This window comes from Phasianus colchicus, chromosome 2, assembly GCF_987193195.1.
Source record: "Phasianus colchicus chromosome 2, bPhaCol1.hap1.1, whole genome shotgun sequence".
NCBI classification, from domain to species: Eukaryota; Metazoa; Chordata; class Aves; order Galliformes; family Phasianidae; genus Phasianus; species Phasianus colchicus.
The window spans coordinates 42,717,440-42,861,618 of NC_143437.1; the positions used below are offsets into that span (position 1 = coordinate 42,717,440).

At 41.0% G+C, this 144,179-nt stretch overlaps 1 protein-coding gene across 2 annotated transcripts; it reads left to right on the forward strand.

Moving 5' to 3' along the window:
- The first annotated feature begins 451 nt into the window (after positions 1 to 451).
- Positions 452 to 59,505, forward strand: TBXT (T-box transcription factor T). Of its 2 annotated transcripts, none has more exons than XM_031612888.2 (10): positions 452 to 583; positions 20,942 to 21,153; positions 49,870 to 51,748; positions 51,835 to 52,099; positions 52,240 to 52,374; positions 53,019 to 53,080; positions 53,174 to 53,235; positions 54,176 to 54,352; positions 55,905 to 56,037; positions 57,471 to 59,505. In XM_031612888.2, the coding sequence occupies exons 3-10, from the start codon at positions 51,549 to 51,551 to the stop codon at positions 57,736 to 57,738; spliced, it is 1,302 nt and encodes a 433-aa protein (XP_031468748.1). In that variant the 5' UTR covers positions 452 to 583; positions 20,942 to 21,153; positions 49,870 to 51,548; the 3' UTR covers positions 57,739 to 59,505. The 2 variants fall into 2 exon arrangements, with proteins under 2 accessions (XP_031468748.1, XP_031468758.1); XM_031612898.2 differs by having other exon boundaries at positions 55,908 to 56,037.
- The last annotated feature ends 84,674 nt before the right edge of the window (positions 59,506 to 144,179 follow it).

Below are 144,179 nucleotides of genomic sequence, written 5' to 3' on the forward strand. Positions count from 1 at the left end.
GGGAGTGTTCCTAATTTAGATTCTGCTTATCCCTTTTCCTGTTGTTACTAGCCTTGCTGTGTTCTTAATAATATTAGTAATCTGTGTTTTTGATAAAAAGTATATGTAATATCAGATATACAAACCTAGAAACTGGTTATTTGTACCAACGCAGTGAACTTCCACTTTCAGTTTCCTGTTCTGGTAACTTCATGTCTTTAGATTTAAAATTATAACAAGCAGAAATGCCTCTCATTTTTCTCTTGCCTTTGCCATCCCAGTTTGTGAGATGCCTGTTGTTGTTGGTTCCTTCCAGTGAGCTCATTTTCTGAGGGTCAAGATGTTCCTCTATTGAGCCTACACTGTGGCTTGATAGTTCACACATGCAAGAAATAGAAGCAGATTTGCAGGAGGTACCAGTGGTTACATAAGTTTTTCCAATTCTCTGAACATAACCTGTCACACAATCAGAGCAGCACAGTGCTCAAGATACTGTGACAGTCCCCTGGAGGTGTCTGTCTTGCTCTGCAGGCAAGTCTGTTGCCTGAAGCTCAATACATGCCTCCTCAAAGCTGGAGTTCCAGTGCAGTCATCGTGCGAGCAGGTGAGATTTAAAAATTAACAACTCTGTCTAAGTCACTGTGCAGTGATGGCTGCAGCCAGATAACGTGAGGAACAGCATCTCTGGAGCAGGGCTGGGTGGGTCACTTCACAATATATTTCATAACATTCATAAGAATCATTTGAAGTCAATTTCATGAACGCTAGGGCATTGTGAATCATTTGCAACACAGTCTTGAGACAACTTTGGATGGGACTTTGCTTCTGCTCTTCTCATTCTCTTGAGCAGAAGGTTAAGTAAAGAAACGAAACTTGCCATGTAGAAATGGCAGGGCAGGGTAGGGGAATCCCATGTCAGCCAGCATTCGCATTGCTATATTGCTTTGTAATTTCAGAACTCTACCTTCGCATTAAAAACACAAAAGCCACCACTTTCTTCAACCTGACAAAGAAGAGTAGCTGGCAGTTAGCAATTGCCCATTTTTTTGTTGGCTGCTGTAACCAAATGCATCAATACTGTCAGTGCAGCCCTGAGCTGATAAAAAATGTAAAGTTGAGAACATTCCGAGGCATGGAGAGGGCACTTGTACTCATTGTGTGTAGTGTTTAGCCACGCACATCCTGGCCAATTGACCAGGCTGGAAATACAACTATGTATTGAAAAAAAACCCAAAATGCTGTAAAATGCTTGTCCTAATGATTTTCTTCAATTAAAATAAAAAATCTGCACTATGATTTTTAAAATTGTATTGAAATGATTTAAAGAAATCTCATGCAGGTAAAAGAGTTCTTTGTCAACAGCTAATTACTTTCCAGTATTTTTATTTTTAATTTAAATCACTATTTTTGAAATATTCTGTTTTGTGTGTGATTTTTAATCAAAAGATCTTTTTAAATCTTCTGTTTATGAAAGCATATTTGTTCTAATCTATTTTGTAGCATTAGAAGTATGAAAAATGAAGCTGAAATGGTGAAAAGTTACTTTGGGGGAAAAGACATATGGAAGACTTGTTTGAGTGTGCAGTTAAATTAGTTAAAATATTACTCAGTACAATTCCTGGATATTTTTTTTTTTTTAAAGAAAGCTATAAAGTAGGATATATACACTGTTGAGATGAGTCTTTACAACTTTTTCATTCTCTTTTTAATCTCTTTGATGTTCAAGACTACATAGGATCTCTCTCAAAGATTTCCCTGAAACATAGCAAACTTTAAATATGTACTAACAATTTTTCTGCTTCTGGTCTTGATACCAGGATTGTTTTCTTGACCTCATAATTATATGCAGGTTTGCAACTGACTGGCCTTAATTTTTTGTGTAATACTCCCAGTAAAGACTAAATTATCTCCTAGTTACTCTAAAAGTCTTCTACCTTGTTCTTTTGCTTTAGCTGAGAAGCACCCTAAGAAAAGTTGTAGTCTAACTTTGCAAGACATTTTCACCTGAACTTGTAGTTAAAAGTAAGTAATCTGATTTTCTCCCTATACAGAAGGGAAATAAATCTTCTGCTTAAGAAGACTGGCATATCTGGTGCCACATATCAGGTTGTCTCTACAAGTCCCTCTTAAAGTGGAGTTGTAGGCTCATTAGCATCCTATTAATATGTGCATAAAATGTAGTCTGTGTCTGAGCCCAAATACACAAGCTGGGAAATCAAAGAGAAATCCTTCACACCTTTTGCTGGCTTCATCCTGAACTTTTATTTATCTTAAAACAACTTCCTTAAGAGAATTTCCTCTTCTAAGGAAATGCTTTTCTCTGAATTTAACAGAGAAGTACTGCATTGAATTATTTTTGGAGCAGCACAGTCACTGTTGAAAGAGAATTGTTTTAATCGCGAAGTTTAAGTTTTAATTTTGACCTGTATAAATTATCTTAAGGAAATGAAACATTTGGGGCTTCTTTTCTTTCTAGGTAAAATAAATGCTGGTTAGAAAGAAAGGACTGCAAAAGCTGAACTGTGCTACAAGGGTTACTCACATGAATTTGTACTTGTTTCAGAGTACACTGTGTAAACTGGGAAACTACCTTTTAAACTTGCGTTGGTTTAACACCAATTTAGTGCAGCTGGGAACAAAATGATGTTAATCACTTATTGCAACTTAAACTTACGTTTGGTTTATGTTAGTAAGCAGTAAGCTGGATTGATATGTCACTGTTAAACTGTAGCCTGGTGCTGGCTAAGTAATGCCTGTTTACAGGGGAAATGGAGCAACTGCATGTTTTGTCAGGTGGAAAACAAGATACTTCTCATGTAATTCCAGAATCACTTAGATGGCTTTGTTGGAAGTTGTGGCGCTTGTGAAAGGGGTAAAATACACACTATGAGAGGTGCAACTATTGTCAGAATGGGGCTCATACTCAGCATGGCATTTGTGTAAGACAAGCTGAGAGCTGCAGATGGGGAAGGAATAGGATGGATCCCTGCGTATGCTGCTGTGTGTCACCCTAGTGAAATCTCAGTCCTGTCGTGTGTGCTGCTAAGGATTCTTTAAAAATATTATGAAATTCTCTTAAAGGTTTCTTGCTGCCTGGGGCCTGCTGCTGGCTGCAGCCTCTAGACGGGCTCTCCCCACACCCACGTGTCAATGGGTCTGGAAGCCTGTGGGGAAGTCAGTGTTTCCAATTACTAAATTGTCATTCAGATTGGTAGAAGTATGCTAATGCTGCTTTTTACAGAATTTACTCCTGTGTTATTGCTCAGGAGTTCTGCATCACTGTTTCCCACTGTATGTTAATGTCCAGTGGATGATTGAAAAACACAGGCCTCCTCCGCCTGGACCTGCACACAGAATATGTTTCAACTTTTGCAGTCTCATGAATGGGATCAGTGTGGCCTCAAGGTCTAAAAACAAAAGCCTCAGTTTTTTTGCCCTTCCAAGATCTTGAGCATTTAAGTATTTTCCTCAGTGTGTTGTGACATGGATTGATATGGAAGTGAAATCTTGAAATGTGATTTTTTTTTTTTTTTTTCTGCTTAAGATCTGCTTATGTAGTAAGATTGCATCTGTAGAAGTGGGTAGGATGGCTCAGCTTTTTTGTTGCAAAGGCCCATACCTGTTCAAGTACAGCTGTGTTCACTGGTAGACATGGCTGCATGTACATGCCCAGAGTGTTTTGCATATGGGAAAAAACAGTGGTAGTGAAAATAAACATATTTAAGTAAGTGACCATTGCTGCCAACAAAATTCAAATAATCTTTATCCCTACCATTTTTAATTGGAAGCTTATTTATGTAGTGAATGACTTTAGACCTAGTTACTCAACATGTGCATTTACTTTACTTTCAAACTGATTTTCTTTGTTCATTAGAAACATTAGAGAGTGATCCTAGGTCAGTGGATTAAGGACTCCATAAATTTGCTTCACCACAGATTCATTACATTAACATTTAATTCAGACCTGCAGCCTCTCCTGTACTGAGTCTCCAGTTGTTCTCTCTTGGCACTCTATGGATCACTTTAGGGATGGAAGGATGGAGGATCATGTACACCACAACCAGCCCACTGATATGGATTAGAAGTAGCCCAAAGTAAAAGTGCCAGGGGAGATGCTAGGTCCTAGCACTGACTTTCACTCAGCAGACCCAGCTTCTGCTATGCTGTGCTATTCACTGTTGTAGGCATGGCCAGATATGCGTACCCAGACCCTGTTAATTTCACTGCTTTTAAAGTAGCTGCCATGCGTCTTAGGCAGTGTGGAGTTCTTGATCCATTTAGGCATTTACACTGATGGAGTTTGCAGAACTATTAGGACTTAAAATCTTTGGCTCAGGAAAGTAATGCATTAATGCATGGGCAAACAATTGGTCATTTTTAAATTTATTTAAATTTAAGTGAATTATTTATCTAAGTAAATACTAATTTATTTATTTAAATAACATTTAAATGAAATCATCAACAGACTGCAGGCCAAATTGTGCTAGTATGTGTGTGTTTATATATATTTTTCTAATTATTATTATTATTATTTTTTTTTTTTTTTTTTACAAAGTAGCCTGTATGAGAAAAGAACAAGTTAATCTGGAAATTTTTCTACGAGTGTTTCCTTCAGAAGAATACATTTTGGGGAATGTTGTAGGGGAAGGGAGAGAAATGACTGTAGGGAAAACCAAGCGCAGAGTTTTCTTCTAGAAGAATTCCTGCCAATATCTATTTCTCTCTTGGTGCAGTGAGTATTACAAGATATCCTCTGTCGTCTCCTGTGCAGCAAGACATTTAAATAAGTCCTTTAATGCTTCTTCACATCCACTGCCTTTCTGACCCCAAGACTTCAGTTGCACGGTATATGAATGTATGGATGCAATAGGTCATGGGGAGCAGAAGCTCTGTTCTGCTCCTTGCCTGCAGATGCATAGGCTTTGGTTGTCTGAGAGCTAATATTGGAAAGAGGAGCTGTGAAAATGTAGTAGAGTGCAATCTGCTGATCTCTGAGGTGTGTGCCAGTGTTTGTTTCACAGCCCTCTTACCTCTCTGCAGCCTGGCTGGTACCTGCAGTTCTAAAGTGCATTGCTGAGCTCCATGACACTGCAGGTGAAGTGGTTGTGAACCAGCAAGGAAACCAAGCCTTTTTGCTCCTCTCCTCAACCATTTTGAATTTCAGTAAGACTGTCAGTGTGACATGCTTATAGCTGTATTTAAAGGAACATGTGCTGTGAAAAGCAGTGCGTAGGCTGGCGTTTCAGTTAAGGCTGTGGCAGTTATTTATTAACTTCTAAATATCAGTGTGCTGCTGGTTGGTATCTGAATCTTTTTAGCTAGCTGTAGCAGTGGATTAAAGGGCAAATCTCATTTCTTCATTTTACTTGCTTTTTGAGATCAAGCTCTGATTTTTAAATCCATATCTACTTTCAGTCAGGTGCTCACTTAATCATATTTGTCTAATCTCCCATCTTTGTATTTTCCATGTAAGGAGAAACTGGTACTGAATACCATGTATGTTACCAGTAGGGAACTGAGTGTCTTCTTTATCAGCCAGACTTGCAAGAATGTCAGGTGTGAACCTGATCAAAGCATTAATTATCATTCACTATATAAAATAAGTATTAGAGACTTTGAAGCGAGTCTTAAAGACAGTCAGAGTCCAGTTGATCTGAGTAGTTGTTTCATCTGAGATCTTTCATTTGTATGGATTTACTTAGCATTTATTATATGAATGCCATCATATACTTGCAAGCACAGAGAAAAGAAATAATGCTACCTGCTTCAGCAGTGCCAGAGGTGCCACTGAGAATTATTGATAACAAAAGCTGTTTTTATTGTTTTCATTAGTACCGTTGTATGAACCTTGCACTCCTGAAGAGCAACTGACGTAAAAAGGCAGTTGTCTCTATTTGACACTGTGGTATTGGGGGAGTTGGGGCAATGAACTAAACAAGTTCCCTCTGTAAATCTGTGCCTCAAAATGGCTCTTACGGCTTCATCTGTTTTGTAGGGTTGCTATGTTCTGTCTTCTCCCCTTTGGCCAGCACTGACAGATCTTTCCTTCACTGTAGTCAGATGTATGCATTTTTTTTTTTAATTTTTATATCACTTGAATGAAATCAACTATCATGTTTGCAAAAAGTAACACAATGTGTGAATCTCATTTTCATGTGAAAGCAGAACAATGAGAACCTTATTTCCTTAGGAAAAAAATCTGATTATAGTAGATTCAGTGACTTTCAGCTTGAATGAGGGAGACTGTATGATGATCTTTTGACGTGATGCATTTAAAATCTGACTTCCCTCATGAGTCCAAATATAATGTGAATTGTTTCTAAAAAGTGCTTAGAAATATAGTCTGTGTAATGTTAGTCTGTGTAACTCTTCCTCATCTTGTCTGAGATTTCTCTTAGTGCCAGCTACTAAAAGCAAAGTACTGCTCCTAAGCCGGTCACCTGAGCTGCCAGCTACAGCCGATTGCAGTGCCAGAGTGATTCATCTCACCTGCTGTACTCACCTCCCGCAGTGGGGTAAATGCAATCTAGAGGTACTTATCTCTCTTGCCTCATGGAGAAAGAGCCTAGATGACTGGCATAGCCCCATCTCCTGATTAGTTGGTGGCTACAGGAGAGAGGGGGACTGCTTCTTTTGATCTTGGTGTATAAACTGTAGTTTTCAAAGATATTTTCTTAGTATTGAAAGAATTGCTTAAATATTTATATGTATATGTGTGTATATGCATATACATATATATATATATATAATATATATATACACACAGTTGTAGAAATAAAGGAACCTTTCTTATTAACTCCTTATGGAGTTTTGGGCATGGATTTGTTACTGACCTTAAATGATCAGCACTGAAGCGCGTAATTTGATGTGATTTAGCCCCAGATTTCTTTTTGTGAAGCAGTAAGACAAATCTGAAATCTTTGTATGAGGATGCAATAACGCAGGTGCAGTAGATCTCACGGAAGTCCAGGGTCCTCTCACTGAAATCAGCAAAACTTCCATCAGTTTGTTATGTGGGAAAGGCCAGTCTGAACTAAACTCAGATGGAATAAGCAGTCTTTGTTGTGAAGATTGAGCAAGTTTCTATCACAGCCATGTCCACTGGGCTGTGAAGAAGGATGTTTAAGCTTGCATGTCATGAGTTGCCTATCTCTGCACAGCTCTGTTATGTTCTGTGATAGATTTTTTAGGTACATGGCCAGCTCTGTCAGGCTGCAGGCTTCAGTAGGAGGTGCCAGGAGCAGCAGTTCTGGGTAAGGTAGCTGAAAGGTAGTTGAGTACAGCTCTGTGAACAGCCATTGGGAGTTAACATACAGTGTTATGGGAAACTAACTCACTAATCTGCTGATGTTTGCTATTATTATTATTATTTTTTTTAACAGCAGAAACAGGTGAAAAACATAATTAAAAATGAAGGAAAAATAGACAGAAAGTAAGTCTTGAAGGGGTAACAGGGTCTGACTTGACAAGGATAGCCCTATCGTAGTCTGCTTTTCTTGTTTTTCCATAATGTCAGAAGCAGCCAGAAGTTATGAAGCCTCAGCTGATGATGCTGTGGTTAATTTTCATCTGGCAGCAATGGTGCAGAAGTGTCATGTGAAGTCACCACAGCTGTTGGCAGTCACAAGGTTAATCTAGTGAGCATTATATTCTGACACATCCTAAAAAGAGCTCTAATGTCTCTCGTCTGTGTTCTGTTTTTCCTTTGTTTTTTCAAAGTGATACAATTGTAAGAATGTACTTCTTTGTTTTGACACTAACAGTCAATGGCAAAACTGTCCTTTGAGGGGCTTCCAACTTGATTTTTTTTTTTTTTTTTTTTTTTACAGTTTTAACACGCAAAAGTAATAATCTACTTTCTTTCACAAAATTCCATGATTTTGGCCAAAGGGTTGATGTAAGGCACAGTTGGAGACCAACTTCAAAAGGTTTTGGAATTTTATTTAGGTTCTTTGGATCATGGAAACAAAGGATCTACTTGTTAATACAAGGAAATCAAAACTGCATGTATTTCATGGAATGTTTCTGGCCGAAATAGCATATATTTTCATGCAGTTCTTTATCAGTTATTTAAAGCCTTGTCTTAATAATTAGAATAATATCCTTTTTTAACTTGTTTTTTACCAAAAAGTTGTGCTTTGGAAAAGTAATGTCCTTGCTGCAAAAGCCAAGAGCTCAGAGTATTTTCTCTGTGATTTTCCTGATTTCCATTGCGTGTTGCAATGGAAACTCTCTTCCAAAAGAGAAGTTGAAAAGGAGAGAGACAAAGAAGAAAGGGATCACAGTTATCTCAATTTTATTTTCTTTCCTGAAAAGTATTCTCTTTGGACAGACAGTAATTGTAGTTTCTAATGACACAAACTTGAAGGGAAACAGAAGACTACAAACAGGTTTATGGGCCTATCAGCAGGAATATGTGGCTACAAATTGCTGAGTAAATGAAACAGCCTGTTGTTTCCTAAGACTGAGTTTGTGAGTGTTATGCCAAAGTATTTGAGGAGGAGCTAGAGCACCAGGCGGTGTAAAGAATACCTGCTGAGCCCTAATTGGTGCCCACTGTTGTTAATGGCTTCCTGTGGCTGAGTGTTTACTTGTCATTTGTTTTGTGCTTTGTTTCCCAGCTACTGGAAGGAATAAAAATACTGACCAAAACTTTATTTTGCTTTTAAGTTTATCCCTGGACATCAAGTGCTGCACTGCAAATTGTCTCACGATGCTAAGTACCTCAAGTCTAATCCTCGGACCCGTAATTATATGGTGCACCTCAAAAGTTACATTGCATTGGATACTGTTTTTGAATTTTGAAAATTATCTGATTTATTACAGTCTGTATTATATAATTTTAAAAATTGTGTTATGTGAATGCCTGGGGAGTTTGTCTATGACAAGGCTTTTGTATGGTTAGACAAACAAAAAACCACCTTAGACAGAATCAGACTTTTCTTAAACATTGGTCCTCCAAAAATATTCATTAGTCTCATAAACGTCAGCTTTTATAGGACACATGTGAGCAGTCTGTGAGAGACGACAAAGGATGGAACCTTCTGTGCTGAAGGCTTAATGAAAGAGTTCTGACGTGTGATGCAAATCTTTGATTTAGTGATATTTCTTTCTGTCCCATTTCAAAGGGACATAAGAAATAAACAAACATACAAAATAAACCACTATCACGCTGTCCAGGTTGATGTTTCAGATCCTTGCTTGCTCTGTTGTTGTCTCCCTAGCAAGACTGCCTGTTAGTGCCAGCTATGGTGTGAACACCTCCCTGCTGTGGGAACAGGAGTGAAACTGCCATTTTTAACTGGGACACTGAATAATTTGTGTTGAATAGTCATGTATGCTCATTACTGATCAAGGAAGAATTAGAACCAGTGAAAACATTCTAATCCCATAATCTTGTGTAATCTATTTCTACTGCACTGGACTTTTTAAATTTTATTTTATTTTATTTTTGACTGATTAAGGGGAAAATTTAATTTCAGCAAACCTAAAAAGCAATGTGGATTTCTGAGGAAAAAATACCAGTATCTCAATTCAGCAACTAATTCTTACTGTGCATATTTATTTTCAAAGAACTCTTAGGTATTTGTGCTCAGTTCACCTTTATGTACGGAAACACAACTGCGAAGAACTGAATCGGTTTGATAGCGACAAGGCTATGTTTGAAAGCAACTTCTGTAATGTTTTAGATTTCAGCCAGTGTTTGAGATGCCCTCTCAGGCAACCCAGATAATGTGGAAGCAGGTTTCAGTGAAATAGAGAACATTCTCACATTGTTGACTACTAAATAATCAAGTTCTTTTTGTTTTTGATTCTCTCTCTTATTCTCTTAGACTGTTGTTGGATTGTGGAATTACCTAATTATTTGTGGGGTCTTAAAGAATCACCAGGACTTTGTAGACTTTTGGATGCTGATTCCACAGAACTGCCGCAGTTTGCAGCTTAAAGATGAACTTGAGAATATAAAACAAGAAAGATTGACGTTGTGGATGTTTGTTCATAACTGAATGTTTAAGAAGTTTAGATTTAAAAACAGAACAAAAAAAAAGGTTTCAAAAACTGGCAGCAATGTGACAGCAAGAAAAAAGAAAGGTGATGTTCATGATTGACTTGGCTATAGTACTGAGGTGATTGCTCAAGTACAATAGTCTTTGTTGGGTTAGGATGAGAAATACCGGGACTTTTGGTTATGATAATTTTCATATAACTTACTCATTTTGATCCTCTTAAAAGTCATTGAAATTTGTAGACACAGTTATTATTCTGTTATCTTGCTCCTTTCTTAAGCATTCCCTATTTTTTTTACACGTTTATGTGGTTTTGTATCCCAGTCTTTGCCATAATTCTGTGAAAACGTACTTGGCTCACTGTAGCTACCTCACTGATCTCATCTTGCTGGTTGAACCAAAATTACTGTGAATGAAGAGAAAAGTGTGAAGTTGATCAAAATTCATCCCCTGACTTATGGAGAGTAGTCTGTAAGTGGTACTCAGGCAGGGGGAGGGTTTGAGGATATGTAAATGGAACAAGAGGGGGATAGGGAGAATATACGTGCTTAGAAGTAGCTTTACTGGTGTCAGCCACAGTTTTCTTGGTAGAAAACCTTCCCTTCCAGCTCATTGTTGCTGTGTGTCCCATGTGAAAGTGCTTTAGACAGAAGGTACGAAAAATCTTTTTAAAGAACAGCAGGACTGAAGAATGCATGAAGAGATTCAATAGCACTTCCTTTCCCAATAATATTAATTGAATAAATTGACTCTGCAGTTTGGATAGAAAACACTTTTCAAATAAGCTGTCAATGAAAAGCGTTTCGTTGAAACAGCAGCAGAATATGAAGGAAAGCGAAAATACCTCCCATTTTTACCTCAGCCCCCTTCTCACCTCCTCCCCCAAAGTCCACTTTCTTCTCCTTGTTGTGTACAGTTCACCAGCTGTGCCCTGTGAGATGAGCTTGGGCGGGCCACTTTCTTCACACCTCTGTGCGATGAGCACAGCACTTTCCCAATCTGCTGGACTTAGCGGTATTTCTTGGGTCAGACTGTCAGGTTGCTGAGGATAACTGAGGGTTTAATTTGCAGTTTGCATTCTTTTCCTAAGTACTGCATGCTCTGGAGAGAAGTCAAAGTGGTTGCATGATCGTGAACTCAATGGTTCCATCCATCTCTCCTTTAATTTAGGAAAGTCAGATCTGTCCCAAAGGTATTTCACATGTTGGACACACTAAACTCATTTATATTGCAAAGGACAAAAATAAAATGCTGTTACTACAGGAATGAAAAATCTGGTGAGTTTCAGTTTCTTCCTGCCAGATTAAATATTCTAATCTTAAATCCAATTTTTTTAAATTGCGTATATACAAGTGGTCATTTTTTGTCTGAATTTGCCTGTCTTAGGCATATGATTTTACCATAAATCCAGCAATTTATACAGCATACTAGGTACACAGTACCATGCTGAAATTTTTTATTTAATGTACTTATAAATTTAGAGCCTGTTTACCAAATGATAATGTATACAATGAAGCAGTTTGAAAGACAAGAGCAGTTGTACACTTTTGTTTTTTGAATTATAGGATTACAAATCAGGAATTTTGTCCCGTGTACTAGGTTGTGTGACTTTCATTTTTGTTTTAAAATACACAAACTATTTGTATACAGCTTCTAACCTCGGGTCACCTTTGAAGGAGCCAACATTGGTGAGTTCTGGCAATGTTGCTATGAGGTAAAGTAGCAATTGTGTAAGTGCGGAATCTGAAAAGTATATCCAGACTGCTAAATACTTATTTGCAGTAAAAGGAGCTGAATTTTTCATCTTATTTCTCTCTCTTTATTTTTTTTCCCCCTTTTTCCTGATTACAGTGATGAGATATGGAACAGAACAGGAAGCAGAATTGAATTTTCTTTCAAATAAGGTTATTTGGCTTGAAGGGGAGGAAAAATAAGTGAGGGGCTTATGTGATGTTTTGTGGTAGAATTTTAACCAACTTTCTTTACCGTTCTAGTTCTTAAAATGTATGAGTCTCCCTGACATGAAGCAGATGTTTTCATGTGTTACCTCATTCAATGTTCTTGTATGATACAGCTTTTGTTCTCCCTTCACGACAAATGCTGTGGTAAATGATCATCAGAGCAACTTTTTCCGTATATCCAGGGTTCCAATGTATTCATTGCAGTGATCTAGGTGATGGTTATAAAATTGGCAGTTATAATAGTGTTCCCGTAGAGGACTTTTGTCCTTCCTCCCACTCACCAGTGTGGTCTTGGTTGCTTTCAGTTTTGATTAGAGAAGTTATGCTCCCTTGACAGACTAGTAGCAGGCATGCAGCACCCTAATAAACTGATCCAATATCTTCATCTCCAGTGAAGAGGAATGGGATGCCTGAATATGAGGGAATGGGCAATGAGTTAGTTACCTCCTTTGATTTCCCCTTCTCTCCCTTGGTATCATTTCTGCCTATCCTGGGCAGTGCTGATACTTACTACAATACAGAAAAACCGCAGACATTGTTCCACGTGGGCAACATTTGGCACTAGAGTACAGGTCTTGTTAGAGCTTTGCTTTGACTCAGATAGCATCTACTTGTCTTAGACTGGAAGGTACCAAAAAGATATCTTTTGACTTTAGGCTGTGAAAGGTTTTGAACAAGCAAATTTCACTCCACTTTTTTTTCTTGCAGGCTACAGCCTGCTTAATATATTCTTGTAGGCTGATAGAAAGGCCTACTTGTACAGCCATAAAAGCTGTATTCCACTGGGAATAGTTTTGAGGCAAAGTTTGTGTCCATCTTGCTTTGCTGCCTGGGTAGATGTCAGTTCTATAAACCAGCTTTGTCCACTCTTAAAATAGGTACCAGGTGATGCCTTTAAGAAAACTGAGATCAACTTTTGTGCAACGTAAGGATCTGGCAAAAAGTTACATGATATAAAGGCAAAGATATACCTGTATGTATATATATATATATATATATATATATATATATACACACACACAAACGCTTATAAGCAAAGCAAAAGAGAAATCACAGAATTGTTTGTCCTTAAGTGATTTCTCTGTGTGGATTCCCATCAGTGCAAGCAACAGCAGAAAATGGATAGTAAATGTTGGAGGTAAAACATCCTCTCTTAGCTTTTGGAAAGAGGTTATTTGTAGATGCTTTCAGGTGACTTTTTGTAATTGTTTCCAAATGAAGGGAGGATGAGCTAAGATGTCACCAAACCGTGAGGAGGCCTGGTTGGCCTTTCATCCTGCCCCAGCCTGGAGGTAGGCCACATGGGCCCTGTTTGCGTGACCCAAGACAAATATATCTTGGCTCAGTGCTTGTTTCTATATGCTTGACTGAAGCAGAAGTGATTGTTCACAAATACGTGAGAGAAACATAAAGCAGAGAAATGAAGCCTTTTTATGTATGAAAAGGGGAAAAGGCCACTGGAGTTAAAAACGAAGTAAAAAACCAACTTTTCAGGCTACTATGTTGGCAAAATAATGAGAAAGAGACCAAGATGCTGTCCAGGTGTTTTTAGAAGAAACATTCTTTATGGATGATAGAAAACTTAAGGCCAAGGTCTTAAAAGGGCTGACTGAAATGAGTTGACCATTTTATGTGTTCAGCTTGTGACATCTTATGAGCATTCTCAAGTTGAGGATGAGGAATGAAAAGCAGAAGGGGAACATTTAAACGTATGCAGATTTGCTCCTCTATTCTTTTTTTTTTTTTTTTTTTCCACTAATATTTTGCATTTAGGAATATATTTCTAGTCACATAAACAGTAAAAGTATTTGCAATGGTGAGCAAATTCTGGTAATATTATACTGCCCAATATGGTACGTTTCTAGCCACCTCATGCGAGCCTGTGCAGAAATTAGGTCCAGAAAGTTTTTTTTCTTCTTTTTTAATCCATATTTTGTAATGGATTTAGGAGTTGTTAAGAATTTTATGTAGACTTTGCCTAGAACGGTTCTTAATTTTTGTATTCCTGCCTACCAGATTTAGAGAGGTATATGCAACTCTATTTTAAGATTTCCTTGTGTTCTTAGGTGCTTATAATCATAGAAAAATATCTATAAATGTTATCATTGTTTCACTTGCCTTAAATTTCCTGCTCCCATCATACAGACGTATACAAGTCTTTCAATTTTAATTGATTAAACTGTGTTCTTCAGCTGTAAGTCAAATGAAGATCCTTGGCCTCATGAATTTAAGTGAATAATAAAAATAATAGCAATCTTCAAGTTAATTTTCCTCTGTAGTTCTTGTTTTCAAGTTCTGAATTCAGTTCACAGCATGGCCAACTTCTCATTGCTCTGGAGCATTTCTAGTGGCTTACTTCAGGGAACAACCCTGGAATTGAGAAGGATTGGATCCAGAATATTTATTTTCCAAGTTTAGTTTTAGAGTTCTAATACTTCCAAGTGTTAAAATAAATAAAAGAAAATCAATATGCAAAATATTTCACAAGTTTCTTCCATATTGCAGCTATTGAAATAGTTTGAACGTAGGCAGAGATATACTATTCTTTTTTTCTTTGCTGATTCCACTGCACACAATACATGTCAAAGTGAATGACTTCTATCTAAATAGAAAGAAAATAGGTGCTGTTTTCAGATGTCACTCAAAGAGAATGTTATTCTCAGAAAGTATTTATGTCTAAGCACAACTGCACATAATTCACCCCTGAAATTTGGAGTTTTAACAGAATGCGTCTTGGGCATAGAACTGCAGTCTGCAATCTATCTTTGGATATAGTCACCAAAATTAAACTTTACGTTCTTGGACACTGGAATGTAAGTTGTACCACTGCAATCTGGCAGCAGAATTGCAGTGCTGCAGGAGCTGTTAGCAGTGGGCAGTTTGCATGCAGCCACTGTGGTTGGAGGGCTCTGAGAGCTTCCTTGCATAAGCACAAGCTGCTCCATGCACCATAGCTTCAGAACTAGAAAACTTCACTTGGCACTCTTGATTTATTAGTGCTGACATAGCATCAGCAGCCCCTGAAAAAGGTTTGTAGTCCATTGTATGAATAAAGCAGTGAAAATACTGAGAATAAATGAGTGTACATTAGCTTTCTGAAATGGCAGGATGTGCTGAGTGCACAGCCTTCATTTAATTCACCTTGAAATATAGATCCGAGATGGAAAAATGGCTGTTTAAATGTAATAATTGTTGTTTCTTTCAGCTCAAGTTGTAAAGTACTCCAGAAGCTCAGGGGTAGATGAGGAGCTCCCTTTCTGCAGGCTGGCCAGAAGACATGCTGGTTTTTGCTCAATGGTCAAATCCCTCACTGAAATGGAAGAGTTTTTATATGTGCCATCAGCACAAAAATTTCTGTCACATTACAACTGAAAATATGAGATTGGCATAAAATTAATGTGAGGATCTAAATGTTTGAGAAAATTGTGTAAATGTGTAAGTAAATAATTTCTTCGGTCTTGCTCTTATTCTAAGGAAATGAGGTTTATAACTCAGCTGTCCTCTTTCTGCCTCCCACCCCTTCCACTTGTCACTTTCATCTCAAGGCTCCAAAAAAGTTTGTGAAAATTGATACCTAGAAACAGGAGTGTGAGTCAGACACAAATCTGAAGGAGAGATTTCAGTGTGGCTTCAAGCTGGCTTTTTTCAGTAACGCTTTGACAGCATGCTTGGTATGGCACTGCACTTGCTGCCTGTTGCCCAGCTCATGGTGTGCAATTTAGGGATAATGGACGGGAAGTGGAAGTTTAACATTAAAAGAAACAAGTCATGGAGCATATGGAACAACTTTTTGTTATTGCTACTATGCTTTATTTTTAATGTAAATAAAATTGGTGTGGACTGATTACCTCGCTATATTCAAGTGCACCAAGTCCTGGGAGTGCATGGTCTACTTACCATCAGAGGACAGGAGCAGTGAAGAATTGGAGGAAGAAATTTTCAGCAGATCAAAATGGCCAAGAACATCCAAACATGTTGTCTGGATTTGTTTCATTGTAGAGGAGGACCTCAACGACAGTAAATAATCCAGTATTGTTAGGTAAGACATATCAAACATTGAAGTTTTAGCATTTAGAAGGATTTTACTACTAAGAGTATAGCAGAAAAGGAAGTAATCTGAAAGGAGAAAAACAAGCTGTTTGGTAAAGACTGCAGAGTTTAGCATTAGGCTAATAGCCATCCTTCCAAGGAAGTAGATCTGAAGTGTTATTAGGTGAGTAGGACTAAACTGAGGGAGATCGGTTTGGAATTGAGATGCAGATTTGTGAGCCTTTTACCTGAAGGTAATAATTATATCAGTGTGAAGAGAGGAGGCTTCCTGAGGATAAGATGCAGAAGATGGTATCCAGGATAGAGCTTTGAAGAAGGCTCAGACAGGAGACAAGAGACAGAGAAGAATGAAGAATCATTAAATGGGGACAAGAAATCCAAGACTTGCAATGTAACACAGAGATAGCTTTGTTAGGATGGTTGGATATCAGAAGCACCCACAGCTTGCTGCATGGAATGTAGTGCAGGTTGTCACAGGGTTATAAATAGAAAATAATCCATGCAGAATTGAGTGTAAAGCTGCTGGTCTGGAATTCAGAGTGGGCTTCCTGTTTAGGACTTGGCAATGTTAAGGAGCCCTTCTTTACATTGGGTGAATTCAGGGAAATAACCTGAACAGTAATTCTGTAGAACAGACCACTATGAAGTTACTAAGTAAGAAATTAAGTAGTTCCAGTTATCTCTATGACTTAATAATCAGGGGGAAAAAAAAACAAAAAACAAAAAAACAAAAAACCCAACCAACCAAAAAAAACCCAGTTGTTAACCACGTGTTTCCTTCAGTAAAGGAATCCATAATATAACAGTGGTGGCATCTTGGCATCCTGGCTGCAGCGACTGGTGTATAGAGATGTGGAGAAGGGGAAAACTGTGTCAGATCATTTTTAAGGAGTACAGAAGGAAGGCTCAAGACCACCACTGATCTTGGTGCTTTCAACAACCTTGTTTGTAGGAAAAAAAAAAAACAACAGCCATGTTACAACGTCACTTCTTTTTAGAAAACATAAGCTTATTCACCCCATGTCATTTACAAGCAGTAACTGCTAAGATCACATGTCAGTGTGGTCAGAGTGTTTCATGTTTAACCTAGAAGCAGCCTGTGGTGTGTTCTTGAAGCTGGGATGGGTATTTGCCTGTGGGAATTATGAGTGCTTTCTAGGAAGTGTGATGCCTTGTGTTGACACATCCTTTACCAGTGTGAGCTCTCACCATTTCCTTCATCCAGGTGGCTGCTGGGTTGGAAGGTTTGGCTTCAGTTGTGCCAAAGAATAAATCCTTGATTCGTTTAAAAATGTGTTTATAGTGTAACACATGAAAGCAGGCATTTTACTGCTTTGTACGCATCAGTCGCTATCATGTCTCATGAGCCCAATGACCTCTGTTATATATAGTTCAATATTATTATTAGTGTTATTTTCCTATACAGAGAATTGGATGTCATGGTCCGCAGAAGGGCTGCAGGTGTGTTTGGCCAAAGCTATACATTGCAGGCCTGTTTTCTGTCACCTTGCTCTTTGCGTTGTCATTTATATCAGCGCAAGTAGGTGTAAACTGCCGCTAATTCAGGGAGGTGGCAATGGCTCCCCAAGGTGTAGAGATGGGAGAATCAGATCTTGTATCTGTGATACCATATATTGCACTGCAAAATATCTTCCCTGATTGTTTTTCTTTCAGTGCACTTTTCAAATAAACAGATACGTCTTGGGCCTTTTTGTTGCTTGTTGGTTGGTTGGTATTTTATTTTATAAATAAATTATAAATTTGTTATAGAGCTGAAAACAAACGCAAAAAGGGCACTTACAGGAATGGTGATAAAAAGTTATTTCATGTTATTTTTCATTCCCCAAAAGAGTATCCTCGGTTTTGTCTGTCATACAGACTGAAGGCCCACACATTCCATTGTGAAAGTACCACTAATGATGTGCTAGTTCTCAAGGATGTCTCAGAGTGCCGCAGCTGACACCCGATCACACTGCTCACTCCGGTGCTGGCACACTTTGCCTGACGAGTGTAAAATCTCTCATGAAACAGATCTAAGGAGTAAGCGGGGATCTACATTGACTTCAGGGGCATGAAGCAAAGAAGAAAAAAAAATCAGTTTGTGATTATACTTCTCTTTTTCTTGGGGTTGAATAGATGTCTGGTAAACTCCATTTTTGAAAGTCCTGGTTTTCCTATGATTTCCTTTACGTAGAAAATGCAAGTGAATGTGTTACTTGTGTTACAAGTGCATGACAATTTTCTTTTTGAAAGTGTACTAATTAACCATTTTGGTAAGATTTTCCTTTTAGATATTTATTTTTTCCTAAACAAGACTGAGATAAAAGTGAAGTTCATGTTTTCATGACTTTAATAAAAACTAGGGGATTTAAATTTAACATCCTTTGCTCTGAGCCTGAGATTTCCTTAGCTTTTGTTTTGTCAAAATGGACATGCACATTTAGAGTAATGAGTTAAAGCTGTATAAGGCAGTGTGCATCTGACAAAGAACTCTGGGGGACACAATTATGGAGATTGCTAGAAATAACTCCCCTTTCTTGCTCTAAATTCTGTGTAAGCTGTGCTGGCCTTCTGCAGGAGTGAAGCGCTAGGACCTTGTTGCTCACAAGGCACAACACATTGCTAACCTGAGGCACAGGGCCATGGAGGCTGGCATTGTGCTCTCTTTGCTCAGCTGAGCTCCTGCCTGGTCTGCCTTCTGTGGCTGGGATGTTTGTAGTTACTATCTCTCTCAGTCACAGTGTGTGTTGTGCTGTGGGGTCAGAAAGAAAGGGAAAAGCTTGATTGTAGGTTTCTTTAATTAGAGCAGCTGGGAGAAAGAGATGGTACTTCTCCACGTAAGACTAATAAACTTGGAGTTTGAAGAATTTTAACCAAGCATTTAGGAGCCTGTGACTTTATTTTAAAAAATCCAGAACTGCATAACATTTAACTTGATACTCATAGGAGACTGAGAGCTTCAAACACATTTTCTCTCTGACACCTCTTCTCCTAGTATTGTCCCTTAAACCTTATTCATTCAGGTTTAAGGCCGGAACCTTTAACAGGACCCAGTATCCTATTTAAGGGTCAGTCATATTTTGCATGCTGTCACATAAAGAGCCCAATGACTTTCATTTGGCCACAACATGTAGTACAGAGAAGCATTTAGTTTTTGTTGGATGACACCAAAAATGGAAAATCCACTGCTTTGTGTTGCTAATTTGTGCTAGTTGTTAATTATGCTCTCTGTTTGAAGTTTATGCTGTGATGTCTGCATTCTGATAAAAACATCCTTTCATTGCTTTTGTATTTGTCAACTATTTAAGGCGTGGTTCAGTATTTTGAATACTTCCCAATGGAGATATCTACACCTTTTTATTTTGTTTCTATCAACTAAATTGACTGTACTTCTTAAATCTCTCATTGTGCAATATTTTTTTCCAATCAATCAAAAATTATTTTTGGCTTTGTCCTGACACAAGATTTATTGGAATCCTTTCCATAACTTTTGTCAGAATTATTTTGCAGTGGTACCACTGTGTAGTGAAGAAAAGCCTCTCTTAGTTACCCTCTTTCCTATTTTGCTAAGGATCTCACTAGCCCTTTTCTCAGGAATTCACTTATCAGGAGTCCTTGGTGTATTTCTTGTCTTTTATGATCTCCAGTTCTTTTCAGAGTTGTTCCCAGCTCTGTTGGTAAGACCTGCATTCCTTTCTCCTAGCAAAGAGTGGGTCTATATCATAGTGCATGTTGCCAAGCTGACCCTCTCAAGCAAGGAATCCAGATGACTCCAACGCCTGCCTTTTCCTCTTCATTATCATGCTGACTTGTGCTGCCTAAAGAAATATTCAGTAACAATGCTGTTTTTTCTTTCATGTCACAGAACACACATGAGTTGCTGCTACACTTCAGCATTTTTCCTGGGATAGGCCAGATGAGTGGTGACTTCTGAATTTAAAAACAACAACAAAAAAACCAACAGTAAAACAAAGCAAAGCAAACAGGAAACACCTCAACACAAAATCAGTGAGATACACCACCTTTTTTCATCTTCAAGCTTGAGTTTACATGTTGCTTTTAATCTTCACTATGCTCAATGGTGGCTGCAGATGTGACCTATGTCTTGTCTGAAGGCTGCGTATCTACTTTATGTTGTATCTTGTGCAGCACAGAGGTGCCCTAACAAGTAGAGTGGACTAGCTTAAAGCTGATGGAAAATATGCCTCAGTGCAGAGCCTGTTCAGAAGCCTGGCAGGCTCACCACAGCAAGCTCCAACACAGTTACCTGGGTGTAGTCACCTACTTCCATCTGAGATGCCTCAGGGGTACCCAGGTAGATGCACAGCCGTGTTGCTCCATGAATCTTTCAAGATGTCATCTGCTGTGAAGCAGGGCACCTCTGTTAAGGTGACTGGATCAAATCTACTGTTTTGTGCACTCAAAATCATTGAAAATATGCTGCTTGCAAGGGACAGCTGGAGGTTTCTAGTCTGACCTCTGCTCCTAGAAAGGCCAGCTTCAAATCTAGATCAGATTGCTTCAGACATTCTCCAGTGAAACCTGCCTGTCTAGATATACCAGTTCTGAATCTGGCTGCTGTCAACTCCATGTCTGATTAGAATTTCATAGAGAAATTTTTAATTGGATCCATTACAAAATTGAAGAGCATTTCATCACACGGCACAGGAATTTCCAACCAAATTTGTCAAAAAAATGAAAAACAAAAAAATGCTGACTGCATTTATTGTTTTTATTTAGTAAATCATTGCATTAAATTCTTTCATCTAAGGGTTTGTAGATCATTTGAGGTGTTAACACACTTTTGCTTGAAACTTGCTATCAGAAAAATAGAATGTGGGCTTTGTCAACAGATTTTTCTTTTTTCTTTCAAATAAATGGAATTTGACCTGAATAGAGGAAAATATAGTCTCTCACGTAGTTCTACTTATTATGTTTTGCCAGGTGAAGATGCAGTTTAAAGATGGCACAACTAGGAGCAAATACATCATCATGAGCTGACCATCCCATTTGATAAACACATCCTTCTGTCTTTAGTTTCTCCCATCTGATTGCAGTGTTCAGACAGAGTGTGGGGATCAGTGTGCTGCCAACATCCACCTTGTCATTGTAAACACATGCAACCCCAAAAAGAAACTGAGCAAATATTTCCTAAGGTAAGTGTGAAATATCAGCCCTTGCTGGGTCCTTTTGTATGATTTTTTTTTCTGCAATTATTAAGCTGAGCATGTGGAAAAAAAAAGCTATTTTTTTGTTGGCATTTTTTTCCAGTGGCCTTACTGGAGTTGCATTTGGTAGCCATTGTTACACAGAGTTGATAAGTCAGTGGGTGGTTATGTTAATCCTCACTTCAAAGCTCTCAAGGTTTGATTTCTTCACTGTTAAAATTATTTGAACTGAAAAGGAAAATATTTGTAACTTGTCAATCCCCATCCTATTGAACTGACCCACTGAAGAAGAAAAAGAAACTATCTAATTTTGATGCCTCTTTTGTGTGCCTTTTTAAAATTAAAAAAACATATATCTTACCAAGTCATTCAGGGTATGTTTTTGGCTTTAATCTTGCTTCATTGATATATATACATAAGGAGTAATCCAGCCTTGTGCAACAAGAGGCTAATATGTCGCTGGAGTTGGGAAGGCCTTACTTGTGTACTGCATTAAGGAGTGACTGTACTGTGCCCCCTCCTCCAATCTTTCATTTCTAATGTGCCAATGAAATACATATTACTAATTCTAATAGTTTTTTTTTTAAAACTTGGCTGTCCTCCTTGTTCCTTGCTGCTGAGGATGAGATGGTGCATGTTTTCATTATTTTACCCTTCAGTAACTAGATACTGGGAGAACTTTGCCTGAATGCCATCTGATTGTTGCACTGACCCATTGTTCAGACCTGCATTTAGTTCCACATTGATGATACAATGAAGTTTGGTCCTTCCAGGGACAGATACTTTCATTCTTCAGAGTGTAGAATTGAAAGTAGCCTCTTGGCCTATTGCTTTAGTCACGGTAGGATCTTTCACTGAATCCACATCTTTTCTTACTTTTAAAGCTCCTTCAAGCTTTTCTGTTACACATTCTTCTCATAATGCGTGCTCACCTGATATCCTCAGCTGTTTTCTTCTTTTTGTGTGTGTGTGTACATATTGCTGCTCAATCACTGCACAGATCATAGAATCACAGAGTTGGAAGGGACCTTTAAAGGCCAAATGGTCCAACTCTCCTGCAATGAACAGAAACATGCACAGCTCAATCAGGTTGCCCAGGGCTGGAACCAGCCTAGCCTTGAAAGTCTCCAGGAACAGGGCATCAACCACATCACTGGGTGACCTGTTCCAGTGCCTCATCACCCTCATTGTAGAAGACATTTTCCTTATATCCAAGCTAAATCTACCCTCAGGTCATTTCCTCTTGGTGGTTCTATCACCACAGACCCTGCTAATGTATCTGTCCCCTTCTTTCCTGTAGCTCTCCTTTAGATACTGAAAACCCACTATATCAGGTATATCAGAGCCTTCTCTTCTCCAGGCTGAACAGCCCCAGATCTCTCAGCCTGTCCTCATAGGAGAGGTGTTCCATCCCTTGAATCATTTATTATGGCCCTCCTCTAGACGTACCCCACCAGGTCCATGTCTCCCCTGTACTGAGGACTCCAGATGTGGCTGCAGTACTCCAGGTGAGACCAGTATGGAATAAAGGGGCAGGATCACCTCCCTTGCTCTACTGACCATGCTGAACAGTGCTGGGAGAATTGCAGCATGGAGGACCCGGGGCTACAGCGTAACAGAATTCTTCATTCATCTTTCCAGAATAGCAACGCTTTGCTGTGCCTGGGAGTTCTCATTCCCTTCGATTACCATGTCTCTTCTCATGCCAACTGTTCCCTCAGAATTCCCCCTGCCTTTCTCATCCGTTTGCCAGCTTAGACAATATTTAGCCATTGCCATATTGCCATGGATTTATTGAGTTGTAGTATAATTTAATGTTTCTTTGGTGAGAATTGACTGAAAAGGAAGAAAATAAGAAATGGAAAGTACTTACAGCCTGTTTGCACTCTTCTGGGTTTAGCACAAAGGATATTGAGATCTGTTGGGTTTGAAAGGTTTTGTTTCTCACATTGTGCAGCTGAAATGCATCTGCTCACACAGAGAAGAAGGTTCTTAGTCTGCTGCAGGATGGACGGCTGAGGGTTAGTCTGGCCTCACAAGAGCCAGCAAAGGTGATAATGCGTTCACCTTCTCTTACTCCTGGTAGCTGGGAAACAAGTTTCTAGCAAAAGCATACAGAGTTGTTAGCTTCATTGTAACTCTTTCTCTGTTTCTTTGCTATTTGTGCATACTCTGTGACTTGATCCCAAGTTAGGTTTTGAACCTTATTTGATTGCTGGTTTTGGACACAGACTCATCTTGTGGAGTTTGGGAATGAGCAGTTTGTTCTGTGTTTCCATGCTGAAGGCACCTGCGCAGTTTCCACAGCTGTTACTGGAAGGGAGGAGAGACAGACAGCACCATGCACCACGTTCCCTTGGAATTCCATTGTCAGAATGGACTTAGGAGCAGCCTGAAACAAACTGCATAATTCTCTAGTGTCTCTAGTGTCCTTTGGCAGAAAACTGATCTGGGTCCTGTTCGTAAGGAAGGCGATGCCATGTTCGTTCTGAGTAAGAGCTCTAACAGCAAGCATGGAAAAAAAAAACACCCAGAATTCTTCGGTTGCAGATAACAGAATTGATTCAGGTTCCCTCTGGCCCTTCCTAAAGCAATGTCCTGCTCAATAGAGCAACCAAACACTGACTTGGTAGCAGAGGCATAAAGCCCCTGGTTCCAACTCATGTATGGTCACCACTCTTCATCTTCAGTTTTCTGTTTCTTTTGTTCAAATTTTTGAGGATTGCTGAATCAGAAATGGTTATTCAGGGAAATGGAATATTAGGGGGAAAAAAATACCTGCAGGTCAGGAGCCCGAAATTCATCTAGTGTTCCTTGCTGTCATGTAGGACGAGATGGATGTGCATCACTGAGGTTTGTGCAGTGCTCTTAGGAGCTGTAACAACAGAAATTGGAGCCATCTTATAGAATATGTAGACAAATCCCAGCTCAGAATGATGTGCAGACAAATTCCTGCTATGCTGAATTTTTATTGTAAACAAATGTTGTGTGTGCAAACATCAGAGATGACAATGCAGTCTGCAGTAATCTGCCTTCATATCTCCTCTTCAGCCTTCCATCTCCTCAATATGTTCCTCGCTAGCTGTTTTCCTCAGTCCTTCTCTGCTTGTTAATTCTTAGCACCAAATACTGCCTGACTTTAAAACACTGATGCAGAAGGCCAGCGTTAAAAAAATAGATGCCTGAAGATTAGGATGCTAGAGAATCTAAGACCTAGGGGCTACAGAAGTGCTGGAAGTCCTACACTTAACCAGGGGTTTGGAGATGGAGTTTAAAGCGCAAATGCAACTGTTCAGACTCTCTCCCAGTGGGAGCTAGAGGCACTGGTTGAAGTTGGGTGGCTGTAGCCCATTATGGTCAGTTACACATTTTTATAAATCTTGATCTGGATTTTTTAAAAGTGCTTTTCTGAGCCTGCTGATATGCTGCCTACCATGTAGACAGTGTTCAAAATAAAGCAGACTTTTAAGCAAATTTCATGAGATAGGAGGGTTAGTTAGTAGTTACCAAATTGTTCTGTTAATTCAAGAGGAGCAGCAAATTACAGTGCTGGGATTTACCCTTTTTTTTTTCTTCTTCTTTTTTTTTCAGCAGTTGATGCTCTCTGTGTTCATTGCCCAAAATGTAAATGGTGCAGGAATTTTGAGTTAAAGCTTATGACGTAAGTGAACCTAAATTCACATCGTCAGAGCTGGCTGCTTATCATTTAATAAGACCGTTAAATGATCAGCTGGGGGTTAAATGAAAAGTAAGAGTTTTCATACTGGTGTGATACAAATCCTGTATCCAATTATAAGGCCTCAAAGCGTGTTTTAAAAGCCATATAAAAGGCGAATCATTTCTGCGAACAGCCCGTAAAGTGAAAACCCAACACCTTTGCTGTGGGAGAAGCAATATGACCTCAAATACCTTTGCAAACAAAGAGTCGCTTGCCTTCTGCAAGCCTCTCTCTTTTTTCAGCAGCTCAGCATGGGGTGCCAGAAAAATCATTAACAAGCCCATCTTGCACTTCTGTCCTTCCCACACCTGCACACCGTGGTCCCTGCTGTAACTTTATGGACCGTGAGGAGGCAGGTTTGACGCCACGAAACACAGGCGCAGCCAACAGCTGCAGGATGGGCAGAGAGCCAGACAGTAAAATGTAAAGAGGAGGAAGGAGAGGGATCACCTTTGAAGTTTACAAAAAAGCATGACTTTGACCACTTCCTTTTTTAATTAGCTGTCTCAGGTACGTTGAGCTACTGGCCACCAGAGTGAATGTGAAAGGGCGGGCGATCCTCGGAAATGCTGAGGCACTTCTGAAAGAAACACTTATGGTTTCGTCTGCATGTGGCTGTTCTTTTTTCTCTTTTTTTTCTTTTATTATTATTATTATTGCTGAGTTTAACATACTAGGGAAAAGAGCTGGTTCCATTTGGGGATGTCTGAACCTAAACCTTCTGTGTCTTTCAAGTATGAAAAATGACATTACTGCGGTGTTAGGATTTGATCACTCTATAGCCAGGAAACTCGTAATGACCATTCCCACAGCAGTCATAACGCACCTGGGGACATGCATAGAATTTTTTATAAATATGTTATAAATAGTGTTAACTTTGGGTCAGTCTTCACGATAGCTCCAGGATGTTGCTTTTGTTTTCCTTTACTGTAGTAGAAAGCCTCCTCTGAGGGATCCTGTAAAAAAACCACTCAGGAACCAAACTTTCCTGTGTCTTAAAGAGGCCAAAAGTTCACGTTCTTAGTACTTTCTAAGCACATTAACATGTGTTTAGGGAAATGGGGAAAGAGAAGATAGAAAGTGGAATTGCCATCCATGTAGGAATCACATGCATTTAATTTGCAAGAGAGTCAGTCAGGAGTAACTGTATTTGATGTTAACCATCAATGTTAGGATTAGATCCTAATACATAGCAGTGTTTTTTCTAAGACGTGCTTTGTGACAGAAAATCCTTACACACAAACACACTTTAAGTACAAGGCCATCTATGTGTGCCCATATGGGAATGTATCACTGCTGATATTAAAACATTTTTTTTTTCTTGTAGGGAGGATTCAAACTATTTGCATGTTCTTGTTTGTGCACCAATATGATAATTCACAGTAGATGTTGAGATTTGAACATTCAAAATATTTTTCATTTCTTATGTGGCAAATTTGGCAAAGGAATTCTAGTTCATGTGTAGTCTGCACTCCAAATGGAAGACTGAAATTTGGAAAACAAAGGGGAAGCCAAACATTTCTTGAAGCGCTATAGGCCTCCAGAAAAGCAGATGCAAAATACATCCTAACTTGTATTTTGATAATTATAAATATGACACTCTAATAATTCAGAACAGAATGAGCCATCTATCAGGCTGAGAAGTTGTATGAAATGATTAAAAAAAAATTCATTCAGCGGGTATTGCTCAAGCCTGGGAAAATTTATTTGGGAAGACACTGGAGTTGCAAAAAATCCTTCAGACTGAAAGGTAGGAAAAAAAATAAAAAGGCAACAAAATGATCTACTGTCCCATTGTAAAGTGCAGAGTGATCTCACAGTAAAGTCCAAGGATGGTGTCAATGACGTAAAACTTTATTGTGATTTGTAACTGCAATAGTCTGCCTATGTGCTCTGCTTGAAAGGAAAAAAGAAAGAGAAAGTCACATTGCACAGAGGTATAAATTTACAGAATCGAGTAGAGATGTCCCAGCCTTAGCCAGGAGCTGAATCAGGATCATCATCACACAGTGTTTTAAAAACTCCTAAGGGCAAACAAAGAGGGAGCACCAAACTGTGTGTTGTGTTATATACAGCCAGTTTGTATAAATTAAAAATATACTGAAGCCCTTCTCTTCTTGTTATGCTTTTTCAAGTGACGTTTCTAAGTAGAAATTTTAAAAGGATGTTTACATTCATGTTGATAAGCTGTAGTTGAAATGCATAATTTGAGAAAAAAAATATTAATGCAAATTAGTCTAAATATTGATTTATTTTTACCAAATATATTTTAATACATTATAATATATGTCTGTCATTCATTGATGTTTGTTTTTCACTGTCTGGATATATGAATTCACAGAAAAGCATACACAAATGCATGCAGACAGATGTATCTAAGTGATACATCTCTCAATATCGAAGTGTTGGGGGGGTTGTTGGGTTTTGTTTGTTTGTTTGTTTGTTTGTTTAAGATCAGTGACTGTAAGCAGATTTCATTACATCTTCAGAAGTCATTTCCATAGACCAATAGACTATAAAATTCTAAGTAGTGTTTAAGGGTCACTGAATGCTTTACACTGCAAGCATAAAGAAGTTATTTCCTAATGTCGTATTATAATAAAGAAGCATGAGCACAGGAGAGCTTTTTGTAGAATATGGCAGATTAAAGGTGAATTGGTAGCTTAGCTCATAAGATTGACTCTTTTATGAAAACATTGCCGAAGCCTTTATGATGTTTGAAGGGAGGAGTGTTTCTGGAAATTTCAATTACAACTGCATGTTTTCTGGGCTTACTAAACTATTGGGATCATGGAAGTAGAAGGAACTGAAAGGATGATCTAGTCCATTCCTCTGCCCGGTGCAGCTGTAGATGAGACCTACTTGTTTCTGACAGATCCTTGTCTTTTGGGGATCCAGCTGTCTTTCTGTCAAACCTGGACTGCTTGGAGCCCCTCTCATTACCATTAGACCATAAATATTAACCTGGAACCTAAACCTCCCTCCTGCATCTTTAGCATCTTTTTGCATTTTCCCCCTTGGAATAGTTAAGTAGAAATATTATAATTTCATTTCTGCAGGTTTGCAATATTGGGTAAATACCTTCAGTCTTTATTTTTCAGTTAAGTGCATTTTGTAGACCATTCAGCTGTTCCATACACTGCTTGAAATGCCACTGGTTGCAGTGCTACCCTGGAAACTGTCATCAGCTGTAAAGGCATGGTAATATTTTGAGATTTCCAGGTAACAGCTACATTCCCAGTTCCTCCTGCAGTGTTTGGGTTTGCTAAACCTGCTGTCTTCTGTAACCCTTCAGCTTTTTTCCAGCATTCACTGTTTAACCAGCTGTTTTGTAGCCTGTGTTCATATAGTGAATTATTCTTACCCATGTGCACTATCTTGTGTTTGTCCTTGGGTAGCCTGCCACTTCTTCAGACCATGCTTCCAACATGTCATATTTTAAGCCCACCTTCCTGGTAGTCTCTCCCCACTTGGGCCATACACAGATTTCATAAATGCACCCACTACTTGGTCCTCCAGGTCACTGCACTCTATTCCTCATGTATGACTCTTATAAACCAATGTATTTTGTCAAAGGACTCACAGAATCACAGAACCACAGAATGGTATGGGCTGAAAGGGACCTCTAGAGATCATCTAGTCCAACCCTCAAAGCTATGTCTCCTTACAATGCTAAATTAAGAGCCACAACAGTGATATGTATGCACGTGCAAGGACTAACGGACTAGAAATAAAGGAGCTGAGAAGTAATAGGATGGGAAGCAAGAAGATCTGTCTTCCCGTAGAAATACAACTCCATTTCCTAATAATGCAACAATATGTCTAGTGACAGATAATGAGATGGAGATGAGAGAAATAATTCTTTTGTTGAGGCTGGGCTCACTTTTCCCACGTGCCCTAGTTTCTGGGGCTTACCAACATCACAAGAGTCAGAGTTGTATCTTCACTTTGGTTTTCCTGTTTACTCTGTATTAGAGATTGAGCAAGGACTGTATTGCCCTCACCAGCTGACTGCCTTTTTTTTTTTAGTGACGTAACCGATCTATTTAAGCCACTGTCAGGTGAACCATAACGGAAGTTGTGATTCATTTTCTACTCTCAGGAAAGTGAAGCAGAATTCTGCAATGTCTAATTAGAGAGAGAACTTTACGTATAGGGCCACAGAAATACATTTGCTACTCTTTTGGCACTTTGCAGCCCAAGCAACCAAGTCCTACCAGCTGAACACCCCAGACTGTGGTTGGGGGACCGTCTGGGAATCTCAGCAAGTGGTGGACATATGAGGAGGGGAAAAAGGAAAATCGGTTTTTCCTCACATCAGTGCTGAGTGAATAAATAGAAACCACTCCCAACGCACTCTCTCCTTCTTTCCATCAAAAACCAAAACAAACAACAACAACAAAAAAACAAACCTCACCACTACCAAAAAAAAAAAAAAAAGAAAAGAAAAGAAAAAAAGAAAAAAAAGAAAAGAAAAGAAAAAGGGTTTATTTGAACTCCTGTAATGATATCCGTCTGAGAGAACAACCAAGGTGTCAGAGTATCAAAGTGAAATTCAGAGAAGTCAAGAGCAAGTAGGGAGTTGAAGGGGCAAAACGGAAGTCGGAAAAAAAAAAAAAAAAAAAAAACCAAAACCACCGGTCTTTATCATGGTAATAGTAATGAAGGCGAGCTGAAAAAGCCCAGACAATGGGTTGAGTTACTGTACTATAAACCGCTTCCTGCCGCTGGGCTTCTCAAGTCGCTTTCCTGAGTTGATTAGGGAGCTGCAGAGCCGCTCCGTTGTGTCTGGGCCCTGGGGAAGCTTGCCGAGCCGTAGGGTTTCTGTCTCTCAGAATTCTGGGTTTATTTCTGAGAAATGAAAGAGGAGACTGAAGAAGGGATCTGTGTTCTTTGGTTTACTGTTTACAGATGGGGTGTGTTTGAATGGGCGAAACGACATCTCTTCTACAGGAGAGCCGCTCCGCGGGGGGCTGAGCCTCCCATGCTGGCCGCTCTCTGTGCCAGCCGCCGCTCGGTGCAGGACATAGCGCTCGGATTTCTCCTGCAGGCCCCCTCTCTCCAAGTCCGCAGCTGTTCCGTGCTGGGAACGCGCTGGAGATGGACGTGAGCTCAGTTCCCAAAGCGGCCGGTGAGAAATAAGTTCACAACCCGGGCTCCAGCAGCACGGGAGATTCCTTTCTGTGAAGCTGCCGTGTAAGTTTGCTGTCTCTGTGCATGCATATCCCTTCAGGGGATCTAGCCCTTCAAGGGAGCAATCAGGCTTCTAATCAATTAGGCAAATTGACTGCAGGGGTAAGCCATTTCCTATTCATGGCAACAGGCCTGGGTTGCCTTAACTCCATATTTCCCACGAGTCCTCACCCTCCCCATTTCGGCGACTATTCGGGTGCTTGAAGGACACAACTACGGAAAAAACAGATGTTTTTAGTAAGAACAGGCACGCTCCATTACTTCAAAAAGCAAAATAATTTAGCCAAGCGTGAAAGGTTTCTGGGCAGCCTGGTCTAATATTAAATGTGGAGGTTGAAAGCCCTACCTGCAGTAGTTATGGAGCTTGATGATCCTTGAGGTCCCTTTCAACCCAAGCCATTCTATGAGTCTATGAAAGGCTCTGGTCACCCTTTTAAAAAGTGTATTATTTTGGCTCTAATGGTGATGGGACAAATATTTCTGTAAGCAGATGTGAGAGCATTTTCTCTTTAAATCCCAATCATACAAAGACACAGTGCACACGAGTATTCATGTCAAAGCCCTTATAATCACTCATAGAAATGCTGCTGTGTATGTAAATCCAGAGATGCTATAAGTGGTTATAACATGCTGCTTACGGAATGCAACTTTAAAAGTCCTGAGGACAGAAGTTCCAGCTGAAAGTTAAGTAAGTAGCACTTTCACTCTTCATTGTTCTTTGTCGCAGGGATTTATTTCTGTTAGGTTGTTTTTCTTAGTGCTACATGCAGGACAGAAAAGCCATCCCACGCAGTACTGCAATCATTTGCTCTCGGTGTACAGCTGAACAGCTCTCTACGCATGTGCACTGGATTGGATTCTGCTCATGTTGCTGTACACTTCTCCCAGTTGCATTTGGCTCACTCCGGTGGAAGACAATAGTTGGTGCTGCATAATGAGTCACCAACATCAGTTAGTTCTGATGGATCCTGCACTGAGGTTCCTGAAGCCTTCCAAAGCTCCACACCCATGGCCTTTGCTCATCTTTGCTCAGCCGATCTTCAAGTTCTTCTAGACTCGTAGAGATCGAATAATTCTATAGAAATATAGAAATAACTTCTTGATTTATTTACTTTCTAATCAATATGTTTCCTTCAGGAGGTAACATTCATATAGAAAAACAAAGATAAGGACTCAATGAATTGGCCAGAGCATACACAGTTAAAAATTTAAGATTGCCTCATTAAAAAAAAAAAAACACAACGACATCAAAAAACAGCTGCTCAAATTCCTTACTGTCAATTACAGTACAGGGCAGTTACTTTGCTTTACACCTATCACCTTGCTTTTCTTAGTATGGCATCATCCAGGAGGTATGTTACATTCATTCTATGTGAAGATATTTTAACTGATATGAAGGTGTTTTCACATCTCCTGAGTTTAATCTAAGATAGTAGAGCTCCACTGTTTAACAGATTTATGTGGAATTTTAGTAGGTGTTATACTAACACTTGTTTTACAAGCATTACTTGCAGTATCCCCAGTTGCAGAAATGATGATTTTATTCAGAGTAGTTAATCACTGTATACCCAAATGGTGGGGCCTAAGAGGTTCACAAACCTCTCATGATTAAATAAGGTACTGTTCCTTTGTTATTTGGTGTTACTTGGAACAGGTGTCTGAAGCACACCAACCTGTTTGCAGCTGTTGAAAATGAGTGCAGCATCCATGATCTGGTGAGTAATCAGAGAATGACCTTTTGTCTATGCTTTGGTTTGGTGGATTTTTTGTTTGTTTGTTTGTTAAATGGAGGGTTTGCAAGGTAACGTGACTAAAGCAGCTTTTCCAAATATTACTGTGGGCTGTGTATGTGTGTGTGCACAAATGTGTGTGTGTGGGTCTCAACTAAAGCTGTATGCTTCATAGTGAAAGCCTGTAGCAGACACGTAGGTGGTAGGTGCCAGAGGCAGGCAGTTTGCACATGGGAATGACTTCTTTTATTCCACTGTGCAGTTTGGTATAATTGACGTGATGATCTCAGGACAGACGCGGCAGAAACTTGGAAATACTGAGTGGGGGCTCGTGGGCAGACAAGGCTGTGGCCTCAGTACCCTCCAGCACTCTTTCTCTTGAGAGCTAAAACTAACCAGGAGGCTTATTTCTAAAGACTCTTTGGAAAAGTTTGTTTCTGATAAAGTCAATAGTGGATCTAGCCAGAACATGGTAGATGAAGGAGTTCATGTCTGTTTTCAACCACTCCCTGTTCTGTGAAGATTTTTCTATGAACAGGAGAACACAGTTCAGTTCTGTCTGTATTGTCACTCATTCATGGCCAACTCAGGCGGGTTGATTGTGCTACCATTCAGTGGTGTTAACAAATATTTCCATCCTTTAGCTAGTATTTTATTGAAAAGTATCAAAACCAGCAAAGCAACGTGTGATGGTAATCTCAGATTATGGGACATTCTTACTGAATTTATGCTTAAAAACCAAAACCCTTAAGCACTGTTTTTTCATAGGTTTCTATTGCAGGTTTCCTCTGAATACTTCTCTGATACTGCATGCTTAGCATAGATATTAACTCTGAGCTTTACTCTCTTAAAGCAAACTTACATGAAACAGTAATTAATTTTGATAAGATTTATCTGACCTATTTTTAAGCATCTTTGTTAAATGTCTCATCTCCTGCAGTTCCTGGGAAAGGACAGGCACAGTCAGTGGAAAGTTTATGCTGCCCAAATGCAGCTAGCTAGGCAAGCACCTCGGCAGTGACTCTTCTCACTTATCTACTCTGTCACTCACAAGGAATTATTTCTGAGGTAGCCATCAGAGAATCTCATCATAGTAATTGGCAGAAATGTACTTTCTTCTTCACTCAAAAATTCCAGCATGAAGCCAGTATCCAGGCTCAAAGGTGGTGGATAGCTGGAGTTATCTAATAGATGTTATCCAGAGATTGAGGTAATGCTGTATTCAGTTCTGTGAGTAAAACATCTATATTCTGGGGCATTGAGTGCACCCTCAGTAAGTTTGCAGATGACACCAAGTTGGCTGGAAGTGTCGATCTGCCTGGGGGTAGCGAGGCCCTACAGAGAGATCTGGACAGGCTGGAGAGCTGGGCTGAAGCCAATGGGATGAGGTTTAATAAGACCAAATGCCGGGTTCTACACTTTGGCCACAGCAACCCCAAGCAACGCTACAGGCTTGGGGTGGAATGGCTTGAAGACTGTGTAGAGGAAATGGACCTGGGGGTGTTGGTTGACGCTCGGCTAAACATGAGCCAGCAGTGTGCCCGGGTGGCCAAGAAGGCCAATGGCATTCTGGCTTGTATCAGAAGCAGTGTGACCAGCAGGAGTAGGGAAGTAATTGTTCCCCTGTACTCAGCTCTGGTGAGGCCGCACCTTGAGTACTGTGTCCAGTTCTGGGCCCCTCACTGCAAGAAAGACATTGAGGCCCTGGAGCGTGTTCAAAGAAGGGCAACAAAGCTGGTGAGGGGTCTGGAGCACAGGCCTTATGAGGAGCGGCTGAGGGAGCTGGGATTGTTCAGTCTGGAGAAGAGGAGGCTCAGGGGAGACCTTATTGCTCTCTATAACTACCTGAAGGGAGGTTGTAACGAGCTGGGGGTCGGCCTCTTCTCTCGTGTAACTGGTGATAGGACTAGAGGGAATGGTTTCAAGCTTCGCCAGGGAAGATTCAGGCTGGATATTAGGAAATACTACTTCTCTGAAAGGGTGGTCAGGCACTGGAATGGGCTGCCCAGGGAGGTGGTGGAGTCACCGACCCTGGAGGTGTTCAAAGAACGTTTGGATGTTGTGTTGAGGGATATGGTTTAATGAGAACCATTGGTGACAGGTGGATGGTTGGACTGGATGATCTTATAGGTCTTTTCCAACCTTAGTGATTCTGTGATTCTGTGATTCTCTCATGAAGACTGAAAGCAGAAACCAGATTTATTATAAGAATAAGGTCTCCAACACCTTTTTTTCTTCTAGTAACTGTGATTCAAAACAATGAGGTTCTTAAAGTAATCACACAGTCAAGTACAAGTAGGTGCGAGCTTTCAAATATGCTGAAAGTGAATATTCAGAACATCACATCCTGGTGTTTGCTTCTGAAGTTAAGAAAAACCTGCTGTGCAAACCAGGATGCCTGATTTGAAAAGTCCATAATTCTGTTAACTTGAAGACAGATTTCTTCAAACAGAGCAAAGTATGCCCTTACCTTCCATGGATGTGTGTCTTTTGTGGCAATTTTGGTACCCTTAAAATTATTTTGAGCTTCTTTGAATGCAGATATCTGCAAATACAGTTTTCACAGTTTGTTTTAAAATAAATTAGTTTAGGTTTGAGTATCATTTTACCAGTAGGTTAGTTCAGCTGAAGGAGAAAAGCCACGATAATGTTCTCCCAAAAAGAAATGTAGTTAAGAGATACAAATAATCTTGTTACAGTCAGAACTAGATATCTAATATTATTGTTTTGCAAACACAGTGCTATGCAGTGGGCATTAAAATTAGATCCATTAAATTAATTGTTTATAGCAAGTGTTTTAAGAGAAGTTTTTGCTATATCATGCAGTCCAGGGCATCAGCAATCCAGTGCTTTAATCCCACATGAAACAAATTCTGTGCCTCTAGCTCTTGAAGAGGTAGCTCTGAAGCAACCAGTGTTAGTGTGTTTGTCCTCGTTTATTCTGGGTCATCATCTTCAGTTCCATAAAACCTAGGGATTTTAGTCAGTTGTACCAAGTTGGGGAGCTTGGTCCAATTTTTAATCAACTGAAAAGACGTTTGGGTTTGGCTTTGCACTCAGGCCTGAAAACAGCAGCATGTGCAGTCTTCGACACTTCTTTGTGCTATCTCACTTTTTGCTGGAATGACACAAATTGTTTTGGGTCAGTTCAATTTGCATTCTTACTGTGTATCTCTGACTTATGGGAGCAGTAACTGCTGCTGGGCTCCCACCTTCAACAGCCTCCTATGCTGTGCCCCATCATGGAACCTCTGGAGCACTACCAGAGGGAGGACCTCCTTGCATCCTACACAAATACAGGGTATTCAGGGCAGCTAAGGGAGTCCCAATAGCAATAAGCTACCATCCTTATATGGAACTTGGCTTTCAGGCAGGTGGTGTACTTGGCTCCAAACATTCAAACTGGTTTAAAAATGGAAGGATTAGGACTTAGATTTGACATAAGAGCAATTTTTTTTTGTATCAATTTTCCAGTTCAAATTGCATACATTCTATGAAAATGCTTACTTCTGCAAATACTACGTTATTGTCTCTACTTAAGTAAGTAGCAAAGTACCAGAGTATTTTTAAGAAGCTAGTATGACTAAAATGTCTTGTTCAGGACTGACACTATTAATATACATAGCTTAATCCTTCAATATAACAATACACTTCTGTTTGTTTTATAACTTTGGGAAGCTAAATCAAGATTTACTAGTTATGCTGATAAAGAAGAAACCTTCCAAACTGGAAAGAAATGCAGAGGCTAGAAATTGCATTTTCTTAATTTCTCAAAAAGCTGTATCAGCTGTAGACCACACTTGGAAGTCTCAGTACTAACGGTGATCTTGGCCTTGTACAAAGATAAGAATTTTCTCTGCTCTTTTATCTTCCTCTTTTGTAAAAAAAATTGCAGATTGATTTTACAGAAGGGACAGTAATACTGCAACTGAAAGCCAATATTGATATTAAGAAACAGGAATTTCTCAATTTGAGCTAAGGCTCAGAGAGATTTTTTATTTTAATGCTTAATTAGAGGCAAATGTTTCTCAGTGTAAGATCTTCCACATACCAGCATGTACAAGTAACAAAACAGAATATGAAGAAATAAGTTAAGCTTCCTAGGGAACAATAAAGTACAATTAGCATATCTGAATTCAGAAGTGTGTTCGTATTCTTAGTATGTTGAAGAAAACAAGTTTCAGTTTCATTTTATGAAAGATTTTGTACTTCATGAGTGGGCTGTCTGAGAGCCTCTCAATAACTGGTTATAGAAATAAACAGATCACAGATTTGTGTAGCAGAGATGACACTCAGTAGTATGAGAGAACATTGCAAAGGAAGAGAACATTTAAATCAAAAAGGTCAGTGGAGAAAAAAACACAACACAAAACTCCTTACAGATGGATCACAAACAGGATTTTAAAGTAGAAATGTTCACCGAGAGCTAGGAGTTCCAAGAAAACCGGGAAGTTTATGAACATTAAGATGGAGAAGGAAGTGCGTATATCCTAGAGATTTTATATAGATCAAAAACCCTCAAATTTTATATACATGTGTTGATTTCCAGGCTCTTTAGAAATGGACAGTCAAATTTGTTTTACTGTCACAGCTGGAAAACAGAAGGCAAAATTCTGCAGGTACTCTTTATCCCTGAGGACAGCTGGCCAACTCCACTCATTTAAACATGGATGAAGTCAAAGTGCCAGCAATTTTGCTCCTCCCAAGTCCTTCAAATTGTTGGAACAGAAGCCCTACAGCAGGCATCACAAGGCAGACTGTTTATTAATGGTACTGCTAAGTAAATCAGCCTGTGGAGCATATTTACCACACTGCAACCACACAGAAGTTTTAAGACTTTGACACTTCGGTTAACAACAGGGCCTGGGATGCATATGTAAGTGCAATGTAGACTTTATTACAAAAAGCAATCTGGAGAATAAACTCATTTCTTCCAAAAATAACTGCTAGCTTTGTCTGTTTTGTACAGAACACAACCAGCATGTCTTAAACCAGCAAGTAAAATGGTAGGTGTTTGAAAGGCAAAGCAAGAGATAACACCTAACAAAGCAACAAAAATGGGACTTACTGGTGCACTTTGTGAGAGCATGGTTATTATGATAAGTCATAGTAAGAATATTACTGGAAGTGATGGGCAGTCCTCACTTCTGAGCTCATTTTTTGAGCCAACTACGTTAGTTAATACATTGATGTGTTGAATATAATTTTATAACTGAATGTTGAGATTTTAACCCCATTCACATCAAGATAAGTAAGTATGATTATTTTCCAACTATCGTTATCTGTGTTCCAATACATATAAAGAGCTGGAAAAAAAAAGCAAAACAAAACTATCCACTTTGCAAAGAAAGTTTGCTACCCTTTACTCATAAATTTTAAAAAGAAACCAACAGTTTTAGTAAAACAAGGCGCCCTCCTTCTTTGTCTCATAGGCAACAAACTGGGGGTTAAACTGCCATTTACAACAGACATGCAAGATTTCAAAAGAATTAGTAGAGACACATTTTGTTGAAGTCGCCTAAAATCAAGAACAAAGGTTGTAAGATTTTAAAATGGTATATTTCTGCACTTAACTGCTAATAAAAGTGGCTACTAATTGTTAGGCCCATGAGTTATATGAGAGGGACCATTAACATGTTGTGTTGTTTTTGAAGTATCTGTCTGCATTAACATAGGGCATTGTAGTGCAGATTACATTGAAATGCTGACTGCTCTGTGGTAGTACTGCTGGGAGAAAAGCTTTCAATCCTGCAGTAAAGGATTGAGCTAATTTAGAAAAAAATAATATTTTTGATATTACATACGGTCTTCTTGACTACCGAAGTTATATACTTATTCCCCACCAACATCTGGTACTTTTGTTTTCCACAGGAAGTTTTCACCCCAAACAAAGCAGCTAGAATTACAAACAGCACAAGAGCTTTGACATTAAAACCATCTTCTTCCTGATAAATCTCTCGCCCCTTAGGAGGAAACATCACACATTTAAGCTTCGGATTTATAGAAAACTCAGAGTGCTGTGGCTGAGGCCAGTTTTCTTTGCAGCAATCAGCCTTGCCTAAGGGAAACCAGTACTTCTGAGCTGCTAAAAACCATAAATTTAGAACATGGCAAGGTCAATGCAATATGATAGCTGTACCCTTGCCACACTAGATTTTTACCTTTATGTTTTCACAGCTAATCAACCCCCTCCATGTGTTTACATTTGTCCCTTTGTGGGTGCAGACTCAAAGTGGGTATGAGCAATGTATTTTTCCTACACTGCTACCTTCTTCTCTCCTGCTCTTTGTTCTCTCCACTAAACAAAGGCACTTCTCCCACCCTGCTTTCCCTCCTCTCCTGGCAGCGGCTCTCCTTTCCGCTCCTTTCCCCCCACATCACCATGACCCCTTCCCCCACTACTGCCCCTCTCCTCCCAGTGCTGTCTTCCCACCTCCCTCACCAGCAGGCCCTGCTCTTGGTTCCCACGGCTCTCTGGAGTTGTGTGGCCACAGCCAAGCTCTCTTTTTTTTTTCTCCTTCTCGTGGGGAAATCTTGGAGCATTTGAAATCCCACTGATAGCAGACAAAATGACAAAGAAGGAACCATCATCATGCTGTCATTAAGCACAACTGTATTTTCTTCCAGAGGGACATACACAAGTCCAGGAAAGGCTCCATGAAACTTGCATGCAATTATGCTGAATTGTTGCTTCAGCCATTTGTATAAAATTAAGGACTTTCTTTCCTAACGTGCCTAACAGGGTTTTTAGAAGCACATTTATGCCCATGAGGGAAAGTGTAGTTAAACCAAAAATGAGTTGGTTGTGTACTTCTTAAAGTTTTCAGAAATCCTTTATGTGCAGAAATAATAAGAGTATTTTCAAATCGTTGGACAAACTTTTAGCAAGGAACTAGCTGCCAGCATATAGGGAGTCCTCAGGTGCATGGTACTGACCTGCCTCTGTGGTGGTGGTCTGCATAAAAGAGGTACAGCCACTTGGATGAGAGAGAGAGAATGAACAGCTTTGGAAGGATAATACAAGTAGCCCAAATTTCTCATCAAAATCATGAACATCTCACATAGCCACCATATTAAGATGAGAAGAATAACTGCCAAAAGTAATCTGAGCAACCAACAGCGTTTAAAGTGATGTCTCTCTCCTACCTATTTACTGTCTTTAATACGCTTACTATTGCAAATGAAGCACCGTTCTACTCAAATTCTCCCAACAGTTTTAAACTCCAGTCTGCTTCTAGTTTATGCTGAGATAATCGGTGTGTGATTTATCCTGGTGTGAATGGGATGAGCAGCAGTCACGCCATGCAGCAGTCCGCTATGGTCCCTTGGGTTGCCGGGCAATGCTGAGGAAGCTGAAGGTGCCTACGCATTCATTATCTCCAATATCAGAGATCAAAAGAGTCAAGCGCTGCTCTGCAGCACATAAATGACTTTATAGAAGAATTCTTGTGCTTCTTTAGGAACCTACAAAAACTGGCAGACACCAGTAGGCGCTAAAAACGTTTCTCTAAAAGCTCACTTCTGCTGCCTGTTCGCATACCTCTCTGGGACAGAGCAGAAATTTGCTGCTGTTTCCACCTGAATCCTCCTCCCACGCATTGAAAACAATGAAATTCTACTTGAATTAGGTCAACAAGAGAGGCAATATAATGGGGCCCTTAGGATTCGGTCTTTTAATCACAACTGTGACAAAATGCTGTCATCCTTCCCAGCAATTCTCAAGCAATTTACAGTACAGCAGTGTAAGAGGAGGAAACCTTCCTTTGTGAGGAGACTTAACTAGATAACTGGAGCTCTCTGACTTTGCAATATGAAACCAATTCTAGCGATCACTAGTTTCTCTGTCATCCTGAAGCCATTTGGAAGCTATGTTCTGACCATGACGTTGCATCTCATGTTATTTGGAAACCAAAGTCAGTGCAGACTTTTGACAGAGGCATTTCAATAGAACTGTGTGAATGCACACCAGCAGCCCCATCAGTCTCCAACAGGAGCTTAAGGATTTTTACTGTAGGAGCAATCTAAAATCACTTTATCTGGCTGATATGTGGCTTGGACTGCTCCCCTGAAGGAGTTTCCTTCCTGAATTTAAGACAGAAAATAAATTGTAGGGCAGCTTTTCCTGCAAAGGTACTGCAGTCCCTTTCCTCAGATTTAGCAGATGTCTTGGAATATTAGAAAATTAATATGGAATTAGGAACTTGGGAAAGAGCAGAAGAAATTTGGAGAGAACTTCCCAAAGCAAAGAAGACCTAAAGAAGATGTTATGTTTTTGTTTTTTTTTTTTTTAATTGTTCTTTCAAGTCATTGTCAGTCTGATTTCATGTTAAACAATAGCACAAATGTAAGATTTTGTGGGACTGCCAGTTCACATTTTTATCTGCATACGAAGAAAGGTAATTTATGATGTACAGAGAAGGCAGGTAACATAAAGGCCAAGAAAATACTTCATGGATTAATGCTGTCTTCAAGAAATTGGGATGTTCTGAACTTATATGCTGGTATATCAATGAATGCCAAAACCAAACCACTGTTTCAAAATATGTTCTGAAACAAAACATTTGAGATATTCCTAAGCTCTTATATGCACCACAAAGAAACTCTACATATTTGAGTCTCACTTCTGAAATATTACAATTCTTAGAACTCTCATAGGTTTTATCGCTCCCTCTCAAGTCAGTAACTGCTTTGCCATTACCATTGCAGTCTTCAAACCTTGGACTTTTGAATATTAGTATCCTTCCTCTAAGATGCTTAAACAACTGGAAATCCTGAGGCCTTTTTGTATGGTAATTGTCTATCACAGCACAGTTGATGAGAAAGGATTCTTAGGGCAGCCATCCAGCAGACACCTTATTTACATTCCCACTACTTCTGAACATGAATGTGCAATTTTCCTCATCACTGGATGCAGCCATTCCATAGAGCAGCTTTTGGCAACGTTTAAAAACCAAAGGGAATCAGTACACACTTTGCTGCTCTTCTGGGAAATACCTACCTTTTGCTCTTTGTTTGACAGAGCTTCCCCAAAGAGTGATGTGTAACAACACGTACATTCTACAAGCACATTGCAGAGATGCTGTAGGATGTGGGAAGGCTCAAAACACATCTTATGCTGAAACAATGAGAAAATGAGACTCTAGGGAGGCAAAGGATTTAGACAAAGCAGGTACAACTGAAGAGTCCAAGCATTATCAGTATTAGTAAGGCCTTTGGTACTAAAGAGATCAGCTAGGGCAGTTAACTGCCGTAGTCACTGTATGGGAACTGTTGATCATGGACTGAACCTCTGATTGACCTCCTGAGGCAAGCAATGAGTCAGCCAGGGGAGTACAGGTGAAGGCAATTCACCTGTGCTACCAGAAGGGGTGGAGCCTGGCTCCACCTCTCCTAGTCCCATTAAAGAGCTGACTAGCAGTGGGGAAAGATTTCTTTTGGAGATCGTTCCTTGGGGAGTTTATTGTGAGTCTGTGACACTGGTGAGTATTTTCATTTATTTTGATTATCTTTCCATCATGATAATCTTACTAAGCCTAATCTCTGTGTACCTATTGATTGTACGCCTGTTGATTGTACAGTCACCAAAAGGTTATCTTTCTGTGGTTGGATGTGCTCCAGCTGCTGGTCACTTCTGTGGGCAGAGATTGGTATTGTTTCTCTGAAGGGACCTGCAGTGCTGCCTAGTCATGGTAGTGTTACAACAGCTAGGTGTTAACTTCTCAGCTGATGTCTATTGGTGAGATACAGCTGTGTGGCTCCATGCTGAAGGTCTGGGAAAATTTGAGTACACAGTGAACACTGTCACAATTTACAAAAACAAGAAGGTGACTTACTATAATGCAGCTTATGTAGACAAGGGCAATTCTGTTAACTGAGGAGCTGTGACATACATAAGCTATTGCTGTATGTGTACGTGATCTTGTATGTTTATACGTACAAAATGTGTAGTTGGAGCATATGTATGATTTGGTTTTCAGTAGGAGGATTTTTAAACCTAGTTACTAAATGCTATTAGGGCAACAATTGTTGCATTTGATTTCTGCTGCTATCAAGGTCAAAAACATACTCTCCTTACAAATGCAATACTATGTTCTGAAGTTGTACAAGAATATATTCATCTTCTACATAGTGTCATCCTCATCAAGACACCTTGCCTGACAGCAAACCTCATTACTCCAAATTTCACTCTGTTCATGGTGTCACTTGAAACAAAAAGTGCAACTTACAAGCATCAACAAGCAAGAAATAAGATGGGATACTTAAAACTCTCACAGGTTATTTCACTCTTATAGAATGTGTGAGTTAAGGCAAATATTTACCAGCTGTAAGCCAATCATTAGAAACCAAGGTTGGAAAGTAAAGAAGATAATGCACCCAGTGGAAAGCACTGGGTGCTGTATGTCAGTATGTGTGGATTTATCAGATTCACTTCTGTTGTGTTCCTGTGGAAATGACTCAGAAATGGTAAGTGCTGTAGTCATCGTTCCCAGTGAATCTGCAAGAAGGAAAAAGACTTACTGAAAAGCTAGAGTGTTTTTTTCTGTTTTGTTGTTTTAAAAAATTGTAGCATACACACCAATTTGCAGTTGGATGGAAAATTGTAGTGAGTCTGTAATTAAAATCTGAAAATTATAACATGTCAAGCTGTAGAATTTTGCTTGGTTTAACTGACTGATGCTCAGCAGAGCCTCTTCAGTGAAAACAAAGCTTAGGCAGAAAAGTAGTGCTTCATATTTGTATGCTTCTTTTTTTTTAGACTAACAAAGTGTGAGATCAAAGCCCTTCAGGGGAACAGCTGGAAGGAAAAGAACTCATTTCAGGCTGTTGCATGGCAGTCCTTCAGCTGGCCAGGGCAACAGACTCACCCTTAATGATTTAACTTAAAGTCAACTACCTGTGATAGTAGTATAAACCAGAAGTCCATCTTAAGTAGAGACAGCTCAAAAACTCAAATGTTCTTTTTCATTGCATACATAGCTATAGCAAAAAAACAAACAAACAAACAAACAAAATCTTTTAATCCAGACACCTTTGACAAGAAGAAAAACTTCTAAATGACAGCAGCTGTTCATTACACAAGGCTCTTGAGCCATCTACTCTTGTATTTCTTTTCAGTGAAAGCATTCAAAAAAATAATTCTGTATCTCTTTGTTGCTTTTTTCTTCTCTCTTTATGGGTGGTTAATGGGAAAACACAGAAGAATTACTGCAAAAGTAAAATTCCTTGTTAAATGTGATTGCTGTATTTTACAGAGTTTTAAGTCAACGTCCCTTTCCAGAAGAGCATATTTGTGCTGACTTGCCTCTCTGTGGAAGATTTTATCAGTTCCCTATGAAAAGTGCAGCTTCTAGCACTCCTTTTCTTATGAAGTGTCTTAGAGCTGAGACTTTGTAGAATGAAGGTCATTTCAAAACAGGTATGAAATGGCAAATGCCTTTCTCCTCCTGAGGTTTCCTCAGGTTTGTCCTTTTAAAGGAGGCTTTCCTCAAGTTCGTTGCAGCTGGAAGAAAGAGTTCCTCCAGCACTATGCACAAAGTTCTTCAGGCAGACATGGAAGGAGCAATGCTGATAGGATTTCTACTTTGAAGCCTAGTTATACAAATATAGGAATATAAGTAATTAGAAACTTTAGGTATTTAGCATCAAAGTTTCTCAATTGAGGCATCCCAAATATATTTATTGGGAACACCCTGGGGATGTTTCATATCTACTGGGAATCGCTGTTTTCCCTGATCCTTCCCTAAGCCATTGGCAGTATTAGAAAACTGCAGTTTTATTATAATCTGCCATCAGTCAAACTGTGTGAACTTAAATCCAAGTTTGAGCTTGCATGCTGATGTGTATTTCACATACAGAATCAAGTGGAAAGAATCAGGAAGGAGTCTAAAAGGGGAAGATTTGCAGATGTTTCCCTACCAATGGTTGCAGACAAACTGTTGTCTTGTGCAAGTTCAATGTTACTGATTTTTGATATATAACTTAGAAGTAAAGTGGGACCATGTAAGAACTCAAAGCTACTCTTGCTGATTACAAAACCATCCTTGTTGGTCAGTCTTCAGTTCTGCAGTTGCCTGTATACTTGAGAAATATGTAGGAAAGAGGGAAACAATCTGATATTAATAGGAGCTGAGTAATGTACAATCCCAGCAGAGATGATAACGTGCAGTTCTCATGGGAGTTAGGTTAAGATTTTTTCAACTTTAATGTTACATACTGTGACATGGAAAAGATTTTACTCTGCTTCCATTCTTCAGATGGCTTTTATAAGGCAATGTGCATCATAAAGCCCAGAGAAGATGTGCCTCTACCTCTCATGACAGCTGGTTTCTTCTAGGGAGAAATATTTATAAGGCTTCCTGGGGCAAAGCTTCCTGCTGGAGGGCAGAGCTGCATGCATCTATCTCATTGTTTTCTTCTGTCGTCTTGGCTTTTATTTTCTTCCTTTGTTTGTAATATTTAAGCAGAAAAAAAATAAAAATCAAATGTTTGTGGCTACATTTAAGCATGTGAATCCTGTTTAATAACTTAATTTCTGAAATTGCTTTGGTGTGATTGAGGCTAATAAAGTTAGCTGGATGAGTACAGCTGAGACTATCTATACTTGTCTGTGTCTGGGGACTGATAGGAAACGGAGGCTGGAAGGGCTGAAGTATCCCAGTTTTCAAAGCCTTATGGCTTTGGTAGGACTTGTGTGTATTTAGCATCAGTAACGAAGAGGTAACTCATCTGAGTGCTTAAGTGAAGGAGCCTGGGTTGGGTGAGTTCTGAGCTGGTTTGATTCTTGCACGTGGTTATAAATGAGGGGAAGGTGGTGATGTGTACCTGGTCAGATGTGACAGCACAGAGAAAGAGCAGATTTCCGGTGTGTTTGAAGATGCCTCTAGGAGGGGTAGGATGAAAGTTACACAGAGTAAAATGTGTGAAGCATGTGAGGGGAAAAAAAAATAGTTTTTGAGTGAGAAATGTTTGTCTGTATGGGTGTTTCCTAAGACTAGTAAAGGAAATTTCAGCATTTGTGGACATTTATTTGGAGGGGATCCATATAAAAGGAGGCCTTTGCCAGACCCTGTAGAGAAATGGTTTTCATCTCTGTTTGACACTGTCTATGGATATTTGGATGGAACATGATGATTTTGCTTGGAAATACAGGGGGCCAAAAGCTTCTAGCTAGTCATGCCTCCCTGAGAGATCAGCTTCCATAAAACAGTTTCTTTAAAGAAGGTGCCATACTGTCAGGACATCTGTCTCAAGAAAGGGAAGGAAGCACTGAAGGAGGAGGATTGCTGTTCAATTAATTGCATCATATTGAGCTTACAGGCAGACAAGTACTTGAGACAGCCAAAAGGTGGAGATCTCTAGGTTAATCCCCCAGCTTTCCTTTTCCTCCCCCTTCCCAATAGAATGCTTTGCTTACTTTGTTTGGCATTGTGGCAACACTGGGGTTTTAAAGAAGAGTCGGAACCAAAGAAAGAATTTCAGGAACTTGACTAAGTCCTGTCTTTTCTGGAGGCTTGAGAATTCAGTGTTGTGTACAGCAAGAATAATGATATGAGTGTGCTAGACTGCTGTGAAGAACAATGCTGACTAACTATGAAAAATTACCAGTTTGTACTTTCTCGGGAGGTTATTGTTGAAAGATTTTATATGATTAGTTTCCTAACCATAAAAAAGAAGGGTACCTCTGATTTTTTTTTTTTTCTTCTTTTAGCTATCTGAAGTAAGTAGCCTGTAGTGCTGTCATTAACTTTAAAAATAAGTGATTGACCTTCTTTAATTACCTTATATGCACAGGAGAATGTAAGAGCTCTTGGAAGAGAGAAGAACCTTCCTCATGTCCTAGGGAGTAAAAAGAAACGCTGTCCCATTTCCAGTCTGCAGTTCCAGTCTGGGAATTTGCTGATAGGCTGTAGGGATCAGTGCTGAGCATAGGAAACTTAGTGCAGTGTTTTCAAAATTGTGCCTCTACACATGTTTGGAAGCTGTTAACCACTGATGTTTAAGGTGGAAAATATAGCATAGATTTTTTTGGGCAAGGGAGCTGTGTGTTTTCCTGGTGACCTGCAAGACTCAAGAATGCAGTGAGCATCTATGGATCTGAGTTAGATATAAAAAGTAGTTCAACAGCAATGTGCAATTCTGGTTAGTAGAAAGAGAGAAACATTTGAAGTTCTATCTACTTACGAAAAATACAACTGTAAGTCTTTGTGCTTTGGGGAAATAAGTGATCAACAGAACCACAACAGCAATGCCCTCTGGCTGGAGGCAGTACAAAATAATCTGCATAATCAGGGGTGAAGGGTCACGTCTTCCTATGTAGTTGCCAGACAGGACACCAGACTACATAGCCGCTGATCCTGGGTTGCAGCTGACATCCTCCTAGCAAGGGCAAGAAATATTTTCTGGCCCTGGGAAAGTGTCTGCCATGCACTGAATTCAAAGAGGGGCTGAGGTATCTGTCACGTCTCCTAGGCATCCCTAGCACTGCCTCCTGCGGCACATGCACTGCTGGTTATTGCACAACGTGCTCCCAACACATTCATCATTTGCTGCTCATTCATCATCTCTGTTGTATCTGCATGGGGTACTGACAGCACGGACTGCTAGACAAAAAGATATCACTCAAAGTTTTTTTTACTATGCAGAGTATTTTTATTTTATTTTTTTTAGGCAATTAGGAAGAGCAAAACAAGCCAATGCCTGCAGAGTGCTGGGGCCAGGTGGAGCTAAAATAGGCTTAGAAGTGCAAGTGTTTGAAAAGAATTTAGCAGATTAGATGCATCCTTGTTAGAGAACCAGACCATAATAGCTCTACCTGAGAACAAAGGTAATGAGTAATTATTCTTGTTATGCATTATTAGCTTCTCTGATACTTACTTTCATTACAAATGATTCCAGAGAAAACAAGGATATTACCAAAGACAATTGCTATGGAATGTTCTCACTATCAAGAGAGATGCTCACCAAAGTAGAGATGCCTCAGGTGAGGTGGAGGGTCTGTCTCACAATCAGCTCTCATGGCTCCCAGACTCTTCTGCTGTAGATTAAATCAAACATCTTCTCCCAGATCACCTCATCAGGTGGCTTAAGGCTGAAAGAAACATGATGAAGACCCATTTAATCTTTGCTAAGATGGAGAACTATAGGAAGTGTTTCTATTTGTTGGAGTTTAATGAGTACATCTAGCACAAAGGCTGAACATTTTGAAATATTTTACACTCTTCTTCGTGAAGCAGAGAAGCACAGTTTACTCTCTATGTCCCAGAAGCTGCTCTCTGGTTTAGTTCTGCCTGACAAGAAGTTGGCGTCGTCCATTGTCTCCTTGGGAAGACCAACAGGAGCTTGAAGTAGCTGCTGTGTCAGTCATTTCTCTTTTTTCTGCATTTCTGTTTATTTATTTAGACTTTGTTCAGACTTAGAATCATTGGCACCAGACCAAGTTTTTTTTTTTGCTCCATGCAATTCTTCTACCTTGTGTTTTCCTCTTGGCAGACCTGCCAAGGATGGCACAATATGAACACCAAGTACATAATAGAAAAGAAGATTCACAGAAAAGCGTGGTGGTGACTTTATCAGTTTGAGAGATTTTCACTCTCTTAAAAAATACTAATGAAAAAAAAATACATATATCAGCTGTGGAAAAGTCCTCAGTGGTGAAGCAAGTGCAGGCAAAGGGAGGTGTTGGACAGGTAGAGTAGAGCACATCTTGCAAAGATGTGGGGGCAGTGGAGGGGTCTAAAAGGTGAGTAAGGTGATGTACAAGAGGCCTACCTGTGAGTTCAAATTATATCCATGCTGAGTTAAGTTCCAGTCCTTTCCTATGAGCCAACTTTATCAACATGATGAAAAAGCTAATACAGTTAACCACTACTGTTGGTATTAGTCAGAGGGTATTAAATGAAGTAAAGGAAAAAAAAAAAACCCACACTGTTGTGAGTCAAATAGCTTCCTTGCTATTTTTAACAGTAGCTACAACCCCAATGAAACAGGCAGATAATTCAACTCCAGTAACCTCTCATAGGAATCTGTCCAAGTGTTTTTATTTTGTACGGATGGAAGGGCTACCTAGCAAGAAACTGGGAAGTAATCTTGGCAATAAAGGGCTCCTAAGAGACTGCAAGCCCTCACACAGCATTCAAGGCAAATGCTAATTGCGAAGTACAAGACAATTAAGATGTAGTTGCAAGTTGCCAGCTGAATAGGAAAAACCTTAGCCTTATTTATGAACAGTGTTTGTCTTGCATCTGGAGAAATGATGGAGAATGGAAGAAAAGTTTTTGAACTGTAGGGGAAGGAAAAAAGAAGTTGGTTTTTTTTTTGTTTTTTTGTTTTTTTTTTAATATTGCCATTACAAAGACTTGTTTTTCTAGAGGCCTTATTACTATGAAGCTGAGAAGCACCCAGTTTGTCTTCAGCATTATGGCAATCTCCATGAAGTGTTCAGAGGCAAGGAAAGGAGAAACTGTGGCTACCTTACTGCCCTTAGATCTGTTATTGGTATTAAAGCAATGCAAAAAGAATATGGCCTGTTTGATTCTTAGCACTGCATTCTTTGATGAAGAGAAATAGTACCCAGGGCAAAGATGAATATCAATTAAACTGTGTTGCTTTGGTTACTAGTAACAATGTCAGAAAATCTCAGGATTGCTGCATTTAAGATGGATGTTAACTTTTTAGCTTACCTTGTTACATCTCAGCAAGAAACATTCACTTCAGTCTACTTTGGAATCTATGTGTGTTGGAGTTTAGAAAACAAGTTTATGCAGGGTCTTTCAATGGGAGTCCTGCAAGGCTGTCCACAACAAGGGAAGTATTTTGTGCCACCAGCCTCCTGTGGGCTCTGAAGCAGAACACATGTTCAGTGGTCTGTGGTTGGTAGCTTGTTCATCAGTTTCTAAGTTGTTCTGCCAGGATAAAGCACTGAACAGTATCTTACTCTGCTACTATGCCTCTTTGCAGCCACTCATGGTATGCTTTATCTGTGTGTTTTTTTTTTTTTTCTTCAAGCAGTGCTTGACTAAGGGAGGTGGGTGGCTCTGACTGCTTGCTCCTGCTCAGGATTCCTTGGTTAAGCATCTCTAGTGTTGCAGAGATAGGGCAATATGGTCAGATTGAGGTTGGACTTGATGATCTCTAAGGTCTTTTCCAAGCTGAGCAATTCTATGATTCTATGAAGATGCTGAAAAGAATATTTCATCTAAAAATTATGAGTTGGGTTCCAAAGTAATCTGCACTCAAGCCTGCTGATGACATCCATTTTTTTTTTTAGCCAGACTCTCCCTTAAGGGCTTTCCTTTGAGCTTCAGCTTAGTGTTGTTTTTTCCCTGCTTGGTGCTGTCTAGTGCAGCTGGCGCTGAAGCCATTGGAAGTTCGATCATTGACTTTCATGCAGGAAGCCTCAGGATCTGAGCGTTTGAGCTGGGGAGGGTACTTAGCAGTACTCAAGCAAAGATCTGACCGAGTCAACGGGAGTTTTGCCACCTTCGGAAAATGCAGGACGGCACTCTGCTTTTGCACTGCCCTCCCGCATGCTACAGGGTGATAGCAAAACAAACCGAAACCGGGGTGTTGTGCTCCCTTCAGCCTGCTTGAGAAGAAAATGTTTTTCAAAATTACAACTTTGGGAGAAAATCAGCTCTTAAATATTGAAAAACCCTTTAAAAATAGGGAATCTGAATCACAATTATCCCAGAGGCTCAATGCTCACACTATATGAACTTAAAATGGGTAGAAAACGCTGTGTTTTCACATATTGTCATTTCCCCTTTAGGTATATGTTAGAACAATGGGGTTACGAAAGGGTAAGTTATCATAAAGAGCTCCTACAGAGCAAACTCCAGGAATTTTCTTGATTCAGCTTTGCACACGTGCCAGGATGAAATAGAATTAGGAATCTTTGTATGCAAATAGAATTGCCATCAGTAAGTGGTAGTTCCAAGAAGACTGCCCTCCCTGGGGTCCAGGCCAAAGCAATGGACAGACGAGGAAAAAGCTCCATCTCTTTTACATAGATATCAAGTGAAATCTATTCATTTTTCTTCCATACGCTTTTCTTAATGAATGAAGGACTGGCCGTACGGTTTGATCTTTTGGGTTGTCCCGTGTGGAGCCAGGAGTTGGACTCGACGACTCTTGTGGGACCGGCAATATCCTGTGCCCGTATGAAATACGGCAGCGCCCGGAGATGCTCCTCTCCACCGTGAGTGAAAGCGGCAGCGGGCAGCCAGGGGCGGGCGCTGGGCTGGGCAACCGGGCTCTCCGAGAGCTGGGGGCTGCTCTCGCCCTGCGAGGAGGAAGGTATCGCTACAAAGGGGCAATCTTTACAACTGTTCGGTTGGAGGAAGTTTCTTGGCTGTAAACTGTCATGCACTGCAGCTCGCGGTGAGAAGGCTGTGGGAGCGGGGAGTTTTCCCTCTTGAGAGCAACCGGAGTGCAATTAAGATCAGAAAGGAGGAGAAGGGAATAAAATAACGGCATCAGGAATGCAAGCTGAAGGGTAACTTCCCCCTCCCCCCGCTGGAAACATTATGTGTAACTTCAGAAAACTTGGTCATTTCGAGTTTTAAAACTAGCCAGGCTGCTTTTGGGTGGCAGTCTCATTTGAGCGCACGCTTTGTCTGGGCTGAGCGGCACGGCCGCTTGCTGCGTTTTAAGTAAATGGGGGGGATGTCTACAACTGAAGGCGGCTTCGCTCCCAGGCGCTGAGCTGAGCGCTCGGCGCACGGTAGGACTCACGCAGCGCGGCTGCCGCGGAAGCGTCGTTACCGGTGCGCACCACCTGCGCTGGGGATAGCCCGGCCTGGAGCACTCGTTTGGAAGAGCTGCCGTCGCGTTTTTAAGGGCAGCTCCCCCAAATACACGTGCAGGTGGACTTTGCTCCCTCTTCGTTTTCGGGACCGTTCCTTTCCCACCGAATTGGCCCCGTCGCCTCCGATGCCGGTGGGTTTCGCCGCTGCCGGCCTCGCGGCGCTCGTAGCCGGACACGGCGGCCCTCGCAGAGTCGGGACGGGGCACGGGTAGCGGGGCTACGGCACCGTCCCGGGACGTCCCACAGCGACGGAGCTCTGTTTGCGAACAGAGCCTTGGTTTCGCCCCGCGCCGTCTCCCCCCCTCCTTCGCTCCCGTTTGAGTCGCTTGTTGTTGTTGTTCAAGGAGCGCCCATCGAACGATTTCCTGCTCGTTGTCACCTCTCGCCCTCAGCCCAGAGATGCTCGCAGAGGGCAATAAACCGCCTCCCTGCCTCGCACCGGCGCGGCCCCGAGGATGCCCATCCCGGGAGCATCCTCGGCCCCTCCCCGCGCCGGGCTCCGCCCGCACGGGGCCGGGCGCTACGGCCGGACGCGGGCAGCGGGAGCGGGGCGCAGCCGGGGCCGCGATGGGCCATTTCCTCCGCGGCGCGGCGGCCGGGCCCGGCGCTTTGATGGAGGTGCCAACATGTGGGGATTTGCATCAAACAGCCGCGCTGCGTCCCGCGGGCGGCAATTCGCGGCGCGCCCCCCCGCGGGCCGCGCTCTGATATGGCCGCGGGGAGCCAATCGGCGGCCCGGGCGGGCACATCAAAGCGGCGCTCCGCCAATCGGCGGCGGCTCCCCGCGGGCGCGGTGATGTCACGGGGGGGCGTTTATGGCGGGGTATAACGGCGGCCCCGGCCGGAGGCAGCGGGCGAGGGGCCGCCGAGCTCGGGCGGAGGCAGCCGGGCCCCGCCGGCGGCGCTCGGGGAGGGGGGAGGGGCTTTGGGGGCGGCCATGGGCTCCCCGGAGGACGCGGGCAAGGCGCCGGCGTACCGAGTGGACCACCTGCTGAGCGCGGTGGAGAGCGAGCTGCAGGCGGGCAGCGAGAAGGGGGACCCGACGGAGCGCGAGCTGCGCGTGGCGCTGGAGGACGGCGAGCTGTGGCTGCGCTTCAAGGAGCTCACCAACGAGATGATCGTCACCAAGAACGGCAGGTAGCGGCCGGGCGGCGGGACGGAGGGCCGGGGAGCGGGGAGAGGGGACCGGGATCGGGCCCTCGCGCCACTGTGTCACCCCGCAGGAGGATGTTCCCGGTGCTGAAGGTGAGCGTGTCGGGGCTGGACCCCAACGCCATGTACTCCTTCCTGCTGGACTTCGTGGCGGCCGACGGGCACCGCTGGAAGTACGTGAATGGCGAGTGGGTGCCAGGCGGCAAGCCGGAGCCGCAGGCGCCCAGCTGCGTCTACATCCACCCCGACTCGCCCAACTTTGGCGCCCACTGGATGAAGGCGCCCGTCTCCTTCAGCAAGGTCAAGCTCACTAACAAGCTCAACGGCGGAGGGCAGGTAGGTGGGCCCGCGTAGAATCGTTGAGGTTGGGAAAGACCGCTGAGATCGCCTAGTTCAACCGTCAGCCCAAGCGGGGCCGTGGAGGCACCGGGCCTGTACGTGGTCCACGCTCACCTGCCGCGTCCCTTTGCTCTCAGATCATGCTGAACTCCCTGCACAAGTACGAGCCCCGCATCCACATCGTGCGGGTGGGCGGCCCGCAGAGGATGATCACCAGCCATTCCTTCCCCGAGACCCAGTTCATCGCTGTGACGGCATACCAGAACGAGGAGGTACGTGTGGCGGCCTTCCAGGTGGCAAAGTGCACGTTATTACCCAGCAAATCAGCTGTGGTCCCGTGCCTCAGCTTTCACTTCTCTCTGTGCTGAATCTGAAGCTAAATGTCTTATTATGCATGTCTGGGATTTTCACAAGTTCTGATTCCTGTCCCAGTATATGTGCAAAGTAAGTTTAATAGATTGTTTGGGACAAACCAATGTGATATGGAACGGAGTTGCAGTTTTCAATTGCATTGTAAAATAGCTGGCCATGCCGTTCTCCAAACTGGCCTTGATGTTAGCCAAAAGGCACGTCTGTATGTCATGAATCTGTAAACTGCCAATCTTTTTGAGATTTATTGATGTCCATTCTGCTTTGTCCTGAAACCTAAACCTTTTTCCAGCCCTGTAATGTACTATTTTTCTTAACTGTTTCCTCAGTTGATAGGTAAATGTGGGCACTTTGGTCACACAGATTTGAGGTGCTGGGACCAATTCCTAGCCCACTGCTAACGCTTCAGACATTAGATGCTGTTAAATTGGTGTATGTGGGTCTAATCTTAGTTCTTCAAAAATCTATGACTTCCCTGACTTCACTGGAAAGTCCTAATTCAAGTCTTTGATTTCTGTATTGTAATTAAGATATCTGTTGTTTTTAGATCACAGCTTTAAAAATTAAATACAATCCATTTGCGAAGGCATTTCTTGATGCAAAGGAAAGGTGAGAGCTCTTAACTCAATTCCGAAGTTTATGGATTTATTGTGTAGGTTTGTGAAAATATATCCTTACCTTTTGGCATGTTTTCCTTTATAGAAATGATCACAAAGACATGATGGAGGAAGTGGGAGACAACCAGCAGTCTGGATACTCGCAGTGTATGTTTCCTTTCATTTTTCTTTGTGAATACGCTTCTGAATTCTTCTATTAAGCAGAACTTTGAGAGCAGTGTTTGCTGGTTGGTGTGCTAGTTCGTAAGGAGATACATCACCAATCTTCAAATTTGCTCTTTGTGCAGTCTAAGGGTGTATAAACATCATGATATGTGAAGGTGTGGTAAAGGCAGCACTGTTATCTTAAGCATTCTCTAACAGGATCTTGCACTGACCTTCTTTTCCAAAAAGACAGCCAAGGACATCAGTATTCATACAGATATGGAAATTAATGCTTATTTCAAAATACAGCAGAAACTTGCTGGAATTGTATTTCTGTAATTCAAGTAGGGGCATTTGCTTGAAAAGTTCTCTTAGATGAGTGAAAAGCAGTAGTGTTTCAATGGTCTGTGTTTAAACGGTTATTGCCAAAATTTGTCTGTAGCCTATAAAAGGAGGAGTTTAGCCACAGTAGGAATTAGTCTGTTTTAGAAAAGAGGCTTAGTTTGTGAGAGTTCTTTGCATTCTGAGAAACCTCAGATCTTAGCTATACACTGCTCCCAAAAGAGCAATTTACAACTGACGATTACGCTGTTACTGAGCACATCCTTCCCACCTAAGGGAGAATTTAACCATTTCAGTGTTTCCTTACTTATAGGGAAACTTGAGGTTGTAATTAAATGGGAAATTACAACTTGAGGTTGTAATTAAATGGGAATTTTAACAAACGTTAACTTGATGCATGGCATTTTCTATGCTGTTTTCCGATTTTCCTTCGTAAGACCATTTGAGAAGCTCTGAAATTCCAGACTTCTCAGCTGTGTTGCGACTTGTTCTCCTTTCATGAGCGTGCATTTCCTTTTGAATCCATTACTTACCTGTCGCCATGCTGTTCTTTCAGCGTCCGGTTGCATACTCACAGTAGGTAACTCTTGCTCTCCCACAGTAGGTAGTTGGCTTATTCCTGGGACTGGGGCTCTGTGCCCACCTGCCAATCCTCATCCTCAGTTTGGAGCACCCCTGTCTCTCTCCCCTGCTCACAGCTGTGAAAGGTACTCACCGCTGAGGAATCACCGTTCTGCCCCCTACCCCAATCCCTACACCCATAGAAACAACTCACCAAGTAAGTTGTACTTTGCGGCTGTTTGAAGATGGGGTGTGAGCTTTGAGCAGTGTGCATCTAGACTGATGCTGCAGAAATGGCGGTTGCTTTCCAGTTGAGTTTTTTCAGAGGGAAGGGGGGTAGCATTGCAAAGAAAGAGTGACAGTGAGTGTGCGTTTCCACAGTCCTTGCAGTGGAAAAAATGAGGTTATATAGAGCTGTTGGTCCCTAATTTGTTAGACTGTATTGTACTATGGTTTCGCTATGTATTCTTGAATTACCATGACTGATGAGGTTAAACTTACTTTAAGTTTGAAAGTGAAGATTTCATTTGTTAGAAGGAGATATGATGAAGTCATTTATGTCCACTTATGGTAATGGGATTACTGCTGTTAACATGTTTAAGCAAATAATTGAGGGCCTGGTTCTATCAGTTTTATTTACCTATTGCCATGGTTTATATTAATGCATAAAGATTGTCCTCAAAAAGTGTGTCACAACTGGATATATCATGTTAACAATGTGGAGCTAAGTGAATTGCAAAGCTATTTATCAGTGGTGCTCAGAAACAGCCAAGGAGCTCAAGGCTTAGTGCCTTAAAGTAGGAGTGCATAAGGAACAGAAGTTGAGGTCATTTTTAGTAATGATTTTTTTCCCCTTACTCTGGGAAAGGCTTGGTAACAGCTTTTGCCTATGCTGAAGGTTTCCATCTAGAAAAGGTGCTTAATATTTTGAACTGTGTACTAATACATTGCCTTCTAGATGCTGCCTGCTCAAACGTATGTGTAGCTTTGTTGATTATTTTGAAGAGGAAAACCAGCTTTCATTTGGCTTTCCTTACACCTGGGCATTATGGGCAAGTTTGGTGACCTGAAATAAATTGAAAGAACAAAACACTTCCAGCGTTCCTCTTCTTTCCCAAGTTTTCAGCAAGAAACCATTTTTTTTCCTTTTCTTTGCCAGCTAGCAATGCAAATTCTAGCTCTGTGTGGCAGTTTAGGGTTCCCTTTATAACCTTTGAAAGGCTTTGCTGTGTTGGATGGCCAGTTTTGGTCACCCGCTGTGTGGTTTAAGCCACAGTCCAATCACTCTCCGTGATGACTAAAGCAAACTTCAGAGTCTGTGGTGGCATTCACAGCTCGAAACTATGATATGTAATCCAGACTATATATTATCCAGGGCTGCCAGACTGTTATTGCCAGTGTAGGTGATGGCGATAAAGAGGATGGCTTGGAAGAGAGATGGGGATAGTGTGAATAAGGAGCCTTTCTGTTGACAGAGTAAGGAAGCATGATCTGAATGAGCAGGTGGTTTGAAGACAGCATTGTAGATCCTTCACAGAAGTAGGACTTTGCAGTTATAAGCTAAGCAATCAGTAATGCCACTGAAACTGTAAGCTTAACACAACTGGTAGATGACTTTGTTTTTCTTTGTGGGAGTGTTTCGTTTTTTAATTACTACTTTTTTGCAAGCCAACAGTGGGAGAGGGTTTTAAAGTGATCCATTACATTTGAATAAAAGATTGTTATTTGTTCTGATTCTAGTGCATTGAAGTGATTGCTTGTTTTCTCAGCAGCTTATGCTGATAACTCCTCTGCCTGCCTTCCCATGCTCCAGTCCCATGACAACTGGTCCTCTCTGGGAGTTCCCACACACACAACTATGCTGCCCATGAGCCACAGCACTGGCACTGCTACCAGCTCCAGGTAGGAATTCATCCCTTAGCGGCACTACTAAGAGAAGGTTGTAAAAGGAGGCAGAGTCTCACCATCAGATTGAAAAATCCTTGCGGCTGCATGTCAAATAACCAGCATTAGGGGGGGGCACCGTGAAAGAACTTTGCACAAAGAGAGCAGATAGATGAACAGACACAAGATGCTTTGGAAATGTAGATGGATACTTGTGACAGCAATATTTTATAGAACAAAAATCACTTAGGCATCCATTGAATTTGAGGATGTTCTTTTAAGTTTCATCTCATTTTGCTTTTAAACAAAGTGGAGTTTAAAAGTTTCTTTTTGATCTGTCTCATTTTAGAAAGTCACTGTTTGGCCATTCAGCTCCACAAACCCTTGTTCTGTTACAAAGGGGGCAACAAACTGCAGCATGGAGAATGAGGAAGTGGTTGGGGGAGTAGTTAATAATTTAGGTGTTGTTCAATAAGCTAGCATAGCATCAAATCATACTGTCAATAGACTGTATAAAGGCATTTTTTCACCTCTTTGTACTTAGTTATCTTAAAGCTTCAGTCCTTTAGCAGAGGTTGCGGTTGAACTTGGTCATCTTGAAGGTTTCTTTTCAACCTAAATGGTTCTGTGATTCTCTTCCATGATTTAGACCTTCAGTCTCATGAGCTTGAAAATTCAAAGGAATACAGCTGAGGTGGTAAAATCTCTGCTGTTAACCACAGAAGGCTGATGTTTGGGCATCTTTTTTGGCAGCTTGTATCTACCACTTAGTTTGTGGAAAACATCTTTCTTTGAGCCATGCACACTGGCACTTAGCTGTTAGAGTATGTACTACTAACCACTATAAGACAGCTGACTTAACTGAACAGAAGTTTTGGCCCCGAATGTGTATTTATCAAGTAAACAGATACTCCTGGCATGTCTTTCCATGTCTGACCCCCAGGATACATACTTGAAAGTTGTAAAGTCCACTGAGTTTAAGTTGATGAATTAAGAGTTGTCCAGTAGATAAAATCTGGAGAACTGGAACTGTGAGACCTTGAGGAAGGCACTTCTGCCATCTCTTCATCTCTTTTGTTTAAGCCTCTGTAAAGTAAGAATAATAATTCTATTTTACTTTTTTTTTTTTTTTGGTAAACTGGTTGGAATCTCTAAATAGAAAATGCTGTGTAGTGCTGCACAGTGTTGAACTTGTTCCCGTGGAGTTTCACTGAACCAGCTTGTTTTGCTTAATTCATACAGGTGTTTACATATATATATATACACATATATTTGTTTGTGTGCATATCTGGGGGGAGAGAAGGGAGACAGTAGGCTGAGTAGAGTGCTGACATGGACTAGAAGAATAAGTGAAGCTGGCCTGGGGCTGCGTGATAAACTGAGCCACAGAACAGTCAGCAGAACATGCAGTCGCTAATAACCTGTCGTATTTGTCGCTCTCCCTCCTCCAGTCAGTACCCCAACTTATGGTCTGTGAGTAACAGCACCATCACCCCGGCATCTCAGTCAAGCGGGATGTCCAACGGCCTGAGCTCCCAGTTCCTGCGTGGCTCGCCGGTGCACTACACCGCTCTCCCACATTCTGTCGCTGCCACCACCTCCACATCCCCACTGTATGATGGAGGAGCACCTGCAGACCTTCCTGACAGCCAGTACGATGCCTCCGCACACAGTCGGCTGGCATCCATGTGGACGCCCATCACCCCACCTTCCATGTAAACCCAGACGTCTACTTTAGAACAGACTTTTTTAGCTACTGAATTACTTTAAATGCTTAATCCTCAAGGAAGAGGAAAAGGAGACACGAAGGAAATTATAGATAAAGCATCTGCACTGCTTTGCGTAGAGCATCCAAGTTGTGTCTCTGATAGTGAACAGACCATCAATAACTTCATGCAGAGTTTACAAATCTGGTGAGCGTGCAATTCTGAGAGCAGGTTTACTGCTTTTCATCTTTTTTTTTTTTTTTTTTTTCTAGCTTAATAGGTCTAATTTTTAAGATTTTGACTTAGATTCCAAATTTCTCAGTGTTCTTATATATTTGGACCTGAAGTTTGGCATCTGGACAACTTTCTCGAGTAAGTTACTCCTTATTGTTTTTCTTTTTTTTTTTCTTCTTAATGGCAAACCTAGGAATAGCCACATTAGACTGTTATTAACCACCTAGGTAGAAGCATTCTGAATTCTGCACAAGTGTAGGTGAGGATGAAGGTTTTCGGAAAATCATGTGCACTAATGCGTATTTGTCTCACGGATACGTTGTGTTCTTAACTGTATGCTTGTTTCCTTGCTGCTGAATTAATGTTGAGACAATCTGCAAGAACTGTTTTCCTCCTAATAAATTACAGTATTATCATTTGGTCTAAATTGTTTTACCCCAAAGATTCCTTTTCAGGGTAAGTTTTGCTGTTTGATCATATTCAGGCACCTGTCAGCTTTGCTAAACATCTTTATTTCGAAAAGCTGGTGTCTAATGTGAAGTTCTATCCAAAACCATTTCAACTCATTGAAAAACATCACCATCTTTTATGATCTCTTGCTCAGGCCTTAAGGGGAAGGAATTCAATACCTGGAGAATCATTCTAATATATATTATTTTCAATGTTATACTCTGTTGAATTGTATTTATTATTTCTTAAGTTGCATCTTCGTTGTCTACGCATTAAGATATGTAAATAACCTGTCAATCTGCAGTGTATTTCGTTAGACAGTGATGTGTAGGATTTGTCACCCAATGGCACATTGAACAACATGGGTGTCGGTAGTTAAATTATTGTGAGGGGGGAAACTTTAGTCCCCGATAGCTGGAGAAAAAGTGCAGATATACTAAGCTTTAAAATACATTGCTTGACTTGCTGGGAAGGCCAAGTCTTGATAAAACACTGATAATGAGTACGAAGACTTAAATTTCTAACGCAGACTAGCTCATTGGCTCAAAGGGTGCCCTTGAACTTGTCTGTTTCTCCCACTACCTGGCAAGTTCATATCCTGAGGAAAATGGTTCGTTTTACATAAGCCATAGTAGATAACTTTTAAAACGAAGTGCCTAATGTACTGAAGCAAAAGTTTCAAATCAGGGAATTCCTTAATAACTCTTCATAGTGTGTGCATGAGCTGTGGTGGCAGCTTTAAGCAGAAGCAGCATATATTTGTCACCATGTCAGTCTCCTTGGAACCTCATGGGCAGGTCCCCGCACCCAGAAAGATTGTGTCAGGGTTTTTACCCTGCAGAAGGATTTGTGTGCAACTGCAGGAGGATGCAGTCTCTCAGAGGTGCTCCATCAAGAGACTGCACCAGCAGCAGATAGCTGTGCAACTGTTCTCTGTCAATAGTGTAAATATTGATCTGAGCTCTCCTATTTTATTGTGAAAGGAAATTGTGTATATGATGTAAGTGCATTATTATTTAGAATATTTTGTAGAAGATAGTGTTATTTCATTGTATTTTTTTTAATTGTACTTGGGAAGTATAATTTAAATTGGAAAAAAAAAAAGAGTAAAGATTCTTAAATAAACTCAATGCTTAATTTTCAGTTTTTGGAGGTGGATGGGAAAGCTGAAACATGCACACCCAACCAAACATACTGAGCCTACAGTATGTCCAGTTTCCACAGAGTGGTTTCACAAATGGTTCTGGTTGCACAGCACAGACCAACAGGTGAAGAACCAGAGAGTTTTTCACAACCCAGTCAATTGGTCCCAATAGTTAAGGGGAACTTAAACTGCTTACCTCCACATTTCTTTAACAGAGAAATTTATTGGGTTCTTTTCATCTGCTCCTCCCATTTTTTTTCCCCTCTTTGTTTCCTCCTTGATTTGGTAAAGCTGCAACTGAATGGTGGTTAGGGTTGGTCTGCACTGGGTGTTGGTTGACAGTCAGTCATTGCAGCCGTCACCTCTGTGAGCTAGAGTGTACACCCCGGAGGGCCTGGAAGGCCTGCAGGATGTCCCATCATGTTGCCTCTGGTGGGCAGCCCACTGAGGCACTCAGAGAAGGGCAGCTCCCAGGTCCTGCCTAGAACAAGGGCAGTGATGATACAGGTCCTTTCAGAGACTGCCCTGAAATAACAACTGCCATTTACGCAGACAAAAATAGTTCCACATGTTGATTTAGCTGGTGCTTGTCAGCCCACCTGCTTGTGAATAAGGACTGCCTGCTGTGGAACTATTGACCTATTTCTTGCCTTAATTTGGTGCCTTGGAGACCTCCATAGCAGTGCTGACCAGCACTTAAGGCCAGCAGGAACACCCTGGTGCCTGAATGCATGTGATGCTAACTTAGGAGCTAGGCTGTTTCTCATTCCCCTGTGACCCCTAAAGGAACTCAGTCCCTAGGTGCAAAAGGACTATCCCTGTGGTGAGCATTTGGGGTGACTCATGTACTTGTGAGACAGTCCCTAATGTCTGCATGCTTTGGGTAGCAGTAGGGATCACTGTATTCAGTTTGTCAGTTTTTGCTGGAATAAGTTCCTACTTGTTTAGGAGAAGAGGAGGTGGCCTCAAGTTGCCCCATGGGAGGTTCAGGTTGAATATTAGGAAATATTTCTTCTCTGAAAGAGCGGTCAGGAATCAGCACAGGCTGCCCAGGGAGGTGTTCAAGAACTGTGTGGCTGTGGCACTGAGGGACACGGTTAGTGGGCATAGCGGCGATGGGCTGGTGGTTGGACTTGATGATCTTAGAGGTCTTTTCCAACCTTAATGAGTCTATGAAAATGCACAGTGCTACGCATGATCACTGCTCTGACCTCACGGTCTGGTTTGCAGTAGGGATAGATTTTCTTCAGAAGATGAAGCTCCTTGCTAATGTGCTTGAGAAACACCTATGTGATGTGACTTGTGCATGGATTTGTCTGCATCATCCTGGAAAGAAACCCATAGGCTTAAGAAATGCTCCTTTCAGAGTACATGACCCAAGAAGCAGAGATACTCATTTGTGTAGCAGAATCAGTTGAGTTGGCAGGGAAGAAAGGGTAATAAAACCTTTGAAGTTCTCTCTCCTGTTGGAGATACTCTGTTACCAGTTGCTTTTCCCTTTCAGGAAAGACAGGCAGCTCCAGGAAGGGGGGGCACACTCAGGTATACACATGCAATTTGAACCACCCGCTGCAAGCAATGCAAGCAATGCCTTGGGCAGATTCAGAGGCCCGAATCTGTAAAGACAAATTTTTGCCCCAGTAATACACCAAGGAGAATTCTGGACCACCACCATTAAAATCACCTAATTACCATTAAAGATTTCTGAGCATGAAGCACAGCCACACACACACACAGTTCTTTTGTGAGCACAGCATTGTGCATCCCCGGGCAGCTCAGCATTTGTATCAGGCCAAGCTTACCTCATCTGCTTTTTTTTTTTTTTTTTTTTTTTTTTTTTTGGTGCAGGGTTTTGCTTCCTTTCCTTTGCTTTCAAATGAAAGAAACCCAAACCTTTCATGCCACTGAATGCAGTTCCAAAGCAGCCTGAGCACTTAGACATCTCTTCACACCTGCTCTGCCACCTTCTCGTTCCAGGACTGTACGTTTGCTCTCATGGTCTTCCTGCAACCAGCAGCCACGCAGGATAACCCAAATTCACCTTTGCCACTTGGTCAGATCCAAACTACAAGCTTTCCAGTCAGCACAAGAACCATGTGGATTTAGTGTGACTCATCTGGATATGTTTTCTCCACCGTGGTCCTTCAGCAACAACATTATGCCTGCTGGGGCACCTCAGCTGCTTCTGGTAGAAACAAGGCTGTGGTGCAGACACCACCACATTTCCAAACCCCAGAGAAGGCTCAGCCGGTGAGGCTTGCCATAGCCTGCCCAAGGGGAAACATGGCTCTGCAGTTCCCCTACCATTTCTGTTAGGAGGAAATTCTTTACTCAGAGTGGAGTGAGGGGCTGGCACAGGCTGCCCAGAGAGATGTGGATGTCCTAGCCCTGGAGGTACTCAAGACAAGGCTGGATGGGTACCTGGGCAACCTGATCTGGTGCCAGTGCAGAGGGTTGGGGCTAGTTGGGCTTTAAGGTCCCTTCCAATCCAACCTATTCTGTGATTCTGTAAAGTAATGCAGATTGCCCCTATCCCTGCCAGCTCAGAGGAGTGCAGGTGCCTCTGTGCTTCAACTGAGTCTGGGCAACAACAAACCGATGGGCTGAGCAGATTTCATTTTGTTCCCTGTCCTTAAATCTCGTCTCTACCAAACTTCACAGTGACATTTCTGATGATGAATCTCACACAGTTTGTCACATGCAACTGCACCACTACCAGATGTGGCCTTGTTCAAGTGGCTCTTTACTGCCAACTTTTAAAATGTGCCTCCTATACCTGCTGCTTGCTAAATGTCCTGCACTGAGAAACAGATGTTTGCTGCTGGAGTACGTTTTTGGGTATAAAACTGCTGGAAGAGAAATGATGTATTAAATCTCCAAGCTCAAACATGCTAACCTGCTTGAGGTTTTATTTTGCATTTTACAGGTGAATGTTCCCAAGGCCTAGCTCCCATTAGCTTTCCTAACCCCCACATCACACCTCCTCCTCCTTCCTGAGAGCAGCAGCAGGTTAATAGGTGCTTGTAGAAAGGAACCCTGTAATATCCTTTACTTCTTTCCTGTTCTAATGGCACACCTGTTCTCCCTCTCTTCTCTTAGTGTATACAATCTGTGAGTTTTCCTGTAACAGCTAAAGCATGACAAGGGTTCTCACATTTTCCTTTGCTCCAGCTACAGAGCAGCCCTTGAGCTCTTGGAGTGAAGTTCAGTGGCTTCTCATCAGTATCAGCTCTGACCTGTGTTGTGCAGGTGAGCATGGGGAAGGTTTGTTGGGCAATTGGTGGAGGCAGGTGAGGCTGGTTTTGGTGGACACAGGTGGGGCTCTAGGGGCAGGTGGAGCTGTGATGGTGTGGGAGGCTGATTTGTTCCATGAGAGAAGGGAATACAGATATGGCTGGGCATGGACAGCAGTTGAGTGTTTGCCCTTTATCTCAGGAACAGTCAGTTTGCAGCCTGAAGGTAGGTATGGAATAGATGTTGAGTTGTACTGTGGGATTGAGTGTGTTGGGAGATGCGAAGTACTGCTGACTGGGGAGGTCTCCATCACAGAGTCCTCCTGAAGTGGAACAGCTGCTCGGTCCTACCTCTGTGATGGAGCGGCTGAGGGGGACACCCAGCTAGGTCTGAGGATGTCCCAGGACTCAGCTCCTTTGGGGGGTAACTTTCTTGAGGGGTGTCTTCGTGCTCACTCATATTCTGAGGTAATGAGCATTTCTGCCAAGAAACTTGTGGTCTGGGAAGGCAAAGCATTTGTTAAAGGCATCTATTATTTCTGGTCTGGAGAGAATGCATTTTGTCCTTCCTCTCTTGGTTAAAAAAGGGCTGCTGGAGCTATGAGAGCTGACATGTTGGCCCTCCCTTGGGAGGCAGGGTCTGGGTGATTGGGAACTGATATTGTGGTTAGCTGATGCTTGATTCCCCCAGCACTGGGGAGAAAGGGGCCCTCCAGGGCAGAGGGGCTGGCTAGTGGTGGGGGCCTGGAGGCTCTGTAGGGCTTCAGGAAGACAAGTTTGTCTGAGTGTCAGAAAACTGGGCCCCTCCTAGAGGAGATACTTCTTTCAAGAGAAGCTGCTACAGGCTGGTAAGCTGTCTCAGCTTAGACTTGATTTACCAGCTTCTGCACTACTTTAGATGCTATGAGCTGTCCTGTGTGACTGTTGACTCCTTCTTGCAAAGGTTTGACTCGATGAGTTGGATTATAGGTGCAGTCTTGAATACATGCTGCTTCGTTTGTGATGAATTTTGCCATCCTTTGCCTCAATGCAACATTAGTAATTGTGAAACTTTAATCATTCTGAGATCTTTCCCTGTGAAAACCTCTGCTTAGATACATAAGCAGTAGTGTTATACCAGTACCCTGCTGTGTTCTCTACCTAAACTTGCTTGAGACATGTGGCCTATGTGAGAAAATTTTAACACTTGCAACCCAGGATAGCTCTTGTCTTACTAATATGGGGATGGCTCAGATAAGTTTCCATCATCTGTTACTTCTTTGCCTAGATATACATTGACTCTGGTGGGTGGGAGGGAAAAGACAGAAATTTCCACTGGCCCCACAGTGGGATTTCATGCTTCATGTAGCTACTTTGACTCTACAAAATTAAATGAAGCCTTTCCATTAAGTGAATGGAAACTACTGGCTTCTTCCCCTTCCTTTGGTGTGGACACATGCACACTTACTAAAACAATTCAAAATAGATGTGGGCTACGTGCATGTTTGCCTTATGCCCTGGTGTTGAGGGCTGCCCTTTTGCAGTACTCCAGCTGCTGTGCAGCAGCTGCTGGGATGATCACAGGGATGGGGTGCAGGGTTTGTGTAAGGCAAGGAGGAAATCCAGGCTTGGGCTGGGATGCGTAGACAGAAGCAGAGCACTCAGCTGGGGAATGTAAGAAATGAGTCCTGTAACTTGGCATCTCTCATTTAAAGATAATTTTTTCCATACCTGTGTAGATTATTTGTAACGAGAGTTAAGTAATAACTGCATGTGGTGTAGAAGAGCACTGAGTAAGTGTTACAGGTTTTTCATGGTGTGGATGTAAATGTAAAACTAATGAGAGCAAGTAGGACTGCCTTGGCTTGCTTATGTTTCAGCACACATAGAACATCCAGCAACTGGATGCTGAGTGTGAGGCAAGTCCATCTCCTGTGCCACAGACATGAGCTTTGGCAGCTGGATCTGCAGCCACCTCTCTTCTGCTTTTCTAACCCGCATATTTTTCAGGGTAGGAATGGCCCTTCTGAAAACCTTGGGGTGGTTGATGGGGAGGGAATGCCAGCAGGAATTCTGCAAACAAACTGGCTGCCAAAAACAGTAGCAATTTAACAGCCTGTTGAAAAATTGCCTGTCAGAAGGATGAATTGATACTTCTAAACTGTTTGGTGACAGCAGATATGGCTAAATTAACCCTGATGGCCTCTTCTTGCAAGTACACAGATAACAGCCTTCCCTGACTGCTAATTCACTAGGTTAAGGAAATCTTCCCTTGTTGAACTTCTGCTGTTGAGTAGTTAAATAAGGTGTTTACTGATGGTCCCAGTTAATGTTATCCCGTTGCCATGTAGTCTACAAAATTAAGGTAGTTATTTCAGAAACGGTGAGTGAGAAGGTGACCCCAAGCCAAGGTTAGCTTGCTCAGGGAAGTGATACCACTGTCCTTGGAGGTGCTCGAGACAACGTGTAAATGTGGCAACGAGGGACGCGGTTAGTGGGCACGATGGGAATGGGCTGCCGGCTGAGCTAGCTGATCTTGCAGATCTTTTAACGATCCTAAGAGAGGCGAAGCCGGAGCGCTCGGTGCGGGGCTGTCGCTGCGCTGCGCGCTCCCTCTGGCGGCCGTCCCGGCGCTTCTCGCGGTGGCCGTTCGGTGACTGCCGGAGCGCTCCGGGAGTGCGGGGGGCTGCTGTGTGAGCCAACCTGCAGTTGGCACGGGGCTGCGCGATGCTGCGCGAGAAACGCATTGCGACTGCCTTTGGCAGAGCAGCACTAAAGTTTTAAAGCCAGCTTTCGTGTTTCACTTGCAACATCAGCAACGACAACCAAAAAAAAAAAGCAGTATTTTAGCAACTGAAATATTACTGATTCTTAATGTTTAAGTTCTGTGACAACGTAGAGAGGAATAAAACATAAAACACTCCAGGTGATTTACTGCCCCGGAAGCGTTTTAGGCTCCTTGGCAGCACTCCTCACAAAGAGTGGTAATGCGTTGTAACAGGATGCCCAGGGAGGTAGAGGGAGGAGTCACTGTCCCTGGAGGTGTTCAAGAAATGTGTGGATACAGCATTGAGGGACATGGTTAGTGGATTGTGGCTGTGGCTGTTGGACTTGATCTTAGAGATATTCTCCAGCTGTGACAATTCTATATGCCCTGCTGGCACTGGACTTGGCCATGGGAGACGCTTGTGTATGTCTTCGTTTGCTGTGTACTTCTGCAGTTTCTATCTGCATTCTGGCAGGGGAAGTACAATAGGAAAGAACTCACCTGGTGTTCAAGTTGTCCAAAATTATTTTGAGGATAAACACACATAAATGTCGGCTCATCAATAAACACAGGATACCCCAGTCAAACTACTTGTCTTATGTCCTCTTTAGCTTTGTTCCAGATGAGTATGTGGTTAATTTAGAAGCTGCTTCTTTTGAAACTTGTTCAGGCTTTTCAAGGGAGTATTTCGTCAGGGCAGCAAACCCTTTGGGAAGCCTGTGACGGAATCACAGAATTGCCAGGGTTGGAAGGGACCTCAAGGATCATGAATCTCCAAACCCCCACCACATGCAGGGCCACCAACCTCCACATTTAAAAGGCTGCCCAGGGCCCCATCCAATCTGGCCCTGAACACCTCCAGGGATGGGGCATCCACAACCTCTCTGGGCAGCCTGTTCCAGCACCTCACCACTCTCTCTGTAAAGAACTTCCCCCTGACGTCCAACCTAAATCTCCCTTCCCTCAGCTTAAAACCATTTCCCCTTGTCCTGCTGTCACTCACCCTTTCAAAGAGTTGATTCCCCTCCTGCTTGTAGGCTCCCTTTAGTTACTGAAAGGCTGCAATGAGGTCACCCCGCAGCCTTCTTTTCTCCAGGCTGAACAAGCCCAGCTCCTTCAGCCTGTCCTCATAGGGGAGGTTCTCCAGTCCCCTGATCATCTTCGTGGCCCTCCTCTGGACCCTCTCCAACAGCTCCCTATCTTTCTTGTACTGGGGGCTCCAGACTTGGACGCAGTACTCCAGATGGGGCCTCACAAGAGCAGAGTAGAGGGGAACAATCACCTCTCTGTCCCTGCTGGCCACCCTTGATGGAGCCCAGAATCCCATTTGCCTTCCGAGCCGCAAGGGCACACTGCTGGCTCATATAAAGTTTTTCATCTATCAAGACCCCCAGGTCCCTCTCCACAGGGCTGCTCTCAAGGACCGCTCCTTCCAGTCTGTAGGGATGCCTGGGATTCCTCCGGCCCAAGTGCAAAACTCTGCACTTTGCCGTGACGTCGTTATAGATCTGAATACCGATTTCGTGGTTTATTTAGTGTTCAGAGAAAGACACAGCTGCTTTCTCTGAAGCGACAGCCCCGAGTGAGCCGGCTCGAAACCGCGGTGGAAGAACCGTCCTCGGGCGGCCCGGCTCGGAGGAGGCTGCAGCGCTGCACCGCCAGGGAGCGCCCGTCCCGCGGAGCGCCGCTCCGTCCCAGGGCAGCGCTGTGCTGCCGAGAGCGGCCCGACCGGCGCAGCCCTGCTGCCGGCCGGTGCGCGTCTTCTCTTTCCTTTACGGCCGCATCCCGCCTCCGCGCTGCCTGCGTGCTGCCCGCTCTGCTCCTTGGCAAGAAGCTCCTGGCGTCTCCTAGGGGGTGGCGTAGGCATGATAGACGAATGAGCGCTAATCCCTGGAAAACCGGGGTAGGGGTTCCAATGAAACTGAAGTTCTTTGAAAATCTTTTAGTCATAATTCCAAGAGCTTTGCCTTCAGGGCTGGGGGCAGAGAAAGGCACATCAGGTCAAAATGCCTCTGGAGTGAGATTTAAAGTTCAATGAGTGAATATGTATTGTTCTGTTCCTCTGTGGGTTTTGTTTTTGTTTTGTTTTGTTTTTAAGGGCAGGAAAAGATTTGTGTATCCTTCTCCTGTGAAGAATAGCTTCTTTCTGCTGCTTCAGCTCATAGTGCTCGTGCTTCCTCCCTGCACTTCCTCCAGGAGCTCTGTCAGCCACAGATGCTTTGCATATGTGGGAAAGGCATGTGTTCAGGAGCAGAGCACCTTGGGCTTCAGAAACCTTGCATTTCTGCTAGTGGTGCTTCTTATGAATTTATTGCTATTCATATGACTGAGAGGGTGCAAAATTAAAAATTGAATTTCCAAAACTAATACAAGGATTTCTGCAAGAAATGTGTGCATTAAGCATCAAGATCAAGGAACAAAGAATGAACCTCAAGCATGTGTCTCCCTCCTCCTCTTCCCACATGAAACATTAAGGTTCTGTCCGTTCAACACAACCTCTCACAAATGTTCACAGTCCTTTCCTAAGGAAACAGCACTTGTGTGGCTTCCCTGGCTAAGCAGTGTTACCCTAAAAGTTTTGAATTCACTGCTCAGTTTCAGCTGGATGTGGACAGGAAGACCAAGATATCACAAAGGGAGCTGTGATGAGAAAAATATTCTTGCTGGAGAAGAGACCTAGAGCAGATCTCCTACTGTCTGGCACCTTTGGGTCACTCTTGCTGGCCTGCTTAGCTCTGCTGTTTGTGGAACAAGCTACCTGCATTTTGTGAAAAGCTCTTCTCCCCTTCCTTCATGCACAATTTCGAAGTCAAATGCATTTTTGGTAGAGAAAATGGGTTGGCAAGAGGATAGAGATTTAAGTAAAGTTGAGGTAAATGGAAGCAAAACCCAAGGTCAGAGCTAATACCTGGATTTTTTTTCTTGCATGTTTTACTCAGGAGAGGTTGCTTATTCCCTTTTGTACTATGCAAGGAACTCATCTTAATGCTTAATCTTTCAAAATGGAGCCATCATTGTCACAGAATCACAGAATGGCCAGGGTTGGAAGGGACCTCAAGGATCATGAATCTCCAACCCCACTACCACATGCAGGGCCACCAACCTCCCCATTTAATACTAGACCAGGCTGCCCAGGGCCCCACCCAGTCTGGCCTCGAACACCTCCAGGGATGGGCATCCACAACCTCTCTGGGCAGCCTGTTCCAGGACCTCACCACTCTCTCTGTCAAGAACTTCCCCCTGACATCCAACCTAAATCTCCCCTCCCTCAACTTAAAACCATTTCCCCTTGTCCTGCAGTTATCAACCCTTTCAAAGGGTTGCATTCAGCTTGCAGAAATGCTGGTCACTCTTGCCTGTGAGCTGGCTGCTGCAGCTCACGAGATTATTTATCCCATCTCTTTGCACTGGGACTACTGAAATTCAGAGTTGTCTGGGTAGGAACAAGGTGAGCTACCCTGAAGCCTTACATCATGTTAATAAAAATTGGAAGACACCAGGAAAGAGAATGAGAGAGAGAAATTACTATTGGACAAATATTCTCAGTGCTGAAGCTGAAGCTATCCCTAATGCTGCTCTGTCCTGTTTTCTGCATCACTCCAGAGCTTCTGTCCATGACTTTCTCTAAGCCTTTAGTGCCTTGTTTATAGGGTTGAAAAAGCATTACGCATCCATCTAAGAATTTTTTTGTTGTTTATATACTGCTGACTTCTTGGTGAAACAAGGTCTTTTAATGAGCGTTTGGGAGCTGTACAGCAAGTTAACTTGAAAGTTAGTGATGCTTTCTAATCTCTAAATAGTGGGACCAGAATCATGGAATAGAAACCCAAGTCAATACAGGTGCTAAGCGGGAATTCTCATATTAAAGACAGCTTTTATCTGTCTGCCTGGGGGATGGTTTGATGTAATTGAGGTGTGTAGATGAAGAGCCTGGGAGGGGACTGTGCCCACGTGGCCCTTGGACATTTGTCTGGGAAGGGGCTCTTGGCTTCAGTGTGAGCAAGCTCAAGGTTGGCCATGGCTTTGACACTTAGAATGGAAATTCTCAAAATATAATATTTTATGGATGATTTCTGCAGAAATCTTGCTTGTTTTGGACTCTCTGTAATGGAACAAAAATTACAGGTTCACAAAAACAAAAACAAATGGAAGAGCACACAAATGGCTGTTTAACGCTAGGGCTTTTGTCCAAAGCATATGCTAAAAAATAACAGATGTTAATAACAATTAATAGGGCACTCCTCAAACTGCTCTTAATAAGTGTAGCAAACAAAAGTTTATTAAACAGGTGCAATGTAAAATACATACAGTATGTTCAGTATGTTATGAGGTACCAATGTCTTCTGTACAAGATACTTTCAGTTTGTGGAAGTATTGATTTTTTTTATTATTATTTTTTTCCACTGTATGCAGCCTGGAATGCTACAGAATTTGCAGTAGAAGATTTGGAAATAAGAATCTCTGGAATAACAACTCAATGCTGTTGTTGAATTAGGTCCAGAAGACCTATGTGTCATAACTAATGGGTCTCCAGATGTGCGAAGGTCATATTCTGAGAGTTAGTGTCATTTTCTTGCAAAAATAATCTGGTTTGTTGATTTCCATCTGATCAGATGTAAGGTATTACTTGTTTAAACAAACCCTCCAGGAAGTTTGGAGCTGGAGCTTAGCCAGCCTGTGCTTCTGAGGAAGAGAAATTAATAAGAAAATGCAAAGGAAGGAAATGTGAGCTCAGGTATAGCAATGAAGTATTAAAAATAACCCAAAGTAAATGCTTATGTAATGGCCAGTAGTCAATCACAGTTAAAACAGCTTTTGCAAATATATTGATTTAAAATAAAACAAACCTCAGAATAAATCCACGTATATCAGAAATGCGAGCTTCAAGATATGTTTCAGGTGCACAATGATGATTCCAGCCCAAATCAGCTGATTATTTAGCTTTACTTATTGCCAGCTATTTGTCAGCTAATAAAATTACAGTACGTGTAGAAATACTTTAGAGTGCTCACTTGAACAAAATGTCAATTTTGAGGATGGAAAGAAAAACCCTAGTTTTTAGTGACAGTAGCAATCCACTGCAAGTAAGCATTGCTTTAATCCACAGTGAGGCAGTCATGGCTCACCTAGCTAGTATGAGTGACTGTAAAAACCTTTGACTGTACACAGGGATGAAATGGATGTTCAGCAGTGTATATCAGCAGTCCATTTAGAATCATGGTTTGCAACTTCTTTCAAGTACGTATGTTAAATCTGTCTGGTAGTATTGCATATAGCCTTTTGGGCACCCTACTAGTGAGGCTGGATTGAACTATGTGATTTTTCCCTCTTAACTTGGGGAAGTACAGATTACCTGTGCCTTGATAGACAGTTATTTTTTACACAAGAGTTTCACCTAGTTAGAGATGGCTGAGCTGGAGCATAAAGCAATTATTCGCTCAGCTGCTGGGTAATGATGAGATTTGTTTTTTTTTGGGGGTGCATAGCTACAGCATATGCTGTTTTAAAGTGGCAGTTTGAAGGGGTGACTCAAGAAGTCTTTATGCTTGGGACAAAGCGCTGGGCACAATTCCTGAAGAGCAGCTGGCATGGAATTGCTGCATGGCTTTCTTTGCTCACAGCAAAAGTCAAGCTTTTCAGGAAAGGGCCACAGTCTTCAAAGGAGAGGTTTAGAGAGTCAGGCATGAGGTAGGTAAATCTTGATCTTCTGTAGTCAGTCAGAAATAGTATTCTGCTTCAAAAGCAACATTAAAGGGAAATCTGTATGTGCTTCCCACAAGATGGTGATAGTAGGATAAACTCCTCTATCTAAAAGCTATAGCCAAGGAACATCAAGATACCCTGACTGCATTATTTGCTTTAAGTTTAAGGTTGGTGGAAAAGAGTGATCTTTCAGTTGCTGCAAGCTCATGAAGCATCCTTTATTACTGTGCTTTATTCAGATCATGTTATGGTTTATGCTTATTTACTCATGTCAGGACAGGAAGCACTGGAATGGATTGTCCAGAGAGGTAATGGATGCCTTGTGCCTGGAGATATTCAATGTCAGGCTAAATGGGTCTCCGAGCGACCTGATCTAGCTATAGGTGTCCCATTTCATTGCAGGGGGTTTGGACTAGATGACCATTAAGGGTCTCTTCCAACACAAATGATTCCATGAGTTATTAAATATTGTCTACTTTGTTGCAAAAAGATTCTCCTGTTATATGGCCCTGGTCTGAGTGTGAGTTAGTGCTTGTGCTTTGAGAGATGCTAATCTCTCTCTCCATTCTCAGTTGCACAATTTAGAGTGGTGGTTGGATTTTCTTCAGGAATTCAACTACCCACGTTTTGGGGGGGGGGGGGGGGGAGAGGAGGGGAGTGGACACACAAATGCATGTAAGCTGGAAATAATCATTTCAATGCTTTTTTTTTTTTTTTTTTTTTTTTTTTTTTTTTTTTTCCCAAAGAAAATAAATAGATGCAGCATAAGGTTATTTGATTGCAGAAGAAAATCACAGCATTTAAGTTTCTAGAACTTCCAACTCATTACATATGGAGTGAGCCTGCTGAATAGTTTAAACTTGCTGGAGTTTGACTTATGTCAAATTGCCTTGTATTAAAAATATCCAACAATGCGTGACATGAGATGGATATCTTTTCATGAGACCATATGTCTGATTGCTTGCCTTTTCCAAGTCGTAGTCTGTTTATGCTCCAGCACCTCTCTGAGAAGCATGCTGTTGCACTCTGCACCGCTGTTGAGCTGCCTTCAAGTAAGTGTTGCTGGGCAAGTAAGAATTCTCTGGTGCTTTGCACAATAAGGGGTCAGGATCTTCAACTGCTAACTCTTTAGAGGAGAGACTCGTTCCTTCTCTTTACACCTAAGGCATCTGCCGACATGATGTGTCTGCTAAACTATTGTGCTTTAGAAAAGGATGTGGGTACTCAAATCTAGACCCAGGGACCTTGTGATGGTAGGTCTTGTGCAAACAAAATGAACTGTTTCCTGTCCCAGACAGTCGTGTCCGAATATTGCACAGAGTGACTTAAGTGGATACCTGCTCACAACTGTGATTATTCTCGTGATAAAATAATAGAATAAATGCCCTCAGAAAACTTTTGCAGTAGCTGGCATGAAAAAACATGCTAAAGAATCTGTTTTTCTGGCTAGGAAAAAAAGTCTATGATTAAAGTACTACAGTGTCATAACTTGTGAAACATATATTTTCTATTAATACCTCATTTTAATAAAGTAGAAAGCATTGCAAATGGTTGGAGGGTCAAATGGGCTGGATAGCTGTCATTGTTTATTGGTATTTACTCACTTGCCTCTGACACAGTATCCTTCTAATTGGCAGGCAAGCAAATGAATTGGCTATAATTCTTCCTGCAATGCTCTCAGCAGGTTGCAAGTGAATGGGAGAGGAAAGGAGAAGCTCAAGTGTCTATGGGGGGAATAACAGGGCAGAAAGACCAGAAATCGGAGCTGAAAGGAAAAATGAAACTTCACAGGAGGGAGAGCCATGTGTGCGGAAAGTTCCATGGCTGTAACTGCAGCTTGGTGGAAGGAACTGGGAGTAATGTTCTTTGTTCCCCGGGGGATTGACTTTTATAATCTTTTCTGTGTGAGATCTCTTACTGAAAGCAGTGAGAAGCTCTGAGCCTGTGGCTATGAGGAGTTGAAACCGAGGAAGGTCTAATTTTTTTAAACTGTCCTCAGTGTTCTGGCAAATCCATGCTGGCCTAGACTTTTTTTTTTTTTTTTTTTTACGTTTGAATTAATGTAGAGAATAAAAGTGTCCTTCCTGTAAGCTGGCATATGGCAAAAGATAAGTCATGTCATCTGTCATGCACATCTCCTGCCTCTTAAACTGCTTTTGAATTTTGAGGTACGTTTTTTGGTAATTACACTAAAAATGAAAGGGGGAAATGGGATAGTGCTGGATTACTGTTTTAGATCCAAGACAAAAATTGCTGCTTAAACTTGGAAATGGTAGGGCATATGTTCTTGGCAGTTGGCTACTGGAGCCTTGGTGCATGGAAGGATATCATGTGACTGCCCACTAGGATACCTGACAGCCCTGTGCTGTAGGGCTTAAGAGGACCCAGCCTTCCTGAATGGAAAAGAAAGAAAATAAACTAGGATGAGTTTCTGTTGGTGATGCTGTTTGAAAACAGAAAAGAACAGAAAGAAACCAGATCCTGCTCTGTGGGTAAGGATAAATGGGGGGGGGGGGGGAAGGGAGAGGGGGGGAGAGAAGGGGAAGGAGGGGGGGAAAGGGTGCTTATTTAAAACAAAACAAAACAAACAAACAAAAAAAAAACACAAGAGTTTTTAGGAAATTCCAGTTAACCAGAAATCCAGATGTGGATCAGTACTGGATCCATATGCTAGGAATAGTGCGTTGTTTTTTTAAGAGAGAAAATGGTGTTTCAAACTGTATTCCTTAAACCATAGTAAATGCTCAACTTTTGGTTCCAGTGCTTGAAAGTAACTGCCAAAGCCTTCTGTCTGCTTGCTATGATAGTTACTACCATTATTAACTATTCTCTTGTTCAGTGCTCTTTATCCCTGAGGAAAATAAGAGCTATATAAGAGTTTTATTGGTGGAATTTGATGGTGTATTCTTTGGGGAGAAAGTGAGCAGAACTGGGACAGGAGGTGAGGCTGTATTTACTGCCTCAGACACCACTGCTTGCTTGTTTCATGACTAACAGACTTCCAGAAGGGAAGCAGGGCTTAAGGAAAGAAATAACTTTTCACAGACATAACAGGCCTCAGAAGATTAGCTTGTGTTACTTTAAATTTGTTTAAACTCATGCCAGGATATTGCTTTCAGATACTCTGTTCAAGGGGAAAGTGGCTTAAAAAGTGTAAGGAATGTGGGTCACAAATTAACAATTTTTCCATTGTTCTCCTTCCTCTCTGGTTAATAAGCTGCAGCAAGATTTGGAGAACTCATCATGTACAACAATGGCAGGAATAGCCCATATTACAGTCTGTTGACTACTCCATGCAAGATGCATGCTGTTTGTGATATTCTTTCTGCATTATCTCAGTCACCAGCTGTGCAACCTCTGTGAGAAACTGTTACTGAATATAACTCTACAGGTGATGTGCTCAATTCCACTGCCATTCTTCTCTGATTTTTTCCCAGTGTAAGCATCACTAAAATCTGCATAATGTCAGCTGTATCTCTTATGCTTAGAGAGATTTCATTGCTTTTAGTATGTTTTTGTAAAAAGTTTGGAAATTGGTTCTCAAATGTGTGTGAAGGTAATACTGGGAAAATGTTTCTGATATGAAGTAGCTTCCTCCCAGTATACCTTCATGTATTTTTATTCTTCCCATACTTCTCCAGAGAAATTTCATGAGAACCAGGTGAGTCCAGCTGAGTTTAAAGGAATGTCTGTCAGAGTATAAACTAAGCTCGTGTCTCTCAGCAGAAGCAGGTATCCTTCTTTCCCAATTTTGAATGGTTACAGAATTGCTTGTTGTCTTTTAAAGGTGCACATTGGATGGTTTTTATTAGGCAAAAGCGTAAGCTGGTGTTATGTTGTGGGAGGAGCATAGGACAAGGAAGAAACAGAAGACATTTTTTCACAACCCCTGGAAAGCTTTCAAAAAGTAAAAAGTATTAATTCACTAGGGGAAAGTTTGAAGAAAGTGCATACAGCTGCTATCAAGTAAATTGTGCTGGGCTGATCAGATGACAAAAATGTTGGAATACACTTCAGGGACTGCAGTTGCGGTGCCAAAGGAGATCTGGTAGGAGTTCCATAAGCAAGCAGGAGTTTTTGATGGAATAACTGTTCTGCTGATGTATCCTTAATGCTAAGATGTGCAAGCCTTCCCTCGTATTGGATTCTCCTTTAAGGAATTTAAGTTAAAAAAAGGTTTCCAGCATTAAAGAAAATGAAGTAACACTAACATTACACATAGTCTGGCTCACAGTTTTGGTACCCACTATTGTAGAATCTCAGAAATGTGGGAATCTGATAAACTCAAGTTCTGACACACTTGGAGTGAGATCCCAAATGGTTGTTTTGACACCTAAAGCAGAGTTCCAGTGCTGTTTAGGTGTGTAGATCAAAGATAGCAAGTTATACAGTCTGTGCTCAATGGCTTCCTAGTTAGAGATGTTTAAAAACAAACTCCTCCCTGTCTGGCCCAAAAACTTTTTGTACACAAATCTGGATGTTCAAGTATACACACAGGTAGCTAAGCATAGGAAATTGAATCTCTTGTGGTGGCCTGAGAGCCTTTACCACCTGGAGGTGAAATGGTGTTTGAAACTGAAAGCTCGTGGGGACCTGGCTCCCCTCAATCTATGGAAGTGTGGACCTTCATTCCAAGCTGCTACTAGCCCACACGGTAAATCATGAGATCAGCTGATCACAGAGCAAAATCAAACACTGTATTTGTCATAGCAATAGGCGCTGTGCAGTCTTTATAAACAGCAGAGTATAGCACTTGTGGATTAAATGTTGTCAATATTCGTAACTGTTATCAGCCTTTGTCAGTGTGATGAAAGGGCACCTAGATGGGTGCCTGGTCCACGACTGAGGCTTCCAGGCAGGACTGAGATCAAGTCAGCAGTTCTGTGTGCTTTCAGGGAGAACTCCATCCACTAGATGCTCCAGGAGGAGTTTATACTTCTTGGCTCTCCCACTCCACAGTAATTAATGATAATTTAATCACTGTACAATGATAATCCCTTTGGCAGAAGGGTAGGCTGAATTCAATATTTCTGTACCTCAAATCTCTTTTTATCCACAACTAAAAAATACCTGAGAATTGCTCTTAGATGTCTTTTGTAATAGCTGACATTCTTCAAAGAAGATGAATAAAGTTGTGTATACTGAAAGCACGCCTTTTTGAGGTACAGTTTAGGAATCCTCCATTTAAATTAATGAAAACTGTCTAATTCATGGTGGTCTATGATTCTCATTCTTACTGCATTTCAGGGCTGATTTGTAAGTTCAGCACTGCAGCAATAAGTCCATCTAGATATCATATCTGGCTGGGATCTTAACTACGAGAATGAGGGCAGCTATCTCAATGAAGGTGAGGAACTTCCAGTGATTTAAAAGGAGACTGACTTATACAAAATGGCATTTACCTCGAGTGCTGTGCTCAGTATTGGGCACCTCAATACAGAAAGGATATTGTGGTCTGGAGCAGGTCCAGAGAAGGGCAAACAAGGCTTGGAAAGGGCTTGGAGAATATCTCCTACGAGGAGAGACTGAAGGAACTGAGACTGTTCAGTCTGGGGAAAAGGAGTCTGAGGGGAGACCATATTGCTCTCTTCCAATACCTGAAAGGTGATTGCAGCAGAGCAGGGCTGGTTTCTTCTCACTGGTGACAGGATGAGGGGAAATGGCCTCAAGTTGCACCAGGGGATGTTCAGGTTGGGTGTTAGGAAAAATGTCTGTACCGAAAGGGTTGTTAAGCACTGGAATGGGCTCCCCAGGGAGGTGGTTGAGTCCCCATCCCTGGATGTATTTTACAACCATCTGAATGCGGTGCTCAGGGACATGATTTAGCAGAGGACTGTTAGAGTTAGTGTAGGATGGTTGGGTTGTGGTTGGACTTGATGATCCTTGAGGTCTTTTTCAACCTGAGCAATTGTATGATACTATGATAATGCTCATGGGAGCATTATTTTTATAGCTTATAAAAACACAGTACAGTTTCAAGTTTATTTTTCTGCTTTGTTGTTTTTCACATTTCTAAACTCAGTGCAAGCTGGTATGGACTATAAAATTAGGATGAGTGGTCTTTAGTATCCTGCTGGAATTCATTTTGTCATATGTGTTCATCTGATGACCATAATCTTGGTTACCTACAAGGACTGACTACTACAAGAAACACAGAGATAAATGCGTTAATTTTTGAACATTAAAGTAACATTTAACAGGCTTTTATTCTTTACTGTATGTTAATTGTTCGTTCCTAACTCAACCTTGAAATAAATTTAAATACACATGCATCTTTCTCCTCTTGGGTTTTAAAAAGATAAGTATTTGAAAGCTGGGAGTGATTTGTACGGGAGATAAGCATTCATGCAGCAGGATACGAGCCAAAAGTTAAGCGGAGTCTAAATAAGTAAATAAATGGATCATTCACTTAAGTTACTTTGTAACATCTTACTGAAAATTTTCTTGCTTTTCTTCTGAAGTGAAGGGGTCTGATGTAAGGGAGCAATTCTTGTTCTTTAATCATAAATGTATCTCTTCACATATGATTTTGTGTAATGCTTTGTAAAAGAGACAGAGTTTATTTGATTCTTCTAGCAGATTCGAAAGAAAATGTGGATTTACATTAAGAATACTGATTTCTTTTTTGGATTATGTATTTTCTATACAAGCATAAAAGCTCAGTACTCCCAAAACCCAGCCATTGCTTTTTACCCCAATTCCTAAGTGCGTTTTAGGACTTGAGCATCCGAGCCTGGATTCAGTCTGTTTGCAAATACTAAAATTTAGTACAGAAACAGCAGGCGCTTTCTTCCAGAGGCAGATTCATTGACAATATAACACGGAAAGTAAACTGAGGTGGATAACAGTGCAATTGCTACACAGTAGAGAAGATCTTGCATTTCCTGAGCAACCTTAAGATAAAATATTGCAGGCAACTTAGAAGTTTTCAATTTGCCTGGGTAGCTAAAATGAAAGTGCTGTTTTATGTAACCACTGCTTATGTACTTTCTTTAATGAGTACTCTGTTAAGATTTTGTTGTTGTTGTTGTTGAAGTACCTGGTTCAGTGCATCATCTCTGATATGTGAGCAGAAAATGACAAAGTTCAGAGGGCTATTTTACATTTGGAGGTAAGCTTAAGGCTGGAAGATAAGCTGAGTGAGGATAGGAGAATAATTATGACACTGAGCATGGTGCTTTGTAAAAGTGACATCCCACTTTCACGAACAGGGAAGGTGGACATGAAAATTGCAGGAAGATCATATGCTACACCAGTGATACAGCAACCAGTGGAGTTTGTCACAGCTGCTGGTCTAGAGCTGAAAAAGTTGCGTTAACTCTGCATCTTCATTTAATTTGAGATGTGAGGGAGAGTGAAATTGTTGTAGCAGATGGTGAACCCTGATTTCTTGCTTGTGTGATGAGGCAGATAACAGCCCATATGGGTTTGGCATCCAATCACTCCCAATACCGGTAATTTCCAGAGTAAGCATTTAGGATGAGCAAGCAAGGGATCTGGCCCCAGTAACATCCTTTTGTTATGACAGAAGGAATTTTTTTCATGTTCTTGCAGACTGACCCAATCAGAATTAGCTATGAATTCATGTTGAATGTCGGGGGAAGAAGAAAGAAATAATTCTGGAAAGGACTGAATTTTCTATTTGAAGTTTAGCATTTTTGCTTCGAGTTGGGAATACATTTAATCTAAAGTAATCAGGAAAGTAAACCTCAACATTGAGAAAAAAAAAAATGGTATATTATTCATCATCAAACTATTCTTTTCCAGTTACAATTTAGCAACAAATCCCAGACCCACTTACTTGCCTCCTACCTCTGAGTTACAGATTTGATGAGCCAATAATTTATCTGAAAGGCTAGGGGCCCCAGCAGTGAATGTTGTGACATTTACGCCCTTTGTGAATCGAAGCCAGACTTCTCAAAGCTGAATGCTCCAGCTGTGTTGGAGGCCTGGAAAACATTTTTTCTTTGGCATCTAGTACCAGAGAAGCCCCTTGGAGTAGAATTCTCCAATTAATGGCCATCCCGGTTGACTTGGAACGCCTCCACCTGAAGTGGGGCAGAACAAGGGACACTTTCAAACTGTGAGCAATTTTGTTGTCTTTGCGAGGAAGATTGTTCCGATTCAGATCGGCCTTTTTTCCCCAGCAACAGGGTCATGTCAGGAAGGAATGCAACATCTCTGGTTCAGTTCAGGGGGTAATCTTATTCAGTTTGCAGAGCTGCTTGGAGAACTGAGAGCTTCAGTCTGTAAGATGGACTAATGCCCAGTGTGGCTAGTAAAAGTAAGGCTGCTGTTAAAGTCATCACTAGAGAAAAAACACACCCGCTAACTTCAAATAAGCTGTTGGCTTCTTGAGAGAGGGCCAAACTTCTTGTGATACTGAGAATTTTGCCAGTTACCCAACCATTATATGTATATATGTTATATGTGTGTATAAAATGTTCCTTTCTAGTCTGAATTGCTAAGGAAACTGGACGTAAATGAGCTCACTGTCTGTTTATCCATCCCCACTTCGATGGCTTTTAGCCTCACTGCACAGTTCCTTCTGACACTGGAAGAAAGTTTCAAAGATGAGTAAGCTCCCACCAATTAGGGGGACATCAGGAGCTGGCAGAAGAGCAAGGACAGCCTGTGTGATGGCCAGCCAGCAGGTGACTGGTCACAGCATGAACTGCCTCTTGCACCCACTGCCTTTGGGGATATGCTATGGGGGCCTGGGCTGATGCCAGGAATGACACTTGATGAGGAGTAATGATTCTGGCACACCAGCGGGAATCCAGCCTTTTCTAACTGTGCTGCTTGTAGAGCAGCTTCTTAACAAGGTCAGTTATGGGGATGTGTTACCTCTCTGATTTTTTCTGCTGTGCAGTGCTTTGCTCTGACAGCCTGCTTTTCTGCTTCTAGCAACGTGCAGAACTGCATTCATCTCACTATGCAAACAGCTTTTACGCACTGAAAGAGCAAAAACAGTCTTGGCCATACTGAATCCAACAGCAGGAGTGATGGCCTTCCCATTATCACTGATTTCTCCTGAGGGCTTCTTGCTTTTTTCTTTACGACCACAAGTCTTTGCAATCATTGCATGCAATATCAATTTTCCTATGATGTAGATGGCTGGATCTTTTCTGATGAAGAGAAATGAAAAGAGAAGACTTTATTTGATGATGATTGGCCAAGGGAAGCTCCTCTGGATAAAAATCATGGTATCTTGATTATTGATTACTATTCTTTCCTATTCACCATGTGTATAATAAGTTCCCTGTATAATGGCCTGAGCTTCTAACTGCCATTCTGTAAAAGTTATAGGCAAAGTTGTGCAACTTTGATGTGCCTTCGTGTTTATCTGGTTGAGGTTTACTCCTATGAGATGTTGCCACCAGGAATTCTCTGAAGAGAGGCTACTTTTCATGAAAGGTCCTGTGGAATAGGTTTCTACAGATGGTCTAGCAAATGATGTATACTGTTCAGGAGGAATAGAAAGATGACAAAATTATACATGAGGTTACTTATCTGACTCCTTATCTAAGCAATAAGGATGATTTATTGAGAAGATGCTGTTCTTCAGTTTCTGGACATATTTGTATGGCTTTATATTTTCTATTAGTCTTTATTTTGTTAATACATGCAAACATTTGTCATTCATTTTCTCTGAGCAAAAGTAAAACAAATCAACCAGTAACTTTGCTGTCAAAGTGTAAATGACTTGCAGTTTTACTGAAAGTGGGATGGTAAGATGTATTGAAGTCACAGTGTATGAAGAATCTGGTCCAGCAACATAATCCCTACACTCCTCTTATAAACAGTCACAAATTTCCATATTCTGTGTTATGGAAAATATTGGTTAGGATTTAACAGGATTCTTTTTTTGGTGGGGGAAGACGAGGGGGACACATGAATGGAAATACAGAAGGAAACAGTGAATCCTTCATTAAATCCTGATGAGTTAACACAGGAGAAAACATGGATCACAGAATGTTAGGAAGATAGTTCCTCCAGCAAACTAAAATGACTCAATGTTTCACCCCTTTAGTCTCCACCTGGGTCCCAAGTACCCACTATGAATTAAAGATGCAGATGTATGCTTTGAGATGAGGGAAATTTATTTGTCACTGTCCAACCTGCAGCTGTACTATCAGAGAAGCAGTCTGCTGTAACTGGTAGAAGTGGCTGCCAATCAGTAAGTCCATTCACAGATGAATTTGTTTCAGCACTTGCTTCATGCATCTTTACCTTGGTTCAAGCTGACTGCATGCAGCATCCCTATGCACCGATGCATCATCACGCAATACTGGTCCTTTGCAGGCACATATGCAGGCACAACATCTTAGACATGCTTGGGACTCAACCATGACTTCCAACAGAAAATTAAAAACTGTAAAATGAATAATATGAAATATTTATGAAATAACTTTTTCAACAATAAGATGTTCCTAAGACTACTAGTATCTCAGTTTATTTCAAGACATACTGGGATGTTATAAATTAACTAAGGTTAATTTATCTTAAAGCCTTCAAAGGGTGCTTGAGGATATAAAGGGATTGTACAAATACTGTCGCTGTGTCAAAGGTGAGCAGTGTTTAAAAATAAGAGATTCAAGAAGTAACATCCTGGCATTTAAATTTCCAGGCAGCTGCGTGAGCTGCTGTTTCTTCCTAAATCAGCAGTGTCTCATGGGAAATGGCTGGGACAAGCTGCTGGGTGTTTTTACGTCACTGTAGTGAATCTGCTCTTCCTGAAAAGCTGGAACCTATTTATTTTTAACAACCCCACTTATTTCCCGAGGGTCAGCATGTTTTCACATACTGCATTTTAAAAATTTCTGAAGCAGAAATGACGATTAGACCTGTCAGTCCTTTCACAATGGAAGACTTAGTTTACTGCCAGCTCCTTCACCTCCTTTCATGGTGGCAAGCCATGAGGTTTTGAGACAAGAATACAGTAAGTGACATATTTCCAATTTTTGACACTCCCTCCACTTTGCTATGATCATAATCAAATTCTAATACCCTGTTGTTTGAGCTAATCTGGCAGTAAAAGTTAGATATAGGCACACATAATGTGTATGCAGAGAGGTAGTGCTGGAAAAGAGCCTGCCTGAGTACTGATTGAAGGATTCTGGGCTTGTAATTAATTGCTTATGTGCTAACTGCTTTTTGTTGCAATCAGGAGCTCTTCTCTTTCTTTCCAGTGACTTCACCTGTGTGGGGCTTGCTGGTTTTTCCTTTGCAGTCACAAACTGCCATGACACATGAGGAAGGATGTAGTTGGGTCATGGACCCTTGAAGAAAAGAGGGTCAAAGGCCCTCAGTGCTTTTCCCACAAAAGTCTGAGAGTTTAGTAGGGAAAATGAAATAGAAAATAATGCTCTGCTTCTCTTTTCTGCTTGCTTTCACAACTGTTTTCTGAGAAAATCTGAAGTTTGTTGCATGTTGTGATATGGGACAAATCAATCAAATGCAATGGGATTTTTTTTCTGTAGGTCTGGAATTCTAGTTCCTCATCAGTTCTAGTGGCAGACAGACGGTGGAAGAGTTTCTATGTTCTTGATGTACGAATTGCTCCTACTGCATGGATGTTTATTGGTGACTGTGCTGGACTTCTGATATATATGGATGTTTCCATGAAACTGAAAGCATGTGATGGTCACTATTTTTCCTCTGCCTAAATCCAGTGGGAACAGAACTTCAGCAAAGCACTGAGAATTATTACAGTGTTTCCCAACTTTGTAATGAGGTATCTGTACAAATCTGCTATGGGAAGAAGTAGTTTGCATTTTCTCAAACAATTAGTAAATAACTTTCTAGAGTAATGAAAGCTAATTTTCTTCTGTCAAGTCTTCAATTATTATTCCACTCTTTACTATGAGTACAACCTCTTCTTCCTGCTGAAAAAAGCCTTCATCTAAACTTATCAGAAGAGTTCCAAATATTTTCTCATTTTAATTATTTTAGATTATGTTCAGGACATATTTTTTTTTACTTTAGATGACTATTCTAGAAGTATAAATAAAAGTGATTCTGAGGATCTATTAGCTACTTAAAATCATTTGTGGTTGACGTGTATTTGAAGATTAGATGTATTGGTAAAAGTGAGAAATGTGTATAAATCTGAGTTCATCTACTATAAATGTCAGACTTTTGAAAGAACAGTGAGTTGTGCTACAGCCCAGGTAATGGGTTGTTTTTATTTTATTCAGGCAAAAAAACAAACAAACAAACAAACAAATAAAAAAACCTAACCAAAGTACTTTGCTGTAGAAAGTAAGTTAAGGGTTCATATTCAATACATACATCCTGGCCGGATATCTACATGGAATTGACGGAATACCAAAAACGTCCTGTTCCAGAAGCTGTGGAGTATGGAGTAAAATCTGGGATGGATCATTTAGGGTTGGTTTTTGGTTGTTCCAAAAAAATATCTGGAAGAAAGATTTTTTTTCAAGACATTCTTTTGTGTTCATTAACTTCAGTAAAATACCAGAACTTTTTTTTTTTTCTTTTAAAGAAAATAACATTCTATCACTGTTAAGGGATTGCCTTGCTGATCCTAAGTCCTAACTAAGTAGCTGTCTTTTCCATGACTGTTGTGATCCCAAGGTGAATACTTCCTTAGAAGATGCTATAGATTACGGACTTACAAAAATTGGAGCTAGTTCAGAATTGGATTGGAAAACAATTTCTTAATTGAAGCATTTGAATTGCTGCCATGGTGCTCCAGATCAGGAGGAATGTGAGCCTAGTACATACAATACTACTAATTAATTTCTCTCAATTGTATCTCCATCTTTGTGGTTTATTGCAATAAAAATAATAAAGCTGTTTTGGGAAACTTTATACACTTAAAGGTTTTCCATGTGTGAGGCTGAATGCTGTTGTTGTGTACAGCATGAGAGAACTTCCTTAATTTTTTCAAGAGCCTTTTGTGTGGAATCCTCCATTGATACTGTCATTCTTGAGGTGATAAGCAAAGTATCTGTCAGTTCCACGCCTTGAGTCAAAGCAGTGGTAGAACACACATTCTTTTGTTTCTGTGTGCCTTGTCCCTATTACTCTGCTATGCTAGACTAAGCTTAAGTACTCTTAATGATCACTGCAATACAGTGGGTAGAGGAATAAGCAGAGCTACCTGCACCTCAAGTCAGGTGATGAAGATTTATTTACAGCACACTAGACTTTGGACTGCACATGGGAAAGTCATGTAGTAAATTCAAGACAAACATATCTTGACTGCCTAGATCAGAATTTTCTGCAGAAGCATGTTTTCTCATGTAGGGGAAAAATGGATAGCAGGCTTGTGCTTGTAAGTCAAAAATAACTTTTTTTTCCTTCAGCATGCCTTGCCCCAGACAGAAGTAATAATCTATAGTGTTTTTAGTTTCCTTCTTTTTAATGAATGAATGGTCAAGATTGTTCCAGGTTCAACCGCAATTAACTTCAGTGATATGGGATTATGCTGGTCCATTGAGTTTCTCTCAAGTTTGGTGGGCTGCCAACTCTGACAATTCAAATGTTCCTTACAAGTAAGGCTTGAACTTAAAAATCATTCATTCATTTATCTTTTTCACTGGCAAATCACACAGCTGTTTACAGTGGCACTAGTAAACAGAATAGTGGGAATCCTCCACAGAGCTTCACTGTACAACTTTCTGAAAATATTTTCTTCAGTTTCTCTTTGCCCTTATTGTTGGAAGAGATAGGTGGCTCAAATTTTCTGGGTAAACTTTAGTCCTTGTGCTTGCATTTACCTTCCAGAATAATTACCTTCATCGGTAGCTCATCTCATGATTTCTTTTTGATAAATTTGGCCCTAATTAAAAGTGTTAAGCCTCATTTATAATATAATGAATACACTCAATCTTAGAAGCTAAGCACTCCCAGACTGCTCTCAGATGTGGGAAGGCATATGAAAACCCCACATAGTGGAGGCATAAGCCAGAAAGTACTGGTCAAGCACTGGATTAAAGACCAAATAAGCAGGTAGATCTCATTTGGCTCTGCTGTAACTTCTAGGCAGACATAAGGAGGGAAGGAAGAAACAGCTGCTAAATTGACATCTCTGGAGACTGAAGTCTTTCATCTAGAGGTGGATGCTGCAGTACAAGCTTCCTTGATTGGCGTGCTGTCACAAGGACACCCTCAAACTCATTCTCAAGGGAGCCTTCTAAAGTAATGTACTTATCCCTGCACCTACACCTGTAACCTTGCTTTTTACGTTGTTGGACATGACTGCAAACTCAATAACTTCTTGGTTTTGTGTGTCTTTCTTAATTTGAACTGTGGACCCGATGTAGCTCTGCATGGTACTTGTTTCTGACAAGTATGGGCTCATGACTTGGAACACAAGCTACTTCATCTACTGAAAAATAGCATTGCAAATTTCTATCTTCTGATATAATCTTTTCCCAAGGAAAAGAAAAAGGATTTCTCTGAAGATTTGATATGCATTAATGTTTGGTACACATTAGTGTTTGAGCTTAGGCCAATATTTTTATTATCCTCCTTTTGTCTTGCTGTCTTAAATCTCCTATTTCATTCTACACATATGTCATTATCTGAATACTCACATCCACGGTCATGGGGATTATTTTGTTGTGGTTAGATAGTAATAATAGTATAATCCCTGTACTTTTTAATGCAAAACCTGTCCAAAGCTTTCCAGTTCATGTCTTTTGGAAGAGTATAGATGCAGATGCAGACTTATGTGATCTTTGTTTATTGGGTGATGGTCGGGGGGGAAAAAAAAAACAACAAAAAAACCCAGCTGGGCTCCGACTGTGATGTTGGATATTTTGCCATCTGTAGAGTCAGAATTTGAGTGTAGAAAGCCTGGCTGCTGCCTGAGTAGCATGTGCATACATTTTATGTGCACTGAGTGCAGATGTAAGTCAAAGCTGAAAGGGGAATCCAAAACTGAAGGTGCATGTGATATTTTGAAGCACTCAAGTGCATGTGGAGCAAGCCTCCTCAGTCTTTCAACAGATAGTGTTTAAATGTATGCTTGCACATGTAGATGCAGTCATTCAGCAGGTTCTGGTTCATTGATAGAGACATCTCTGCAAAGCGGGACACCATGCATCTTGCTTGGCCTTGCTTCATAGGGTTGCAGGGGCATCATGCTGTATGGAGTCTCACCTGGCTGATGAGGCTACACTTTTGCTAGACCTCTGGAGTTGTAGAGGCAGGTTGGAACTGTCTCTGGTTATGCTGGAAGGAAGAGCGTAGAGCAGTAACAACATGTTGCCCATATTTAGATTTTTAATCAGGGATGGGATGCAGCCTGAACAATAGCTATCAGGCTTATTCACAGCATCTCCACCGGCACATTTCAATAATCTTCAGTTCTAGATCAAGGAGGCTTTTTCAGCATTGCTTCTTATGGCAATTTGCACATCCAAAACTGCTTTTTTAAGATGGTGTAACCATCTACAAAACTACAAAAAAAAAAAGCTCTTCTAAGAAATCAAACTTAAGAAATCAAAGGAAATAAACTTTTGTTCAGGAAAGTTTCAGAGGGAACAAGAGGAAATGTAAACAGTACATATAATTTATTCTCCATCCCAGCTTTAAGTTCCCCCTTGAGCATGGAAGGGTTTATTATCTTTTTTCTAAGAAGTAGATTTCTATACGTTCTCTCTAGAGCTCTTATTTCCTGATTCATAGGTGCTATGGTGGTAGAAAGAAGGCAGCTAGATGTCTCCACTCCACTGCAGTTCTCACCAGATTTTGTATGGATATTTATTTCTTAGTTTTAATTCTGGTTTTTGCCCTAATCCAGCAGAAGAGAGGGAGGACTACACCAAACTGTAGTTAAGGCACCCTGTAATTTGTTGTTTTCTCTCTTCTGCTATAAAAATCAGTCTTTTGTCCAACAACATACAGCCTCTGTGTATCACAAAGACGCTGCATCATTTGTTAGTTATTTTTAAGATCTACGTGTAAACCAGATGGATGGATGCATATATATGCAAAACAGGAATCTGAACTTTGCTCAGGTGGAAGCACACCTAAGAGATCTAAGGGTAATTTAATGTATACTCACAGTTCTCCAGTTACTCAGATGCGACGTGTTCAGATTTAAGTCTGTTAGGATGACTGACTAACTTCTGCAATGGTGAAGGCTAGAGAACTAATCTGCAGCAATATTATAATCTCTGGAATAATATCCAACAATTTTTGAGTTAAAAGCTCCAGACAGAGCGATTTGTGCACTGTGCAAGCCATTGCAGTGGTTTGTTAGTTACCCTAAGAAACAGATGTGCTTGTTTAGCTTCATTTTTCAGCCACTGGATCCCAGTATGATTCTCTAAGATGTTATATTTCATAGTTTAATCAGCGTCACATGGAACTGAATACAGAAGCCTGTCACCTCAAGATGGTTATCTTTTAATATATACTTTATACATCATATATATGATGTATATACATATGAAATACAGTTTATGAAGCCTCCTGGCTGTTTCTACAAAACTGTTAACTAGTACTGATCACGTTGTTCTCCCTTAATCTGTGTAGTTATTGTCTCCTAAAACGCTACAGTTGTGCTTGTTGTGATATAGTAACTGTTCACACATGCTCTTAATGGCAAATTAGAGGGAATACCAGCTGGATTTGCTTACAGTGAGAAAGAGGTAGGCTAAATCCATTTTTTTCCCATTTCCTGTAATCTCTACCCACTCACATAACAACTACCATACTTCTGGTGGCACGTAATAATTGGGGATCTTGGGTTTGTTCCTTTGCTTTTCCACTCTTTTCCCCTAGGATCATTGCCAAGCTGAATGCCCAATGGCCATATCCTGATTCCATCTTCCCCAATTCCTTCCTTCCCCCCACCCCCCCCAATATTGGCGCTATAGTAACTTTTTACTAGTAATCTGGAACATCCAATTGACTTTCCATTGACTTCAGTACATTTTGGATCAGGTCTTAAAATGAACATCTGGTTGCAAATTCATTAGCCAAGGCCTAGCAGGACAGTTTCCGCAAACCAAATGACTTCAGACGTTTTTGCTTTAATACTCTTTGAATGTCTTGGAATGAAAACTAAAATAATAATTTAAAAAAAAAAAAAAAAAAAAAGGTGGTCTCAGGAAAGGTGACACAGGTAACACAGTAGCGATGTGAGCGTGGCATTGATAATGTCCTCACCTGCTGTTCTCTGATCCTGTTATTTCCTCTTTAGAAGTATAGCTCAACATATTTCTGGCCACGCTGCCCAATACACAGGATTTACAGCTCAGCTGAGCTAATGTTGGTATTGGAAGGTTATCTTCATAGTTTCTCCTATTCCTTTTCCATTAAGTCAAGAAATCGTGCTGCATTTTGTAAAATGGTTCCAGGTTCTCAGTAGGTGCTAGGATGAGAATTCCCCTGCTCTCCCTCAGCCAACAGGTTAGCAGCAGGCATTGGCACCATCATTTTTATGTAACAGTTGAGTCTGCTTTTAGAACTTGGAAGGGATCTAAAAGGTATTTTAGGCTTTGAGGGCTCATTTCATCTTTAAGGAAGATATTCAGTTTTCTAGAACTCCAAATAAAAGAGTCAACCTCAGCTATGTATGTTTGTATTTATTACTACAAATATACAGGCATATAAAACCAGAAAAGTAAAACCTCACCCACTTCATCTACTCTGTTTTAATTTGCCTCCAGTAGTTTACATAAGCAGGAAAAGACATAGGGACATGGGGGAAAATAGGTTTCTAAAGAGATTGCATTAATCTGTATATATAAATAAATCCCAGTGCACATTAAGAAAGGCAAATTTGATAGTTCATTTAGCAAAGGCATCAGTGCCTGTAGATACAGAATTTTTACAGCTCTGCTGGATTCCAATCTTTAAAAGTTTTTTCCCATAAATTCATAAATGTTATTCTGATCCTTTTTGTTGCTTTCTCAATTTAATCAGTTTAAAGTATATGCAGATTACCTAGATCTCTCCTAGTGTGGATTTTTCTGACTAGCAGTGCATTTATAGTTAAACAAGTAAGGCATTTGGACTGTAGTCATTTTGATTTATAGCAGCAGGAACAAAGCGAGAGAGTACAGACGTCAGTGCTGCTGCTGCTGATCTGGCAACAGAGACTTCCTAATGTACAAATTACGTCTTTCACCACACAATTCCCTCTCTACCCTAACTAGAGACAGGGAGGCATGGTTATTTAATGCAGTGTGTGCAGTCTTACACAAAGGTGTATGTACAGTACCGAATGGGTTTTATATTCCTCATTTTAGGCACTGACTATATTTCACTGTGCTTTTTCATTTTTTAAATGAATTTTCCATCATGGAAAATATGCAGTAGTTGAGTTTTCTTGTCTTTCCTAGGGAAAGCAGTCAGGTGTGAGGTAAAGCCACTTGTGGAGGTGACTATGGTACTTTCCTGATGCAGGGATCTGCAGGGAAACTTACTAATTCTTTGTATGGACGCCATGATGTTTTATCTGCACATGGCCTTCAGAGCATTTTAATAAGGCCCAGAATGTCGTGCTCAGTTCCCTGGACTACCAAGTGGTAGCAAGACTATTTTGAAAAGTGATGGTGAATACAGGTGATGGAACAAAGCAGAACTCCCGTGATCTCCTTTCACAGGTGGGATTTCAAATTCCAAGGCTGACCATAACTGTCTATGCCTACCTCTACTCTGTACACAGAAGTCCAGGCAGTTTTATTTTTCAAATGGCACAAAGTATTCCACTAACCAAGACCTAGTCTCTGCTCAGCTGGGTAAAACAGAATCTTCTGGCAGTCACTACACCCAGGGACCAGTCATCACACTGCTCTGCTTAATAGGTGGCTGCATTTCATTAGTGGCTGATGTGATTCCTGTGCATATAGCACCACAGCCTGTGTATCTGCTAAGCCTTTAAAGCACTCTGGGATGAAAATAGCTCAATGCAAAATAATGGTCTCAATTTAGTGCTGCAATCTGCAGCCAAAGACTTGGAGTGACTCCCAAAGCAGAGTAAAGATTGACTTGTTTCAAACCTTCTTCTCTGAAGACAGATCCAGTAAGTGTGGCTCCGTGTTCTGTGCAATGGCAGGGAGCTACCCTGCATCCATTAGGCGGGCACCGCTCCCCTCTGGTGCACTGACAGGAAGGAGAGACTATTTCTGAACAGACAGCAGGCCAGTTCCCACTCTGTGGGCATTGTTCCTCCTTCAGTATCATATGGCACATACTGGCAATGGGTACCCTTGCTCTCACAAGGTCAGCTTTTAATGTGAGGAAATAAACTGTAAAGTCACTGCTATTAATATGTACGTGCGCGTGCTTTTTGTCCTGTCTCCCACTGATTGTGCTTGGGTACCAATGGCTGCATCATTTATGACACACACAATCAAATTGTAAGGTAGGCTTTGTTGCCCTGGAATAAGAGTAAGCCTGTGGCTCCTCACTTGTGCTGCAGCTGGGACAGGCTGTTGAGCTGCTCGGGTGCCAGGGTTACTTCTGATACAGCCAGCCAGGAGCCTGGTCAGCTTCTGAGAAACCTCTGTGGTATTGTGGTGTGTCTCAGGGATATTTATGATGGAGAATCCCCGCTCATACGGTTCAATAAAATATACCTTAACAAGGAGATAATGTAAATGCAGCTTTATGAGTAACTTGGGTATTAAAATGCGTAAGCATATTCCTGTTGGATCCCTATTGCCATGCAGCATTGTTTTTAAGATACCAGGTTTGTGTTTTCTTTTTCTCTCTCTTTTTTTTTTTTTTTTTTGTGCAAAAAGGATGCAAATAACAAGTTTCAAAAGCACAGTGGAGCCCTTGCTGTGTATAAGTTATTCAGTTGTGAGTCTCCTTTTTCCTCTTCAAAAATCTAGTTTATGGTATAATTGCTTGCCCTTTTAAAGATTTTTTTTTTTTTTTTTTTTTTGAGATAAAATGGTTATTGAAAGTAGTTGGTGCTACAGAACTAAACTGCTTTAGAAACTCTCACTTCTGTCCTTGGCAGGGGAAAAAAAAAAAGCTATAATGCGGTTGTTAATACAGCCAATCCTGAGCTGTGGGGGAGCAGGGATAGGTGCAGCTGGGAGGATGTGAAAATGGCTATGGGACTTGGGAAGCACCAGGCTCCTATACAGTACAAATTAAGGCAGTCCATAGAATGCTCTGATTTATTCCAGTGGTGCCTGACCTTGAAAGACTTTAATCTACTGGGGGTGTGTAGGGCAGTGGCAGCTTTTTTGGGGCTGCTTGCATGGCGGTGGCAAGGAGGTGCAGGGTCTGCTCCAGCTGCTTGGTGCCACCATGGATTCCCATCCAGGCGGGCAGCGCTGCACCAGCAGCACACAGCAGCTTCAAACAGCTTGGCACAGCGACAGTTAAGCTACATCAAAATGGGGCAGGGTTTGGCCAGAGCAGAGCTGTGTGCTTTGCCAGCCAAACCTAGTGACGCTTGAATTTGCTGATTCCCATTGACTTTAATAGGAGTGGGATATTGTCTTCTCTGCCTAGCTGTGCACAGATACCTCCTGAAGTAGGGTGAGGCCTGACCCCACAAAAATCCAGGGAGCTTTGCTACCACGTACTCCCAAGGAAAATAAAAGGGATGGACGGAGAGCTCTGGCAGAAAATGTAAATAAGCAGCCTTGGGTTTCACTGTGTCCTGCAGCCTTCCCTCACGCCTTGCTGAGCAGGGCAGCACCTCAGGCTCGGGGCTGGGTTATGTGTACAGCTGAGGGCACGCACAGAGCAACCATTTTATAAACCTTCAGAGCCCAGGGCCTCATGATTAGTGGGGAGGGGGGAAGTGAAAGAGGTGAGATTACAGTGAGCATGACGTAGAAATGCTGAACAAGGTTATTAAAAAGGGATATGGATGGTGCTCGATGTACCGGGGGAGAGGGACATCTGCCACCATGTAGCAAGCTGGGAGCAGGCAGTGTGCAGCTTGAAAATGAGAGGAGGGAGAAACAGCAGTAAATGTTGTCAAAAATTATTATTTTAAACAAAAGTGTGTGGGGGGGGGGGGGGGGCACACAAAGGAACCGTTAGCAGCGAGTGTGCCAGCAGCACCAGCCTGACGGCCTGATTTATAAGCGGGATCATAAAAATCCCATTAGGCGTCTCATTGAGAAAAAATAAAAAAAAAATAAAAAAAATTAAAAAAAAAAAAGGAGAAAGGAGGAGGCGGCGGGGGGTGGGGAGCGCAGAGCCCCGGTGCGTGTCACTGAGGCAGCATTGACGCAGGCAGCTCTGACGGCAGCAGCCGCCGCGGCGGGGACGGCGCGAGGCTGAATGGGAGCGGCGTGCGCGCGCGCGGCGGTTGAAGCGGGGGAGGGGGCGCGCCGTCCCATCGCCGTGCACGCGCACCACCCCCTTCCCGCCCCCGTTGGCGCTGCGCTCGTTGCCGTGCCGAGCACGGAGCGGCGGGAGGGCGAGGCGGTGCCCCCTGCTCACCTCAGCGATGGGGGCGGGAGCCCCCACCCTGCCATCCCCCCCTCCCTCCCCCCTCTTCCCCCCCGCCGTGCGTGAGTGCGAGGGCACGTGTCCTTGCCGCTGTGCTGCGGGAGCGCCCGGCTGTGTTGGCTGATGGGTCGCTGCGGCATCCGCATGAATGGAGCAGAGCGCTGCGGATCGTAGCGTAGGCTCCGTGGCGGCGTTACAACTTAGGAGAGCTGCGCGCCGGTGAGGGCGGCCAGCCTGGCCCCTCGGTGTAGATCTCGCAGCTCATAGCAAGTGTGGGGACTGCTGCCTCGGGGGAGAAATTCAGCTCTCCTGTGGGTTTCTCAGCATTCCCCTCTCCCTTTTGTTTTTTGTTGTTGTTGTTGTTGTTGTTTCCCCCCCCCCCCCCCCCGCTCCCCCCCCCACCCCCCTCTACATAGCTTTCCTAAGATGCAATACAGTTGCATTGCTGATAGTGCAAACGCTCAGGGTTTGCTTGTCTTTGCAGCTGACCTCTGAGCCTTAAAGATGAACAGGAATCCCATTCAGAGACTTTTGTCTACAGCCGCAGTGTAAGCCTTCAGCACTTGAAGTCTTTCCATAACATGCTAAAAGGCAGTCACACTAATTTCTTTGCTGTGCCTCACTGCCTTTGGTGTTCCAACCGCTGTTCAGCAGCACTGGAAATACGAAATACCTTCTTGCCTGTGTGACTGATGTTGTGCTGTTCACAAATGGTACTTAGAAAGAACCTCATATTTTGGGGTCAGTCTGGTAACTAAAGCACTGTGCTCACGACAACTTTTTTTTTTTTTCTTTTTCAAAAAGATAGCACAGAAAAGGCTATTTCTTTTCTGTTGGGTAGGGTAATTAAAGGAAAGCAAAGATGTGAGGCCCCAAGTGAAGAGCCACAGGTAGATGCAGTGCAGAGTGCTGCAGTCCTGAAATGGAAAGAAGGCTAGGGTGGCTGTGCCTTAGCTACTGCCAAGTCATGCAGCACATCTTTTCCTTTTTTTCAAGTAGACAGAGCATCTTTAGGAGCACACAGGATCCCATGTCATCTGCTTGTCTTCTCACATCCACATGTATATGTCAGGGGCTCTTTTGCTCAAAGCAGTAGATAGACCAATGCTGGTGGATAGGAAGGAGGGAGCTCTCTCTCCTATGAAGACAGGCTGAGGCAGCTGGGCTTGTTCAGCCTGGAGAAGAGAAGGCTGCAGGGTAACCTCATTGCAGCCTTTCAGTCAGGGGAGTCAACTCTTTGAAAAGGTAGATAACAGCAGGACAAGGGGAAATGGTTTTAAGTTGAAGGAGGGAAGATTTAGGTTGGACATCAGAGAGAAGTTCTTTACAGAGAGAGTCCCTGGAGAGTCCCTGGAGGTGTTCAAACCCAGGCTAGATGTGGCCCTGGGCAGCTTACTCCAGTATTAGATATGGATGTTGGTGTCCCTGCATGCAGCAGGGGTTGGGGACTTGATGATCCTTGATGTCCATTCCAACACAAGCCATTCTATGATTCTGTGATTCTGTAAGGAGATAAAAACCAGATTGCTCAGCTCCAATTACCCTCTTCTCACATGTATTAGACCACAGTTAACAGAGCAGCTATAGGCTTAAAAGGTATGAGCCAAATTCTTCCTTCTCTCACGCTAGTTTTATACTTTCTAGGAGTGAGTGTGGGTACTTGTGCTCTGTACTTGTATAAGCAAAAGGAGAAACCAGTGCTGTTCAATCAAAATACATGCTGAAGGGAAAACTGTTCTCTAAATAGTTTTAAGTAGTCCTTTAACATTACCATGCATTTTTGTACACTACAGTTACATTTAGTGTGTAGTTTGTTTTTTGTTGCCAAATGTATTCAAATGGAAACCTTGAAAACTAATTAAGAGCCAAAATAGTAAGGGTAGATGATTTGCTGCAGAGTAGAAATTTTAATAGGAGTTGTACTTGCTTCTGACAGAACTCAATTTTCTCCTAGGTTCCCTAAGTAAAGGGTTAAAATCATTGGAAATACAGAATGGAGCATATCTTGCAGAAACATGCAGACAAAATTGTTATTTTTCGATAGAAAATTGCGAAGAAACAAAAACGCTGTAGATTGGACACTGTGGCAGGGGTCTAAAAGACTATGAGCCACCAGAACGCTTAAGGATATGCAGCTTGAGAACGGGATGAAAGCTGCAGGAAAAGTGAAACTGTGTGATTTACTACTGAAATTATCCAGTTAGACTGAAATATCCCCCTACTGCCACCTTTTTACAATCTCAGATAAAGGCTTTTTACTGAAAGCGAAGGAAAACCTGATTTTTGGTTGAATTTGAGAGTTTTTACTCCAGCTAAACTTGTTGCTCAAAATGCTAGAATTCAAGAAACGCCAAGGCAGGCTGTGTGCTGCAAAACATGCATGCCATAGGGAGGAGGGAGACAATACAGCTTTAAAAACCACCTTCATACCTCTGAGTTAAAGAGTGGCCCCCTGTAAAGCCCAGCAGGCCCAAGCCTGCCCTGGTGACTTGCTGTACAATAGAGACTGTGATCTAGAGAGGACGCTCTAATAGAAAGGGCCTTAACAGTAAATTCATAGCTCAACAAACAAGTCTTGGATCATTGGAAGATATCGTCATGGCAAATGCTAGACACAAAGCCCAGAGAGGCACTGTTTGAGGACAAGCGACCTTTGCAGCCTTTTTTTCTCCTGTTTGGTTTTTCTCCTGTTTGGTTACTCAATGTACCACAAATTATTTTTAAAGCACGCAGTGTTTCACGTACCCCCTTCCTCAGTACTGACCTTCTAATGCTGAACTAGTGTTTAAGTATCTAAAACTCTGCAAGCAGAATGACCCTGTGTCTTTCACAAAACATCATAGTTAATGGTTCATCACACATTGATGCCACGGACATTGATAAGACAGTTTCCAGCTTTCTCATCTGTGTGATTGTGGATTTTACATCCTGGCAGCAAGGGAGTTAGGAAATTTCTGCCATAGGAGTAGAGGAGAAAGTAGGAATAGAGATAGGGAATGAGAAAAAGATCTGGAGAATGTATGTTGTTGCCACTGGAATCACAGAATAAGTAGAAGATGGAGGGGGAGGGGTAGGGAGAAGTATTCTTCCTCTCCAGCAGTAACTGCTACCCTGACCCTAATAGAATACCATAATTATGGTTTATGAGGAGACATAGATCAAGACTTGGTGGCCATATGTGTTGAACAAGTATGAGGTGTTTGTAGAAAAGTGGATAAAATAACTTTTTTTTTCAAGGTAAAAATACGCAATTCCCTCTAACTTAAAAGTGCAAATTCAGCAAAGCCTCTTTAGATTCATGTACTGATCTTCATCTCTTCTTTTAAAATACAAAATGAATGTCATGAAGTTAGAGTACACATTCATGTTGAAAGAACATTTCTTTTTAAAGAGGCATTTTATTTTGAAACTGACTTCATACCACCTTCCCAGCAGTGCTGAATTTCATATGAAACTTAAAAGCATCTTTCAACCCCCTCTTTTGCATTGTTAAATTACGAGATCAAAAAGGTGGTCATTTTTGTAGCATAAGAAATTGGGAACTGTGTCAGTCTTGCAAGTTTTCTTTGTGCTATGTGTCAACTTGTATGTAATAATGTCAGTGCAGTGCAGCTACTTGATCATTACTGCCGTACAGATTAGCTTGTGGGGTGGAAAAGTGACAGATATGTTGGTATGTGCTGGGTTTTGTTTTTAAATTGGGAAAGCGGATGATGCAGGAGAGTGTGCGAGATGTTTTAGTTCTAAACCTGCACAAAACTCTCAATGAGGCCTTGCTCGAATCTCTTAGAGGAAGACACCATGATCTTCAGTCATATCAAGTAGTACCTTACTGTGCAAGAATTCCCACTGAAAGCAGTAGAACTAGCCAGGGTTTAAGGCAGTAATAGATGTGAGTAAAGACAATAGAACATAATCATCAACTCTTTGCTGCCTGTTTCCCAATTTATAAAATGAAGATAATAAAATTTACCAACTGTTCTGGGTGTTGTAAGGATACATTAGTTCATGCTAGCAAATCACTTTGAAGGCAAAAACAAATGCTATATAAATGCTAAGTATTCTGTCAAGATGTGCAGGAGTGTATTCACAGTACAGGGACATGAACCAAAATAAGTGCTTTGAGTTGAGAGAGGGCTTTATTGATACAGATGTTTACAGTATCTGGAGCGCTGCTGCATAAGTCACCTCCTAAAGAAAAATATACAAGCTGTTCAGAAAAAGTGTTAGTATAGCACTGCATGAAAGAGAATTGATTCTCTCATTGTGCTGCTTGTTAAGTATTACTAAGTATCTCAAGGTTGAATAGTTCTGGGCTGAGTTGGTCATGTGAGAAAAACAGTAAGAGAAGGCAAACTTGCAGTGGGAGATCTCTTTAGGTCTTAGGACTTCTGTGTTTTGGTGTTTGCTGAGTTTGCACAGTATATATTGTACAGAACCAGATTTGCCTTAACCAGCACTATTTCTTCTCCAAACTTTTAATTTTATATCCCTTTCAAATTCAGACTGACTAGTCACTGAAAACCATCACGAATGGTCCTTTGTGAACATGATTGACGTGCTAGGCTGGTAGTGCCTTAAAAAATAAAGCAGAAAGTGTTTGCAAACTGAGTTATATTTGTTGAAGGTCTTTTGCCTGATGATTTCAGTTATTGACTCATGTAAGGCAAATACCTAGTCCAAATCTGTAAGCCTGAATGTGCTTCAGGTCTGTCTCAGAATGCAACTGTGTTTAGTAGGGCCTTAACTACAAGTCATAAGGGCTAGCTCTGGAATCCCAATTGTGGGCTTCTCTAGAGCCCGATGAATGCAATGCCAAGGATTTCTATGTACTTTCCCAAGTCTTAGGTCAGGGCCTTATTCTCTTCTAATGAAAAGACTTGGGACTTGGTTCATTGAATGCCACTTGCTTCAGTTTGGTGACATAAGCAGTCCTTTGCCCAATCCACCAAAAGAAAACAGTTTCACATCATCCTATCCTAAGGAAGCTACCAAAGTCACTGAAAGTGGAGAGCATTTAAATGAGAAAGTGCATAGAAATTAATTACTTTTCAGAGCATGAAAAATGAAGTAATAAGAGAGCTCTCGGTACCTTACTATACTTTTTTCCTTAAGGCCTGAGGGATAGCTAATCAGAGTGCCAGGCAGAGAAGGAAGGCAGGATTCACATGGAGCTGGGAGTGAGAAGCACTAGAATTCTTATATAAAAAGATAAGTAAATTTAAAAAAAAAAAAAAAAAAAAAAAAAAGCGTGAAGAACCCTTGTAAATTATTTTAGACCTGTTATCACCAGACCAAAAACATTCTACAACCACATCCAGTCAATCAGCAACATGCTGCCTTCTCCCATTCATCTTCTGAGCTGGTCCCGGAGAGTTTTGATGTTCAGAGTCAGTTCTAGACTGAGAATGAAGAAAGCCATTCTTGGTATAGAACATGGCACTGCCTTTTTATCTTCCTCCTCCTTTCCTATTGTGCATCAGAGTTTAACTTACAGAGAAGGTAGCTCCTTGGAACAGCCCAAATTTTGTTGTATGTAGTGGAAAGAAGTTAAACAAAAAGAGTGCTCGGGAATAACAGTGGAAAGCTTTTCTTCTGCGAGATCAAATCGGATGGAATAGTATCTCACAGGGAGTGGAAGCGTGACTTGGTATGGCCTCAGAGACTGTTGTTTATGGAATTATCCTGTTCACCCCCAGGCAATGAGCTGCTCTGTGTTTCCACTCCTAGTTTCCATAATTTCCCAATAAAAACATGATCTGCCAGCATGACAGTAACTTAGTGGAAACACTTGTGTCAAGGCAGATCTTGATGGGAACTTCCTAAGCCACAGAAGTGGCATAGTGCAATGTCTTATACTGTGCAGAGTATCAATCTCTACATGCTGGCTAAGTGATATTTATATATAAACGTAGTATTTAAAAGGAAACATATAATAGCATAGGATTGTACCTAAAACTTGGCAAATATATTCAGTTCTGTTCCGTGTAAGTTTTTAGGGCATCTCACTGAAGGGAAGGGATGTGCTACTAGGTCCTGAAAACCTCCACGATTCATTCACAAAAATAAGCATCTTACTATCTAAGAGAGCATCTCCCACTGATGGTTTGAAAGCTTCCTCCTTTATTTTGCAGCCACATCTTACCAAAGCCTTGTGTGGGAGATAATAGATACATCAAAGGCCATCATGAATGCCAAATTTAACATCCATATGAGACAGAGAGTGGTTACGCATCCGCTCTCTTCTTGGCACTGCTTTCTGTCTTTCCCTTCTCACCAGGATAAACTTAAAGAAGAGAAAGGAGTCAGCACCTTGTGAGTGTTCCCAGCAGACACTGAACCTGACTCAGGCTTGTAGCGATAGCACTTACATCACCCGTACGTAAAACTGTTCCAGCAAGAAGCTGGCTGAATGGTTTGGGCAACTGGCCACTTAATGCATGCAGTCATTTGGAGGCCAAACTAGCCGTGTCCCAGACCTGGAAGACTGCTGAAAGGAAAGTGAGGGGCTGGGAGTGCAGTGAGAGGACAGAAAGCAGCATTCATGGAGCCCCTCAAAAAAAACAAAACAAAAAAAAAAAAACGGGCCCGAACGCACTCGGGTGATGGGGCTTCTCGTCCAGCTCGAAAACAGCATGAAGGCGGCTTTGGGTTCCCCAAAGCACCGCACACCTCATCCTACAGCGGAAGATCCCCACACCCGCGGATCGCGCACCGCACCCCGCCCACACGCGCGGCGTCCCGCTGCCAGCACGCGGCGGCCCGAGCTCCCCTCGGCCCTCCCTCCGGGGGCGGCGCGGGGGAGGCAGGCGCGCGGGAGCCGAAGCGCGCGGCAGAGGCGCCGCTCCCCCCGCGGCGACGGGGCTGGGCGCGCTGCCCGCCGCGGGAGCGCGGAGCGGTGCCGGCGTGCCCGCTGCCAAGCGGGAGCCGCGTGCCGCCGGCCCCGAGCCTACCGAGCGCCCGAGCCGTCATCTGTGAGACGGCGGCTGGGGGAGAGGGTTGGCGGCTCCCGGGCACCTCATCAGCTCTCCCCATATACGGGTAAAAACGGGGCAGCGGGAGCGTGACCCCGCGTGGGAAGGAGCCGGCTGCTTCGAGTCGGCTTTTATTTCTCTTCTTCTTTGTAAGCACCTTCCGATGCTGCAAGAAAAATAAATAAATAAGCCCTAAATAAATAAATAAATAAACAAACGAACAGATCCCTGCAGCCTATACAGCAAGAAATTGCTACTTCAGCCCTAGCTGTGCACCGGGAACACTTCGGCGTGTACACGGTCCTAAATACGTTTAGAAATATGAGGTGGGGGGGCGGAGAGAGGGGGGAGGGCACTTTTTCCCGGCTTTCATCAGTGCCTGCTTGGAGAGAGACAGAAATAATTAAGGGAAAAAAAAAAAATCCCATCCCTTCCCCCCCCGCGTGCACTCCCCCCACCCACCCGAGCAATCATAATACATTGAAATTTCCCAAAGTCTCGTCAGCTGCAAAAAATAAATGTTTCTGGAGCTGGAGGATCATGTTGCAGAAGCGTGTGACTGAGAGACCTAGATTCCTTTCCCTGCTCCCCCGTCTCTTTCCTTAGGTGATTTTTAGCATTTATTATTTGTTTTGGGAGGGGAAAAATCCTCTTCGCTTCAGTCTCTTGCTAGAGGTCCAGACTGCTTACGTCTGAGCGCCCCTTATCATTTCAGTGAATGGCAATTGCAGCCTTGGTGCTGTTATAGCAATGAAGCTACAGACGTCATTGCCTCCTGTTGGACGTGAGATGTGTCCAAGCATCAGCCCCTTCTGCTTAAGAAAAACTCTTTAACTTCCATGCAGCCGGCAGGCAGGCTTTCCTAAGATCCTGTGGACCCAGCACCGCATTGATACCGTTATATATTTTTATTTATATATGCATATACATATACACAGGTGTACGTGTGTATGTGTGTTTGTATGCATGCATATAGAGAGCCAGAAATAGCTAATTTAAAGCCGCTGCTGCACAGCGAGCTTCTCTAAAATTTCCTGCTCGTCAGAGTAGCTCTGCATCGTTCTGTTAAATACAGCCAGGCGAGAAAGCCATCATCCATCAATTTCGGGTAACAAGGACGACCTGTTGAACACCTTGCTCTCCGACCCCCGGGAAGATGCTGGGCTGCCGGAGCACGGAAGAGCCAGGACTGTGCCCCGAACTTCACCCGCTCGGCAGCCGCTGTTCCTAAGCCATTTCCCCACTCCTCCCCCGCCTCTTTGCCTCCCGGACCGAGAATCTGCTCTTTAAAGTTGATCTGACGGGGAAAGCAGAGACGAGCTTGTGCATAGTTCGCAGGGTAAGTTGTGTCCTTCCCTCCGCCCCCCCACCGCGAAAACTACCCGCTAGCGAGCCTCGAAACCCGCCAGGACGGGGACAGGTGGCGGGGGGGAGGGACGGGAGCCCCGGGGACGGCGGCGCACCTCGCTGCCGGCACCGAAAGGGTTACCGAGGGACCGAGCCGCCCGCCTGACTGCGGGGGTACCGACTCCGCGGCGGAGTTTGCGAGGCCCGAGTTGTTCGTGAACGTTCCCAGCCGGTCTCCGCCGCTCCCGCAGGTGCAGGGCTGGCTGCCCACCGCCCCCGCCGCGCCCCGACCCTCCGCCGCCGGCCTTCGCCCTCACCCGGCCGCCGTCGGCCACGGGGAGCCCCGGCTGCCGGCTCCCTGCGCACATGACCCCTGCAGGGAGCCGAGCCTCCCTGCACCTGCAGGCGCTTGTCATCCCTCCTCCTCAGCTCCCGGATTTCTTTTTAATTCACTCGTCCTCCCCACTTTCCCCCCCTTCCTCTCTCCCCCCCTCCCCCCCAATCCATTCAGCTTTTACCTTTTTTTTTCCCTCCTTCTTTTCTTTTTTTAACCAGAAGGAATCCCAACAGGGGAAAATAATATCAGCTCCCTCCCCCCTCCCTCCCCCCAATAAAAAAAGCACCACCCGTTAACATTTGGCAAAACAACAGAGGATGTCGCCTCTCCGATTTTCACCCGCACACATTCAGATGAGCGAGTGAGGAAGGGGGGGACCCAGGCAGCCCCTCTAGACGTGGGGCTGCATTGATGGGATTGTGATTTGTAGGATTTCTCCACTTAGTCCCTGCCTCCTACTTGCTCTCCAGCCACTCCAAAGTCTCTTCCCCTCTCTTTAAGCAGCGATTTCTTTCAATCTCTCTCTCTCCCTTCCCGTGTCTCTCTCTCACACTCTCCCTCTCTCTCCACATACACTCATCTCCCCGGAGAGAGAGAGAGGAGAAACTCCACTCCCAAACACCGACCAGATGTCGAAGAAACGCAAAGCCCTGGAGGGTGGCGGAGCCCAGCTCCCCCCCGAGGACCCCAGAGCCTGTTTTGGGGCCGGCGAGGAGCAAGGTAGGGCAGCGGAGGCCTGCAGGTGGCCGGGCGGTGGGCAGCTGGGAGCCTCCCGTGGCCCAGAAATGCTGGGTGCCTAGGCCAGCCTGCTGCCTCGAAGGGCTGGCATCTGCAGGGCTGTAACCCTCACCCATGCTGACCTCTGAGAGGGGTGAGGGGAAGGGGAGAGGAAGGGGCAGGGTGGGGAGCAGAGGGAGCGGCGGGGCTGCTGGTGGTCAGGCTGCCCTACCGCTGCTGTTTGTCGCCAGCGTTGGTATTGCCTCATTGATCTGCTGCTCATCTAAATCTCTGCTTACAGGGCATTCTGAGCTTGGGCAGCCAGCGATCTGTAGGCACCTATATATACGTTGTGATTTTGCGTGGGTCTGGTTTCCTTTGGTGAGCCCTCATCCCTGGTGTGATGTCGGTTGCGTCATGTTGAGACTTCACATGCTGCACTTGCAGCGCACTTTGCAGCCAGCTGAAGTTGGTTTTTCCATAGCCTTGGTGCTCTGCTGCAATTTTTGAGCTCCAAGAATTTGTGGTGAAAGCTGCTCGGTACTTTTTGACAAGATAATATCAATGTGGAAGCTGGGTGGTATAAAATCAGCTATGCACACAAGTGTGAGGGAGTTCTGCAGCCAAATTCCTTGTTGCTCAGCCGGCCCCGTGGTTCCTGTCCTTTGTGTATGTTTTGACCAAGCGGGCCCAGATGAACTAAGCTGAGCCTCGGTGCTCTGGGGTTGTGGCTGTAGTGCAGAGGAGAGAGGAAAATGCCGGTTGAATTTAGAACAGTGTTTCAGGCTGTTGCAAGTGGCTCTGGAGTCTACGATGGGATCTGATGGGGCATGTGTTGGGTTCAGATGGCAATCTGAAAAAAGAGACAATCTAAATTGTCTCTTTTCTGTGTGTGTGTGTTCAGAAATACCGTGCTTATGTCCGAGCAGGTGTAATGCTGGGCAGAGAGCAGACAGGGATGGAATGACTGTGTTCTCCATCATGGAGTCAGTGGCCCTTTTTGTGAAGGAGGTGAGGGATCATAATGCCACAAGTCACTCAGATCATGGAATTCACTCACAACCATGGATGTTTTTGCTTTGTGCAATGAAATGTCTCCGGTACAGTGACCGGTGTGCTCTTTTGGTTGCATTAGAAAGGAGCACTTCTGGTGATTCACCATCAGTTTCAGAAGATATCGGTTAGGGTATATCTGGCTGTTGGTTTTAAATTGCTTGGCTCTCCAACAAGAAAATAAGATTCTTGTTCCTATTTTCTTATTGTTTGACTGCTTAAGACCAATCTTGATATTTGAGGGACGTTTTCAGATGCTGTGAAAGACTTTATTTGCATGACAACATTCGATGTTTTTTTGCAATGTGGAATTTTGCTGTTACTAACCTGGAAAATCTTTTTGTCAGCAATAGATGAAGTTAAACACAGGAATGGCATTCAGCAGAGACCTGAAAGTTGGCTATACATTACATGTAATTTTAATTTAAATCTATGCCATTAGTGGGTGCAGAACACCTTACAGATTATTGTGATGTAGAGGTCCGAGTCTTTTTTTTTTGTTGTTGTTTTTTGATTTTCAAATTATGATTTTTTTATTTTTTTTTTTTTAACTCCACAATAGTATTTCCTATAACACTTCTGGTTATGTAACAAGAAACAGAAAACAAATATAACTTTAAAATACGACTTTGATTTCAATGCACACAAGAAAAATGAAATGGAAATTGAAAAAAATATTTAGTAAAGCACTGATGTGTGATATGGAGAAAGTAAATAGGGTATCATTTTCCTTATAAGGGGGCACAACATGTTTTGTAAGTCAAACTGATTGAAAACCTGTTCTGTACCTGGGTAATCCAGGCTTATGCAGTCTTTGGCACAGTAAATGGTGAAATTTAATTTGAAATTTAGTGCTTTTATTTCTGAGCTCAAAATTATTTCTATGAACTTTTCTTCTGTGTATTTTTTTCCCTTCTATTTTACAGGAAGGATTGTTGCTTGTTAATTGCATTGTCTGTGTGGCTATGTAACTGTAGAAACCATTAAGGGTGTGCAGTGTATCACAATGTTGTAGTGAGTGTGTCTGTGTGTGAGATGGTGGATGTGAAGCTTTCTTAAGGCATGAGATGTACAGGTAATTTTTTTGGATTAATCTGAATTATTTCACTATAAAGCACTGTGTTCTTGCAGTTGGTTTGCTACCTCTGTAGAGAGGCACACTTCCTAGTTTGGAGTGAGAGTGTGTAATATTTGCCTAGAAGTATGGAAAAGCCATGTAACTGCTGGGTTTTAGCATTAAAACGTGTGTGCACTGGGAGTAGGGAGGCGGGGAAGGGGAAATGGGCATTAGTAAACGAAGGGAAGAAAAATAGAGAGCTCAGATTTCTGGAGGCTGCCAAATCCTGTATTCCTGCAGAAGTTGAACGCAGAAGCTCTGCTGTCCTCAGCTAATGAGTTGACTTCTTCCAGTGACAGACGTGTGTGAGAGAGAGGGCCTGGATCCGGGTCTGCCATCTTAAGTTTGTGCGCCGCCTGGTCAGTTAAGGGCACACACTGCCAGCAAGCAAATCATTGCTTCTTTTGAGGGTCTGCATTTCTGTTTTTAAATCTTAAGAGGCTGCATGCTAATTCTTAGCTGCTCCAGCCTCAGTTGGGTATGTGGCCAACTGAAGTGTGTGCTTGCAGAGTTTCATTCAGCTCTTGTTTATCCTCAGTTGGCAAAGCTGTGGGTGGACAGACAGTATGTAGGCCACGATACAGATTCTTTTGAACTCCTCTGGAGTGGTTTTGTTTTTATTTAAAGTATTTTATGAAGGACTCAGTAGTAACCTCGTCTGGTAAAATAGGATGTGATCCAATGGATGCTGAATGTTTCAAACCTCCCTGGGGTGGATGGGAGGAAAGGAATGAGACTGCTCAGCATCCCCCAGCTTCTCAACTCTGAGAGCCCGAGCCTGTGTGTCTCACTCACTGCATTTCACTGTGTCACCTTATTTAGAGGTGAGCTCATATCTGTAGTCTGTAGAGATAGTGGCATTTCCAGGGAAAATTTAGATTTTATGTGGGCTGAATTGCCATTGAGAGGTACCCTTTTCTTTGCAATGATCATGCATGGAGTTTAGGGTAACTCTACTTGTTTCCTTGGACCTGTCTAAATTGCAGAATTTCCAGCAAAGCAGATAAGGTCTCACCAGTGAGACCATGCATGGTCATTTGGTGTGTTTGTGTCATCATGTTAGTGATACCCAGCATTGAGAAGGTAGGATTCATCTATTGAAATATAGTTCTTTGGATTCCCTTTTATCGTCAGGAAGCAGAATGTTTTTAGAGTAATTCATCTATTCTCAAAGTGGAAATCTACTTTTCGTCAGCAGAATTACATCTGAGAAGTGCTGTTTTTTGAATACAAAGGCAGTCCAAGCATCTTACATAGATGTAGACAGCTGTAGTTCAGCAGACGACTCCTGACTGTTGACCAATTCTTTCTGGTTTCAGTGCCAGCTGAATGACAAAGATGTTTTTCAGCTGCATTTGAAGCAGAGGGCTTCCCTCTTGCAATAAGCCACTTGCTCAAAATACTGGTGAAAAAAAAAAAAATAAAAATATATATATATATATCAAAGGAAGAATCTCATTTTCTATGAATCCCTGTTTTCTATGAATGTTTTGAAAGCTGCTCTGGAAGATGCAAAAATAGACAGTGTTGATTCAAAACCCAACAAAATATGGACTCATCTCAGGACCAAATGCAACATGACATTGTGACTAAATTATACAGTAATGCTGCTCACCATTATCCTGCGGTTTCTGGATACAGAAAGGAGAATACAATATTTTGGATATTTTTTTGCAGATGTTTTTGAGTATGATGGATTCAGGGGAGGAAAAGCCTCTAAATTTTCATTGGGCTGCTCTTTCTGAATTTGGATTGTGTATGAAGATAACGAAATTCATTTCTCCTTCCATCTCTCACGTGGTTCAGGTTTTGATAGCGCTGAATGGTCTCAATTGTCATAAATGTGAGTGATAGTTGAGGTTCTTCTGTACTCCTTGAAACTGGTCTCTTAAGGGGAAACTGTTGCAAAACTCTTCTAGAGGCAAAGCTGAACTCCTACTAACACCTCTGCCCAGGAGTAACTTTTAATATATTACTAATTTATTTGAATTCAATGTGGCCAGCCAGATGCATAAATGTTAATCGTGTACATAAAGAAGCAAGTTTGCAAGGTCTCAGATATTATTAAGAAAAGCCCTCTTGAGGGTCACTTTTACACAAAGGATACTTCCCTAGTAATTACTAGGGGGAGCGGTTAGCATTCTCTAATTAATTCTAGGTGATCTGTGTGAGTATTTAACATTTATGTTTGTTTTGAATTTTGTCTGGTTTGAAGCTATTGATTATTATTCAGTCTTAATTCGGGATCATCGGACTTAGAAGTTTTGGTTCTCTCATTTTATTCAAGTCTTGCATTGACGTAATGGAAATAAAAATTGAACCCAAATGCTTCACTGCAATTCTTCCCTTACCCCCATGCTCTGTCTCCATCAATGCAGTTACAGTCTTTACTCCATTTGTGGTTTTATCATATATGGGATTATTAGGATTCCTCTGAGCTCTGCATGCTCTTGTTCTTCTCGTCTCTGTGATGCAGGTGGAAAAGCAAAGCAGTTCTTCCCTTGTGAATGCAATTTGAGGCTTCTTTTCTCTTGTACTTCTCCATGCTCTGTGTTCTGGTCACTCTGCTTTCCATTTGCTTCTGATCCATGAAATAAACAAGCCCAGTGTATCTCTGTATACCATTCTGGAAGATCTGTCTATTTGGAGCTGAAACATTTAGCAACAGAAGCTTATGCATTTGTGAGGTCGTGGGTAAGAGAAGGGATTTATTGTACAGATTATTTTATTTTATTTTGTTGCCAGTATTGTAATACACAGAAGGAAAGAAAATTGCAATCACTTTGACTTTGTTCAGGAAAAAAAAAAAAAAGAAAAAAAAAGGGGGGGGAGGGCAGGCAAAACAAATGTGGCAAGAACTTTTTAAGGGCTTTGTTAAGGGGAAGAAAACTTACGCTTTTCAAAACTGATTAACTCAATGGTTACTGATCATTTCTTGCGTTAATTTTGATTTTTTATCTCTTTGTCCTGAGACAGCCAAGGATTTGCCTTCCAGATGCTGTAGAAGGATAGATGGGGTCTGACTTCTAGTTTCAGATGATCAAATGCAACATGCTGAAAGGAAAGACAGTTTTACAAACCCACTTCAAAGAACGTGCAGCTGCAAAATGAGAGTGCTGGAAAGATGTTAAGCTAAGGAAAACTCGAAGTGGTTGGAAAGAGAGAGCAAGGACAAGTTATATATGCTGTGAAATAACACTGTGAGCCCTAGGAAAAAAAAAAAAAAGTATTTACTTCATTTTGTTGCTGACTTGCCTTCCCATCCAGTATTTCTTAAAAGTTGTTGAGAAACTTTTCTGTTTCCATTTGCATTTGTTTCAGAAAGATATATTAGTGTATGCCTAGGTGTAAGTTTATGAACACTGTAAGTAAAATAGAGAGGCTCATGCTTAAGCGTTTTTCTGGATTGGTGTTTGTGTGTGTGAAGAGGGCGCGTTCTGTCTAGTAATACACTGTTGCATATCACAGCTCCATCTTCAGCTGCTCCTAGCAAGAAGTGAGGTAACTATCTACATTGTAACAGGGAAAAAAAAAAAAAAAAAAAAAAAGCCATTCTGACTGACATCACCAGGCAGAGCCCTGGGGAAAATGGCGATTAATTTAACTACCTGACACAGTTACTTTGGTTGGAAAGTGTGACTTTGGGTGAATTACTGACTTGCCCTAAAAATAGATTTATCCAAACATTTAAAAAATGGGGATGAATTTTTAATTGTTAGTGGACATTTGATATTTCAACTATGTTGGTCACGGAGCATGTATGGTAATTCTATAAAACTGCCTACTGAGTCAGGAACTGGAATTTCAGAGAAGTCTCCTGAGTGTATGAGTGACTTGAGAATGGGACTTTGATTAAGTAACCAGTTTCCTGGAAAACTGTCACTTGAAGCTCTGTGATGAGACTCTACTTAGAACTCCATTAAGTTGTAGGATAATTCCTGCGATGTTGATGATGCTGCAGCCCCGTTTCCATCTAGCAGTGAGTGCAAGATGTTTGTTAATCCATTCCTCCTGTCCTGGTCCCAGTCCCCAGTGATCCAGTGATACTCCAGTCTATCAGCATTAGCCCTAGCTAGCAAGTACAGTTAAAGGCAGTGAAGTAACACAGTTGGCTGAGTCCATGCCTGTTGGTTGCTGTCTCCCTGCTCTAATCAGTGGAGAGGGAGCAGCATAGAAAAAGGTCTGTCGCACTGACTGCATGGGGCTGGGCCTGGTCTTTGGAGAGCCAAGCCTTCATCTGACATCTGCTGCTCCCTTGGCTCGTAGTGGTGCTGTCTGGGCAATGGAGGCCCCCACTGACAAAGAAGGGTTCTTGATTTAGAATACTTTCTAAAACTTGCAGAAAAAGCTGAATAGCAGCAGCATTCATAAAGGTCACAGGATTAAAAAGAAACTGAGGTTGAAAATATGCGGCTAAACTTTTAGATAAATTGATGTAAAAAGCTAGCAGCTTTCCTTTGATTTTTGGTAGAATGAAAATCTATGTAAATCTTCCTGGATTTACTGATCTTGTCTTGTGTTACATTCATTTTCCTTAGCAATTCTCCTCTTTAAAAAACAAACAAAAAAACAGCTTCCCCTTTTCTAGTCGGTGAAGAAATGCATATCTACCCTTACTTTTAACATAAGAGAGAGAGCCCCTGTCTCCCTTGTCACAGTCTTCAACTTTACCTGATGGCACAGTATTACCAGAAGGCTGCGTTTTATTGCTTTATCACCACCTTGCCATTTCTTTTGAATGCATCTGAGTCAGGTGCTTCTGTACGGGAAAGGAGAAGAGTTACGTAAGCAACAATATTATTATCAGTAATATGCAAAAGCAGAGGCTGCAGTGATTGCTGATGAAGCACTAATTTATTAATAAACCTGCTTTGTGCTTTCCCTCTGTGGCCTTAAAGTTTTTGTTCTTTTTGGGCATAATCAGGTTTTCAAGTTACTAGTGATAATGCTGAAATGTTGGCAACTCAGTGAGCAACAGTTGTAGCTTTATGCTGGAGGAGGAAAAGAGGGACACTGTGTTTGATGGGCTAGAATACATTAGGTTTGTGTGTTTATCACTTCTGTCACAGTGTGATGGCTAATAATGTTGACATTTAAGGTGTGCCCACACATTGGGCTATTGAGCTTGTGTTCCTAAGCTCATTCCCAGTATGCCTGCTAACATGTGGAATAAGCAACTGCATTTTGTGTGTCAAGCTGTATTCAAGTTATCCACACTGTATTTTAGTCAAGTACTGTATCTCAGCTGAGGGTCAGTTGGTAGTGCACTAATTCTTACATTGGTTTTCAGTTAGTGTTGGGCCCAGACATAATACAGGATAATTAAAAAAAAAAATCAGTGCCATGAAGATCAGAGGTGGAGGAGTCATACATGACAGCAATATGAAATAATAATAATAACTGATAAATAAATGGGAGAAAAAAAAAAGACAACTCTCAGATTATTATTGAAAATCACTAATAAATGGCCAGTCTTCAAGGGAAAGCTTACTTTACTTAGGGATTAAGCTGCAAAAGTGATGAAGCAAAGATTTCAGGGCATCTGGAGATGCCCTTCCCCATTTGTACAGGCTAAATGTCAGAAGAGCACTACCTTCAAGGAGAGCCCTTTTAATAATTTTTTTTTTTTACAACATTGTCTTAGTCTGTATGTAGCTGTTAAGTTAGCATAACCAAGTATTAGTAACGTCTAAGTAAAATGAGCAAGATCCTGACTTAAGTTTCATTTTCCCACTTCAGTTCAATTGCAGTGTCTTTCTGTTGTATTTCTTTTATCTTGACTCAGCCAAGATGGGCTTATGCTATCTATAATTGTTGTTCAGACTTTGCAGATCTGCTCTATGTACGGTTTATCTCTTTCTAATCTTATACTTACTATGATTTGCAAATAAGTAAGATTAGATGGTAGATCTCCACTGTTACTGCCATGTAAGTTCTCCAGCTGTCTTTGGGAAGAAAATTTAAATAAGTTACAGTTGGTATCAGCTTTAAGTGACACTGGCAGGAACAGGAGTAGAAGCACAGTATGGGAACTGTTGAGTCACGGCCTGAACCACTGATTGAGCACCTGGGGAAAGGACCTGGTCAGCCCTGGTAGCACAGGTGAAGGCAATTCAGCTGTGTGACTGGAAGGGGTGAAGCCTGGCTGTAGCTCTCTTAGACCTCATTTAAGGGCTGACTGCCACTAGGAAAGGATCTCTTTCTGGAGATCCCTCCTTAGTGAAGTTTTCCCCTGCAAACCTGGAATCTTCTGATACAGGTGAGCAGTCTACTTCTCTTCCTCTATAGCACATTTCTATTGTGCCAGTTCTTCCGTTGTCACCCCTTTGTGGTAGTGCCTTTCCCATCATATTGATCTGTTCAATTGCTACAAGCACTCGCACAGAGGCTGTTAAGAGGCAACTGGGTGACCTTCCTCCGGTTTTTATTTGCCACCTGCAGACAATATAAGACTGTGAGTGCTTCTAGACTGTTCCAAGGCCAAATCGCAAAAGGGTTTGTCACTGTATCATGGTTTATCCAAGAACTCGTAACTAGCTGGTGAACATGCCCACAGAGCATGAAAAGTGTCCTCAGTTGTGCAGGTGAAGTTGTGTTTGGTGCTCTGCCACTCTTAGTTATTGTAGGGAATGCTTGGCTTCTTATCATGTTGTTACTTTTTGAAAATACAAGAAATGTTGTATAGGCCAGTTTTTGCACTGGATAGTGCAAGGCCCTCTCCTTTAATGTTTTGGGGATGTTGGTGGATTTTTTTTTGTTGTTTTGTTTCCTTTACAATATGTAAAGAACTGCAACGCTTTATTGCAAAGGGATTTCTAAGTCTAGAAGGCAGTGCTGTGACCCACACAGGGTTTTAAGGCAAAACATATAAATTGCATTGGGTTCTGGTGGTGGTACCAGAAGCTGGCTGATTCTGATAGTTTTCTTCAGAAGGTCCTATTTGGATACTCATTGTTATTACACCACTCGTGCTTTGGGCTGCACAGCCTGTTAGTTCATGCTGTACTACTACTATTTTACTTAAGCATGAGGAAGTTGGAAAGTATTGGGGTTTCACTGCTGTTTGTAAGAACCATGTGCTGAGATTGAAGCAGGGAGTTCAGATGCAAGTATTTGGTCAGGTGGAAAACCTGCAGCTAGCTCATCAGTAGTGGTGTGCAGGTGTAAAACTACATTGGAAGATGACTGTGACTCACCCACGCACCTTTGTCTGTCACATTTTAGGGAAGAGACCCTCTGCTGCTTGTTTGCATAGGTGGAGAGAAAGCTACAGGTAGTCATCTTCTCTCTACCCCGTGAAATACAAAATAATGGCTTTGTCCAGTGGTAGCCAGTATTTATAAAGAAACCTTTATGTATACGGCTACTCAGCCTGCATATGCAGCTTTGGAAGGGTTTTCATGAAGATGTGAAGCTGACAAATCAAAGAGCTATTGGATTAACACCAGAAAGAGTTATGTAGTTAGGCATATACATTGTATGGAATGTTTTTATTGGATTTAGAAAGGTCTAAACAACTAGATGATCCTTTAACTATGCTTTTGCACCAAAAGGTGCAGATTCTTACGGGGTGACCTAGACAGATTGCATTTATTCTGTAACTGCAATCTGGGCTTCGGGTGTCAGTGTTCCTGAGATTTTCCTTGGTAGAACAAAGCGTTCCTACCTTCTTGTACCACTTCCAGGTAAACAGAGATTAATTAGGAATTTGCTGTGCCTTACTGGTTTTTAGAGGCAGATGTGCAGCACTCTTAGACTTTTTCTAGTGATTAAAAAAAATGGTATCAGTCATTTTTGGCTGGGAAACTGCAGAATAAGCATCGCTAATTCTAAAGCACTGTATATTTTTTTTTTTAGTTTGTGATTATAATAGGCTATAAATGAGAGAGAAACAAAAAAAAATTAAAGCTCAACATGAAGGAATATTTAATTTTATTCAGGAAACATTTTGGCAAAATCCCCTGGATCCACACCGAACCTACAGATTTAAGATGTCTTTGCACAGCCAGAGGCTGAGATCATGGCTGTCTAACTACAGTTGGATATTTTAATATCTGCCAAGTTTAGCCTTAAATAAATAAATGAAAAAAGCGTATGCTTCATGCTTTGTGCAAACTCTTGAAATAGTTCTCACTTAATATTCTTGAGAATAATGACCTCCCTTTGAAGAAACTGTCCTCCTGCACAAAGTCCTTCACGGAACTGAGGACGTAGGTGTTTAAGTGAAGCTATGAAACGTCTGAAGGTGCTTTCTGGAATCCCTGAAAATGACCCTGGTTCAAGAAATATGCCCTGCTTACTGCCTAGAGTGCAGTAAAATCAGTCACTGGAAATCTATTAGTTGTGGGCAATTGCAAGTGTGCTACCCAACATTAACCCACAAAAAGGAAAATTAATGCAGTTAAGAGTAGCTCTTGCCAGAGAAAGATGAACAAATAGGAGCAGAAGCTGAGTGGGAAGCTTCTAGCAGCAGGAGGGGGGACTGTAAAGATCGTCTGTTCAGACATGCTTTTTTACTCTTCCCCTCTGCAATTCCCCAGGTATTTCTCTCTCTCTTTCTCTCTTTTAAAGACGTACATGTAAATATACCTAATAGTTGCTGTGAAATCTGTAATAAGGATCAGGAGGCTGTTCTCAAGGACCACTGTGAAGAAGAGGAATGCTTTTAGAGTGAGGTCACATCCAAAGGCTGCCTCAGCTGATGACAAGCTTGTACTTGAGCACTGTATAAGCACCTTGTCTTGAGTAGTCCCTTCTCCAAAGAGCTTGCAATCTAGTAAATACATATATACAAGGCTGTATTTTTAAAATTGTTCATTTCAATTTTTGTTTTTGTGGTTTCTTTTAAGTTATTAGGCTCTTCCCTCTCTATTATGCAAAATGTTTTTCTTTACCACCGAAAAATACCACCAAAAGACAACCCAGAGGTGGACAGAAATGAAGCAGCAGCAGGGCAGAGCAGAGATTGTTTTCTTGTAGCCCAACAAAGAGGGCAGAAAGGACAAACAAGAAAGTTCTGTTGTCTTGCTCCTACCTTCTTCTTTATTTACTGTTTTCTAGTACCATTTCCCTTTCTCAGAAATGCCTGCCTCTATGATACTCAGCTAGATCTGTGCTTAGTGATAACATTGCTGTTCAAATGGCAGGATAGAATGGAACATGTAGGTGAGAGAAAAACATTCAAGCTGAAGCAGGAGCCAGAATGTTCCTCTTCAGAGCTTCTAAGTGAAAAATCTCAAAAAGAACCCCATCTCTTGCCTTGCTGTGTTACGTTCATAGTCATGGCAAAATATGTAGTGTCTTCCATGGAATTCTGTAACCTCTGATGCAATGACCTCTGTTTACAAATGCAAACATGCTGTTCAAGCCTTTGCTGACAAGTCATGACTCAGCTTGAATTATACAAGTTCATTTACACGAATTCAACTGTGAAATAGGCCATGGTTTATTCTGGCACAGCAAGTTGGTCCTTTGTACTATGTTACCGCTTGAGGGTGAGAGGTTTTCACTGAGTTTAATATCGTGTCTCTCTTTACTAACCAAAAATCATTATTTTTGAAAGTACATAATTAAATTAAACACAGAAATTCTTGTTTGATCATTCTTATTTTTAATTGTTTGAAAATACTTTTCTTTAGAATAAACTTAATATGTTTTCAGTCTTTTATTCTACTGTGTCTTTCTTATGGAAGTCTTTCTTACAGAAAAAGAATATAAAATCATTCGCTCATGAAAATACATCATTAGTGCTATACAGATTGATATTTGTTGTCAGTGAGGTGGTATTGTTTTAGAATGGTTTGGGCTGTTTATTTTTTTTCTTCTGCCCAGGAAGTCAAGTGGAGAGCGAACAAAATCCACATGGTTATCAGGAACAGTGGTTTACTGTATTCTTTTTGGTGTCATTCAGCATAATTTACCAAAGATAAGGGGTTTGGGTAAATGTTACAGAGGAGTACGCTCTAGAGGAGGATACTCTAGTAGTATTAGAAGTTTAAAGTTAAGTTTCATTTAGCTGTGGAGATCTTTGCTATTGGTTGTGGTGGTGGGTCTAAGCTGAAATTGCACTTCCTTACAATAGAGACACAAGTACTCTCCACCTGATTTATTCAGTATGGGAATCCTGAAAAGATTCCCAATAGGGGGAAATGCCACGGCTTTGTTATACAGTTCCCCAGGTCACTTTTTCTGATGTTTTGTCTTAGGTTCTCCAGTTTTAATTCTTACCTCTGGAAAGATACTCTCCAGTCTCTTGCAGGATGCTGGCTGTGCTTTCTTGTTCAACTGTTAATGCCTAATTTAGAAAACCTAAGCTAGTGCTATGACAATGTACAATGTAGTGGTTTTCCTTAGCCCTTTTCTTCCATCCTCCAAATGTCTCTGGAGTACCAAACGATACAGAAAGTTCATTTTAAAATGAATGCTGGGCTGGAATATATAAACTCCATAATGACTTGGATGTCAGTTGGAGGAAAATTCATGTCAGGACATCATTGGAAACTGCTGGCACATCTCTGCTTTTCAGTAACTTTTAGTATTCTTAACTTTTCACATTTTATTAAAAAATAATAAGGTCAAGTAACTTCTCACCTACCTCACGTACTTGCATAAAAGTAAATGCCATGCTGGTGTTGTTGAAAATGCTGTTGAATTGTTCAGCTGCGATAGAAGGCTATTAGAGAAGGAATCAATCTGGAGCATGGTGTTTGTAAGCCTCCAAAAGTTATTACTAAATCCTTGCATAAGTTTTTAATATTTGGAATGACATGCCTACACAATATTAATACTAGGGTGTGGTTTTTCATTTTTATTTTCTCTGCAAGTGGCTTTTCGTTCCTTTTATTTAAGTGTCCAGTTTTATCTTAGATAGCTCCACTTATTTTTATTTAAATGATGACCAGACATAGTGGGTCTTATGCTATATCATGACCACCCCTTCAGCAGAGGTTGGAAGCTATTAATTTCTTCCAATGTTTCATTGGCTCAGAGAGACTGGTAACAGCAAATACTCCCTTACAATTTGCTGAGCACAGAGATAACTCAGCAATGCTGAACAAATCTAAATGTCTTCTTGTGCTGGCTATATATATTGTCATAGTTATACTCATCTTCGTTTATCTTGGTTTTCTTAATGTTGCTTTTACTGCTTTTTCATCCTGGTAAGGAGTATTCTTAATCTTCTAAATCTGATTTGCTCACAATTGTTTTTCTAGATAGTGAGTGACCACCATCAGACAGATTTGGTACTTGGTAAGGAGCTCGGGCGAGGAGATGACTTTTGGTATCATCTCCATCTCATCCAGATTTGATTATACTTATAGGGTCTATATTCCTTATAGCTTTATGTTGCACTTAGGCACTTGTAATTTAAAATAACTTAAACAAAGGAGTTTATCTGTCAGGTAGCGAAGAGCACCTGCTCCAGAAAAGCTAATTGAGTTATTCGGGTGGAGCAGATGATAGAGTTCAAGGAAGTTCTGAAAGGAGTAGAAAATGATTACAAGAGTGCAGTGTGATTATATATTTTTAGTAATATAATTTATAATTTGCTATATTTAAGCTTGAACTGTCTCTGTGGAAAAATCTAAGTTGAGTACAATACTTTGAATGGGAGCATATATAGAACTGAGATTTTATTTCTGCAACCTATGTTGTCCTTGCTGATGTGGTACAGAATATGGTATATGACTGAAGCCGCATAATTACACAGTGAAAATTGGGATGGACATTCATCCACTGTTCTCACTTTTGCATGAACTGCTGAGGGGCCTACTATGAATATTCCTGATGTTTAAGGTGACTGAGTTGACTGTGGCTTGAGACTAAGCAACAGTTACTTGAAGAAATATTCACTTTTACTGTATAATATTTTTTTAAAATGCTTCCTGAGAATTATTTTTCTGTCACAAAGTTCTATGGCATTTGAATGTTGTTTTTTCATGGAACTTTCACATTCCAAGCACCTTATATGAGTGTCCTTTCACTACAAGAGGCAAATTACCTGGATTATTCTTATCATGAGTGGGCTTCTTTCTTTAGCAGAAGTTGCAAACCATGCTTTCTGTTTTAGCACGTCCGCCTTCACGTTATGCTGCAGGTCAGTTACTGTTCATTACCCTAACTTCTGAGTTTTCCCAGGTGGTGGTGGTTGTCTTTTTTGTCTGAAGATTTGCCATTTAATTATTTATCTTTGCCTCTAATAATGGGTCATTTCTTTTACAGTAGCTCAAACAGATGTTCTGTATCATGCTTACTGACTCCCTCGTTTCTTGTCTAAGTGACAATTAACATAAACAACACCTTCTTCCTTTGAAAATTGTCTGGATTGATGGTGGAAGAGCAGCTTTTTTGTGTGTGTTTTTTGTTTATAAATTAAGTGGATATTTGAGGCATGTCTTCTGTTACGTTCATTGGTACTAACTGCTGGAGGAGGACTGTAACAGTCTAAAGCACTGAGTTGTGGCTCCTTTAACAGAGAAGATGGCCTCTTCATTTTGTTCCCTTTATGTCTTCATTTAAGAGTTCACAGAGAGGTTCTGTCACTAGCTATTGCGGTAATGTCATTGGGCTAGATGCTTCTAAACTTGTGTTGTTTAGGCTTTTCCTATATTTTAAGAAATAGAAAAAATACAGTCTGAGAAATGTCTTCTAGCTGTGTTGTCCCTGTACATAGCAGGGGAACTGGACTAGATGGCCTTCAGAAATCCCTTCCAACTTTAAGGATTCTATTATTACAAGAAATGTTAGGTGGTGTCTCCTGGAAGGCTCGCTGAATGCCCAAGTGTTGGGTAGGAGGCTTGGGTTTTGTTAGTTCCAACAAAAAGCCAAGTGCAAAGTTTTAGACATTTACCCTTACAAATTAGAGGCAATGTTTTCCCTTGCTTTTTACCAACAGTGTTGCCCACTCACCTGCGTTTTTAGGTTGAAGCCAAAGAACACAGCGGCCTTCACAAGTGATCTCTCCACCTGCAGCAATCTGTTTCATTGGAAACAGCTCAATTTTGGCCTTACATGTTGGAAGCATGTCAACACAATTTGTCAGTGGAAGCTTTTTGGATGTTGCAAGTAATGAAGAGGTCAGGATTTGGGGATTTTGTCTCTGCCAAACTATTTTTCATTTCCTGATAGCTTTCTATGATGCAGTTCTTGAAGATATCTTTCCTTTCTGAGATAACTCAGAGTGAATGTTTATTACAACAGGCTATTGAAGAAGTTCCCAACTAGAGGGTCCTCTATATCATGGAATGATTTTTCTTTCATTTGCTGCTCACAGTCCTCATATAATTTATTTCACTGATAGTTTTAATAGTCCTTGTTACTTTTGCAGATTTTCTGCCTCAGTGTGGTGTTTATGCCCTTAGTAGAAACTAGTTACGGCTAGGTGAGTTAAGCTGTGTGGTGTGAATTATGAAAGGAGAATGATATTGCAGAAGAAAAGGCATCTCTGATTTCACTAAGTTAAGGAGGTCACAGAGCAGACAGGTTTATCTTCACTGTCCTGGAATCTGCTCATACCATTGCGTATAGCTCTTGCTATGTACTTAGGATAGGCAGTCACTTCTTTGGGCAATGCTTTCAGTGATGTCTGATGCACAGAGTTCTCTGATGCTTCTTGTGTTTCACCTTACCAAAAACTCACAATTTTGCAGTAATGTGCAGGTTGATCACTTGTCTTTCTGGAAATGTATGCTTCCCAGACTGTTGAATGACAGTTTTCTCAGTGAGCTGTTTTACTCATTATTAAATTACTTGGTTGCCTAAAGAGATCCCCAACTTTGGCATTGATTCCTAAAAGGGGAAGGTGTGCTCCTTTCCCAAATCTGTTATAAATCACAGCTGTGGTTGGTGCCATCATGCCCAGTTCTGTACAGGCACAGGCTTCATAGAGTTCTTTCCTCAGAGTTTACAGATGGGGAAAAAAACAAACAAAACAAAACTGATAAGAATATGAATGTTTAAGTAAAAGTACCTTCTGGATGTGTTCACTACCCAGATTAAGTGCTGAAGACTTAATCCCCTGGAGAAGAAAGCAATAAGATATCTTTTTAGATATTACTTTTAGATATTACTTTTTAGGTTACTTTTAGAGTGGGCCTACTCTACGCCAAGCAGGATCTCCACAGCTTTTATTCCTCACTTCGGAGACTTCTCAGTGTTCGAGGTGCTGAGGGTTACATTCTACTTTTGTCTTCAGGTTCAAGTTATCACTAATTCTTCAGGACTAGCATAAATTCATGTATGGCACTGTGACCACCAGTATGGTAGGCAGTATCTCTGGTACAGAGTGTAGATGTGGGGTCCTGTTCTGCATCTGGTGAAAGAAAGAAGTAATATAAAATGATATTTAAGCCAGAGAGGTCTTTTGTAGGCATCTTTTTGAGGAATAGCAACCTTCTGCCCTGTTTGGAGGGTGTAGTGTACTATAACATTCCCTTAAGTGCCAAAAGTGCGTAAGTCTCGCTTCTGATCCTGTTCCTCCAAAATCCAGCATGCTACGTTCAGCAGGACTTCTGAGGGCCCTAACAACACAGCAGTCTTTAACTTTTTTTTTTTTAGGCTGATCTGTCTTTTACAAACCAGAACCTAAGCTTCTAGGGCTCTCAGACTTTCTTTAGGTTGCATTTTGAGAGGTTTGCCTGGAACGTTAAAACTGCCCTTTTCTTTTTTACCTATGAAATGCAAGTATATTCAGTCAAGGTTTTGTAGTATAGGTCTCTTTATGTTCCTTCCATAACAGATTACTAGATTTATTTTAAAGATATATTTTTTTCTTTTCTACAAACGTGCCCAAGCATTCATCAGTTAAAGAATAGCAGAAAGTTATTAAGCCAGAATGAAAACAGCGGTACCTCTGATCTCAATGGTTTGTTTGTGGTGTACCACACATTGCAAGCACCTCTTGGCCCTGGCTGTGCTGCATATGCTACCAGACTGCTTGAGGCCAGACCACTTGTAAGGTTGATGGTACAGACTGGCATGTGGTAGCAGGAAAGAAAAGAGATGGTGGAAAATAAGGTTATGTTCTGTAGGAGTTGACAAAAAGGAGTGCGTTGCTAGAAAAGCTGATTGGGTTGTCTGGGGTTGAGATGGGCTGTATTTGGCTGACTTGGGTCAGGAGATTAAGTAGTGATAGATGGCTCATGTGGTTTTCTAATGAAGGAGAGGGCATGAAGCATGTCTGTGTTTGTGTGAGAGACTGCCAGAGCTTGGAGAATTGATTACGTGTGAGAAGCTTAACATGTGAGCGCAGTGTTTGTGTGCAAGAATGCAAGGACAAGAGTGTTTGTGTCAGGGGATGGGTGTGCAAGAACTGGTCTAGCTGTCTGTACAGAAGAGGTACGAACACATCTGTGTGGGCTGGTAAAGTTTGTTGTGCTTTTATTTTTTTTAATTTAAAGCTGATGTAACTTCCCTCACTGTAAAACAATAACTGTTGTAAAGATGCGTTTCTCTGCTGAAACTTTATTTCCTGCAAGTGCAAGTTCTTGAAACACAATTTCTGTCATAAGACACACACACAAAAAAATCTTCTGATATTTTGATGAAGCCAAGTTTTGCAATACATACCTAAGTCATAACATATAGAAGACACGTAATTTGTGGACCATTATAACATACTTTGGGTCATATTATGGCCAAAGACTGTAACTTATTTTACCCCCAAGATGTTGTAATCACACTTCCTGAACACTGTCACTGTTTTTTTTAATTTTATTTAATGTAAGAAAACACGATAAATCTGTGCATTTATTGTGTGACAACAAAAAAGAATCTGGTATTTCTGATAATCTGTAGGGAAATTTTGGTTCTATCCAGTGTTTTTCAGTCACGTTATAAAGTATAGCTGTGTGTAGTTGTATTTCAATTAGTTGGATTACTTAATGATAAATAAAGATCAAAATTTGAATAATAGAGATATGGCTTAAAAATAATTATGGAAAATGTCATGATTATACCAAAGCTTTCTGTCTGTTCACAGCTGTGCTTTTCAATCAGAATATTTTAGACCAAAAGGAATTATCTCAAATTTGGATAAACTAAGAGTCTTTCCTACCACAATCAATTAGATGTTATTCTGTTTTGCTGTAGTCTTTCCTGTGTCCTTTTTAGTCCTTTCCAGACCCACAGTGTCTCTTTCTTATTCACGGTCAGTACCTTGAACTCATTCTGAGAAACCTATGCAGTCCTTAAATTCTTCTAGGTATAATACAATCTATCCTTCAGAGACTGTTAAGCTTTTTTTTTTTTTGTGGACTTTTTTTTATTATAGGACAGCCTTAGATGAATTTGTTCCTCTGCAATCCCAGCTGACCACAACAAGAAATCTATGAAAAACTGAAACTACATCTTCGAAGAGTCTAGTTGCGGAGTAGTCTAGAAGCTGTTGGTGGGGAGTAGGAAACTGAACATATTTTAAGGATGGCCTCACTTTGGCTCTCAGCTTAGTGAACACATTGTAAACTTTTCTATTCTGATATATATATGTATATATTAATAGTTTGCCAAGAACAGCCAGAGAGAGAGGTGTTGAGCATGAAGTTAGGCTATTCTTTTTTAAATTTATTTGGTAGTCTGACACATTACTGTTACTGCAGATTCTGCTGCAATCATAGTGCTCCCCCGTCAGCTTTATCCTGCAAAGCAGGGAAACTATTCAGTGAGAAGCTGCCAAGTTGGAGCTGGGTGCTATGAGAAGTCACCTGGGGAAGTCCATAAACAGCGCTGTCATTCTGTCAATTCTGCAGGACTGGCCTTGCATGCTTCCTTAGAGCAATGAGCTTCTGAAAAAGTGAGGGATAGGAAGAAAGTCTTCAACTCTGCAGGGATACAGGGGATGAAGTTGAACAGCTGATACAACTGCAGCCTCAAAAAAGCTCGTATGATCCCAAGGAGCAGTCAGTGATGGGACCAAACCCAATTTTAGAAGTTCTATTTGGTACTGAGTTTTAAGGCACCACAGATTGTAACCCCATAAAGATAAAAAGTAGTCACAGACTAGGTGGGAGTACGTGAATGGCAATTACTGCAACATAATATCTATTTTAATTGATGAAAACTGAAAGGAATTTTCAGATTACAACTGATTTCAAAATGATTTTCATCTTCCATTTTTAACTGTGAGATGAAGGAAATTCATCTTGTTTATTGATCTCAAAATGGGCATGCTGTCAGCAAGCTCTCTGGTACTAACTGGTCTCTTCCTGCCTCCTCAGTCTCAAATGATGCAACCTCCGAAGCACAATGAAGTGATTTATTTTTTTCCTCTTTCTTTTGTTTTACTTTGGGTGCTGAATCTCATCTGTGCCGGTTTTTTTCTGTTTGTTGTTTTTTAAGAAAAATCTTACTTGGAAGGTAAAACCAAAACTACTTTTTCGAAGAAGCAAAGGGGAAATGGCGTAAGCTTATTACAGTGGTGATTGCCAACTACATTTCTACAAATTCACTGTATTTAGTGGATAACTCCTGCTGTCTTCTTCAGTTGGCTGTGAGTCAGACCTTGCTTGCTTGTTTTAAAATATTTGAGACAGCATATGTATATTGCAGAAACCATCATTTAAATGTAGAAAGGGTGTGAACCATTGAAACGCGGACTGCAAGTTCTGCCTGTTGTCTTGGGGGGAAAAAAAACCACCACAACTGGAATATCTAATGAAATATCAAAGTATTCAACTGTACACATCCTGTTCCTATTAAATCTCACAAACATTTCAGAACTGTTTCATATAGCTTATGGAACGTGTACAGTTTAACACATGCCATTACTATGACATTTCTGCATGGTGTTGGATCCCTCTGGTGTCTGTTTACTATGAAAAAAAGATTTCTCAGGTGGTCACTGGGAAGTCTAGGGCTGCTCCACTGTGCCACTTGCTTTTCTTTTTTTGGTGCAAATTTTCAGATAAGCCTTTGCTTGCATGAAAGCTCAGCTATAAGCCACAGAGTCAGCTGAGCAGCTCCAGATTTGCTTTTATTTAGAACTTTATATCACTGATAAAAGTTTTACCCAGAGTGTTTGAGATGATTCAAATCTCAAGCTTTAAAATAACTGAAAGCCTGTGCAAACTGGGTGTAGCGATGTTTCTGTGTAACTGTTTTTAGTGTCTACTCACCATGCACTGCAAGCCTTCTTTGCACACAAGTGGTGTGAAAGAGAAGCTTATGTTTGACAGTTTTGCTGTAAAGTTACTTTGATCCTTAATTGCTAAGTTATTCTAGTATCAGAAAGTCAAACAAAATTCACGGGGATTAACTGTTTTCTGTCTTTTTTTTTTTGTTGTTCATTGTGTGTTAACAGTAGTGTGGAAAACTTTTTTTAGTGCCTTGTCATTGTCTTTTTTTTCTTCTGGCTTACCACCTCTCTGCTGATGTTTAGTTACTGTGCTGTGATTAGTGGCATGTGGCCTAGAGGAGTTGAGTGATGCTTAAATTGAGAAACGTACTAGCAGATTCATGGCTTGTGAGGATCTGACTTCTCTCCTTTCTTCCATTTGAAAGCTATTATTATTTTTATTTTTTAAACAGAAATATGCTATTCTGCAGCATACATGAGATTAGTCCTCTTCCATGTACCTGAGGTTATGCCAAAATGTTGGGGTGGTTCTAAATTTCTGCAAAGTTTGGGTATGGAAATGAAGTAGGGCTTTGGTCTGAATTTTGCCAAAGCTTTTGCCAGATGGCTCTGTGCATCCGTTTTAATCTCTTGAGTCTCTGCCTTCTGGTTGCATTCAGAATTTTATTATTTGTGTCAGTAGTGCTTCAAAACTGCACTCATGAAGTGGGATGTCAATATTCAGTTGGACTTCATGCAAATTGAAGAGATTGGTTTTGACCTTGGTTTTGAAAATCCGGTAGTGTTTTCTCCTCTTTTACTTGTAAATCGCTATTTAAAAAATACTGAAGGTACTGAAGTCCTCTTGACTCCAAGTATCTTCTTTGATTCTGAAATACTTGCCTGAACTGAAATTGGTCTGTCTTTTTGTCTGATTTTTGATAAATGATAATTGTATTTACTGACTATTGTTACTTACATTTAATCTCTGTTAATTTAACTTTTCCATCATTTTTATATTCCATACCTGGATAAAACAAATATTTTAACTTTCAAATTGGGCCACTTCTGCCATTTCTTTTTGTCACGGTGAGGACTTTGTATTTGCTGAAGTAAAATGGTGTTGATTTTGGATGTTCTTAATATCATAAAATTGCCCCAGTTGATAGCTAATACTAGGATCTTGCTAAAATTTATACACAAGAAGTTATAAAGAGGTTATAAGGAAGTCCTTAAGTGAATTATTTATTGATCTGGGATATTATGATAGAGGAAGTTTTGAATAGCCGAGCTGGGCAAAACAGAGCTTCATATAAGCCTTTTATAAAAAAAAAATAAATATATATATATATATATATATATATTTTTTTTTTCTCCTCCTCTTTAGAGGGAATAGAGACTTCTCATAGCATAATACATGATGATTTATTGTAACTGTATCTAAAATCATTCAGCTTTCAAAACTTCAGTCATGCAAAACAGGACAGCAATTCAGGGCAGGGCAGAGAATATAATAAAGCATGAGAGCTGTCTGAACAAAATACTAGCAACAATACAGGAGAACAAAATATTTTCCCAGAATGCAGGATTAAATCTGACTGCCTGAACGTGCTCTAGGATATTTGTAAGACTACAGCTCATTCAAAATTCTAAGAATCTGTCCCTGCATTTTCTGATTTGGCCTTTTTATAGGAAAAGCACAGGCAAATTTCTTTTAAAACCAGACATGTTACACACAGTCTCATATGGGAAACAATATTTCTTCACATCTCAATTTTCTTACTTACTTTTTAGTTAGGAACGGCTATATTGGGTATATGTCAATATAGAAGTCTTAATGCACTAAAATAAAGCCCAGACTGAATATTTTGGTTTGTACTGAGTAATTTCCTATTTTACTCTTAGCTTGCAGAATTCGTCTGGAATAAAGATGGTTCTTATTGGGAATAAATGTCTGTTTTGGTCTTTATTAATTGTAAAAGAGTGAAGTCTTCATATTTGCACTGTTGAAACGTTGAATGTTCCATGGGTGAAACAGCAGTCAAATGTAATATCTTGTGTTTGGTGGTTTTGTCATAGGCCTCTATAGGACCGAGTGTGTCATTAATCAGTGCGAAGCTTTTTGAACATTTCCATGGTTATGCTCTAATTTTGGGTCATTCTTTGTGGCCAGGAAACTTCCTCTTGTCTGTGGGATGTACCAAACAGCTGGAAGCTGGATATCTAGTGAATGAAATGGAAGCTGGCTTTTGGAGAATCTCCTCTGGAACATGGAGAAGGGAAACTTTTATTATACATATGAAAGATTCCATTTCATTTAGGAAAAAGTTGCACTGAATTTATTAGACACGAAACCAATACAGTTCAATAGTTGTTCTGTGAAAACTTTAATGATTCAGTAGAAAATACTGTTCTTTTTATGTGCTTTCTTTTAAATTAAGCTAGAAAGTTTTACAGTGAGGATAACATTCTGTAGAAACCTTTAGGACATAGGCTTTACTCCATAAGCATTGTCATCATTCTTTCAAAATATCCTTCATGCTTTCCTGTATAATCAGCTGCTGTTTCCCTCTGGGTTCATTCTGGCAAAACTGAAGTCCACTTAAATGTAACTTTTTTTAATAAGTTAGTAGCTAATACAAAAGGCAGGCTGTTGAATGAGGATTGAACGATGTTTTGTGTGTTGTAGTAAGTTATTGGAAAACAGCAGTGCTGGACAAAACCGGACACTGATCTTACAGAATCTTGCTGCAATTATCTGAATGAAAAACAACAACTTGTGTATAGTTTTCCAGTTTGACTGTGCTGAACTCTGTCACTTTGTTAATTCTGACTTAGGTTTCCATCTTATGTGGCAAAATACACAAATGTGTGCAGATAGTTACATCTAATTAGGACTTTGCTGTTTCCCTGTAAGTACTCAGGGAGAGCTAGTTTTGCTGTGATAGACATAAAAATGAAGACACGCTGGGGTGATTCATGTTTTTATTATACTATATGGAGTGTATCTTTTATGCTTGGGGTAAAATTAAAAGTCCGTTGTTAGGTGGGGCATGTTGACCCATCCAGTGATGGGGGGATGGATCGAAATCTTTGAGCTGCTAATGTGAAAGATGACACTGATAATGGAGTATTTTTAATGAATTTTTGACCCTGTAGGTATCTCTGTATGTTTATTTGTTGACATCTACAGTATGTAGTTTTATTTTTGTAGATTCAAGAATATCCCTTTCTAAAATATTTTCATGCAAAGTAAATATTCATTGGATGACTTATATCTGTGGGTTTTTTTTTTTTTTTTTTTAGAAAGTCATAGTTAAGTGTAAAAGTTAGTACAGTGTGTGTTTAAACTCTCTTTTCTTAATAGGAGTTCTTACTTCGGCTTCTGGGTACTCAATTACCCAACACATAAAATTTTGTTTTAGAATATAAATATGTATTGTATGCATTTATATAACTGACTAGTAACATTTGTTTTGCTGGATTTGCATTTCTTTATGCTATACAGTACTTCTGCTCTTCTAGAAAGAACTTCAGAACACAAAAATGACTGGGTACGTGGAAGCTGTGCTGTTTTCTTTCAGCATCTGTTGGTCTGATAACTGCTTTCCCTGTACTGCTTATATCCTGTTTATATATCACAGTTATAGCAACCTAATTCTTACAGTAATCATGAAGGTACCTTACAAAACATCTATCCAAAAATCCATTGTTTTTTTTGCAGCATACAGTTTTCTCAAGATGTTTAACTATTTGCTGACCTCTTCTTTTTCACTATACCCTGTGAAACTGAGCTTACTGTAATCCTGTACAAGTCAGTATGTCAGAGGAATTAGCTGCCTATTGGAATGGGGCATTCCTTTGGGTGTTAGAAGTTTTTAATTAGATTGTTGGCTTTTGCTTTTTTCCCCAAGATCACAAATATTTGTTTTATCTATGTACCTTGTTCTGAGGAAGCAACTGTTCTTCACTTCACAGGACCTGAGTTCTTTTTAATGCCTCTGATATTGATGGTATCGAAGAGGAAAACTCTTTTTATATATTGATGTGTATCTCAGCTGAAGATCTTAGCTCAAGAAAGCTTCTCTAGGATGTAGGTTCTTAGTACATTACAATATAAATAGGAAAATAGAGCTTTTTTATGTGACTTGCCTTATGGGCTGCCTACAGGGCAAATTATCTTCGGAAAACTGGGGTGTGATATGCCTCATCCTGGCTTTCGTTGTCTTTGCATAGAAAGGGCAGTGCTAACAGGAAGGTTCTGCCCATCTTCTCCTTGCCACTTCTGCTAATGGAGTCCCTTCATGAAGGTGTGAAGTAGTTTCTCAACTGGCTACAGTTTATTCAGATAGTGTTGTAAATGCGACAGTAGAATGGAGGTGTCTGGGAAAGTCTCCTAGTGAAAGATGAAGGTTGCTGAGGCTGCTTAACCATGAAAAGCAGCAGGGCTGGGTTTCCACACTTGCTGTTAAGAGCTGAGTACCAAGGTTATATTTTCAACATATAAGTACTTCTAAAAAAGTTGTTTGGAAGCTTTGTCTTTTCAAACTGATGTGTATAAATGCAGCGGCATTTTTCAAGTATATCTGTCAAAAATTAAAAAAAAAAAGTTGAAAGAAAACTGAAGAAATTGCAAGTCAACATTAATAAATATCAACTTGGTTCTCAATCACTGCATATATATTCCGCTACATACTCTTGAACCCTTCCCCATTCTCTGTAACAAAACACCTAGGCAATTTTTATTAATACTTCTGTTTTGTTTTGTGATTAAATTCACACTGGTGGTGTCCAGAGCTCTAATGAAATCTTGTTGCAGTGCATGATTTGAAAAAGCTGATAAGAAGAGAAAAGGAAAAATAGCAGCAAACTTAATTTGACTCTTCTAATTAGTGTGATAATTTCCATGAAATTTCACCTTTTCAGGTAAAAGACAATAGAATTGTTCTGGTTATGTGAAAAGCTGGAAGATGACTTGATTTTTCTTTCTTATCTATACTTCTTTTCCTCCAAATTCGAAGGAGGAGAGAAACGTATTCCAGCTAAAAACCGTTTCTAAGGACAAAATAATAATAATAAAGAATTTCAAAAGTGTTTTTACAAGTTCGTGTCAGATGTGGGTTTTTTTGCCAAAGAGAATTTTAAATAGCTCTAAAATTCTTAAATCATTTACAGTCCATAAAATAAGAAAAAATGTATTTTTTTACAGCTAAACATTAAACTCATTTTTCTCTTATCCACTATGACCTTAATATGTAAAGCTGTCAAACTAGAAATATTCTCTCACAAAGAGAAACTGTGCTATCAGCTTTTAAGTAGTCAGCTGTCTTTAAAGACAAAGCTACTACGCATTATAGTCTGTATTCCTGATCACAAAATTCTTGTCACTGTGTTATGAGAAGAAATGTCTTGTTGTGCAGTAATGACATTTAACTGTGTGGGTCACATAATGTTATTCTCACTGTTAATTTTTAGGTTAATTTCTCCCAAAATTAAGAAGCTGATTATTAAGATAGCAGTTCCCACCCTAAAATGGTTAAATATAAATAAGGTAAGAATTTCATCTTTTTAGGGCACAGCTCACCAATGATGAGTCTTATCTCTTATAGTTTACAGGCATATCACTTGAAGACATTGTAGCTGGTCAGCTTAGGTTGCCTTTGTATTCAGTGGAGAATATATTCAGTGAGATTCAGTGAAACACAGGCACCACCAGATGGTGATTCATCTAATCTATTTTAGAGAACTATTTTAAGACAAGATGAATCATCCAGTGAAGGGGCCTTTCTCACAGTCTTATAGAAAATTTAGGCTAGCAGGGCCCTCTGCTAGTCACTAGTCCAAGCCTTGGCTCAGAGCTGATCTCACTTCCAAGTTGGATCAGATTGATCAGTACTTATGAGATTATGTTTTGAAAATGTCCAAGAATGGAGAGTTCACAGCCTTTCTGGGCACATTTTCAGTGCTGAATCACTCTCACTTTTATTATTTTTTTTCCTTTCCCTGATCAGAATTTCCAGCATCACAGCTTATGACCTTGTCCTTGTCTCTTGCCCTTTTGCTGTTCACCTTTGAGAAGACTCTGGTGCCACCTACTCTATGACCCACACTTAGTTAAATTCAGGAAAGCAATGCGTCCTAGTTATTTCCTTGGAAACTACAACACATACAAAGAGCACAATAGCACTGTTTGATAGAGCAAATTCTCAGGTACAAAACACTGTTTTTCAACATAGTCACCATCATTAACTATGCATTTTCACCAGCAATGAACAACAGCCTTTGTGTTGTGCTTGTAAAAATCTGCATGGCCACCCAGAACGTGGCTTGTCTTATGTTACTCTCACCACTGCTGAAACATACCACCCACCAACTCCCTGTGCTGACTTCTGATGTTGTGGCCAGCGCAGTAGGAGACATTACTTTTGATGCAGTCCTGTTTGCTCCCTTTGAAGAGAAGAGGTAGGTGCAGGGATAATAGTTTCTTGTTTAAAATACTGTGCAGGAGTGAATTTTGTTAACTGGCAAACGTATGACATCTGTGTAACATTTAATATATTTCAATTTCTGTTCTTTTTGCTATATAACAACATGGCCTCTAAAAAGGTCTCTTTAGAAAACAAAATTATCAAAGAGACCTTCAGATGAATTAGTTGAGATGTTTTCCATACATTTACTAGATACAGACAGAAATACTGTTTTTCAGCCTAATGAGTTTGTCCTTCACATAGTCCAAAAGACTTATGAATACAGTTTTTCTCCATTCTGTGCTTTTCCTTAACATAAAAATACCATTGGCTAAATTCAGCTCTGCAGTTACTCTGATCTCAGACATCTCTGCAATCTTGTTGATTCAACTTTAGCGGATATAAAAAGAGAAGCAGTTGAATAGATTCTTTAGACATTCATGGCTAAAGCTAGCAGGTTATTTCCAGAAGTAAGCATTAAATACTTGAGTGCGAAATTAGACAAGTATTATGCTCTAAAACGAAGGTCCAGATGAAGATAATTCCATGTTAGTCTTGTTTCATAAAGGGGCCACTGATGTCTGTGAATCTTCTTTGCAATACCACCCAGCATCTCATACTCAAAGTTGTCTAGCAAAAGTAGGATAGAATGAGTGTTGGGGGCAAGTAAAGCAGTTGTTTCTGCTCTTCTGAGAAACCTCAATCTTTCAGCTTGCTCAGTGGATATGTGAAACTGTCTTGAAAGTGCTAAAATCAGCCCCAGAAAGATTGTTTTGCACTAGCCAGTGCCTGGGGGGGGGGAGGCTTGGTAGACCTTAGTAGATTATAATAGTACTAAAAGGATGCTCATCATGCAAGCAAGAAATTTCAGAAGGCAGAGACAATTTCTTTAATTGGCTTCTCAACAATCTTAGCTGGCTGCATTTGTTTGATTGCTTTCAAACTGCCTAGAAGTTGGAGGATTTGTCACCTTCCCCAAAGCTGTGTGGTTAATACTATCTGACTGAGCTTCCTGAGCCTGTAGGCAAGATGGCTGAAAGTCCCCACTTTGGAAAGCTGCACCTGTATACCTGCCAACTTGCTAGCAAGTGTGAAGACTGCTCCTGTTAGTAATACGTTCTTTTATTATTTCCTGGGGAAACCAAGGTGGTGATGGGATGGAATATACCCAGCTCTCACCTTGAGGTAGGGATCAAGCCTCAGCCAGGCTGTATACTTGGGTCCCAGGGCTTTAGATAAGATTAATCTGAAGTTATCTGAGGGAGCAATACGTTAGTATGTTGTTACCCATCTGGAAAATACATATATTTTAGCAAAGACATTTAAAATTTATTGTAAAATATGTTAGTTATAGCAGAAATACCTTTGCTTGAAGAGCAGATGGTTTGCTAGGGCACTGAATAGGGAAAAATCTTGCTGTACCCAAGGACAGCGTATGGTATCACATGGGGACTCCTCGCTTCTGGAAATATATCAGAATGATTTTTTCCATATTCTGAGTGTTCCATTCAGAAACATGACACAAAATAGCATTCCTAGATGTTAGCTTTGACTGTTTCATCTCTATTGAGTAAAAGTATTGGAATTACCCAGCAAGGCTTCCTGTGACTCAATGTACCCGATGCAGAATCCCTTGTGTGGTACAGTGTGTCAGCTGCAGACTTTCTGTTGACAATGCCTGCCTATATTATGTATTTGACTTTATCCAGTGCCATGTTGTATGGTATGTTTTGAAATTCCTTCCACACAGTTTCTGCATGTTGACTCATTCACCACAAACTGTACATTAATTCCACATCTGATGCACTCAGCCTAGCTGTTGCACCTCATGCTAATTGGTGCAATGTATCGTGGAGGACAAACTTTGCTGTTTTTTAGCTTAATAGTCCTTTGAGGTAGTTTTATGTTTGCATAGTATCTCACAAGAAGAGATTCAGGCCATGAGTAAGAGGGACAGCTGCCTTTGCAGTAGAGGTGAAAAGTATTAAAGTGCTTGTTTTGCATAATTTAAAGGGATTTCCTTGAGCTGAGCTTCCAGAAATGCAAGCATATGGAAACCCTCTGTATGTTGACAGATATGAATTGATTGAAATTGGATGATGACTACCTGCTGGTTTTTAGAAATATCCTTTCTGGATATATTTAGTTTCTTTGCTATCTTGATGATGTAAACCTATGTACAATAAGGAAAGTTGCATTGGTCCATAAAAACTGAATGCTTCTTTTCTTCAAAAGGAAAGCTTTTGATTATACTTAACTAGCAAAATCAGGCTAAGATCTGTATCGTGTAAAGATTTTAATACTACTTATTATTTTTTTTAAAAGCAACACAAAAAAACCCAGCTGTTTTTCTCAAAATAGATTGATTCTGTCAGCATCTAATATATGAAAAATGCTATTGACAGGTGGTATTGTTTTTTCTTTTTTTTTTTGTTTTGAGAATACATAAAGTAAATCTTTAAATGAGTTTAAGAGTAATATTCTATGTATAATTTCTTTTAAAAATAAAATTATTTCTTAACAGTAAAATAATTCTTCTGTATTATTGTCTAAATTTCACTGGCTCTTTGTACGTAGGCTATACCCAATAATTAAAACCAGTTGACACATGTAGATGGCCTTATCTGTGTTTTTCCAAAACTGTATTTAAGTTTTTCAAGCATCTGTTTGGTTAAAACCAAAGCATGCTTAACGTGTCTTGTGGTGAAGGAAATGTTGAAAAAAGAGTGATTGCATGTAATCAGAGAAGTGAGAGGTCTACATATAACCTGCAATACTAACTCTGTGAGGTGTGAATTTAAGCAAGTTGTGGATCTCCTAAAATGCCTCTCTTCCACAGGAAAATATAAGCAGTATAAAACGTAAGACTGTCTCAGAAGTTCTTCAGTTTTGATCTGCTTTCCCTGAAACTCATGTTTCTTGCTGGCTGCACTGCACGCTCTGCAGGCTGGGCAGCTGTCCTGAGGTTGATTCTCCAGACTGGGTGACTCCCTTGCATTTCCAACTCAGGCAGCTGCTCAGAAGCCGGTAGGCCGTGAGGTCAGGATCTTGATATCAGGAGTCTGAGGCCTCTTGCCAGCTGGAACAGCCAGGAACTCTGGCAGAGGCTGGTACATTCAGGCATCATGAGGCTTGTTGCTCCCTCCTGGGAAGGGATGTACTGCAGGATTTCTCTGAAGCAAATTCTGAGTCCTGCCCACTTGACCTCATGACTACTATGTTCAGTCAAGTGAACTGGATACCCTGGACAAAACTGTTAAGCTGTTGATGTGTGTGGACATGAACTATTCATTGCCCAGATTTAAATTTAAAAAAAGAAAAAAGAAAAGAAAATCAGAAGCCATGCCAGTACTTGTAAGCAGCTTCTCAATTTCAAGCCTGTTGGTGGGCTATGTTTCACGGTGTCCTTTTCCCCTGTTTATGCAGCTGGGAAGTGGAAGGCCTAGAAACCTGTCTTGAGGTCATGCCAAGCTCTGCAGCAAAGCCCAGATAACCACAAGCGACAGCATTTGAAGCAAGTCAGAACTGGCTGCGAACAGCCCCTTGTAAGAGCTTGTGTGGAGTGTCTATATTGTGTTCATCACATTTTCTACCGCGTCTATTTCTTCAACTTGACTTCCTATCCTGTAAGAAGTAGGGGCATGGGGTGCTGCTTGCAGCCGTGTCTCACTATTAGGGCTCAGAGTTGCTGGCAGGGCTGGCTCAGCCATAGTGAGGCCCCTGACCACGTCACCTTGTACCTGCAGGTCAAAGGGTGTGCTGCAGAATCCTGAAGACTCTAAGTCATTCTTTCTAAGTGTCACTGGGAAAATAAGCATGAAAAGAATTGTAAAAGAATCTGTTGGATTGCTGCAACAGCTTTCCATGTAAACGTGATATCTTACTTAATGGCTGTGAGCATTCTTTGCAATAGATGGGTGTGCTGCAGGAAGAAAGTGCTTTAACAGTGTCCTTCTGGACCAATTTTAAACAAAACTGAGGCTTTTTAGCAAGTTATGTGTTGCCTGGGGGACGAAAACATTTCTGGCATCCATCCTACAGTCAGATGTAAAACAAGATACGTTCTATTGTTCTATACATAATGGTCAGTTTCTGATGTTTTTCAAAAAGATTTTAATGCATGATTTTGAATTTTGAAATCCTTTGAGGCATTAATTAAAGTGGGGAACAGGGATCTATATATCAGCGAAGATAAGTAGCTTAGATGAAAAGAATTTTTTTTAAAAACCATAGTCAAAGTATTTTTCATTTATTTTACTTTATTTTACTTCGTTTTTTTTACAATCGTATTTCAAATTCAACTTTTCTCTATACGTGTGTGTCATTGCCCTCTACTGGGCAGATTCAGAATAACTTTATGGCAACGCCGCCTGCTTGGAGTCGGTGACTCTTACTTCAGCGTAATCAGAAGGGGAATGCCTCCACATTCCAAGTATTAAACAAACACGTGGAAAGATCTCTGTAAGGTGGGTAGGTTTGTCTTTGTTCTCTGTGTTTGGCCAGTAGTTTTCTGTTTTTACTTTGTAACAACAACGTTTTAAAAACTGATATTTACAGTTATTTGTTTATTTTCTGGAAAGTTACCTGAGGTAAAACTGCTTATCTTTATTATAAGCAGTCATTTATATGGGATGGATGTGGAAAATTCTTTTCTGGCTTGTTAAAAACTCTCAGACATTTCATAAAATAAAAGGATTCTGAAAATGACATTGGCAGTGAAAATATAACTGTAGTGAGTAATCTACTCTTGTTGTAGTTCATGGCTAGGTCAATGTCATCTATTCTAATCTTTAAAATGTTTTCCATAAAGCGGATTAGAATGGGTAAAAAATTAAAAGCAACTGCCTCACCGTTTTCATGTTGCAGCCTGGAGGTTTGATCCTGCCTGGTGCCCACAAGAGCTGAAAGCAGCCCCCTGTTTACTGACAGTTCAGGCAGGATCTGCTGCTTGTTGGTTACATGTTTTTAGTTTACTAGTGTCTGGCTTTATGGTGTTTATTAACCAAATATTTTCTGGAGCTGATACTGTCTTAGGGACGAGACTTGAGTTACTGCTGCTTTACAGATTTTGGCTATATTTGCTTTGTGTTTTTTTTTTTGTTTTTTTTTTTTTTGAGGAGGGAAATAATCATACGCTGAGGGCTGCTGTGCTTTGTGGTGCCTTTCCCCACAGGAGAAGAAGATGGATTTGATGAGAGGAGAAGTGGTGGCTATTACTAGTGAGTTGAGTTTTGCTGGGTGCTGCACCTGGTGATGCTCCTTCCCATCTGCCTATCCAGTTCACAGCAGTCACCCTCTGTGGCTTGCAGAGTGACCTGCAATCTCATCTGAAGGGATATTTGTGCAGGATCCTGCTCCTGCACATGAGCCCTTGGCCACTACAGGGGAACCACCAACTCAGTCTATTGATCTATTGGTCTGTGGCTATCTGGATATGTAAACATAGTGAATGAAGAGGGAAACATTGCTGCTGTCTCCAAAGGCAGTAAATTAGAAGTTTTAGTATGGTACATGTAGAGAATTTGCTGTTAGCCAGAAGAAACAGGTATTGCATAATACGTGAGAATCAGAGTGTGTCTTGTATTGGAAGGGACCTTAAAGATCACTTAGATACAGTCTCCTTTTCCAACCCTTCCTTGAATATACCCAGAGACAGGGAATCCGCAGTTTCTCTGGACAACCTGTTTGAGTGCCTTACCACTGAAAGTTTTCTATAAATATCTAACCTAAATCTCCCGTTTTAATTTAAAACCATTCTTTATTGTTCTATCATTATCAGACTGTGTAAAAAGTCAGGCTCCCTCCTGTTTTTAGGCTCTCTTCAAGTAACAGAAGGGCACAATGTGGACTCCCCAGAGCTGCCTCTGTGAAGCAATTCCCTTAGCCTGTTTTCATAAGAGAGGTGCTGAAACCCTCTGATCATTTTTGTAGCCGCCTCTGGACCCCTTCCAACAGCTCCACATCCTTCCTGTATTGGAGGCCCAGGCCTGGACACAGTACTCTAGGTGAGGCTTCACAAGGGCAGAATAGATGTGGACAATCACCTCACTCTTCTTGGAGGCCACCTCTGTGGTGCAATCCAAGATACTGTTGGCCTTCCAAGCTCAATGAAGTTGTGAGGGAAGCAGTGATGGAGAAGGAAGCAGCAATCCTTACTGGGGATCTAGTAGCAAAATTCCTGGAGGGTTTGTCTTTGGCATCCTGTGTGTAATTTTTGATGCTGAAAAAAGCTGGCAGTAATGATGAAATTGGATGACAGCACAAAGCTGAGAAGCACTGTAAATACAGAGGGGGATTCGGCTATCTCACAAGAAAAAATGAACTATCTTGAGACCTTCAATAAGAATAGGAATGGGATAAAATGTAATAATGCAGAGAGCAAGGTCATATTTGAAGTTCCTTTCCGGTCCTTTTCTTGTCAAGTAGATGCGTAATAGATACAAGTTTGCAGGCGTAGCTGTCTGAAGTGTAGATCATTTTAAAATGAAAACAGATTTTAATAAATGCTTCTGTTATTATTTGGTTTGCAGCAGATTTGAGGACTGACTGGTCAGTGATGGTACATTATCTTGTAAGTTGGGTGTGTTTATTCACGCCTACTACTTGATTACCCAGCCACAAAAAAACCAACCATAATAATAAGGGAAGTTGGGAAGGTAAGTTTTGTTCTTGGGACAGTATGCACAAGAAATGTGGAATTACCTTTAGATGGCAGAAAACATCTTGAGTTACATAAAAATAATTATTCAAGAAGGAACTTTCATTAGCTTGTTCTGTACAGCTTGTAAGTTGTTTGTTTTTTTGTTTTTTGAGACTTAGATCACGTAACAGCCAGATCGTGGCTAACTATTTGGGTCTTCAGAGAATTTCTAGTGTTCCCTTCACTTTATCTCTCTGGAGCTTGAGAAGGAAGTGACTTGGTTACCAGATGTTAATAAACTTGTCCTGAATGTCTCAATTCTTTCTGATGTCCAGAATTCTGAGTGACTTGGCATTTGATGAATTTGGATATTCAATGAAACTTGAACAAAAAGGTTTGCATATAGAATATGTAACTTTTAAACAAGCTGTCAAGTTAAAAAAAAAAAAAAATCAATCCCATCTGCATCTAGTCAACAGAGCACTATGTTTGCACATACAATCTGACTCACTAACAGCACCTAGCCCTTACTGTGTTATGCCATTGAGAGGGAGAATAGCTTGAAACAGTCATAAGCCATTTTTAGCTTGCATTTAGCAAAGAATAGGTTGAAAAGAGAAAATTTGAGGTAGCAAGATCTAATGGGAAGTCATTTTTATGGAAAGTCACAGTGCTGTATGTGGGACAGAGCTTGGTGCTAAATTAGTAAATCTGTTCCAGATTTCAGCGGTTAGCAATCTTTTTTTTTTTTTAAACCACATGTAAGTCATACCAGCATTGGATGCTGAAGTGAGTAGGGAACTTGTATGCTAGTAAGAGAGTGTTGTTAATCTACTCTTCCCAGAGTATGTCACCAATATATTAGGGTTAAGTATGAGATGGGAAGTGTTTGTTCAAAAAATTTATCACTTTCATACCTCAAAGAGTTCACTTAATATCTGTTGATGAAATAAGAGTAACTTCAGGGTTGTTTAAATAACGTATGGGTAACAGAAATTATCAGCTTCACTAGCAAGTATGATGTCTTTTTTTCCTCAGTGCACTAACTGAGTGATCTAGCACACTGGACTTAACCACAGCAGATATAACCTCTGAAGGAAATGAATAGAGATGCAACAACACAGTTTCTGAGCATGTAGGGATCACCCATGTAAGAGAGAATTGGACAGCAATAGATGCTGTCCAAGTAGTAGGGTCCCTCAGACTGTGGTACTGGGCTGGGGTCAAAGCAAGTAGGGACAGTGAGGGTTCTGGCTGTAGTGAAAGACTGGTGTTAGTGCTTTAGGTCATAGATATATTGGCTGAAATATGGGTAGATCACCATTTATAAGAGATGACAATGCAGAAAGCAGATGGTTATCAAAACGCTTTATTTCATTGAAAAGTGTTTGCAAACATCTTGAAATGGCAAGAGTTTCAGATGAGACCCATGCTTTCTCTTTCACAGCCAAACTCATAAGTAGGGTTTGAAAATAAATTCTGCTGCCTAAATTTCTTGTTTCACAAACTCCATTCATAAGCTTTGTTTCTTCCAGTACTCTGCCTGTGGGGCTGGACACTAAGAACATATAAGATCAGTGCTTTATGGTAGAAAGAAGCATAAACTCACCATTTTGGCAAAACAGTATAGTGACTGTCCACCGTGAGAAACTCATTTGTGCACAGTGAGCAAAATTTTCTGTCTGTCTCCCATGTAGTGGTGTATGATGTTGCTAACTGTTCTCAGTGCATATCTCTGTCTTTGTAAAAGACACTATTCTGATCAATATTATCATGTTAGCTTGTTTCTTTTTTTTTTTCCTAAATCGCTCTAGGAAAAAGCAGGTTTATGGCCTGAGTAAAATCTTAACAACATACAGAAAATGTCCTCAATTGATATACCCATATAATCTTCATACAGTCTATGCTATGAATGCAACGTATCAAGGTCACTTCCAATAATAGAGAGTAAAATCTCTTTGAACTGTATGGCTTGTTTCAGAGCCAGTATCCTGCTTTTCCTATGAGCAGGGAAATCCTTTTTTGTCAGTGCAATTCCAAGCGGTTGTGCGCCAGGATATCAGAGGGAGAACTTGTCACTTTGACTCAATCTGGAGGACACTGTTTGCCTTGCATTTGCTGGTACAGGGCTCTGGAACTTGCTCTGTTTGCTGGTTAAGAGTATTTGGTGATCTGTGATCACTGTGGGGAAGAAACTGGTTTGTAGAATTTTGAATGGGGCTAACTATATATGCCACACAGCTACAAGAGGGTGGGTTGGAAGAAAGAAGCCTTTATTTCATTTCTCTTTCCACAGGTGACAAATTGGCAGAATTCTTTGTAGAGCTGTTGTAGATGCTACTGGAATTTTGTTCAAATGTTCTGAAAGGACACTTTGAAAATTTTGTTTTAAACAGCCGAGAAAATGCACTTGGTTAAGGCATTTGAGGCTTTGGATAAAAAAGATGATGGGTGTCATTATTCCTTTTTCACAGATGAAGGAATTGCAGGGAAGAGAGCTTGGCTTGCCCAAGATCATGTAGCATAGAGATTTGGAGGGAATGGCAGAACCAGGAGCAGAATGCTGCTGTTTTACTCCCAAACAACATCCAGGCCACTGGAAAGTAAGCCAGCAGACGTGCTGTTAGTGGATTCATATAAAAAATATGAAAAATTCCAACCCCAAAGATCTGCTGAAATCAAACTTTTTTAAACCAAAAACTTTGGTATGAGAAAGGCAGTTAGGGCTTGCTGCTACTACGTTAATATATACTAGAGCACAGCTTGATTGCTTTTTAAAATTATTTTTTAATTGAACATGATGGAAAAAGACTGAAGTCAGTAGCAAATTTACAGTCTGTTCTTCCAAAATATTTAGTGTATCAAAAATATGAGAGAAAAAGAGGAGAGGGTGGTAGCTGTACATGGGCTCCTCATCTCAGTTGAGATTTCTGGAATAATTTTGCATACTGTTTGATCATAAGCACAAATTGAAAGTGAAGCTGTAGTTAAGTGTCAGCCATGGTTATGGCCTTGACACTCAGTGTTTTTAGTGATTATTTTTTCACCTGCTTGGATTTCTGAGGCTTTAGAGTCCTTATGCTCTGCATCAACAGATTGCAGATGAGAAATTGGCTGTAGTCTTTTCCAGCAAAATCTGTAATGATTATTTCTCTTAAATGGTTTTTATTTTCGTAGAATGCTTGTCTGTTCAGAAGTTAAGGTTCCCATAGCAATGTTAACATGGCCACATTGCACATATGCAGCATTTTCAATAACTGTTAATTTATGCTCTGCTATATATTTTAAATGTGGCTGAATTACTGTTGCTGTGGGAACCTAAACTTTTGAGCCTTGTGGCTTCTTTGCCTGCTTTAATGCCCAATTATAAAATCTTGCAGTGCACAAATGGTGCTAATACTGAACTCCCTTCTTAGTTTCTTAAGAGTAGTTTATACTAGAAAACACTGGGCAAAGTCAAAAGGGATTCTGAATGTATGCGTATTCTGGTAAAGGGTTTTAAATTGTGCCACCAGCTAAGCCAATTATCTAGAACAAGTAATGGATGCACAGACCATGGCACGTGCCCAGTTCCTTCAAAAGTCAAGTGCTGGTACAGCATACTGCTACCAACATTTACCTCTGCAGGATGAGTTGGGTTGGGTTTATTCAGGCTTAGACTTCAGAAGCTATTTCTGACCATGTGTGTATGCAGAGGAGAAAGCATTCAACGGCACCAGTGCTATTTGTGTATCTTGTGCTGAGTTTTATCTGTTAGCAGTGATACTTGTAATATGCTTTGGAAATCCCTTGATGGACTTTGATTTCCTTCAGTGACTTCTGTAATTATGAGAGCTATAAGCTATTATTCTCATAAATTAATGTGGATTCTGCTTCAAATGGAGTGATTGGCATCTCTGGTTTTGCGATGAGACCTTCTGTTCTATGCCTTCTAGTGGCATTAGGGTTTAAGGATTTGCCTGCATTGGAAAAAATTGACTGGCAGGACTGTTCTCTTCTAGCTATTAGGGTATAATTTAGTTGTTCCAGAGTAACTCCCACGTGTGGATGAAATATTCCAAAATAAAAATGATTTTATTCAGTAACAATTATTTCACTTTGGAAATGGAGTAATTATCCTAGAATAAAATAATCACTTCACTTCCAGAGCAGAATAATAGTTACCGAATCAGAGTTGCTTATTTTGGACTAGCGTGTGAGCATTGCAGAGCAGTTACTCTACTCAACTCATCCTCCTCGCTTTTCACAGGCAAATGAATCCTGCTGGTCATGGAGCGCAGCTGGTGGCTTCCCAGTTGTGCTGGGCAACATCTGTGCTGCAAGAGGGATCATCAAGTAACATTATCAAAGGTTTAGAAACCGTCTTAATGTAACAAATCTTAGAGCCCAACAGGTAGTTTTAAAGATTGATGTTAGTACAGATGATTCTGAGAGAATTGATTTAAATAACGTATGGGTTAGTAGCTTGACACCAGGTTTTTTCAGGTTTTTGATAGGAGCTCTGTCGATGGAACTTGGCAAGGGCCTTGCAAAAATGAGAGTAAAGGCATGCTTACGTGAGGTCAGTTGGGCAATAAAACAAACTACAAACTGAGAGGTGGATTTGCTCTTTATTACAGTCTTAAGATCAGCATTTCGAGGTGCTGATGCTCTCTTGCCAAACCAGAGTGTGCTCCTTGGGACGAGAGCCGTGTGGGCTCTGCAGCCCCATGGAGACTTAAGGGTGGAGGCCTCCCACTGGGCTTCACCTGGGTGCGTGGCTGGGACACAGACAGGAAGTGTCGGGATGCTGACACCTGAGGGAAACTTGACATATTTCCAGCATTGGTGCGCTTCAGTGGTGACGACATACAATCACTGTCACCTAGGAAATGTAACACGTTCCCATGGCAACCTCAAGGCTGCATTATTACTCAGCTTCAAAATGTTGACAGTTAGAAAAAGGCCTCTTCAGATAACACCCCCCAAGATGTTGGTGTTTTTTGTTTTTTCCCCCTTATTAAATTTACTTTGTTATTTAATCTGAAAGTCAGAAGAAAGGCATATGTTTAACTCAAGATGCATAGTGGAAATAAACCTGTGGGGAAAAAAAAAAAAAGCTGAATGTTTTACTAACTAAAAGAAAAGCCTCCACTGCCTCTTAAAATAGTTTCAGATCCTGTGAAGGTAATTTTAATGAAGCGTATGGCACTTCAGTTGGCTTAAATCATCAGACAGCTCCTGAAATTATTTTACTGGATCCTTTTACATAGTTTGAATTACTATGAAAGTCTCCAGCTGTAAACTGTAGCTTTGTTTTGTAACCATGTAAATAACTGGAAAACGAACCCTTCATTTTATAGTAACATGAATGCAGATGTTTGCTATATGCTGCCTTCAGCATTTATTCAGTATTTACTTTCCTTGGTATTTTTTGTTCAGTTGACTTTGCAGGTCTTCTGCTCAATCCTACTGGCAGTATCTGTCCTCATAGGTGTCTCAGCCAGCCAACCTAATAGATGTAGACTTTAAGGGAGGAAATGCTGAAATTTCTTGATTGAGGGAACATGCTTCAGGGAATGCTCCTTGCTGAGAAGCTCATGCACAGCAGTGAGAGCTCATGCCCCACAGAATCTGCTGCTGTTTTTGTGGGGCTGTGTTTCATACCAGTGTGGCTTTAGTGAATTGTGTGTAAAGGAGGGTTCTTACTTTGTTTGGATGTCTTTTCTTGCTATCTCAAGTCTTGTTGGTGTTGACAGTGCTTCAAAAATTCATGTTTTCTGCACATTTTCATAAGGACTCCCTGCTGTTTTGAACTGGAGCCTTTAATGAAAATGTTAGGACCAACCTGTGAAGAATAAAATACATATTCTATCAGTGCTTTTCAACACTACTGATTGCTAGCTTTTTTGCCACTTTCAGCTACCTTTTTTTAATACTTCCAGCAGTCATGTGCTTCCATTAATGAAGTACTTCCTCTGTGGCATTGTATCAAATACTTCTCCAGTAGATGAGAAGTACCACTTCTCTTTTTGTTTTGCTGTTATTGTTTTGTTGTTCTTTTTTCCCTAGGAAATTACTTTGAAAAGGTCTGTCAGGTTAGACTAACGCACTCTATCCTTAGACTTACCCTATTTTCTGTTTCAGACTCTGTCTTCATTTATTTTTTATTTTGAGGTCTGTTATAAAGTATTGCTCGCAAATAAGATTGTCATGGCTTCTTGGGACCTTTTTCCTTGCCACCCTTCTGAAATAATGATCCAATGTCTTCTGCACTTCAGCTGGTATTTTTCCCTGCTGATTTCATCAGGAGGATGTAGAACTGAACCAGCAGTTCTGGCTTTTGGATCTTTCAGAGTTGTAGCATGGTTACCTGTCTCCTAATCTGCCCACCCACTCACACATCTGTAAGTACACTGAGCTTTTGGCTTGTTTGCAAAATTTGTTTCCACATCTTCATTCTTTTTAGTCATCCTGCTATAATAGAAGTCTTCATTATCATCCTTACTAGCAACTCAGACAAAGCACTGACTTAGAGTTGAGATCATATTTGTATTAGTTTTTTACACTGTGTCAACTGCAATATGCCCCTTCTTTTTCTGTCTTTACCAACTTATATAGCAAAATATTTCTTTTCTTTCTTGTTCATAACATATAGGGAAGTATATCTTCGCTTGATTTTTGATTGTTTTCACTTATCCTTGCCCTTCTTGATCTCTGTTATTAAGAAGATTGCATTCCTTGATATTTTATCCACTTTTTCTTTACTTTTTAGCTTCTTCATTTATTCTTAGTATCTTCCTTCATTCATCTGCTAGATCTGATGCCCCTTAATATCAGTCTTCCTAATTACCGAAAATATAATTTCAGTATTTATACTCTAGGCACCTCTGACTTTGATAAATTCCAGATCTGCTTTATAGTCAATTCCCCGATATCCTCAATGCATCTGATTTTACTAATAGTTTATCGAAGCTATGTGTTTTCCTTGTTGAAATCTATTGTAGACTTGCTTTCTTTTATTAAGAAATTTATTAACTTAAACAGGGACCTCTTGTGATCCTTCTGTTCAAGGTCATACTTTATGTCCAGATTTTTTATAATGATTATAATGCTCATGAAAATCAAATCTAGACTTGCTTTTGTTATTGCACTGAGTAGCTGAATAGGTCAGAGTAGCTGATTGAATCTTTAGCAAGTAGCTGATTTGAATCTTGTCATCTTTAGCTCCTTAATTGTATGATAATAAAAAGTTAATGTTAGTATTATTACTCATTGCTAATGCTGTTGGACAAAATGTATCATTTTACAATGATATTTTATATTTATTTCACTGTAAAGTGGTGAAATTAGTTTTTTGATGGAATATGGAAGTAAACAAAAGTATCTAATGACTTCATATTTGGTGAAATATTATGTGCGTACTGTAATTATTGAAGTTCACATGTACTGTCACTTCATTCTGGATCACATGATAATATGTGCAAGACAAAACTAGATGATGATTCCTGTACATTGAGACATTGGTATAGAGTGTTGCAGTGGTTCACTGTCTGCTAAAGCTTCTGCTATCTTAAATAAATAGTAGGATTTTTCCCTTGATATTTTAAATATATTTTTATGAGGAATCTTCAATCCAGAAATATAAAGGTATTTAAGCCACTGCGTCTCTATTAATCTTGGTCCAGACTTCAGCTGTGAAGCTGAAAGCAAGACTGAATAATTTGACTTTTGATGTGCTCCTACACATCTAGGTTTAAGTACTTGAGTCCCTCTCCAGTAGCTCCATGGATATAAGCTTTACCTTCTGATGTTTGTCACTGCTCCACTGGATGTTCATCTACTGAGTCCATTTGCAAAAATGGCTGTGTGTGCAAAAGCTGTGCTTACAAGCTTTTGTTTTTCTGTTGTCTTCTCTCACACAGTAAATTTTTTTAGGAAAAATGAGAGCTAAGAGTCCTTGCTGTTCTACTTGCCCATCCTTATTCTTCTGTCTAGGGAAGATCCCTCTCCAGAGCTCATCAGGGAAAGAGAGAGACTGTGTTAAGGTCATTGACTGATTCCTCTTTGCTGATCTTGATTGAAGGGGAATGGATTAAAGATCTTTTTCTTTCTTTCTTTTCTTTTTCTTGTTTTTTAAGTTTCCTTGATATAGAGGACCAATTTTTCCTTCACTTCTTTTACTGTCTCTCGTGGTTTTCATTAGCTTTTTTTTCCCCTAGGTCAACATCTTGTCTCTGGTTACTCTATCAGGAACATCTCCCTAAGCCTATGTAATCACTGAAGGGCAGAATGTCCTGCAAGCTTAGCAGACAGTGCTGTTTCTGACTTGTGAGTCATAGTTTGCGGACTGATCACTGTGAAGACCAATAAGATATGAGAGAACGGGGAGATTAAGGGGGGGGAGGGGAAAGGTTGCCGAGCAACAACATGACATAAGCATGGTTACAATCTATTTTTACATCAAGAAGGTTGCAGAAGCCTATAGAAAACATTTATTTTTCCAGACCCTTATTCATATCTGAGGAATGACAATGACCTGAAGGGAAGAAATAGGACTTGGCTAGTAGTAGCTGTGCGCTTTTAGTTGCCTCACTGTACGGTGACTAGGAGCTAGCAGTGGGTTAGAAGAGCAGCTATGTGCAATGGTCATCCCATGTTTCTTGAGGGAAAAGAGAACAACTATAACACAAGCAGATATAGCAGAGAAGTGCAACTACCAGCAGCATCCAGAGATTATTTTTTTTCTGTGTACATTGGATATACAAAGTGTTATTGTGCAGAAAGCCTGAAATATATTAGCCAATATTTTCTTTGGCCAGTCAAGATTTCTGCCTCATGAATTGTTCA

Bases quoted from the DNA above. Each gene is read 5' to 3' on its own strand.
- TBXT (XM_031612888.2), top strand. From the start codon at position 51,549: ATGGGCTCCCCGGAGGACGCGGGCAAGGCGCCGGCGTACCGAGTGGAC. The intron at 53,081-53,173 runs GTGAGAGCTCTT...TTTCCTTTATAG, and splicing joins TTTCTTGATGCAAAGGAAAG to AAATGATCACAAAGACATGA. The intron at 56,038-57,470 runs GTAGGAATTCAT...TCCCTCCTCCAG, and splicing joins GGCACTGCTACCAGCTCCAG to TCAGTACCCCAACTTATGGT.